The sequence below is a fragment of the Drosophila albomicans genome, chromosome 3 (assembly GCF_009650485.2).
Source record: "Drosophila albomicans strain 15112-1751.03 chromosome 3, ASM965048v2, whole genome shotgun sequence".
NCBI lineage: Eukaryota > Metazoa > Arthropoda > Insecta > Diptera > Drosophilidae > Drosophila > Drosophila albomicans.
In genome coordinates, this window is record NC_047629.2 from 46056303 (window position 1) to 46158485 (window position 102183).

A 102183-nucleotide genomic window follows, 5' to 3' on the forward strand; every position below is an offset into this window, starting at 1 on the left:
TTTAAATAAACACATTTTAGCGCCGTCGACTTTGGCGCCTCGACTTTGCTTCCTTGTGGAGGAGAAACTGTCGCTGCCCACGCGAAGAAAATATTGAACAATTTCGCTGACACAGTTTTTCCTTTTTTCGCTTTCAAATTCACACAAAAATTCAAATGCTGCCAAAAAAGCGACCGAGAAAACGAAACACGATAAATGTTTAGCATTCAACTGACGTTCTGTTTGTTTACAATCAACACCCTCCCCGCCTTCTTCCTGTTCTTCTTCTGCTCATCTTCCACTGCCAACTCCCGGTTAAGGCTAATGACAGCTTGTGTAAACGGCATTAGACAAATGAACTGCGGTGGGCCGATGAATAGGCCATAAAGCGACATTTGGTTTCTCCTCCTTCCCCTCTTCAGCCTCGAGGGGTGCTTAAGACGTTGTTAAATTTACATTTCGTCATGACTATTGACCGAGTGTGTTGTGTATTGTTTGGGAATTGGGTCAGCCAACCGCCAGGCATATGCCTGACATATCCACATTTGCCACGCCCACATATGCACGCCTACACTAACACGTGCTCGGAGAGCTAAGGCGAAGAAGTAGCTGAATAAATATATAACATGTAAAAAAGCTAGAGTCAAGTGGGTACGACTGTAAGATACCGGCTATAAATATACTACAAAAATACTAAGGTATACCAATATTTTTTTTTTTTTGAAAAGGTACAGCAAAGCCAAAGCCAATATATATATGATCTAATTTCATACTTCTGCATTAAAAATATAAAGTCAGAACATTAAAATAAAAAATACTAAATTATACAAAAATTTATATGATATAACAACATACTACTTCGTTCAAAATAAAAAGATTAAACATTAAAATAAACTGAAATCATATTACAAAATAATAGTAAAATATACCAAAAGATATATATGCTATAAGTTCATACTACTGCATTTAAATATAAAATAGATAACAAAATATTCTTGTCGATATTTTGGTTAATATAAACCGAACTAACATACAAAATAATATTAAAATTCACCTGAATATGTACATATTTGGTATAACTCCATACTACTGCATTTATAATATGCCATAGAGAACAAAATATACTAGATTGTAAACCGAAGCAATAAAAACCCTACAAAATTATAATACACTTCTAGGCAATTTGTTGCCAGGGTATAATAAAAATTCGCATGTGATGTTTGCTTTTATTTACCATCAAGCGAATCTATATGTTTCGCAATATCTCTGAGAAAGCCGCAGAACGTTTAGTTGCACATTGAACTGAAATTCGAATGTGAACACGAGTTCGGTTCTTGGTCGGGGTCTGGGTTCCTCTACTATAAATGTATGTGTATAGTATATATATTTGAATATTATTTATTTGTTTTCACATGCTCGTTCAGCACGTTGCCTCTTCTTGTTTTCATTTGATTCTCCGCATTTTTGGTATTTGGTTTATGCATTCTTTTTGCCCATGTGCATGTCACATTTTTATCACTTTTTAGCATTTATTATTTATTGTTATCGTTGCGAATATTCTCCAAAAATATTCAACCGTAAATTGTTGCATTTAATTGAAAATATTTTTCGTTGAAAACTTTTGATTTGTCCGCAATTTGTTGATAAATCCAGACCAATGAAAGTGTTTTAATTGGTTAGTTGAAATAACCTGCAATAAATTCAACGCAAGAGCAGCAAATTGCTTAAATTTTTTAATAAATATTTTTCTGTTGTAAAACATTTAAGACTTGCAAAATAATTTTTGTGGTTATTTGCTGTAAACTAATTATATTAGATATTTGCAATAACATTGGGCACACAATTAATATCATGTTGTTGTAAAAATGATTCGAGAGTACATGAAAGCACCTAATTGGAATTCTAATGACTTTGACCTAAACTTTATGCTGGAATCGGTTGCATTTTTATTATTTATAGATATAGATTGCATTAATTGCTTCCTCTGTGCCAGCGCTAAGCACTCGCTTGCCAGGCATGCTCGTAAATATCCATTTAAATATCAGAACTCAACTCATTTGCATTTGCCCTGCCAAAAACTGCAATTGCACTAATTATGCATGACCCGCGTCCATGTGCTCTTTCAACTCCTCTTCTCTCATGCCCATCATCACAAGCTGATGGGCGCAAAACTTTTGCATTTTTGCCTCGTGGCCTGTATGACACCACGCTTCCTGTATTATGCTCCTCCCTCCTTTCATAAGCAGGCCAAAGAAAATATGCAAACAGCGCGCCACATTATGAGTTATTTTGTGAAAAGTGTGAGGAGAGAGGCGAGCTCTGTTGCTGAGCCGGAAACACTAACGAGAAAAGTCTGCAACATTTTTGGTGGCAATATTTTTGGCAGTGACGTTGGCCCCGGGCACATTTCTGGTTGCATTGCCAATGCGACTGCGATTAAGCCGCATTTTGTGGTCACGACGACCTCGGTGCAAGTTCTCCCCCATCCAACTCATCTTTATCCCTTGTGATTCGCTGCCAACAACATTTAGGCTGATTAATCCTCATTTAAGTCGCATGGAGAATGCTTTAAGCTAGCCGAATTGTATTCAATTTCAATTTTGCCCACTCGAGCAGCGGACTACGTGTTGGGCGAAAGGATTAGCGGATTAACAGAGAACAACAACGAGTTCTTTGTTTTATTTTGATAGACGCATCTGTCGTGGCAACATGACACCCAGACAACTGAACACCAAGGACCAAGGACCAGTTTCATCTACAGCTTTATCGCTTGGTGTTGCTCTGACAGTTTCACGCTTCATTTGCATAAAGTCGCGCCATAAATTTCATCCGCAGACGGTCCAGATACATATATCTGTCTATCTGTCTGTCTGTCGGTCTGTGCAAGGACAACAGCGACAATAGCAACACTTTGGTCTTTTTGGCTGACAAATCTATACGATTTGAATACAACTATGCCAAGGCGACATACACATACGCACAACAGTTGGCAAAGCGTGCATGATTGCGAAGCAGAAACCAAGCAGTAATTGCTTATAGAGAAGAAAGATGAGAAATTCAACATATGTTTCGATTATTGCCCAGTTCAGAGTTCAAGTTGTGGGTGAACGTTTGATTGATGTCCCTTGAATTTAAATTTATATTTAGCACAAAGCGAAAAGTCATTGCAATGTTTACAATATTTGACTCGCTGCCTTTCTACTTCAACTAATATATTTCCCGCTACATAAATAATGACTAATTTGATGGCCTAAAACATAAGTAGAGTCTTAGTAAAATTATGTCAACTGTTTAAGGCATTATTTATGTTGTCTAGCAACAGCTTGGGGAAAACATGGACAGCTCGACACTCGCATACATATGTGGTTGTTGGATTAAGCAAATCTCCCAACCACATTGCACATACGACGTGTTGGCTGCATAAATTAGCTTAGGCCATTACCATTACCACAACTGCCTTTCATTCACAACAACTGAATGTGGCATGTTGCGTGGCGTGTGCTTAAAGCGCCATCTGTTGTCGCCTTTTGTACTGACCTTAACCTCCCCATACTCATCCTTCTACTCCTACTCTTGCTGGCAGAAAGCAGAAATGAAAAGAAAACAAAACTCGAGTTGAACACAGCCAGCGAAACAAAGTAATACCGAAAAAACATAAACACACTCGCAAGGAGCAACAGCTCAAAACAGCTGATCAATCAGCTGTTCGTCCTAGGCGCCTGCGCGTCAAAGAGAAAGCTAAGAGAAAGTTAAGGCAACTTAAGAGAAACGCTTTGCAGACGCTGTTTGACTTTGACTGTCTTTGCGATTGACTTTGCAGGATTGTGTTTGCGTTTTGTGGATGCTAACAACGTTGTCCATCGCGTGTGGCAGCTGCGAGTGTGTGGCAAGTCACTGGCAGCAACAGTAGCCGCCAAAAGCTGCTGCGAAACGCAGCACAGTTTTGATTGCCTCTCGGCGCGTTTAGCTCGCCTCGCATCGCATCGCATCGCGTCGCGCATTGTGTCGTCGTGGTCGTCGCTCGACAGTCGCAAATTCGCAAGTCGCCAGTCGCCAGTTGCCGTTCGCCATTCGTTGTTCAGTCGTCAGAGTCCGGATCCTTGTTTTGCCAATATGCTGTGCACTTTTCGCATACTTGTGTCAGTTGTATTTTGTATTTCGTGCACTGCGAATCGGCTCATTCGCTCGATCAGTTAAACCCAAAAGAAACAGCTTATCAAATTAAAAAAAAAAAAACTGTGAAACAATGTTTTCGTTCAGATTGAAATTCTTTTAAAAATATTTGAATAAATTCTGCAAATACTAAAAAAATGTGTGTGTTGCTTGAAGCAGTGTAAACCAAAAAAAAAAAAAATAACAATTTGCGCTTGGAATTTACACCGAGAAACGTAACGCGCAATCCCCAGTTGCAGTAAGTGTCACATATGAATTATTACGGTCATTTGTTTTGTGTTTAGTGCTGCAGTGCTATATAAGCGCAGATATAACGCAATTCTAGGAATACGCAACAAGGACAGTAAAAAACGGGACAGAATAAATGCGAAATGGATTTGCAAAATGAGACGATTAAATAACGTTGTGTAAACATCAATTGTTTTATTTGCAATGTTATTCCTCAGAATTGCAGACTTTATGCACAATTTCTAGGAAATTTCTCTCAGTCATTTAAATATTTATTCTTTGCTTTAAGTTTTCCTTTAAAGTTTCAGCACAATTTGATGTTAAATTTATTTTATCACTCACACAATTCATTAAATTATTCTTTACAATATTTTATCTTATTGCTTTTAAGGTCTTTGCAGCCAAGTTTATTTCAATTTTAATCTGTTATTGTCTGTTTGTTCAATTGAACATTTCGACTGATTTGCCTTCGTTTTACGTTTCACGGTTTTATTTACATTTGCCACTTCCACAAAAGTTAATGAAGTGTTATAAATGTTGACGCATTTTATTGACAAAGATGCCTATTTATGGTAGCAAAAATGGATAAACGCATCAATGCTGCTATTAATATTAAGTGGGAAAAGTGGATTGGAGGAAACAAACAAACAAATACGAGTACTTGAGTAAAGTAAATGTTTTTGAATGTTATTTAGATAGAAATCTCGTCTTTTTGATATTTCATTTTCTTAACCCTTTTGTGTGCGCAACCAAAGTGATTGCTATCGTAGGGAATGAAGAGAATACCCAACTGAAAATGACAATTCGTTGAATAAAACAATAAAACGAACAAAAAACAAAATACAAACAATCACAAAATGGCACTAGGAAAAATAAAAGAGCACGTTGTTGGCACGTGACGAAACAAAACACGAGCAAAGAGAATGGAAGATGGCAATAGATAAGAAAGTAAGAAAATGAAAATGAATTGAAAAGATGAGTGCTGAGCTGCATTGTTAGAACGGGTTATGAAAGAAACTCAAGTGTGCAAAATGAAAACAACTGGAAAAATCTTCTTCCATCTTCATTGTTGCCAACAGCCAAGTACAAATGTCGAACTCTCGAGCGCGCTGCCAGTGCAGGTAATAAAAGTTGTTGACTGCATTTCCCAATAACCGTGTGAGCTAGAATGTGTGGAGCAATGCATTGGACTGTTGACTTGTCCGTTCCGTTGCGGTGGTCGTCCTCGTTGACAATGTGTTCTGCTGTTGTGTTAATTAAAATTCGCTCTGCTGTTTAGCGAGCGAGCGCACGACTGCGACCTGGCATCAATCAAATGCCGACGAAGCTGATAGCCACGAGGAACTTAATTAAAATCTAAGCCCCCAATGGCAGCGGACGCTACGCGACAGTCGCCATTTAATGACTAGAAATCTATCAGTTTGAGCGCCGATCATCATTATTTCTCTCGTTTAGTTTCCGTTTGGTTTTTCCTTTCCAAAGTTTTACAGCCGTGTAACTTTAACTTTAACGCTCTGTCATGACACGAAGAACGGATTACATTTGCCTTGCAGCACCAGTTTACGACTATGCCAGCATCAACTTTTAATCAAAAATCAGTTGAAAGTTTTCAATTTTGGGGTAAACAGCGCCTTGCCATCCCAAACTTGGCAAAAACTTTTCTTGAGAAGCAGATGAAAAATGCTGGGAATCGAAAATTACTACGAAACTAATTTTAATCATAAATTATAAATTTATGCCTGGCTCAAATGATAGCAAAAAGTGCTGAGTGATTTGAGCAACTCATCGGCTGCTGATGCTTCTGCTATGAGTTAAGTTTAAGTAAACAAGCAATTTGCATAACGTTGCGTATACGTAATAAAGATGGATATAAAAAAAAAATCAAGTCAGTGTCGGAAGGAAACTCAGCGTTGAATTGAATGGATTTATTTTCTTTGTATGCTGCTCCTGTTTCGCTCTTATTGAATTTCACTTTTTTTCGACTTTTCTCCCCCGCGTTCCCTTTCGCCTGTTGTTGTTGTTGGCCTATTTTTGTTTTGTTTTGTTTTTGTGATGTTTTTTTTTGTTGTTTCTTCTTCGGTGTTTGGCCGTGTGCACGCGTAATTTGAGCTGATGTACGATAAGCAGCGGGGACACACCCAATGAAATTCGCTGGACAGGACAGGAGGAAGGTGGAAAGAAGAAAACCTATCACGTGGCTGCGATTGTTTCATATTTTATTTGTGGGTTGACCTGGCACAGCCTTCGAATTGTTGCTCATTCCTCGTTGTTATTGTTGTTGTTGCCACAGCAATTCCCGCGGGCCTCTCGCCTACTTTGGCTTTTTTTTATGTGCGTACTTAGACGCAGATTTGTGTGCGAATGATACGTCAGGCTGGCAGCACGTAATGCCAATTATATTGAAATTACTTTCGGCAATGCAGCGAAATTATTTATGAATTCACCGAGCAAATCCAAAAATTATTCTGCGACTCATAACAAAAGTCGACAGCTCAATGATAATGCCAAACGATTGGCAACTTTTTGCCGCAGCTCACGAAACAATTGTATCTCAAATACATTTCCGAGTTATATTTAGAGTGCTCTTTTCTCTTGTTGTTGGTTATATCAACTTCACGCTCAAGTTTTAATTTCTGATAAGCGAAACTTTTATGAATTATGCACTCTTACTTATAACAAACAAGTTGGCCAACAACGAAGAATGCCAAAACTTGCACTGCAACCGACACTTTTATCACACCCCCCCGCTACACACTCAAAAACAGAACACTCTATAAAAACGCCTTAAGTATTTGGCCAGACACAACATAAATTCAAGTACAAAAAATGTTTAAAGAACAGAAAAAAAGAGAACGAAACTAACCCATGAAAAAGTTGCCACCGACTGCTTGTAGACTTTTTGGCCAACAATTTATTATACAAAAATAAACTTGCTAAAATTGTCACAAAAATGTTTCATGGCATTTTACAGACCCAACAACAACGAGGACGACGCAAGAAATAAGTTGTGACTGCTCTAGTCAAGGGTGCTCTCAGTTCTAAGATACTCTTTGTCGACTTTAAGCACTCTCTAACTCTAATGGGATTCATATTTAAGCCTATTTATAAAAACGAACTCGAACATAAGTCGATGCAAGCTGCGGAGATTCATTTATTTGCACTGTATACCCCAAATTACAATTGTCTGCAGGGTATGCACTGCCTGTGGCTAGCTAGCTAGCCAGAAATATTTATGTTACAAGCCAAACGCCACGCCTCAACAGTGAAAGAAGAAAGTTTCCTTCTTCCTGCCAGCAAGTGATGATGGATGTGCTATTGAAGCAATTTATATACAAGTATTTTCAAGATATGTATTTAAAGTTGGAGAATGCCTAAAGTGAAAGCCAAAATCATTAAAAATTTCAGTTTAAATAATAATTTAAAATAAAAGGGTTTCCATAAAAATAAGTAAGAAAGCTACAGTCGAGTGTGCTCGATTGTTAAGAATACATTTACTTTACTATATACATACGTTTCCTACTTTGCCTTTCTATCCTATGGGTAGTGGGTATAAACATTATTCTAAGTGTAAATTTTCCCTTTCAAAGTTTCATAGTTTTTACAGGGTATTAAGACAGGAGCTGACTCCATGAATGCCAAGACAAAGGCGAGAGCCGACAGTCGCATAATTTATAAATCCTCGAAAGAGGTTAAGGAGAAAGCTATAGCAAAGAGCAAGTAAAGTAAAAGCAAAGCGCAAATTTGAGTTGCTGAAATGTAGAAAAAAACATTTCTGTGAGTGACTGTAATAAAAATGTTTCTTTAAGGCGGAGAACTTTAAGCTTTTACGTGACGCTGAGAAGAAGTTGTCCAACTGCCGCTAATTGTTAAATGCTGTCAGAGCGGAATGTTCGGCAACATTTTGGGCGACAGCTCAGATGCCTGTTAAAGTGCTGGCAGATGTGTGGCATGTGTGTGGCATGAATTAAATAGCAGGCTGCAGCACGTTCAGGGCGATGACGACGATGACATTACTGGCAAATTGTTTTGGGGCAAAGTTTTGCGTCACTTAATGAGGTAGCAAAAGGTTAGCTTAAAACTACTAGTAACATATATCGGGGTATATAGCAAAGCAGATGTCCTGCAGGCAATGTCATTATTTCGCCTCATCTTTTTTGATGTGCCGCAACTTGCAACAGAAACTTGTGTCTCGTGTTTTTGTTGCGGTAATGAAATAAAGCGGAAGCAACAACAAAAACAACAACAAAACTGTCATATTAAACATGAGTCGACCTTTGGCTAACGGCTTTTAGATAACGAGCATTTGAAAACCTGCCACTTCACAGGCTGACCCCAACTGCTGCTCGCTGTGGAAGTCTATGTGGCAGGGGGCAATGCCACAACACGTGCCACAAGCGAGGCACGAACTGGTGATGCGACAGCCTGTCGAGAGAGCGAGCGAGAGAGTGAAACATGCAAGGCAAATTCCATTTAAATGACTCGCATTCGCACTCACGCAGGCTGGGTGGAGTAAACAAGAGAGCACTCGAGCACGTAATTGTCAGCACACACTTCAAACGAGTAAGAGTGCGGGGGCGGTGGCGGTGGCGAAAGGGAGGGGCGGGTACTCGTATTACGTTTTATTCATTTATTTATTGGCAATGGCAATTGCTGCGATCAAATTGAATATGAATAGACTCAAAATGCAGCTGAATGCGAAATGAATGAATGACTAGACAAACGACGTAGCCAAAGGACAAACCATTCGCTCGGCTCTAGTCTCGTCTGTGTCCAAATGAGCACACAGATTGCTTGCAACACATGTGCGTGCCACACACATTGCAGCACAGTCAAGCGAAGGGGAAAAGGAACGAAAACTCTACTCATTGAAAGTGCACTGAAGTGTGCATAGAGCTGGGGGGTTTTAATTTCGCTTGGGTGGCGCGAAAAACGCATCGCCAATTGGCAGACACTTTGGCACAATTGGGTCATAAACTAGTTCAAGGATCTCTCAGTGTGCCAAGTCAAGTTTTTTGTTTTCGTTTCGTATAATTCAAACGGCTTTTTGATGGAGCTCTCTTTTCCTATCAATGCAGCAATCAATCGCCAATCGCTGTGTGCTAAAATATGCACATTGACTTGCCTCTATCACTCACTATGCCTTTGGCATAATTATGAGGTCATTGATATGGTCAATGAAAGAGAAAGAGAGCCTCGTCGTCACCAACCACCGCCTTTCAACACCCAGTGATTTGTCCAACTACTTAAATAATTAATCGTCATGATTGATAGCCCTGAGGAAAGGCGTTTTACTAATCAGCAACTTGTTTACTTTCTGTTTTACTCTCTCTCTCTCTCTGTGTCAAGCTAAGCCGAAACTAACTCTAAGTAATCACATTTTAATGGCTTACTCTGGCGCATAATTAGAGCCAGTATTATTGTAGTTAATGGCCAGTGGGTAAAAGTGGCTACTTTCTTGTTTACTTTCTTCTCGCCCCTTACTACTTTCTCGAATTATGAAAGTCTGTCACGTTTGTCAATTAAAGCGAATGCCAGCAAATTGGCTAACCTGTTAGAATAACACAACTCTATTTTTGTATGCCCTCGACTGAGTAGAAAGGGTATCATAAATTTACGCACACAGCTTATAATAAATGTAGATTAATATCAAGTGATGATGTCACTGATATGACAGATAACAGTTGAGTAATTTATACATATTTCATATTGCAACCAATGTGACAATAGAATTTATCATACTTCACAAATTCATGAGAAATTTACTTCTTTATATAATCGAAAGAGTTAATTAGCAGTAGCATCTAGCGTTTAAAGCTTTTAATTAAATATTGTCATATCGCTGATCTTGCATATAATAGTCAAGTAATTCACAATATTCAATATATTATATGGTAACTAGCATTTGTAATTAAATCTTATAATGATCAATGACATTAAAGATAATAACCGAGTTCATATTTACTTGTGTCACGCTAATAGTGATAATATAGGTCAATAAATTCTTTAGAAATTGTATTCCTTATATTACCATATAATGAATTATTTCCTTGCCCTTATTAATAAAATATTATTGACATCTAGGTTTTAAAGCTTTTCAATTAATACTTATATTATATAATATAAATGCCTTGGATTTCCTCCAGTTGAGCAGTTGAAGATTATTATTAACTAATCGAATAATTTATACATATTTAGTATGGCAACAAATGTGATAATATTTCTGATCAAATTTCTTCCAAATTTAATTCCTAATACGCCGAATAAGTTCTGTTCGAACAACTAGCACTCAAAGCGTATCATTAAACATTGATCTAAATGCCTTAGGAGCTGCTCTAATTGAGCATGCTTTCATGGCAATTAATTTATGTGTTCTTTAGAGAAAATTTTGTGTCCAGCAGATTGCTTTTCTCTGATAAATTTAAATTACCTTAGGATATCCGCTAGTCGAGCAACTTCTACGTACTTCTTTTTAATGAATTCATGCTTATTAATTTATATTTTGTTTAGTGAAAATTTCACAGCATGCTTCAGGGCGCGAATGAGTTCAGAGTCCGCTGCGTGGATTGTAATCGCAGCTCGCAACCTTTTGTCAGCTCGTATCGTAGCACTCTGACTTGTAATTCAATTAGTCTTCTTCATTGTTAATTAAAGCAAAAGACTTTGGCCAGCATGTGACATTGGACACAGTTGCTGAAACGTGGAACGTGGCCACGCCCTAAAATAATGTTAGTGTTGTGTGTTGGTGGTGTGTCAGCTGCTTGTAATTTCTCTATGTTTCTGCGTAAAATAATTAAAACAAACATTGTACGCCAGCATCCTTGTAAGGACACCAGCCGGACAACAAGCTAAGTAGATTTCAAATTATGCCATTAGTGCTGATGACATTTGGCATGGGGCAGGCAGCACATACATTTACTTGGATGATGTGTGAAGTGCTAATGTGGCGCTAGTGTCTGCAAGTAAAGCTGGCCAAGTTAATTAAATATAGACGCCGCCGGATGCCAGAAGCCCAAGACTAGTTTCAACGTGGAAATATCCCTAAATTTGTCAGCGCCAAGACAGCAAATAAATCTCAACAATTGTGACAAAATTACTAAACAAATCGCTAGCGATGATGTCCTTAAAGCGCAAAACAAAGAAAAACAAGCAAGAAAATGCAAATTGCATGCACGAAGGACTCGACTGTCGTCCTGTGAAAAAGTAAATACACATCAATCAGGGCAAAGTGAGTATGACAAAGGCAAAGTACAAGGATGATGAGAAGATGGAGGCGTGCTGTCATAATAATGCCCACTCTTAAGGACTGCCTATTTCTATTTTGTCAGAACTTCCTGAGCTGCCTGACAGCTCTGATAAGATACGCTGCTGCTGCTACTGCTGCTGCTGTTGTGCGATTGATTGAGGCTGACACAACAGATAAAAGATCAACAAACTACCAAAAAGTTGACAGCTACACTTTAAAGGCATCGGCAAATACGCACGTAAACACAGGACCCCCATCCCAAGGAGGTCCTTTGCAGCATGGGATGTATAATAAATTAGCTATGGCCAACACGTAGGGATGTCCTATAAAATATCTGCTTGCTTGCCTGTGCGACTGTTTCACTTAGACACCGAAATATTGTCAAGTGGTCAAGCAGCCTCAAACTCTCATGCAAAATTAACATTCCAAAGCGTTGCCCAATAAATAAACAAAGCAAAAGAGAGAAGAACCCACGCACAGTCTCTCACATACAGTCCCCACACTTGACCTTGCTGGCATTCAGTCAAATGCGAAGGCTGCCATTGCTGCTCGGCATTTTACAGCTAACTTGGCACTTTCTCCCGCAGGCTGCTGAGGGCTTTTTAATTTTTTACAGCTGCCATTCAGTAACACAAATAAAAGGGGGCGAACCTGGCATCCAGCATTGGGGCCCACTGGGGTTAGTGCCCCCTGTAAAACGACTCAACATTATTCATATTTGACAGACAGGGTCTATGGGCCCACGCAGCGTATGCGTTCTATTTGCTTTTAAGCCGAATTCTGCGCATATTTCACGTGGGCAACGCAACAAACGAGTTTTCTTCGCATTTCGTTTTCCCTGTATTCCCTGTTTACTTTATTTTTCCTGTTTGTTGTTGTTGTTGTTGTCAAAACGAAGAGCAGCAGCTAATGCGGGTGAAAAGCGTGAAAAACCTGCCAACCAACACGCTTGATCTTTCAATTGCCATTTCGAGATAAAGGCAGCCCGAAGCCCCATTTTTAAGCATGTTGCTGCTGCATATCATCAAAAGCGTAGCTTAACCTAATAAAGACTGTTTTGTTATTTGCCATTTTCCGACTGAAGTGAACTCATTCTCACAATCAATCAGGCAGACGGAGGTAACTGCAATAGCAGAAAGAGAAGAGTTCTGAAACACAGCCTAAAACAATTTGCATAAATAGGTCGAACCAACAAAAAAAGATGCAAAGCAAAAGACATGCCACACAAGTTGGGTATTTACTTTAAAATATGCACGAAATGTTGGTCAGCATAAATGCTTAAAGTCTGCATATAAAATATTTAAACAAATGTGGAGTCGAGTAAGTCGAGCATTTAAATTGTTTGTTGCATATTTGAAAGGTTCTCTTTTGGTTCTCTCTGCTGCTGATTTATGCTGAGCAGCCATAAATTGTGATTTAAATAAACCAAGCAACGACAGCTGGAAAGTAGATGAAAATTTAAGGACACCAACTCATAAATAACTACAAGATCTGCTAACAATAGACACAGGTGTGTCTCAGGTGTATTACTTATGCTGATTTTGCATATTGTAGTAGACTTTGGCGAATGTATATTTAATGAAAATTTGTGCGCTGTGCGGTTGGCATTTATTATTGAAAAGGCTTTAAAGGCACATAAATTTAAAGCAATTGATTTGGGTTGCGCCAACTGCTGTTGATTTGTGGTTAATAATAATCGTATAAGAAGCTGCGCAAGACATGGGTTCATAATTCTAATTCTAATGTTGTTTGCGGCATATTTCGCCTTTCCATTCCATTCCATTTGTCTATCATCTATTTTTGTACGCAAATCGAATTAACACAAACACTGACCCAAGGCACAGCTCATGTAAGTATGCTCGTGCCGTAGAGACCATAGAGAAAATTGCAATGGAGACACACACAGCAGGAGGCCCAAGGATGGCGCATGATGAGAAGGATATCAATGGCAATGGCACAAGGCAGCGGGAGACTGCCTCGCAAATCCAGCGAGCTGTCTTGCTGCTCATGTTAAATTTAGCATGTATTTTTTTCTTCCTCGTGCTGCTGTTGTTTTTTGTGTTGCTCGACTCATTCATATCCATTGTGGCAAAATGCAATCAAATTACTTTGATGTTTCCATTAATGTCGTTTACTTTAACGTGGAGAGCAGCAAGAACAGCAGCAGCAGCAACAACAACACTTGGCAGCTGACGATAATGATAACGATGATTCGACTCGTCGTAGACTACAGGACTCAGACTCAGCGTGCCTCATTTCATTTGTGTCCTTGTCGCTGAAAATCACAACACAATGTCCTGCCTGGCATTTTTATTGGACTCGCGTCGGCGTCTCCAAGGCATTCCAACAATGCAAAAGTGCCCAAAGCGCGCTCCGCAGAAGCAATTCATTTGAATTATTATCCATTGAACTACACTCACTCACTTAGTCACGCCCACAGCATCCGCCCACAATGCAAACAGCACGCAATTTCCCACCGACTTTTTAATGGCACGTTTTCACTTTCACTCTCAGTCAAGCAAAGAGAGCGCATTGAGTATTCGTTGTACTGAGGGGGATTATCTAACCTGTGCGTTTGTTGCATTGACACAAATAATATTTTCACTGGGCAAAGTGTCATTTCCGACGACATTTCCCGTCTCCATTATCAGCACTTTTCCGCTCATTTTCATTGTTTGCGCTTGGGGGAAATGCATTTCCTTGGCTATGGCAAAGCAAAAAGGGAATTCTGCTGCTTACAAATCCTTAGCAAGGGACGAGTTAAGGTTTCCATAAAGCTCCTTGTCCTTCAGGTGATGAAATTAATTTTTTTATTTCTGTTGCTTTTTGCGTTTTTCCCAAAAACAAACTTTTCGCCTGAATGCGCTCAAAATTAATAAAAACCAAGTTTACCATTCTCTCTCCTTTATTTTTGCACTTCGCTTCGAATATTTTCATCAAGTCAAAAGTATTTTTGCCAGTTTTTAAGCCTGTTAAGGGCTTTAGCAAACTTTTTCCCTATGCATTTTACGAGCCAGCTTTAAGATTTTAAGCCGCATTTAATACCGAATTCCGACCCAAAAATTTACTTTTTCTTTGCAAATTTCCAATTGATTGAACATCTCAGCTTTTGCATTTATCGTTGGACAAGCTTCACTTGACACAAGCTCAATTTGGTTTTGAGGTGCAGGTTCATAAACACGGAATTTAAATTAACTCCTAAGAAATATGCAAATCAATTGCAAAATTAAATTGTAAAAGTTCTTCAAAATTAGTTACACAAATATTAATTGCAGTTGGGTAAATAAATTAATTTTAATTTATAAATAATTTTTAATTAATTTAACTTAAAACAAGTTGGAAAGTTTTAGTTAGTTACGCTCGACTTTAAGATACCCTCTACCTATTTTTAAAATAACTAAAATATTACGGTATTATTAAAAATATATACCAAATTAATATACCAAATGATACTCAGCTATACCAATGACTATTCATGGTATATTGATTTTATAAGGTTAAAAATTAACCACGAAGTTAAAAAACATACCAAATAAATATACCAAAAAATACTAAATTATACCAAAAGCTTCATTTTCCGCAGAAAATATATACAATAAAGTTTAAAATATACCAAATTATCATCCAGAGCGAATAAGACTCGGCAAACAATCTTTTGCCATATCAAATTATTTCATAACTAACTTCTGACATCTTCTTCTATGTAATCGTCCCCATATTGCTTATAAGCATATTTAAACGGCAAAATAAAACTTTATTTTATTTTAAATGCTCACAGCTATTAATTTTGTCTTAACAGAAATCTGTAGTTAACTAACTAACATATTAAATTGTGTAGTTCTGTAAATTATTTAGTTGCCTACTTATAATCCCATTACTGTCTAAAGCATAAATTGATGGGATTGCTTGCTACTATACGAGGGTTGCTATTTATATTTCTGGCCTAATAATGAAAATGCGAATATTTATAAAAAAAAATGGATTTATTGTTTGTCACAGTATTCTCCAGCAAGATTTATATACTTTTGAATGCCCTCAAATCAATTGTCGAAGCACTTTTTCCACTCTGATTGAGGCACCTCCAAAACATGGTTTTTGAACGCTTTAACAGCATCTTCAGACATCGAAAATCGATGACCACGCCTTTTTTCGATGATGTGCGGGTATAAAAATAAGTCATTGGGTGCCAAGTCAGGGCTGTACGGCGGATGACCCATGAATTCCACGTTTTGACCACAAAAAAAGGCGCGGGTTTGAGATGGTGTGTGAGAGTTCGCGTTGTCATGGTGCGGAATGATCCATCTTTTCTTGTTCGTTTTTCGAATTTCCACAAGGACTTCAGGCTTACAAATTATGGTGTACCACTCAGAATTGACCGTCCTACATTGCTCAAGCGAAACAGTCGCCACATGACCAGTTTTACCGAAGAAACAGGCGACCTTTTGCTGAATAGTGCTTCCTCCACGAACAAGGCTCGTTGGATTTGGCTCGTCTTCAAAGATCCACACGGTCGATTGCTGTTTTGTTTTGGGCTCATAACCATAGATCCATGATTCATCACCTGTGACTATCTTATAAATGTCTTTTGAAGCACAGGAAATGTATTTTTCCAAAATTTCTTTGAACCAATCCACACAAGCCTTTTTTGAGCAATTGTCAAATTGTGCGGGATCCAACGAGAACAATTATTTTTTACGACCAGGTGTTTATGCAATATCGAATGTATTCTGGTGGAAGAAATGTCAAAGGATGCCTCTATCTAACGATATGTCACATGACGATCTAGCATTATCAGTTCACGCACGGCATCAATGTTTTCTGGCACAACGTCTGTTTTTTGACGACCTTCACAACCTTCGTCTTCCAGCGAGCATCGGCCACGATAAAATCCATTAAACCAGTATTTCACAGGGCTATAGGATGGCACTTCATCGCCTTATAAAGATTTAAGTTCATCGGTGCACTCTTGTCGTAATAATCCAAGTCGAAAGTTGTGAAAAATTATTGCTCGAAAGTGTTCACGAGTTAATTCGATTTTTCTGCCGAGGTAAGTTTTTGATTAATCGTTTATCGATATCAAACGTGGTCGCACATGAAAAAGTTGTATGGAGCTTTTATCGGTAAAAGTCCAAATTTTTTTTGGGAAATAGCCAATTGGTCCTAATATGGCTAAAAGTGACCTAGGCCAGAAACTTAAATAGCAACCCTCGTATAATGGTTGCTGCTGTTGCATTTAGTTTTCACTCTGACCTTCTGTTTTAATTACCACGTTGAGTGCTCAGCTTGCCCAGTGGCCATTTACATAGCTTTCCGTTTCTTTTTCCGCCCCTCTTTCAACGTTCTTTTCACACCTCGACCTTGAGTGCGACAAGCTGCTTTCAATGGTTGCTGCATAGGGGCCACACGCCAGGCCAAGCCAAGTCAGGCCAAGTCAAGTCAAGTCGAGACAGTCGCGCGCCAATGCGTCTACTTAATGATAGACTGACTGCCTGCCTCGTTTGACTACTTGTCCACGCCCCTGAGCGAGTTGAATGTTGAACGCCAGGAGGCGACAAATTGTCAAGCTGTCCAAGTACTTGACATACGGCCAATTGTTATAAGACAACTTGAGGGGTTGTCCGAGGAGGAGTTGCCTACCCACTTGAAGCGTGTGAAAAAATCAAGTTCAGGTGCAATGTCAGACAAGCAAATTGATTTTTTGTGTATACAAACAATACGGCGGCATGACACACATGGCGTATGCGTGTTATTAAAAGGCAGGCTATTTGTTTAACAACTGTATAATGCAACAATAGACGAGTCAATTACGCATACAAATACAAAGTAAAAACAGACTTATCACGAACAATTGATTACGCTTATTGTAATAGAGCAAGATACACTTTGAACGAAACGTGTTCGCCAAGTTTGCGGTTGGCTTTAATTCACGTCACTTACTCGCTCGGCTCTCGGTCAATTAACAGCAACTTTGTTTTGACATTGGCACTGGCTGAGTGCATTCTAAATCCCAGGGCGTGCTCTGAGATGCCCGAGAGCAAGCAAAACTTGTGGCTGTTCACTTAGCTAAGCTAAGCTAAGCCATTTGCACGCCCCAAAACGCACACACACAAAGACATGTGCAACTTTTAGATGCTGTTGCAAATTGCTGCTATTCAGTTTGGCCAACTGGCAAGCGGCAACTATTTAACAGGTTTCTGTCAGCCAAGCCAGCACGTTTCAATTTGCCAAAATGAGTGTGTGTGTGTGTGTGTGTAATGAAAGGATGGCAAACTCTCCCCTCTCTGTTATCTCTTTGCCTAACGTTTTGTGTTTCAGTTTTGTGCTTTTAGGAAATTCTGCCACAGACAATGCACAGATAAGTGCTGCAAATAATATGAACTCATGTGTAATTGCATTGATAACTCAAGCTGTGTTGCTGTGTGGCTGTGTTGCTGCTGTTGTCGATTCGGTTACATTTTGGTTGCAATTCTTGGCCAGCACACAATTAGTTTGATTATAATGCACAAACAGACTGAAAATTTAACTTTATGATTCAAATTACCAAGCACAAGCATTGCTAATAAATAGGTCCTATATCTAATGTAGTCCATTCTCATTGTTTGTCTAAATCAGATTGCAATGCTGTTAAGTGTTTTGCTTTGAAACCCAAAACTACGAATTGCATAAGCAAGCCAAAAATATTCTTTTAGTCTTTCGCATCTTTAAGCAATTTTCTCTCTCATACGATATGCAAATACCAAAGAAGTTTTCATTGTTGTCACTGCTTTCTTCCTTGCCGTGTTATTTTTTTTTTTTTTTTTTTGTGAAATGTCTGCCCGCATTCCCGCAGACAACATGACGTATGCGTGACAAGCACAAAAACATTGAATAAGTATACGGCACCGAGTAAGGAAGATAGAATGCTTCTTAGTACATGTCTTAAAAATACTTTTCTTAAGAAATCCAGCTCGGTTTCGCCATAAAAAGCAATTTCAAATGAGACACGCCCACAGCACCAGCAGCAGCAGCGGCAGCATCAACATCAGCGACATTCACATTAACTGAGTGACATTTGAGTTATTGGCAGCGACAATTACAAGGCCACGCCTTGTGCCAACGACACTCGCGACACCTGTGCGTATGAGCAATATGATTACAACAAAATAAAAGTACTTTCGCCGACATTCATTAAAGCGACATTGCCATGTCATCGTGACAGGCAATAAATGGCTTAGCGCGAAAGTCAGAAAACCACTACTAATTAACGACAGAGAATAAAATTGTTTAAACTCAATGATAAATGGAGAGTTAAGTGAACGATCCGCAGCTGGGATTTTAATAACTCATACACTCACACCCATAAAAAGTGGAACAAAGTCGCAAGCAAGGCTTTGCTGTCATCACGATTGTGCAGAGGACAGCAAACGGAAATTTGTTAGGATGTTGGCTGACAGCAAGCCGAAGCAAAGTCGAAGCTGGTCTGGTCACAATGTTTGCGGAATGTAACAGCACGACTATTTGTATTTGTATTTGTTCTCGTACATCGTCTATTTGCTTTCCTTTCTATATTTATACGCTGTATATACATACAGTATACGAAGTAAAGTCCAATGGCCAGTCAAAGTTGTCGCACTCTTTTTAGGGCAGCCACGCAATATGACAAGTTAAGCGCTTAGCTGCTTCCTTTAGTTAGTGAGTCGAGTCAAAAGTGCAGATTCCAGCAATTTAAATCGAGTTTTAAAGAGTGATTCAGGGAAAGGGTGATCATATGCATTATGCATGCAATTTTAAGTGTTCAACTACCAAGAGTTACCCGGTTGCTGCCCCCTAATGTGTTGTGTTACCCTTGGGCCAACTTAGCGACAACTGTTGTTATCGCAGTACTCATTGTTGTCCTTGTTGATGTTGTAGTTGTTGTTGTTGTTGATGTTGTCGCGCGACATCATTTTTAGCAGCAGCAGCAGCGATGGGCGAAGGGGAAGTCAAAGCATGGGAAGCGACAGTTGGCTAACAAAGTCGCATAACTAATGAGAAAGTCGCTCTCGCAGCAGGAGAGAAGGAGAGCAAGGAGACCCTGATGATGATATAAGTTAATTGCAGACAGTTTAACACGCTGCAAACTTATGCGCAAACATTTTCCTCGCACAGCTGCAAAACTTTGCCAAAAGATTTTGTGCACAATTTTGTTCAGCTTAATACAAAGTAAACTTAAAAAAAAACCCCAAAATTGAGTCGAGCATTAAAATTCTGCCAATCAGCAGATCAATCGAAATGTCTGCTACACATTTTTTCCTTTGGTAATAGAAAAACTCTGTTATTGTTATTGTTGTTGTTGCCCCTTTTTTTTTGTTTTGAGCTGCGGCAGACAATTCACTTTCAATTCTTCAGTGCTTGTTTGTTGGCCATTTAAAAAACAATTTAAAATAATGCCATTGGCAGCGCTCGAGTAAACAGAAGTGGCAAAAGCAAACTCAACTTTTTTTGTTTACACGAAAATAAGTACGAGTAATATGCAAATAGCAGACGAAACAGAAGTAGCAACAGCAAATAGAAGGGGGGAAAATGGAGAGACCAGCACTGTAAACAGAATCAAATCAATAATTGTAATCAATAGCATGAAGTGCATATTAATTTACCAGTTTCTGTGTCATTTCCTCAATCTCTCTCACTCACTTTCTCTTGGTTGGTTTAAAGCTGACCACGTGATGTGTGCTGCGTCAATGCATAAATCAAGTGTCGATGCCAGGCTAATGCAGGAGACACAAACAGACAGCCCAGACAGTCAGCGCACACGAGCTTGACTCAAAGGACACTCGGAGGCCCTTCAATTTGACTTGTCGCTCATTTTTCTTTGTTCACCGTTGACACAAAGAGCAACGTTGAATGCTTCCACGCTCGTCACTTGCCACACGAACTGCCCAGCCAGCAGCTTGGCCTGCTGTCACGGAGGGCTTCTCTGGGGTTGAAAAGGCTCGCGTAAATGAAATGCTGCTGTTTGCGGCTTGCATGCACAACAACAGCACCTGCCCACACACACACACATGTCCATCAGGCTCATCAGTCGCCTACTTTGCTGGCAAGCGCTACAGCACGACGCTGCCATTCGGTATTGGCATTCATCCAGCCTGCTTGAAAGGCGATGCCTGCAATGAGGAAATCAGTTTTCAATTTCTCATTTACCTCTACGACTGCCCGCGTGTGTGTAAGTGTCCACGTGTGTGTGTGCAGTGGAGTGTGTGTAAATGAAAATGTGCTTCAGTTTGTGTTATTAAAACGCTTTTCATGCGCTAAATTAAGTTCTTGTTGTTGCTCTTACACTGCGTAATTGATTGCATTGATGTGTGTGCCTGTGTATGTGTGTGTGTGGTCCGCTCATCCTTTGTCCCTGTCATCCGATGATGACCAATATGTTAGGCTCCCTGCTCACTGCGGGGAATTGAATAAAATCAGCTCCATACAAATGCCATTTGATTTGATTCTTTTCCATTGTTGCAAAAAGTGTAGCATACTTTTGTGCGCCAGCCAACAGCAGCAGCAGCTGCCCCTTCATTAATCATTTCATTTATCATTCCATTACACATACTCACTCACTCACATAGTTGGGCATACACACACACACTTTTGTAATTAAAAGCAAATTAATACACGATCATAAAATTACAGAGCTATAGGAATTTTGATGATATTAATGCGTGCTGCGTTACGAATTGTACCTTGTATTTTGCTGTGCATTTAATTAACATAGCGCGCGCCATAAAAATCCAATAAATTATGGCATATTAATGGGGTTAATTAATCCAAAACGAAAACAAAACAATAAACTGACAAATAATGCAGCATAAAATTACACACGAACATTAGAAATTTGTAGAGACATTCAAGTAAATTGGTTATTTTGACAACTAAAACTAAAGCACTTTTGCCATCATTAGCATATTTAGTGTTGAAAATTAACAATTTTCAGATTTTGATGCTGTCTGTCCGCTTGCATATTTAAAAAGTGTTTGTTTTGTTGCCACTGCGGTTAGACGCGACATGAGACGTGTTAATTGCAGAGCAGTCCAGCCGCAGCCTCTGGCTGAGTACTCTAAACTATGAACTGCCAAGAGCAGATGACTCACAAATGCAATTAAAATCTCTGGGTAACAGAGTTTGTTGCCAGCTAGCCACAAGGAATAAGAGTAGTAGTAAAACACATGACAGATAACAAACACAGAGCTGCTGCTGGTGCTGCTGAGCTGGACAATGCTGACGAATGGCGAGTGGCGGGTGAAGTGAGGGAATGAAGACGAATAACGCTAGAGAGTAGAAGAGATGGATGTGAGTGAGATTTGTGCTTATGCCTGTGCCTTTGGCCAGGCGAAATGCATTTATCTGCTTTGTGCGTGTTGCAAAACAAATCTAATTTAACGCCACTGTGTACACAGGATATGCCCAGGATATGCTCAACTAATGTGAACTAGTAAACTCGGTTCAGCTGCATGTTTTTACTGCTTATGACGGCTCGTCTCTCGTGGTAGCCAATTAAATTGTGAGTTGCCTCAGCTGTACACAATATTTTTGCAGCATTTTTATTAATCGCCTTAAAGCTGCCACTTAAGTAGTTGCCAGCTGCAGCATATGGGGCGTATGCGCAATGAATTGCAACTGGCATTAAGTATACGCCCACTTGGTTTCATAGCTAGCCCACATTCTCATTCCCCCTTTTTGTTTTGTCTTCTTTTATTCTATTTGCAGCACTTGGCTAATATATTTTCACAATATTTAATTATTAATGCGTCTGCGGGCAGCGGACATTCTATGCAGCTGCTGTCGGCCTTGGCGGCTGCGTTGCGCTGACGAGCAGCAGCAACAATAGACTGTCAACAACAACTAGAGCTCGAAGAGAGAAGGACAACGACAACGGCAACGACAACGACAACGACAAACAATGGCCAGTGGCAATAATGATACAACGCCGCTCTACTGCGGCAGCGGCATGGATAATTTTCATACGAGGTAAGTTGGCAATGCCAATGTCAGTGTCATCGTTGGGGGTGTTCCCCAAGGACAAACACAATCACACACACAACAGCACAACAAACCAACGACAACAATCGACAACAGTCTGTGGGGATATTCAAGTCTTAGCTTTGCTTTTGTCTGACATCAAAAATCGATTAAAGTACGTGCCACACATTTTTGGCTGCTTTTTGCTTCGCCCCCTTCCGAATGATTGGCGTCTACCACAATTTACGATTAATCCGCATTCTCCAAGGCCAATTGATTGTTAAAGTAATTCCCAGCTAAACACCATCACATTTTCACCCACATGTGAATGTGTGTAAGCAAAAAAATGTTATACGAACTGAGCAACAACAAATATTTATTGTTCTTGCATGCGAAAACCTCATAAAATGAAAGCAAATGGTGAAAACAAGAAATACAAACCAATCGAGCTGAAGTAACTCATTGCGAATACATAATTTAAATTGGAAATTCGTTGATTATATGTTGTGTAGGTAGATTACAAAATTTGCATTTGCGTTTTTCATTTAAAATCTACAACAAAATTGAAATTTATGGCAAAGCCAAACTTACGCAAAAAATTTGTTTACGCAATAAAATGGAAATTATATGAATAGCTTTTTTAGTTTAATTTTTTTTGCAAATATTTTAACAAATCATAATAAATAATGAATATTAATTTTCAAGAATTACGCGCAATTGGTTTTAGCATAAGGTCAAAATATAATATTAAGTCTATAAATTTCAATGGTGTGCATTTTATTTCTCTTTATTACTATGTAAATCATTTTCATTTGATATTTTTATAATTTTAATTTGTTTTGCAAACGATTATGGTTTTTTTTTTCAAGCATAAAAAACAAAATGAATGCTTCATCATACTTTAATTTGAATTGAAATGGAGTTTTTATTTATTTATGGTTTAATAATTTGTAAATATATTTTATTTATGTTACTCTTTTCACTTTTTCCTATTTAATGATTTACCTCGTGTTCGTGTAATATTTTTTAAGTTTCCCACAAAACAGAATAAAATCTGGAATGCTTAATTCTGATCACAACCTAATAAAATAAATCGGCAAACATTGAATTTAAATGTGACTTAAGAAAAGTTTAATATATTTAGTAGATTTATTTTCATTGCATTCACTTTGTTTGCACAATAAGCCATTTATATTCAGTAGCTTATTAGTTTGTTCCCGACGTTTTCAGTAAATAGATAAAATTTGAATTTACAATTTGTTTAATTGAATTTAAATTTGCAAGTTTCAAAAACTATTTTTAGTATTTGGTTTTGTCATAAACTGCAAATATTGATAAGATCATTCTAAATGACATTAATTTCATTTGACTTGTGTGTACCTAAGCCATTTTTATTCGAGCTTAAAAAAAGCTGTTCGATAAGACCACTTGTATGGAAAACGCGTAAAGATGCGTTTATTATGGTCATTAAATAACTATAAAAGGCTTTATGGCGCACATAAATTTGTGCCTAATATTGCACTAAGTATTTGCATTTGCTTTGCATATTGAACGCAATGTGATCCTAGGGATACGCGTATGGTGATACCATTCTACTGGTTGCATTCCGACTGAATATTGGATAACAATTTGGATTTGAATTTAAGAGTCTCGGGAAGGCAGGCGCATATATGGGCAGCAACATGTCTGGCAATAAAAATCGTCGGATGGCTGTCGCCGTGTACAGTGCAAACAGCGAGAGAAAAGAACGGGGAGGGAAATGGGAATGAGGAGGAAAAGTGTGTGGGAGTTTCCTGCAATGCCAATAAAGACTGTAAGCCTGCAGCATTTGCCTACTTACTACAACAGCGGACAAACAGCAGCAGCAGCAGCAACAACAATCGCGTTTTATGGCCCTTTGTTTAGTTTGCAGCATTCAAAAATTTTGTCGAGTTTTTATTGCCAACTTCTAAGGCAAAAACTTGGCGCCCGCCGCTAAAACCAACTTTCATTTAGGCTTTGGCTTTAGCTTTGACTTTGGCTTTAGCCTTAGCTTTAGCTTTGGCCCGAAGCTGTCATTTGTTCAGCGCGTAGGTGTGTGTGTAAATATTTGGGGTGTTCGTGAGTGTGTGTGTTTGCTCCTGCTGCTCGTTTGCTGTGCAGCAAATTAGACTCATTGGCTGAAATAAATGCGCAGCCAGTGGCAAGTTTAAAGACAACAATAATGTTAACTTTAACTTGCCTATCTTTATTTTTCTTTTGCAAAAGAATTCCAATTGCAATTGTTGAAAAGTTCGAGTGGAATTTCCAACTGGAATTTCTGTGCACAAATTATAATTTCACCAGGCACACGTTTCTTTCCAAGAATTGTATTTATGTAGTTTGCTCGGTGAACTGCTCCCTCGAGTTCGCATGCTGTTTTAATGAACTCAATGTTTATACACGCCTCACTTGAGCTCTTGTTTTTCGGCTTGCAACAGCTGTAAAAACAGAAAACACTAACAACTACTACTACAACTACATGGAACATGGAATGTGCCCCATGTGGGGATCATAAACTTAAAGATTTGTTTAACACATCGTACGACAAACACATGCCCTGAACTAGGCCCAAGAGAAGGGGAGAGAACCGAAGTAGCAAGTTGTTGTGAACCCTTCGGATTCTCAGCAAAACAATGTGCTGTTGTTGTCGTAGTAGCTGTCGTTGTTTCTTTTTCTGCTTCTGTTTCTGTCTACCTTGGCCATTCATCAACGTGGATTATCAAGGGCAATAAATAAAACTAAGCACGGCATGCCGATAGACACGACCCTGCTGCGTAGGAGTCAAAAGGAATGCTCAGTGCATTCAGACATTTGCGTTAGTCCCACAAATGAATTTGATGAATGGAGCTGTAAAATGGCAGCCCACTGTGTGGGTGTTTCTCTCTCAAGAAGCAAACTGTCCATTGCCTGTCCAAAACAATGACAAACACACTGCCAGCCAAACAGCACGCCAACAAAACCCGCTTCAATTTCGCACTCAATTTCGAGTCTGGGACACACGCACATCGAAACTAGTTAAAAGCCATTACAAAAAGTGCCACTGCGACAAGCTGTCCATCAACAACGCGCTTTTTTTCTAATATTTTATGTTGTTTGCCTTCCAATAGAGAGTCAGTCATGCATGTAGCAACCATTTATTATTTTTACATTTCGTTACACTTATTTCGATATTTTTTGCCGAAAAGGCTTGATAACATTTCGTATTATGCGTGTTAATTGCTTGTTTTGTGCGTGGCATCATGTTCATGTATGTATATTGCGCATACGTCGCGTTGCCATGACGCTCGTCAGTTACACCTTAAAGGGTTGCACTTGACTGACTGTCTGACAATATCTGTCTCTGCGTTTGTTGACACATTGGCGTTACAATTTGTGTTGCGCTTTGTCCAACCGAATTTCATACCATGTCTGTCTGAGGCGTGACAGCGAGAGTCTAGTGTCGGCCGTCGGGCGTCGCCTTGGCGCTGTCTCTGGCAATTTAGCACGTCTTAAGCACACTCACACACACAAAGTAAATGGCCAAGTGTTAGATACACATCTAATTGCGTAACCAGACAGAGACACGCACTCATTCGCTTTCGCTCGCTATTTCTTTATGGCCAACTGGCACACATTAATGAGACCTTGGTTAATTAAACGGCAGACCAAGTGCAATTCCAATTCCAATTTCAGTTCAGGTGACACTAAAGACAACTTTAATACGCACACAGAGAGAAAAAATGTGCTAAAGTCAAGAAAAAAATCTTGAATCTAGATTATACGATGTCAAAACCAAGATGTAAGAACAAAATTTGGTTTTAATCTTTTTTCGACCTAAAAATTTTGTTTAAAGATTTGTTTTTAAGATATAAAAGGTTTTATATCAAGAAGTGCCATCTTCTCTAAAACGTAGATTAAAACCGTATTGGAGCAAGATTTTAATCTAAAATAAAGACGTTTTTAATCTTAAAATACAAATTAGGCATTCAAATTTTGATTTAAGATGTTTTCAACCTAAAAGTCTTATTATTGTTTTAAGCTCTTAAAAATCATTAATCAAGATTTGCACTCTACTTTTTAATCTACGTTTGTTTTCTCTGAATATACATAAATATTTCTTTTGTCTCTTCCTCTTTCAGCTATAAGAACATGCATGGTTATGTCTCGCTCGTCGTCTGCATTCTGGGCACCATTGCGAATACGTTGAACATCATTGTGCTGACACGCAAGGAGATGCGTTCACCCACAAATGCCATACTCACGGGCTTGGCAGTTGCTGATCTGGCCGTGATGTTGGAATATATGCCGTACACAGTGCATGACTATATATTGACGGATAGTCTGCCAAGGGAGGAGAAGCTCAGCTATAGCTGGGCCTGCTTCATCAAGTTCCATTCGATCTTTGCCCAGGTACTGCACACCATCTCCATTTGGCTGACAGTCACCTTGGCCGTGTGGCGCTACATTGCCGTTGGTTATCCGCAAAAGAATCGCGTGTGGTGCGGCATGCGCACTACCATCATAACCATAACCACGGCGTATGTGGTGTGTGTGCTTGTGGTGTCGCCTTCACTCTATCTGATCACAGCCATCACGGAGTGGATGGATCAACTGGATGCGCAGGGCAAACTAATAAACAACATACCGATGACACAGTATGTTATCGACTACAACAACGAAATGCAGTCCATGGTGGCCGCCTTAAATGCCACACCCAGCAGTCTACTGCAGTCAAATGAGACACAGTGGTTCAATGTGACCACGCCGCTGCCACAAGTGGTGCCCACTTCGCTGGTGGCACGCAATGTGACCGTATATCGATTGTATCACAGTGATCTGGCGCTGCACAATGTCTCGCTGCGGAATACAACGTTCCTTATCTACAGCGTGCTCATCAAGCTGATACCGTGCATAGCACTGACCATACTCTCGGTGCGTTTGATACTCGCACTGCTCGAGGCGAAGCGACGACGCAAGAAACTGACCAGCAAACCGGCAGCAGCCAGCAATGTCAATGGCAAGTCTGTAGTCAATGGCAAGGCAGCGGAGCGGCCGCGCAAGAACAGTAAAACGCTAGAGAAGGAGAAGCAAACGGATCGCACGACGCGCATGTTGCTGGCTGTGTTGCTGCTCTTTTTGATCACAGAGTTTCCGCAGGGCATCATGGGATTGCTGAATGTGCTGCTGGGCGATGCCTTCCTCATGGAATGCTATCTAAGACTGAGTGAGTAAAGAGACTCTACTTCTAATCACAGGCAATCCCTTTACCCTTCTCTCCCACTCGCTAGGTGACCTTATGGATGTGTTGGCATTGATCAACTCCAGCATCAACTTCATACTCTATTGCTCGATGAGCAAACAGTTTCGCAGCACTTTCACTTTATTGTTTCGCCCCAAGTTCCTCGACAAGTGGCTGCCCGTGGCCCAGGATGAACTAGCTGCCACGCGTGCCGATGGACTGCGTTCGGTTGTGGCTGCCGCGCCGGACAACTGTCATACGATGGCGTTGCACAAGCAGCCGCAAGTGGTGACACTTGCTGCCACTACCACAACCACCACCCAAGTGACGAATCTGTAGCAGCAGTCATCGTCGCAGCAACCCAAAGTGGCTGTCGATGGTGCTGCTGCTGCTAGTGCAATGGGACTGCGCGCACGCCTACTCAGTGTCCTGAGGCGACGTCAAGCGGAGCGCGGTGCAGCAGCGAATGAAAGAGATGCCAATGCTGCCACGCTGCAGTTCCAAACGATTGTTGTGGTTGTGGACAAGAGCAGCGGTGCCATAGACCATCAGATATGTCAGAGTCCCACTCCCAAACATGTAACGTGATGAGCTCAGAGCGTGAGTTTAGCATAGCTTATGTAAGATATGATAACTAGTCGAGACAGAAATCTACTCGTATATTTGGTCCAACACACATTTTACGGTTGATGAATTATTTAGTGGTGCACACAATAAACTATATTGCATACATTAAGGCGTTTTGCATATTACAAACGAAAAAATGAGAAAAAAAAACCAAAGTGAAGCGCGCGGAAAAAACAAAATTCCACATCATTCATACGCACCGTTGGCTTTCGAAATGTGAAAGACAAAACACTGCGTTTCACAGCTCATTGCCAAATATAGATGTATAGGAAAATATGTACATATTTTTTTATTTTTGCACACATCATGCAAGGACACGCCCCTCTTCCCCCTTTCCCCTGCTGCTGCCCTTTTCGATCCGTGGGTGAAATCAAACGGAATGACTAAGCAGAAAGAAAAGCGAGCTATGACGTGTTTCCTTGCCCCTTTTTTCCACACTATGCAAAACTCCGCAAATAACTACGAATTTTTTATCGCAACTATTAATGTATATAACAAATGGATAAACGAAAAAATATAAATCATATACACAAATATGTACAGATAACAATAAAGTTGTTACATTTGAGTTATGGGCTGCAATCCTAATGGAATTCAACTTAAATAGGCTCGCAGGAGTGTTAAACATATATATTTAAATATTTATGAAAATAAATTAATCAATAAGAAAAATAGCGTACAGCTTTTTGTACTTCAAGCTTAAGGCCAATCGAAATAAATAATTGAAATAATAAATAATTGTTGTTGAATCGCAAGCGTCGACTGTTTAATTTTAGATATTTAAGTGATACATGAGAGAAGGCTGCATGAAAAATTTATTAAAAATGCATAGAATATTCATACTCGAATCACACTCGTGAAAAAATTTCGCATTGATTGATTGAAGTGTTTGCAATTGAGCCCCGGCAAATATTTTCAATCGGAGACTTTGAAGTAAAGTTGTGAACATTAACCACGAAATTGTTTTTGTGTTGCGCTTGTTGACAAATTAACAATTAATAATACAGAACAACAAAAAATCAAATACAAATGTTTCACATGATAAAATCGTAGATAATGTAATGTAAAGTATACTCAATAAATTACTGATTTAAATTGTAATTGTAATTGTAATTGATTTCAAAAATGGTTGCCATTATGTTTGTATTAAACAAATAAGAATAATAATAATAATATAATAATCAATAAAGTTGTTTGTCGATCGAATTAAATTAAGTTTACTCTAGTCAGTAAGTTCTTTATATACTTAATAATACAATTAATTTTTGGCAACGCTTAAAATTTATGATGTATTTAATAAAGTGAACTAAATATGAAGTGCTTTTCTTGCTCTCCCTCAACTCGACGGTAAGTTGTAAATTCAAAGGCATTCTTGGAATGTTCAACATGTCGTATACATAATTTGCATTAGCAATTTAACAAGTTTTTCAATAATTTTAAATTAAGCCCAAGTCGAGGAATGCCAAACCACAAACAGCGACAAAAGCCCCACAAAATACAAAAAGTGATGCAGAACCTAGCAACTCGCCTGGCTACAAACAATTTAATAAAGTTTCATTTACATCTATCATACAGAAAAGGGACACCAGAAAGTTAAAAAATGAGAGAGCGTAAAGAAAAAACAATAAGAAAAAACTTTAGAAACGAGACAACAAGCCAGAAGCCTCGGTTCCAGGAAATTAAGTGCAGGCGCCCGAGTGTTGTAAGCCAACAACGTCTTTGAGAGTTTTAAAGTAGTTGGGCCTCTGAAAGCAAAGTTGAGCGAAAGCGAAAGCAGCTTATGGGCCTTAAGCTCATAATACGTTTTCTAATAACCTTAACTGAAATTTGCCGAAAAGCTGCTTCATTAATTAACCCAATTTAATGTTGCTAACTTCCTAATTTCAGTTAATTTCCCGCCCCAAACTCCGGCCATAATTCAAGAAATTGTGTAATAAATGATTATCTTTTGACAGTTCAAATTGCCAAATACGAACCACACAAAAGCCAATAAATTTACCATTCCCAATTAATAATGCGAAAGTCTCGCTTTAAATTGCAATTGTAGAACGGACAAGTCAGGTCATAAAACTGAGTTGAAATCAAATCTCGTTTCATGACTGCGCATCGCCTCAAGCCATTTGGTCATTTATGAAAACGTGCTGCGACTGCCAAAGACGATGAGTAAATCGAAGAATTATTGCATAGATCTGATCTGAATTGGAATTTAAACTCTTTCAAGCATTGCTAATTTTAGCACACTTCAGAGCAAAATGTAGTTTTGCCATTTGCCGTTGGTGGCATGTCTATGCATAATTACTATTGCAGCTCGTTTATCTTTTTATTAAGCATACGCACTGTCAGCCTTTGTGGTGTGGCTCAAAACTTTTCATATGAAATTGATTGAAAAACTTTTGCCCCTTGGCACAGAGACAAAGTGAATCTGTGTGCGAGTGTGTGGCAAAGGGCTGCTGCATCTCATGCGTCGTTAAGTGCAGCTCAGCAAAATGCTGCAAAAAGGGGAGGCGCAACAATGTCATGGCAACGAGCCGCATGAGAGCATTTCAAGAGTACGTGCAACTTGGCGCCTAAATCGTCATTTGCCGCTCGTCTCTTGCATATTACATTTAACAGCGACTGCTACAATTAGCAGCCTGCTCCTGTTGCTGACACGCAGCTCAGAGCTCAGAGGAGCAGCTGACATCATCAACTGCTTTGTAGATTTCGTCTGCGGTCAAATGTGTGTGAGGCATTAATACTGTATCATCCTTTGCTTAATTGCCGCTTACAGCCTTAAAACACCGTCAACTTAACATCCCTTTGACCCTGCTCTTCAGCCCTTTGCCTGATTCATCCACTTTGCCAGTTGCACTCCGTACTTTGTGCCTTCCGATTCCAGTTTTGTCTGCAGCTGACGTAGCTGTTGCAGTTAGTGCTGCCGTTGCATCTAATGAGCCTCATTACCGTAATTACGTGATGTCTGTAATAACTGGCAAAAACCTCGCCACTTGATTATGATTACTGTATGCGTGTACACACGTGTGTGTGCTCTCTGGTTGCTACACTGCAATTCAGAAGCTAACTTCAGCTAAATATCCCAAAACGCAACTCAAGCGGCAAAGTGCATCTACATAGTTGGCAAAAAGGTTAACAAGCTTCGCTGATTACTGCATACAAAGCGTATTATAATTAAAATAGTTCTATATGAGAATGTACAGAATATTAGATGCATATTATTTAAATAAAACAGTGAAGAGCAGAAGAGCAACAAAGTGATTTTGTTAGCAGCTTTGCTTTTATTCCATATTTTCTATATTCTCTTCTTATTGAAAAGTTGGAATTGGAATTGTTAAATACTCAGAAATAAAATGAACTTATACAGCGTTCAACTATCTATCTTAAGTCTTTATTGCAATTAAAAAGTATCGAAGGTATTGCCAATTTTGTTGTAGGGATTATCAATAATATTTTCAGTAAAAGTATTGCGAAAAGTTGCAGGATTATAAAAAATAGTTTTCATTATAAATTTGCTAAGCCTATTAAGAATGAAATGTTGAATTCACCTTCATTTTTCTTGTTTGAAAAATACTTAATATCTATACCTGAATTTCCATGTAAATATCTTTGAAGCATAACTCTGCATTCTGAATGTCGTGCTGGTATAAAATTAATAATCTATAACAGTGAATTGCAGATGGGCAAATAAGTAATTTTGTTAGCAACCTTTCTTTTAAATTTTCTATACTTCATTCATATTAGAAATGTGAAATTTAAATTGAAAAAACATTCTTATTTATGCTATAAATTCTATATAAATATCTGCAACATATTTATGTACTTATTCTCTACACTCTCAATGTCGGGCAAGTATAAAATTAATAGTCTAAAGAACACGAAGAAATATTTAATTTAATTTCCGTCAACTCCCATCTCTATATATAGAAATAAGCCATTTACTTGTCGCTGACTTTTGTAGAGTATAGATGCTTGCTCTCTCATGATAGATTACACTTGACTCGAGCATTTCAGCTGGTTGCTTCTTTAGTTGCCGCTTTGTGCAATCAGCTTACAGTTCTGTGCAACTTGCACCCACATGCCCCCACCCCCGCCCCCACTTGCAACCTCTGCTGCACCCTTGAGTCTTGAGTAGACTGTGTAACTTGCTACTTATGGCACCCGCAGAGCTCCAACTACACGTATTCCAACTGAGTTTTGTGTTAAAACATGAATGCTTATTATGCCGTTGAGTTGTTTATTGAGCATCCCGCAGCGCTTTATGTGAGGATATGTGAAATGGTTTTGGCAATTAGCAATGGAAATGGAATTTTGAATTCTGTTAATCAAGCAGGAATGCCAAAAGCCTATTGAGGGAAATCCAATCCAACGAATTCAATTCAATTCGAGGCCAATTAAACTAATGGCCAATGGAGTGCAATGTTTTTCATGTGAAGCAACTTAATTCATGGGCTACTTCGGCGAAACTCTACTCAGCGATAACTCAACCCACATAGCAGCTGCTTGTCTACAAATAATTGCTTTTACTGAACAGCACACACCCTTCCACACAAACACACATACACACACACTAAAGCAAAACGGCTCGTTAGCTGCTTTTCTGTGTAACTGTCAATTGTCAGACTAGTTGCCTGGTTGCCCACCGAAAACAGCATGAGCAGCTGCTGCTACTACTTGGAACCAGGATCAAGAGCCTTAAAGTGCTGTTGGCCGGTCTTTAAGCTCCAAGCATTAGTATCGCCTTTGAACCAACACATTCTGCAATACGAAAGCACTTTGGCATTAAGCAAAAGTGTGAAAGGAAATGGAAAGGTCCACCACAAGCATTTAGTCTTTGACAATTGTAAAACAGAAAGTATTTTAGAGTTCAATCCACTTATAGAGTAGAGTATACAACTCTCGTCTAGCCAACAAGTATATGTATATACTATATTAATCTTAAGCTCAAGCGTCTTGAGTAGTCACGGCTTTAAGCTCTACGCTTGGTTAAACTCGACTCGGATTCCATTACCTGAAAAGCTACAAAAAAAATAATGTCGAAATATAGTCGAAAATTGTTTGATGTTAATAATTTACGAAAAAAGAAGGGCGTAACCACACGCGGCACCCGCCTGTTTTATGAGCCATATCCTTGGCAGCCCCAAAAGGCAAAAGCCAACGGCAACGAAAAAATGGATAACAAAAAAAAATGGCATTAAACATGTTAATTGAGTGAAGTGGCCACAAATGGCGGCCCAACATTTTAGTTGTCGTTGTTGTTATCGCAGATGTTGTTGCTGTTGCTTGTCGACAACTAGCCGGATGTGTACGAACATAAATTAGTCAAGAGTATATAGAGCATAGAACCTTCGAAAGGTGCAGCCTAATTTCAGGGCAGTTGTTTCCATGCTTTAAGCGTAGTTTGAAGGCTTATTAGAGTGTCCATCCCTGGTCTTGCTTTGAATGCGCATTCACACTTAACACGTGGAGTTAATATACCCTGCACGGAAATTAAAACAAATGGGATTAAGGCAATAATATCAAAAGACAGAGGGCATATATGGCAGTACAAATTGTAAATAGTTTGACCTAAGTCGCTCTGAATCATCTCATTGCAATAAGGAATTGTATTTCGTTTTTCGATTTAATTATAAAACAAATTGTAAATAAAACTATACAATACATATGCATATTCTAGTTTTAAATAAAATACTAAATAAAAATTCTTTAATCTTAAATTTCTGAATTTCCAAATTTTATTTTATATTGATTATAAAAATTAGTTATAACTAGAAGTTTTTATAAATTTCATTTTTATTCATCTGTTTTTCGATTTATATTTAATTTAGGTTTATTTTTATGAAATAAAAATTACATTAAAAAATGTTGAGCTCAATCAATAATTATGAGCTTAATCCAATGTGAACATTTCATTAAAATACAAATGTAAACTGCTAAACAAATTCGCACTTTCATCAACTTACATTAAGTAAGAAGCATGTATCTAAAATCACTTTAATAATAGGGTATTTCGGAGTCAGTCAATGCACTCACACAACTCGTGCTTCAGTTTTTTTTCTTTTGTTGTGATAAATGTTTGTGGCCGTCGCAGGATAATCACGGTGCATTTATTGCATGGCATGTCGAATTAATTATTTATTAATGCAATTTGCCAGCAATTATTTGAGGCCATTTATTAAACTTTCAGCACTTGTCTCAGCAGATCACAATCGATCGAATGAATGCATGATTTTGCACAAGGTCCCGCGGCGTCTTTAAACAAGCCAAATAAAGGAATAACAATTGCCAAATACAATACAAAACAGAAACTAAGAAGGAAAAGAAAACCGAAATCGAACTCGAAACAGGTGGAAACAAAAGAAAACTGAAGTGAAAAAGGAACAGGAAAAGAAGCACAAAAGAGAAAATGGTCAAATTTAATTAAATCGCATCAAAAGTCATTAAAGTTTTCCATTGTGGTCCGCATGACAAACATTGCAGCAACAAATTAGATCAGCCACAACCGATATAGTATGTCGTCTCCCATTGCAACAGTATGGATAAAAGTGTGTGTGTGAGTGCTGTGATGACAGTAATATATTTCAAATTGGTAACAGACGTGCAGACAAACCAATACTCAAGCGCCATCTTCCGGCGAAACGTGACTGAATGTCACTCTATTTCCGCTTTCCCCCTTCCACCTTCTATTCGTATCCACTATCTGAGTATCCTCTATCTCACATTTTTCAAAAACAGCTCTTTCTCGTGCTGAATGCTAGACATAACTTGCCATTTTTCTTAGATTTTCCTTTTCAAATGTTTTCCCCATTTTTCCAATAGCATTACATGCTTGCCGCAACTGTTGTTGTGCCGTCTGTGTGTATTTATACCCGCTTCACATAGGGAAAAAGGGTATAATAAGTTTGTGCCTTCAGCAGAAGAAGTTATGGCATGCCATATCTATATGTCTTTCTGTCGGTATAAAATACTGGATCTCAGAGACTATAAGCGATACAGCTATAATTATATTTTTTGTAAGCTAGTTTAGTTAGTTATTTGTTACTCTAGGGTATATTTTAAATGTTTGGTATATCGATATACCAAATTTAACGTTTGATATACTTTAGTATTTTTGAGTATATTAACTTGGTAAATTTGAATAATAATAATATTTAAGGAATAGTAACAGATACAAATTGTAGAAGATATTTTAGGACACAATGGTATATTTTGAATATAATAGTATACAGTATATATACCAAATATAAATTGATATATCTTTATAGTTTTCAATATATAATATTAACTTGGTATATTTTAAGAATAATACCGTTCTTTTTTGCTTTTATTGAAAATGTGTGACTGGTATCTCACAGTCGAGCACACTCGTCTATAGCTTGCTTACTTACTTTGTTTGTGTGTGTGTGGGTGTGTGCATTACCATGGTTGCCAAATGAAACTAACTAACTTTTGGCAAACAAGCTTGACAGCAATTATTTTACTGTGGTTGACACAAAACTGTAACTTGAACTTGGCGCTTGATAGGCTTAGAACCCAAACGTTAGGATGAAGAATACATTGCGAAAACCCTTTGATGTTTATGCCATTGCCATGAGAGAAACCAGATAGTATTAAGGGCAAGTTATCGCAATGTAAATGGCACAGTTGGGCACAGATTTCATATACATACTTGTATTTCGAAATAAATTGTCACATAAACCGCTTAAGTTTGTGCACTAAAATATAAAATGAATATTAGAATTTATTGTTCAATTGCTTGAAGCGCACGAATCGAATTGTATAAAACGAAAACATTTTTTTATATAACGACATAAAGCTGGTATTCATAAAAAATGATTAAGCGATTAAGCTGAATTGCGAGTTATTGTCGGAATCAAGCAGAAAAGCGATTAAGTCTATGCAGAGGAAAAAATATTATTATTGAACATTGCAAATAATTTAAAATAAATTTAAATTGAGGTAAATTATAAAAAATAACTAAACTGAAAATAACATAAAAATAATTCAAATTTAAAAAAAAATAAAGTATAATAGAAAAATTAAAATTAAATAAAATAAAATGAATTCAGATGAAAAGCTTTAAAATCGACGCAGCGAAAAAATAGTATTATTAAACATTGCAAATAAATTAAAATAAAGTTAGATTAAATAAAAAATTAAATTAACAAAATAAAGTAACATAAAAACAAATAAAATAAAATAAATAAAATAAATGAAATAAATATAATACAAAATGATAAAAATAAAAAAATAAAAAAACGTAAAATCAAGAATTTCTATTGCTAAATACTCTAACAAAAATAATATATTTAAAAATATCATTCTACATTAGTAATTTCTGAAAGTATTATTAAACAACATTTTCAGATTAAATTACATGGACCATTAAAAAAAAGAAACCAATTTTATTTAACTTAATAAAGTTGAAAATCATGAAAAACATTAAACTGAATGAGAATAGCTTTAAAATCTACGAAGCGAACAAAAAATAGTCTTATTAAACTCTGAAATATGTTGCGTCAAATAAAATAAATGAAATGAAAATGAAAATAAAATTGAAAGCAATCATTACTCAAATAAATTAAAACACATTTATTATTGGTGGTTTGAATGTTTTGATAAAGTGCTTGAAGCATAAATCTGCTCAAATACTATATGTTAACCTCTACTCTATCTGCTAAGCAACAACGGTGTCTGACAGCAACAAACAAGTTGGCGCCATTCTTAACACCTGTCAAAGAGCTATAACAACTTCGCATATAGACGAATACACACACACATAAGTACAGACTCACACATATGCACATAAGTGCTTGTTGCTCTTTAAGTGACTGCTGCTGTTGCTGTTTTTGTTGTTGCCATGCGTCGAGTGCACAACCCGGCGGCAAATCGAGTTTAAACCGTAATGCAGGGAAAGAGAAATTCGAAGGTAGAGGGAGAAAGAGAAAGAGGAGGAGAGGATTTCAATGTGCGATCAGGCTTAAAGTCAGGCCAACAGCTTCAGCCGCTGCCCACTCGCAACTCGAGCAAATTGTACAGCACTTTGGTAAATATTCTGAAGCCATTCAGGCGGCAGTTTGCTCGAAAACTTTTGCCCCTTCCCAAAAAAACAGCAGTTAATTAATCTCTTCGTACTTTCGGCCATTGGCAACTGGTAAATGGCAGGAAAGCAAGGGAGAGTCAGAGAGAGAGAGCGAGCACAACAGTTAAAGCACAGTTTTTACGTTTCCGTTAAGGCTGGCCATTGACAAGCTTGGAGGAAACTTTTTGCCAGCCAGCAGAAAACAAAAGGCGAATGAGAAAAGGACAAGGAGTTTTTAAGTTAATTGTCCAGTGTGCAACGGTGCGTATGTGTAACAACTAACTGGCTTAATTAAGAGCCAACGACATTGACAGCGAGCGAGCGAGAGAGCGAGCGGGCAACACACTTCGCTTAGAGCCAAAAATGTTATTAGAAACTTGAAGCTATGCAGCATGCGGCAGCAGCAACAGCACACCACATGCATGCATATTACGCATACGATGCGTGTGCCACACATAGCAAAATAACTGGCGCAAAAAAATGCTCACAGCAATATGTGAATTTTTTAAAAGCAAAAAAAAAAAGAGGCTAGGCAGTGTAGTTGTGGATGGATTAGTTTTTTTAGGCAGCTTAACAACAACTGCAATTGAGCAGCGAACATGGAGATTATAAAAAATAAGAAAAAAAATATATCCTAAACCATTAAATTGGATTAGTTTATCGAGTATAGAACTGAAAAAGGTATCGCTATAGAAATATCAATAAAAAAAATATTCTCTAAAACATCAACACAAATACTGAATATTGACTGGCTTTATTCCATAATTTCCCGAGCATTTTTCTCGCTGAAATATCCAGAATGCTGGTTAGCTTTAGGGTTATTGTTTTATATTTTATGTAAATTGTGAAATCTCACAAATAAATAGTGCATATTGGCAGCCTTCATTCTATAATTTCCTGCACATTTTCCACAATTCTCGCTGCCTTGGGGTTATATCAACTATTGGTTGCAACAAACCAAAAAACAAGAGTGGTGTTTGTGCTTTTGGAAGTGTGTTCTCGCTACGAGATGTTGCCTCAGGTGCAGCTGGGGAATCTGTTTACTTGCGTATCGCTTTACAACAGTCCGCTGCCATTTAAGCGGCATACGGTAAAAAGCGACTGGGATTACAAGCTGGAAGCTGCAACTTTACTTTGGTTTGCGTGGTGTCCACGATATTGTCTGGCTTTAAGGGCTTAACACTGGGATACACACGTGACGCACACACACTCACATACATGAGCATTAATCGAACAATCACAACAACAACTGCGCAAAAAATAATGAAAATGCGTGAAGCAGAGCAAATTTGATAGAAAATTTGCATAACAACTTCCGCCATTTTGGGCGCACGCTTATTTGTTGCTGTCATGGCGGTGTTGACATTATGCCATTGTCCCGTCGTCGTTGTTGTCGCTCTGCCTGTTTGTGGTCGTTGTGGTTGCTGTTGTTGTGCCAGTTAAGCCCCGTTATTGTCTATATGTTGTTGTTCTGCTGTTGCGTTGCGTTGCGTTGTGCTGTTGCCGACCCAAATGTAATTTGCACTTGAACTGCGAACGTGTTTTAGCGCGTGAACAACACATACTAACATACCAATACATGCACAGCAATTTGTTGCCGAATTACACACACATATGTGTACACTGAAAAAAATAAAATCAAGAGCATTCATCTTAAAATATTTGTTCTTAACATAAAATCACTTTAAGTTGAAATTATTACAACTAAGAACATTAATCTGAAATATACCAAATTCTCAAAATAAGTTTTGAAATACTAGATTTATCGAAATACGTGTAAATATGTATTTTCGCTCATAGCTCATTTCGTTGAACTGTCACGAGATAATCTTTAATGTGACATACATAAGTGTAGAGTATTGAAGATAGACAACTGGATAGCTAAATGCTAATAAAATAGTAAAAGGCACATAATTCACATCATAAGAATCAAATCCATAAAATATAATATAATATTTTTAATTCGTAAAGTCAGAGAAAAATACAATATTTTTTAATCCTCTTATAAGATTTGTGGTCTTAAAATAATAAGATTTATTGCTCCTCTTAACCTTGTATCAAATATTTTATTAAGAAATGTTTCTTAACTTCAAGACTTTTGTGTTCGTGACACACTTTTTAGATTAAAATTCTTAGTACTAAGACCAACATGTTGATTTTTAGAACATTTTTGTTTTTCAGTGTACAGTGTGCTACATGCTCATGTTGAAGTCGCTGCTTAATTTGTTAGCTTTATGGCCAAACCGCGCTGAATTCATTTAGCATAAAAGTGTTTTCAACCTTTTGGCCTCTAATATTTGCCAACACATTTGAAGCATATTCTTGGAGAGCACAAACAACAACAACAGCAACAAGAGCAACAACAACCAACAGCTGCTGCAGTTGAAAGTCAAAGTTGAGGTCGCCCTTGAAAGGATTTCAATGCTCATTGCTGTTCAGCTGTCAGAAATGTGAATGAGGATATGATTGATGCGTGTTTCGGGTTACGAGCTACGACTTAACACACGATGCACACACTACACAGCTGCTCTGATTTTTCTTTAAATGTGAGCATTTCCACTGTTCTCCAATATTCGTGTATTTCCATTTTATCCCAAATCAAATCTAAGATTTGTCACATGCCATTTTGTGTTTTGACAAACTCCAAGCGAAATCCAAAATCTCTTTCTCTTCATCTTCGCCATCTTCACTTCATATAATTTCAGATTTCTGCATAAATTTTCGATTTCGTTGCCGCTTTAAGCTGGAGCGAATCCCGTAAATAATACGAACCTGATTACACACAGATTTCGCTTGCAAATCCCACACAACTTATTAACATAAGCCATGAGGCAGTTAATTCCAACCCTAAGCCCCTGGAAAAAGCGAGAGTCCTTGAACCTGCACTACAAAAGGGATCCAAGAACTGTGTCCTTTCTTTTCGCAGATCTCATCTGCCATGTCCAGCGGCCATCTGCAATAGATTTTTCAGCACTTTTCGCGTAAGGTGAGAAGTGCAAGAACTGCTAAGACAACGGCCAGCGTAATGGGAAAAAACTTCAACACGAGCTCAAATGGCAAAATCCAAGCAAGGGCAAACTCCTATCCAGGTAGTCGACAAATGGAAAATGGCGAGACGAGAAAGAGAAATGGAGAAACACATAAAAGGGGAGTGAGTAATTAAAGTTAACAACTCGACGTTTCGATTTCAACGAGCATCGTATCGTTAGCAATTATTGCAACCAGTTGACCTTTACGATTTTCGATTGGCGCATAACTATTGCCCAACAACAACGATAACAACGAGGCGTATACTTGATTTTAATTAAAATTACACAATTTCGCGCATTTTGTATTGATCAGGCATGGAACAATGTACTTCCAAATTACAAATTACATGAACTTGTTGTAAAAGTTATGAACATGCAATTCCATTATTCTCAAATGCTGCAGTTTTGTTGCGTTGCCCCCAGCAGCAGCTGCAACAGCAGCATTGGCATGTTGCAACTTCGGGTGGCAGTCAAAAAGCGTTGAAGCCTGCGGCGCGTGTCTAAAATCAATTGCAAATTTAATCAAGTAGCTGGAGCAACTTCCCAGCTGTCCACATTCTACATCAATTATGCAAAATTCTGCAGCAGCTACCAAGAAAATTGCAACTTCAAACTAAAATTCAACTCTTTACTCTCGAAATTGACAGAGCTTAATAATATTTGTATTCCATATAAATAAATTGGCCAGCATCATCTCAATCTAAGCTAAAGGATTTTATCCTCCATTTAAATTGAAATATATTTACATGAACATCGCATAAAATAGTTCTCAAAGGCAGAGAAAAGATTACAATGTTAACAAGTTGTCGAGAGCCAAATTGAATTATCATTAAGCGTTAAACGACTCTGGAAAGTGGTTGAGTTTTCCATTTCAGAATTTCTGAATTTAAACTATTTACACAATTAAATTTAAATTAAGACTTTATAGACTTTAAGTCAAGCAAACTAAGTCTCTCAATGTGAAGTTCAAAGCAATGTAAAATTGCCATAAAATTTCAATTAAAATACCAATGCATAAATTGAGCTGCCACATGACAATTGGAATTGCAAAATTTGCATGGCAAGTCACAGGGACAGTGCAGGAAACAACTTCAACAGATTGTGCAAGCAACCTTGAGGCATATGGAGAATGAAAAGTGCAAGAAAATAGAAGCCATAAGCTGAGAAAACTTTGCACCACTCGACAAACACATTTTTCCCTTTTGCATTCAAACTTTGTCACAACAAATTTAACACAATTTTTTTCCTTTGTCAGAGTATACACAAGTCAATGCAAGGCCCTTCTGACTTCATAGATTGTGTCGAGTTTACACATCATGCAATCAGTAATCAGGCGCCTTTTAAACTGCAACAGGGGACACACGATGGGTGGCAATTAATTTTAAAAATATGCTAATTGGCAATCAAGCGGTCCGTCCTCATTTAGCATTAATTCGTATTTCACTCCACTCTCCATTTTTTTGCCCTCTTCTTCTTTTCCCACTCTCGGATGGGACGACCCAAACAGCTTATCATTATTTACACAACAAAACAATCGAAATGAAGCCCCGTGGAAGCCTATTAAAATATAAATAAAATGCTTTTATTTGCCATTGACTTTGCCTGGTCAATGGCCATAAATTTAATGACTTGCCTTTTGGCTGAGATTGCGTTATTTATGATGGGCAACGGGATGATGATGATGATGGCGGTGGTGATAGTATATTTTTCCCCCCTTTTTTAATTAGATTATATATGCTCACTGCCATTAGATTGATGTCCATTCGCCGCAGTTTGATGATTAGGTCAAAGCATTACATTTAATGGGCTTAAAGCCACAGCAAATCTCACACCTAGAAACAGTTCCCTCACTCTTCCCTTTGTGGCTGAAACAGTCCTCACTCTCGCCTCTTTATGACTGTCCCAGTTTCGGGCACACAACCTCCTTCATAGTGTTCGTCTCGAGACAGACAAATCAATGTCATTGTCATTGCTGAATGTGGGCTTATCATCATCCCATTTACTGACCAAAACCCCAATCATTGCGCTTTAAGCGTATCAATGCGATCTGAACTCATTCAAGTGCTAATAATCACATTCATCGCGCCGTTATAAATCAAATGAAGATGATGCGGATGTTTTTGGCCAATCAAAGTGGTTCGAATTATAATTATTAGAGAAATTCAACACGGAAATCTAATATCAGTTTATATTAGAATTAACATTAGATTCTCATTCATATTTTCCATCCATTAATTTAATGACTTTTTCTAGCTGTATTGTATAACAATCATTCAACAAAGTATTCCATAATATGTTTTGCTGTGAGTGTATTGTTTCTGGCTTCATTGACACGCAAACAAATTTGTGTGTTTTGTCATCGATCAATTTCGCCGAGTTGACGAAACAAAAGAAAATAAAACAAGGCAAAATTTGCAATTAATTAGCGCAAGTAATTTCGACAGGAAAATCCCACTAAACGCGACAGAAAAACCCGAAAAAAAACGAAAACAAAAACAACATTTTTTGGCTAGACTAGAAACGTGGTCTGCTTTAATGATGGCCCAAGAATAGCAAAAGGTCCAACAAAAAACTGTCGCCTAATATTTATTTTGTACCCTCGCTCTATCTAGGACAGAAAAAAGGCATAAAACAAACAAAGGAACGCAAAGAAAGAAAAACTGCAGACCCAAATGAAGCTTCAAGTGGCTTAGTCATTTAAGCAGTAAAATTTACGATTTAACCGCTTGCAAATAGACAAAGTGGACAAAGGACACAATGCTAGATTGTTTTTAATTCCTGCAGCGAAATGTAAATATTGCCTTAAGATAATTTTTCGTAATTTAGCGCAAAGTAATTAAAACCGAAATTCCATTTATCGCTGATGCTGCAAAATTTGCTAAACAATAACATTATAATTAGCAATGCATAATCATTGTTTGACTAATTTTGTGCATTTATTTTAAACCATAATTGTGGTTATCATCGAAAGTGCAACAGTTTCGAAGGAAATTGCAAATGGCCAAAAATTAGAGCAAAGACCAAAAAATTAAATGCACAGCACTCGACGGCGGCGGTGCATTTAATGAGCTGCTTTTAATTTTTATCATTTTCGCAACGAATCGAATTAATGTTGTACAAATATGTGTGAGAGAGCGGAGCGTCGAACGAGATCCCACACGGCGTATGATAAATGTTTAATTGCATATTAAATGCGCCGTCTGCCAAATAACGTATACGTGTGCACTACAGCTGTCTGTGTATGAGTGCAAGTGTGTGTGCGTGTGTGCATGTGTGTGCTTGCAGTCATTGAAAATTTAATTACAAAAGTAAATGTTAAAATGTGTACTCTCTTTAGTCTCTACTCTTTAGTATAATTAAGTTTTCACACGGCAACAGAAAATCGTTTGCTTTTGCACTCTCTTTTTCCCTCTTCCTCTTCCTCTCCCTCTCGCTCACTCTCTCCCTCTTATTCCACTTTCTAATGTGGCCATAATCTGAGCTAGCCATGTGTAGAGATGGCACACAAAAGCGGCTCAAGCTGCCCCGCCTGCTAATGCCTTTAATGCCAGCAAACACTTCAAGTACTTAAGAAGGACAGCAAGGACGAGCTGACAGTGCTGACAAAGCTGCACATGTCCTTACACAATCACCCACACTCCTTTCCCACATACTCCCCAGCAACCGCAATGTATTATTTTTCAATTAATGACGCTCGTCTCCTGTCGCGATACCTCATAACTGCGTGTTGTAAGTGTGTGTGTGTGTGTGCGTTATGTATTATTTTCCATTTATATTTTAAATATCAATTATGTAAATAACAATGCTCATCTTTTGTAATCCACATTTGCGGGCTGTGCATAAAAAGTAATAACTACAAGCATTTAAAGGACATCAATTTGCATTCATGAGCACATCGACGTGTCCTTTTTGCCCCATAGCCACTGGTCCTTATGATGTCAGACACTTGTCTTGCAGGGTATTAACTCTGAGAGGAGCATCACAACTTATTCAATCATAACTTAACTTTATTTAGACACTGTTAAACTTTTGATTTATGTTTATTAAATTTTGTATCACAGAAAAAAGTATTTCCATAAATTATAGATGTTACAAAATGGATTAAAAAGGGTATGCAACATTTAAGATAGGGTAACTGAGAAGCAAAATTAAAGCAAATAATATAGGCAGAAATTATATAAATCAATCAAAATATTTAGTACTCAGTATATTAAAATACTGAATACCTAATTTGACAGTAGTTATAAAAATCAAACATAATATTTAGTATTTTAAAATACTGAATACTTAATACTAAGTGTGAAACCCAAAGACATACTTAATACTAAATATGTAACCCTGAACTCTTGGGTATTAGGCACTCAGCATTTTAAAATACTTATTTTGATGTTTGGGTTTTATTTTTAGTAATAAGTCCTCAGTATTTTAAAATACCAAATATTATTTTACTAATAACTCAACTACAGGGTATTTTCCACTCATCAATAGCAGGTCAAACCTTTGTTTTTTGTTCTAGTGTCAAGGATGTTCATTGCGAAAAACTTTTGTACTTTCCGCTCCAAACACAAAAAAAGAAACCAAACGAGAAAAAATGATTTTTTATATTTGTTTTTCAATTGAAAGCCTTCTGCTTGGCCGTTTCTCTCTGGTTGCGCAGTTGTTTGTTGTTCTTGTTCTTTTGTCTGCCTGAAGATTGTTTGATTGAAATTCTTTGCTATTGAACAAGTTTTTAATTAGCAGCGATGCCACCAGGCGTGGGCATTTCAGAGTCTGCCTCTAAGCAGGTGAAGTGCCAACCACGCCTTTTGTGTAAAGCGCTGGGCTCGAGCATTTGTCTGGCTCCGATTGCGCGGCCCTTAAGCTTTTTGCCATGTGCCACGCCTCCACCCGCTTCTATACCAGCCACTGCCGCCCCTGACTCCGGTTCGACAGTTCCCAGAGCCGCCAGCTACCGTTGCTAAGCACTTTCAAATGATTAAACACGCCCACGCGGCGCCGTCGTCTGATATGAAATGAATGCGTAAATGTATTAAGTATATAAGTAGCTGGGTGTAAATGTATGTGTGTGTGTATGTGTGTAAGTAATGTGTGTAGAAGTTAACTTTTACTTTCAAAGTTGCTAGCGCGAAATGAAGTCGAGTAAATTATTGTTTTTGATTGGTTTAATGAGGCAATTGGCTCATGTGGCAGCCACACACACAAACACACACAGTCCCTATACAGTTGTGTGTGTGTGTGTGTGAGTGTGCTTGACAGCGTTAACAATAACAAACAATAAATTTAAATAAGCTGAGTGCGTGGCAAAGTATTTTGCAGCTGACGTTCACTCCGCCACAAATCCTGGCGACGACTTCAAAGTAGCACAAAGCAAGAGCAGAGGCAGCAGCAGCTGTGCTCTGGCATTTAATTATGGCCTTCGACGGAATAAATACATGACTCAAAGTACACCCACACACATACTCAAGCACACACACATATTTCTGTTTGCTCTTGTATTAGTGCAAAGGGACACTTTGTGGGCGCACTTGGGCGTGACCCTTGCCATAGGGCAGATGAAGCAAGCAGCTCGTCTTTCGCTCGCCTTTGTGTTATTTCGTATATTGCGTGTGGAGCAGCTGTTGACATTTGACTGGGACTCGAGACAGGACGACTACAACATGTCTATGCTGAGCCGTGCCGTGCCGTGCTCTGCTGTGCTATGCTGTGCTAATTAAGCAGCAACAACAGCCACAAATGGGTAGCATCAACAAGCATCTTAACTATGCCAGGCACAAAAACCCGAAACGAAACACACAAAAAAAAACTCATCTCAACTCAACTCAAATTTGCAAAGACCCAAAAAAGCAAAAACACAACCCAAATTGACCACAAAATTGAGTTAAAGAGTTGCAGCCAGATATATACACAGAGAGAGGACTAAGCACAGAGCAACTAAAGGCCCAAAAATAGCCGAAAAGAGTGCTCGAAAATTCAACTAAAACTACAAAATTGCCGAATGCCAAATGTTAACAACAACAAGAACAACAATATATCTAAACTAAGTTTGAGTTTAGATTTTGTTTTCTGATCTTACTTTTATTATACACATTCCAACCGCAAATGGCACAACTTTTCCAACTTTTTGCAAAATCTCTTGAACTCTGAACTCTGAACTGTGGCACCACAAATCATGTGAATGGCAGTCAGTGGGGGATAAAAGTGCATTTAATTGGCTAGGTAATCAGCTGGACAGCACATAGACGACATGTTGTCGCACTTAACCTGCAATTAAACTGAATGCCAAATTAGGTTTGCAATTCCTTCGACCAGCTGACGACACTTTTATTCCACAAATAGTTACATTTCTACTTTCAACACTCAGGCACGTGGCACTGTGTCCGAGTGTTCGAGTTTCCGAGTGTCTGAGTTAGAGGTGGGCGCGGGCCTGTATTTTAAGGCCCGGGCCCGCACGAAAACAAACTCTTTTTTGAGAAGCCCGGCCCGGCCGAACACGAAACTTTTTCACTAAGGCCCGGCCCGGCCCGTCCCGGCACGAAACTTATTTACACATATAAGGAAATTCAAAAGACATGTAATTTATATATACATATATATATTTATTAAGGTATTTATATTGAATATTGTTATGTATTTAATGAAAAACAAATTAATTCATATTTTTATTTAAAAATAAAATTTTTTCTACATTTTTGCTTTTAGCCTAGTGCGTTTTTCATTTAAACCATGGCCCACAGATTTGATAATTTCACAATAGGTCGCCAATTTTTAATTAGTGGTGTGCAAACAAGTAAAATATTGTATAACCAAATCAATAGTAGCATCGATAAGCAATTAAAATGCGATAAATGGCGGTTCTAATTCGATCAAATCAAAATTGTTTCAGGCCTACTTCGGGCTTTTACGGGCCTATTTCGGGTTTTTACGGGCCGGGCCTTTTTTCTAAGGCCCGGGCCCGCACGAAGCCCGTACGAATCTTAATTATAAGGCCCGGGCCCGCCCGAACCCGCTCCGGGCCTGTGTAAGCCCGCGGGCCACGAAAAAAAGCCCGGCCCGTGCCCACCTCTAGTCTGAGTGTCGAGTGGTAAATCACAGCTAGATTTATGATGCCAGCAACTGTTGAGCTTATGCTCAACACAAGATAAAAACAAGGAAAGAATGCAGCAGCAGTTAAGTGTGCTCGACAGTGAGATACCCATTTTGAATAAAAGCAACAAGCTAGTATTGCTAAAATATACCAGATTAAAATAGCGCAAAAATACTAAAAATATTCCGAAATATTATACTTAAGATTCTACAATATGCCAAAGGCTATATATCAATATATTATAACGTCCAAAATATACCGTAGTGTATGAATTATACATAAATATACTAACTTCTAACGCAAATCAAAAATATACCCAGCTGTGAACCTAGAAATAGCAGTGCATACGACTTACACGATCAAAATTGAAATATATTATAATAAACCCAATAAAAACAATGAGCAACCGATCAACTAACAAAAAGGAATATTCAAATTAAACTGAAGTTTTTTTCTTTCGTACTGCTATTTCAAAGTTCAAATCTGTATTTTTACCTTTTGGGGTCATATATTTCCTGTATTCACAAAATTATACTACCCTTTTACCCTATGTGTGTATCAGGTATAAAAAGTAAGAATGCACCAGCATGAGTGTGCTAGACTTCTTAATGACCCTGTTTACAATTTCAGAAAAGTGCTTCAAAATTGCAGTTTTTGCTTTCGTAATAGCAATTTTTAAGAGAAGTTTAGGTCAATTTTACAAAAAGGAAAAACTATAATTAAAGGTTGCTTAACTCTCAAAATACCCAACATTAGTTCGACTCAGGGTATAGCTAACAGGATTTGGAATTAAGCCAGAGAGAACTCATTGTGCCATTTGATTAGTTGCAGGCTGTTAGTTGCTGCTGCTCCAACCTCTGTTGGCATCTACTCTCCACTTGCGTCTCGAAATCACTGCAAACTCGATTCAATTACATTGCAGATACATTTCTATACATTGCCCCCCATCGATATAAAGAGCGAGAGAGAGAGAAAGAAGCAATAAGAAATTTCCAAATTCGTCATGCAGCGTATTTATTTTTCTTTCCTCTCGAATTTTCATATGGCTCGATACAAATATGAAAAAGATATATAGTACTCATGCTTTTATATATATATGGATATGTGTTTCGCTTATTGGTATTGCTTACGCCTTCTGTATTCTGTGCTGCGTTCTATCCAAAGTCTGTTGTGTCTGTCGACGAGTTAACAATGTGCATATAAAGTTGTTTGTTGTTTGTTGTTGCTGCTGCCGCTGCTGCTGCTGTTTTCCCATTATGCTGTCCACAGTGGCTTTATTAAAAAGTTTACAATGCGCAACCGTAACAAATTTGTTGGACAGCACAACAGCTCGGCTTCGCTCCCCTTTTTTGCCTGACATATGATGAGCAGAGTACATTTTAGTTGGTCCAAGGGGAGTGTGTGCTCTCCATGCATAACTCATACGCCACGTTGCCTCAACAAAGCTTATTTTGGCCTACTTAGCATGTATGCTTTTCATACTCAGTTTCGGTGTATTTTTTTTGGTTTTTCAGTCGCATTACTGGGCAGCATGTGCTGTCCAAAATGCCACTCAGCAAACATATCAGCATATCATATGACCGCCTGCTGAGTGGCCATTTTAGCTGTCCAAGCTGTCAGAATCTCCAGCCAGTTGAGTGCCGTCCGTTGGCCAAAAAAAAAAAAAAAAAATGGCTCGTCTATGCCCCTCTAATGAAGCCCGCGGGGCTTGGCCGCCTTCGCAAATCTAATTATGCGCAAATTACGCAGCTAACTGTGCGCGGCTGTAAATTAGTTTAATTTTAATTGCAGGCAGCGCTCAGAGCATTAAAGAGAAGATGGATGTTAGTAGGAGATCTACGAGAGTTTATCAGAATCATAGAGTGAACTTTCAACATAATGTGTTTGTCATTAGCGGTAAATGTAACTCTAGTTTCAACTTCTTTTAAGCTCAAAATGTTGCGCATCAATTTCGTGGCATGTCATTTGCAGCCCAAGCCGACGAACACGTGAACGTCAAACTTTTGCCACGCGTACTCGCAAATTATATAGAGAAACAGGAGGGAATAAGCGATGTCTCAATTGTCAGTCATTCAGTTGTTGGGATGAAGAGTGTTGTGGGTGAAAGTCGTCACTTGGTTTCACTATTAAAATTCAATTGTAAAATGTGTTGCCTACTTTTCAGAGCTCTCAAAAATCCCACCCACACAAAGTTTGTTCAAGCAAATGAATGCTGCCCTTCCTGTCTTTGCTGCTGCTTCTTAATTCCCTCCACTGTCCGCTTCCCGTTGCTCATTCTATGCCCCAAAGTGGCGAGGCTTTGCGTTCCCCCGCACTTGAGCACGCGCGCGCTCGAAATGTGTCAACTTTCAACTTTCGCCTAATACAAATTATATGATTGCGACTTATTTCATTATTTGCTTGTTTTATGCGCTGTCTCCCTGTCTGCCTGTCAGTGTGTTTATTTGCTGCCAAGTCTCGCTTGCCACACACATTTTAATAGTCCCGGCACATAAGCCACTTTAGATTGGTCGAGATACTTAGCACCGCCGGGAGCCACGCGCAGCTCGCAACTCGCAGTCAGTGTCATGTTAAACCACAAAACAATTTAAGTTAGCAACACTGAAAAACTTTTCTATTTGTCATGAGCGGATTGGCGACAACAAAAATGAACTGCCAAACTTGTCGCAAAATATAAAAATAAAAGCCAAAACAATAAACGAAAACAACAAATACAAAAATATAAAGCAACAGTGCTGAAAATTGCGAATTGAGCTTTGGACCGCAGGCAAGGAGCAAATGGAAACTCCACTTGTCACTTGCCATTTGCCATTTGCCATTTGCCATTTGCCATTGTGTGAATTGGCTGTGCAGCACTTGGTTGCTATGCACTGTTGTCACACAGTGCGTATGATTGACGTAATCATAAGATGACCCCATCCACATTCTCAATTATTGAACTGCCTCATTCAATATGCCTTGGACATTGATTAATTGTCAGCTACATCTGTTTGCATTCAGCGCATGCGAACGCTGCTTACGGCTAATTGCCAAAACAATCAAACATTTCTGACAATTCATGTGTTTGCCAAAACGAGCTGACAGCAAATCAGTTCTAATTCGACCGCGCTTGACATATTTCCCCAAAATATTGAATGCTTAGCGTATTTCTTAATTAGATTCTTCTTCAAGCTGAAGATTGCTCTGAATTCATTGCTTCCTTCATAAATAAACGAGTACGAGTTCCTGGCTCGCATAATTCAAAAATGTGTGGCATTCCCTTGAAATATGTACATACTGCCGGATGCCCAGCAATGCAGCATGCATGCACAATGTACTTTAATTACGTATACGACGCGTGTCACATGCAAAAGTCTCATCCTTGTATATATGTATATCTGGGTGAATTTATCACTTGTTTGCAATAAGCGGATTTGGGGGCTTTAAGTTTTACAGCTTATGGCGCATCTTTCGGGTCCATGTTTGGCTCGACTCAAAAGCCAGTGAGGCGAAATAATTGTTGTTGTTATTTGCATTGAAACGAAAAAGCCACAAAGCCACACAAAACTAAATATCCTGACAGACAACAGACGGCAGCGCCATGTGGGTTAGTTAGCTGATGTGAGTCCGGGGGTGTGGATTTTTCATTCGCAAAGCAAATACTAAAATTCACTCTCAATGGCGGCGACTCGACAGAATGACAAAATGACAGAATGACAAGAGCCTACTGTGCAGATTTATTTGAAATTTGAACCAAAAATTCATTTAAATAATTAAACTGTCAACGGGCTGAAAATTCAGGCACTCGGCATTTGAAATGTTGCTTTGGTCATTTAAATTATGCAGCGCATATTTAATTAGCTACATTAAACTTATCAGTGGCGAGAGGGAATGAGATGAGGAAAGTACAATGAGTCAAATCCAATTTGCAAATTCTTACATAAAACAGCATTACTAAATCTCTCACTCCCCTGCTTCCTGTTTCCCCCTTCTCCATTTGGTGAAGTTAATCCAAAGTTTTGTACAGCATTACGCAAATGATACGACAAAAGTCTCGACATCACAAAACCCAAACACCAAGTGTTTCTTTCCTTCCTCCTTCCTCCTTCCTTTCCACACATGTCAGCAACTCAACGCAGAGTTTTTTCTTATATCTGCTACTCCTTCGTGTGGGTGAAATTTACAACTTCATATGTTGGAGCTGATAACTTCTTAGCCCACATTTTGTGTGCTCTTATCGTTTGCCACACATCAAGCAAAGGCAGATACGGCGTATGCGGCGTATGCGTGATATGAATATGCGACAAGCGGCCTTAACCGTCGCTCATTTGCATGAATTATTTGCCGTTCTTGCTGTTGCTGTTGTTGTTGTTGTTGTCGTTTTTGTTGCTACTCATACTTTTACAGCAACTGCTGTTTATGTTTTTGTTATTGCTTTTGTGTTGATGTTGGCTGCAGGCGCACTTTGAAGCTCTTATCAAGCGTAGCCAACACTTCATTAATTGTCTAAAATTAGCTATAAAACAAAAGCAGGCAAATTGTTCCTGTTGACTTTGTAAGGGAATACCGGAATACGGGAAAACTCTCGCACGTTAGCAGCTTACACCCTCCAGCAAATGCTGCCATTATATCCCTTGCCCCATCTCAAATATCTTGCCCTTTCCTTGTTGTCTAAAAATGCGCGTTGCCATGGCAAAAAGTGTAAGTTAATCTTTTTGCTGCTTTCCGTTTGCTGTTTACGTTCAACTTTTGTTATTATTTTTGTTTGTTTCGGTGCTCATTGAAGTGGCCTTTGATTTGCGTTTTGCCATATTTCATTATTCTCTCCGAGTGAAAGTGAAATAAAATCAAAATAATTTGTGTAAAAGCTTTAGTAAATGGCTGCGTGGCAAGTGGTGGAGAGACGAAGTAGTGGAGAGTGAGAAGAGAGGAAATGCGTGCTACATAATACCGAAATAGTTAACCACAGCGAAAACAAAACAACAACAAAACAAAAGGTTGATGGCAACGCAGATACACATGCAAATGATAAATATGTCACTTTAGTATACCCTCACTTTGTATATTTGACACAACAAGAATTCAATCATTTAATATAGGAATCCACCAATTATTAATACAAAATTAATGTGAATGAAATTTATTTTCTTTTCTTAAATAAATCTTTTAGATTATCCATAAATAAATTCGAAAGATAAATATGCCACTTTGAATATTCGACATAATTAAAAAAGTAATTAATTAATTCATTTAAGTAAGTTATATGAAAAAAATATAAATTATGATGATTAAAAACAAAAACTAACCATTTAATGTACATATCTGCTAACTGTAACTTAATTCTTTATTTAAAATATGTTTATTGACAAATTTTTAAAAGAATCGAGAATCAAATATATCTACAACTTTAAGCATAAATAAATTCAACTGATAAATATGCTTCTTTAAATAATCAAAGTGATGATAAACAAAATTCTTTATTTAACATGTGAATTATATAAATGAAGAGCTTTATAATGAAAACTTAAAATAAACGATCATTAAATTTATTTGCTCATTACAGATGAATTCTTTATTTGAAATATGTTCTTAATACAACAAGAGATGAATAATTATTTTAAATTATTGAGCATGAAATGTATTTGCTATTATAGCCATAAATTAATTCAAATGATATACGAGTATGTTTTTTAAAATATACGATAAATAAATATATGATAACTCATTTCATTATTTAAAATGTGTCCCATATAAAAAAAGAGATAAATTTGGTGTTAACTAAACGAGAATCAAATGTATGTTATATGCTAATTGTATTTTTATATATTAAATATCATAAGAACGGTTGAGAATTCATTGAAAATTAGTTGAAAAATAAATGATAGAATATCTGTAACTTAAACTATAAATAAATTCATTAAAAGAAATTTTTTGTATATATTATAAAATGTACTCTTCAGTTTTGTCTTAGACAATAAATCGCATTATTTTCAGTGCTTAAACTTTACCTATTTTATAAATATTTTGTAAAATAGGTGCTATGCTTGCCGCATTTTATTAATATTGTTTTTTAAGTACGATTTTCATAATTTGCAGCCCTTTTTGCCATCATGTTTACAGCTCTTCTGATATACTCTATAATTCATATACCCTACAGCTGTCCAATAAAAGCCAAAACATGCGTAGCAAAGGGCAACCGGACCAAGTTCCGGCCGCAATATATTTATTTGCTTTGGGTTAAAGCTGGCACCACAAATGTTTAGAACCCTTGCGACTTTTGCGTTTGTCCAAAAAAAAAAAATAGTGAAATACTTTTCTTCCTTTTTTGTTTCTGCTGTTTTTCTTTTTTTGATAAATTTGAAGATGTTGCCAAGGCAACTACATTTTATGGCTTGGCCAGGCCAAAGGTTAAAGTTTGAAGTTCGAGTTGTGCTACGTTTTTATAGCTGTTGGCCATCGTCGCTGATTGAGCGTGAAGTTATAAAACTTAAGGAGTGCTAAGTGTTGCCTGCTTTTCCTGTTAGCCATCCGGCAACTTGCCAGCCTGCCTGATTATGGCCAATAAAACAGGAATTTGGCATGAAGCAAGTGGCGAAAACAAAGGCTAAAAAATTAAATAATCTCATCGCAGGCATTGGTCAGCTTAAAAATAATGGAAACAAAGGTGTAGGTGTGTGAGTGTGTCCACTGTTCATGCCCCTCCCCTGAGTATTGTCACGCCACGAGACCGCGGGGTAAATTTATGAGCTGTGGACCTTAAACGGTTGCAAGCCATCCGCCTGACATTGGCGAGATTACGTCTTGGGGAAGTTGAAATCACTTGCCAAGTAATTGCTGTACTTCAAACTTAGTCTCCCTATATACAGGCATAATGTTATTATTAATCTAATCTCAAGTCCACAAATAGCCATCAGGGACAAATTGTTAGATCCAATTAGGGTGAAATTAAAAATACCACAATAAAAGAGGTTTTTTAAAGTGCTGAAACTCGCTTCCAGCTACTAATTTAAACATAATTCATTGAACAAAGATGGCAATAACAATCAACTACTGATAAGAAAATAACTCACAAAATATTTAATTAAAGTTACGTCAGGATATGGCTGACACATCTTAAAATAAATTGCAAATAATGTTGGAGTTATCTTTTGCCAATCAATCGTTTCTATGACAGCAAATACGCATAATCTTTATAATTTGAATTATATAATTAATAAAGTGAATGTTTTTTGTATGTTACATTTGCGTAATGTTTTCAATGGAAAGTTTAAATTAAAGTTTTTATACGCATAAGGTAGAAGTGTGTTATAACGTTGTGCCTCCACGAAAAATTATGTAACAGGCTGAAGGAAGCATCTCCCTATATAGTATATATCTTCCTATAAAGTAATAAGTATAGAGTATATTGTTATGTTTACAAGCAGATCAATTTTTTTTTCGCCACACCTACTTCCGACCCCGCAAATAGATCAGATAAAAGTTGTAGAAGTGTTTTAAGAAATACTTTTGTATATTTTGACTCTATGGTATATTTGAATGTAGTACTATATCAATACATCAATTATAGTCATTTTTAAATATGTTGTACTTTTGAGGTATATTACTTTGGTATATTTTAAAATTTATACCGAACTATTTTGCTTTTATTCAAGGGGGCAACGGGCTTCTCACAGTCGAGCACACTCGAATTTTGAATAAAAGCTATATATTTTGCATTATATTTCTCAAAATATACCAAATATACTGCAAAAATACTAAAAAATATACCAAATGGTATATGTGGTATATCGATATAGTACCGCATTCTAAATATACCATAAACGGCACAATATACCAGATTGTCAGCCAAAGTAACTAAGACCCCTAGTAAGTAGGCGTTTTTGCCCATACAAAAGTATTTCTTTAATAACTTCGACAATTTTGGTCTGATCGTAACCAAATTTTCAGGAATCATAATTACTATAGTTGTTATTGTATAAACCAAAATTCGTAACTCTAGCTGATTTGCGGGGGCGTGGCAAAAATTTGAAACAAACTTGATCTGCGTGCAAACATATCAAATGCTGTCGAAAAAAAATTATAGCTCTATCTCTTATAGTCTCTGAGATCTAGGTGTTCATACGGACAGACGGACAGACACACAGACGGACAGACACACAGACGGACATGGCTAGATCGTCTCGGCTGTTGACGCTGATCAAGAATATATATACTTTATAGGGTCGGAGATGCCTCGTTCTACCTGTTACATACATTTCCTGCCGGCACAAAGTTATAATACCCTTCTACCCTATGGGTAGCGGGTATAAAAATAGTAAAGGCGCATGGCTAAGTTCAAACCAAATTAAATCGTAAATACGTACCCTCTTTCTTTATGCGCATTCCCTGGATACAATTATAGCACCCTCTGTGAACCACATAAATATAATAATTTTGCAACTTTAGTGTTTCCCAGAATTTAAATAACAAAAAAGGAATGTGCACACTTTAAGTGCTACATGACGGCTAAAACGCTGCCACAGTTTTTGCCATGGAACACCGCAAAATGCATTAGCAAAAGTCAGAGTGGAATAAGAGAATTAGCCGAGCTCAAACTGAGAATCAGAGACACCGCAAAGAGCTGCATATGGAGGCAACGAGCAACCACAAAAGCATAAGGCAGATAAGGACTCTGCTGGGAAAAATTAATAACGAAAACTTGGAGAAAATCGTAGTGTGCATATTTTTACGCTCGACTAGAGCAATCAATGTCCTGGCTACTGCTGTGTTCTGTGTCCTGTGTGTGTGCTAGCTGCACCCGTATCAATGTTATTCCAAGCGTAATTGCAATTGTCAATGGTAATGCGGTGGCAGCAGCATCACAAGCACAGCTGGATGCACTTGCACATGCAAGAGAGAGGAAGAGAGAGAGAGAGAGAGAGTAAAAGTCGAGTCGCCATTCTGGCCACAGCAAAAGGAAGCAAGGATACCCCAGGAGTGCAGAGCATTTGCGTAATGGGCATTTAATTAAGTGGCCTGCTCTTGCTGAATGCAGAGTTGAGGTTTGGGGTCAGCTTTGGTTTAACTTGCTGTGGATCATTTGCGCATCCTTATTAACGGTCCGGCCACGTTTGTGGACTTAAGCATGCTCTTAGAAAGTCAGAAATTTAATTTCACCGCCGCGTGTCAAGTGCTCGAGTCGCATTAGTCAAGTGACAACCACAAAAAAAAGCACCACTCAGGGTCAAGGTTCAATTTAGCAATGTTTGCATGCTGCTTACTTCAAAAGTGAGAAAGTTTTACCACAGCGAGCTCGACTATGAGTCACCTGATATCCACAGAAAAAAAATTAGAAGTAATTTGAGTCCACAAAAGTTCAGCTTTAGTTCAGCAATTCATATAGAATGGAGTAGTTTTAAATCAAATTTTAAAATCTTCAAATTTTAGCTTTAGTTCAGCAAGACATCATTCTAGATATTTGGATTAGCTTTAAAATGTTTAAGTTACATTTTAAAATGTTTTAGTTTCAGCTCTAGTTCATTATTCTAGAAATTTGAATTAGTTTTAAACTCATATCAAAAATTTAAACATGTTTTATGGGATTATAGAAAATATTATCATATATACTATATACATAGCATGCATACAAGTGGAAAGTTAAAGATTTAAGAATGATATTCATAACTTCTTTTAAAACACTATATTTATTTAAGTTTCATCTTTAAGAAGTTATCTATTAAGAGAGTTAAGTTGAAAAAAAGGACCTTATCATTAACAGAAAATACCTGTCTTAACCTTTTTAACAAAGCAATGTCGGGTATAAAAACCATCTCAATTTCAATTTAATTTCGCTTTGTTGTATACCCTGCAACAAAATGACCATGCCACAAATTATAATGAAATTTGTAGTATAAAAATGTATACTAAGAAATACAGCTTATCCTAAACTATTTTGTAGTCATTTAAATCCTTATTTTTTTTAAGTTACGAAAATTATGTAAATGCTAAAATATTAAGAATGTAGAATAATATGAAGAATAATATTTTACTATTACAAAAATTTCGTTTTCGACTAAAACACAAATTATTAATATATTTCACAAAGAAAAATTTAATTGTCTTAACTCACTTTCACTTGAGAAAAGTTTAAAATATATAACGTTAAAGTGTAGTTCACTATTCGCATAAACTATGCGAAAACTTTAGTTTTCTTCATTTCGCCTTTTTGTTTGAAAAGGGTTTCGCTGTTGCCTGTTGGGAAATAACTGTTTGGGGAACAACAAATTGGATATCCGAGGAAACTTTAAAGTTAAGTTTATTAATTTATTATATCATTTATAATTAAATGTATACATATATAATTTTTACAAGTTCGTAAAGCTACTCAAAAGTTTTCACCACATTTACCAAGTTCTGTTGTATCTATTTGTATTATTATTATTTGTTCTGTATTATTATTAATATATATATCATTATCGGGAGAGAATAAACGAAGAGTCGCGGCCTTTTATTTTTATTCAGTTTCTAATACAAGGTAATCTCCGTGTCTATATATCATATATATGCGAGTGCTGCTATGAGTGTATGTGTCGAGTTAATCGTCATATATATATTTGTATATAGAAAGATATATCTGATGGATATCATAGTATTTGTATTTTTGTTTTTTCGTTTTTCTTTTTTGTTTTCTTTTTACAAAGCAACGTTGCAAATGTTGCAGGTGAATATCGGTTAGTCCTTGCCCCGAATTTATGTGTGTTTTTATAAATATTTATAGAAAATCATTGAACTCTCAATGATTTCAACTATTGGCTATTTGCGGCTGGCTTAAAATATCGTACATCGTATCGTATGGATAAGGATTGGGATCATGGAACTTGAGGGAGGGGGGACCTATAAGCAAAAAAGTTCTAACAAACAATTGTGTCTAACGCGTAAGAAAGAAATAACTCTAAAGCAAGAAAACAAAAGTTGATTGCAACTTGAAAATTTTGAAACTTGCCCCATTTTTTTTTTTTTTTTTTGGCGGCATCGCCTACTTACATGACCTGTGCCATAATCCCTGTCTCTAGCTGCTGTTCTAGATGATACATTGAGTGTGAGTGTGTATGAGTTTGGGTCTGAGTGTATGTGTCGTGTGGATGGGTATGAAGCATGTGTGCCAAACAGAGATACAACAACAGGGACTCCATGATGAACATGCAGATGAAGTAAACGTAACCCTAGAGCAGCTCCTCATTGGCATCGGCTATCAGGATTCGCGGCATCGGACCTCGTCGTCGTCGCGCATGCAAAGCTGCCTGCTCGGCGAGATTGACCAATGGATCAGGATCCAGTTCCCTCTCCTCATCGGGACCCGCATTGGGTATAACATAGCCCTGTTGTTGCTGTGGCTCTACTGCCTGCGCCTCGCCGGCTTGGGCTTGTGCCTGTTGCGCCTCCTCGGCCTCTTGGCGTGCCTTCAGCTCCTGCGCAGCCGCCGCCTGCTGAGCCTGCTGCTTCTTGCGATGCTCATAGTTGACCAGCCGTTGGCCAACCAAATACTTGTCCACCTTGATGGACAAATACAACTTCTTCAGCTGCTTTATTTGGAAGAGCACAAATCCAATGCTTCCCACAAGTATGAAGCTGACTGGATAGACCACTTTCGAAATGAACAGCCGTCCAAAGGGATCCACAATGAAGATTGGCAATATGGAGTGACCAATCACATAGGGTATTGCCAGCGCCAGACCAAATGTGGTCACCACCGGCACCGCGAGATCGCGAATCACAAATTTCAAATCGAAATCGCGCAATCCATCGGTGTAGGCGCGTTCCAACGCACGCTTGAGATGCCAATCGGGTCCCATGAGCGTCAGTGCAATGGCAATCTTGGTGTAGAGCACGCCCAGAGCCCAATCCTGCCACAGGAAGCGTATGGGCATGTTGCGCCATGGCACACGCAATGGTATGACCACCACCTGCTCGAGCAGCAGTCCAAACAGCAACGGCACCAGCACAAAGATGCCCACGAGCGTGAGCACTGGCAGCGCATACTGGAGGGCAACACGTGCCCAGTGCTTCAGTTTGTTCACAATTGCAGCGCGTCCTTGGGGCAGCAGTGTGACGACAACAGCAATACCACGCGACACAATCCAGCAGAGATAGCCACCGATTTCAGCAGTGTATAATTCATGCGGCCGCAACAAACGTTCGTTTTTACGCGCTGTCTCCGGATCAACGGCAGCCGCAGCCACCGCATCGTCGGCAACCAAAGGCGGCACTTTATCACCCGGTTGTCCAGTCCACAACATCATCAGACGGCGGCCAATGTAGACGGGCACGGTGAGCATTAGCATGGCAGCACACACGATAGACAGACACATTAGCGAGAGCAGCGCGCACAGGCGCACGGCAAAGAACGAGGGACGTTCGTAGGGCTGGAAGCCAGCGGGTACAACGGGTTGCATGATGGCTTGATGGGCGGCTGCCAAGTTGCGTGGCGGCGGTGGAGCTGGCTCTGGTACGGGCGGTGGTGGCGGAACTGGAGGAGCTGCAACAGCAACTCCATCAGCTGCTGGCTCGGCCGCTGCTTCGGCAGCCTCCTCGGCAGCAGCTGGTGGTGGTGGCTCCTCGGGAGCGGGCAGCAGATAGCTGCGAATGCCCAGCAGCCAGGCGACAGCTGTGCACCAGATGCGCAGCAAACCCTTTAGCCAAATGCGCGTCTGCGTTTGCTCAAAGAATCCAGGCAACACAATCTGCAAACAAATAATTGATTAATGTGTAAACTAATTAATTGCTTAACTAATTGTGTTCACTCACCTGCAGCAGCAACAGCTGCAAACTCAGATCGTTCACCTCGGAGTCACCACTCAACGCGTAGGGCAAGAAATTGGGCCAAATCACCTGGAGTATGCGTATGGGCAGCCAGAGCATCAGCAGCACAGCGAAACCAAAGATCATGGCTGAGGCAACGAGACGTCGAACATGCCTAATGATGGGCACGTGAATCATCTCCTGTATAGGACTGAAATCCGGATCATTCACATTGCGAAAGATCCATAGCACACCGGGACGCAACACTTCGCGCAGCAGCGAAATGAAGGCGGCAAAATAGTAGACATAAACCATGCCAAACATCCAGTGCACAAAGAGCGAAGTTCCAGGCGCTGCCTTAAAGCTGGCCTTGCGATCCTTCAAGCTGGCATCGAGCAGCGGCAACGAACAAATGTCCAGCCACCAGCCCGAGATGAGCGGCAACACACCAATCTCAACCACGGATAGTAGCGATACCTTGACCACAATGTAGCAGAGTCCAATGAACCAGCAGATGCGACGCAGCCGAAAGATGCGTGCCAAGAAATGCAACACGACTAACGTCAATCCGATGCAACAGTATCCAAAGAGAGTGGTGATCAATCCATGGAAATGAAGTAAAGGTTTCTCCGGCTGCAGCAGATCCATTGAGCTCAGTATAAAGTTGCCCACGCAATACGGACAGAAGGCGAAGGTAAAGATGAACATGGTGTTGAGCGAGATGATCCAGAAGACGTGCTCTAAGAAGACTAGCGAACCATCAAGACCTAGGAGACGTTCCCAGGTAAGCTCTTCGGCTGCACGATCCCATTCCATGGGATTCCAGTTCTGTTCATCGTTGTCCGCATTGGCGACCGCCGGCTCAGGGTTGTTGAGTGGCACTTCTTGAGGTGCCTCGCCGTTGTTGTTGTCATCCTGTGGCGCATCAGCGGCAACTGGTGCCGCATCAGCAGCGGCAGGTGGAGCAACCGGAGCAGCAGCTGGAGCAGGTGCTGCTGCCGGTGCTGGAGCTGGTGCCTCATCACGTTCCAGCCAATCGGGTCCACCGCCATGTAGTATCTGTTCGCGGAGCCAAACTAGACCAATGAACGAGAGCAGCGTGCACGTGACCACAAAGCAGCCACGGAAAGCATCCTCAGCCAGATTCTCCATGGAGAAGATGTCAAACGGCAGCGAGAGTATCATGTCGAAAGAGCTGGCGCGAAATAGGTAGCGATAGGTGCGATACGCTGACAATGGCACCACACCAAACCAGGCCATGCCAACTAGCGAAAAGTGGAGCCATGAACGAGCGCCCTCCAAAACAGCGGACATGAGACCCACAAGGACATCGCGTAGCGGCAGAACGCGTGGCATATCGGGCGCATAGATGGGCTGGAAGCTAAAGCGATGACCGCACAGTTCGCAGTATTCCTTGTGCGAGTAACGCATCCATTGCATTAGACAATCCTGATGGATGTACTTAATGCTGCCCGTGCAGATGCAGGGATAGAAGAGCGGGCGATCTGCGACCGCTTCGCAGCGGCAGACGCGACAGATGTCGCCCTGCGACAGATCATCCATTTTGCAGCAGCAGCGTTGTTGCAAATTGTCGTGTCTTTTCGACTTTCCGTGCCTCTGTCCTCTTTAATGTTCGTCAAACTTCTTTCGATGGCTCTTTGCCATTTGCGCAGTTATAGGGCGCTTCTTTAATTGCACTTTTAAGTCCCTTGCACACGCTTCGTTCTAATGCATACACTTCGTTACAGCACAAATTGTCGCGGCGCAACTAAACACTATTAATTATAAATTTGCTGTGTGCAATCAACTACCGTCAATTGAACTTTTGATATTACAATTTTTTAACTCAACGCGAATACGTGTTTTGCAGTGTGTCCGTGTATTGGTGTTGGTATTTTCACAGCTGCGTATTTATTTCTTAATTTAGTATTTTTTTCGGATTTTTCTTCAGCAAATCTGAAAAATAATAACAAACCTACTTTTTTTCATATGAATAGTAGTATTTTGTATTACTTGCATATGGTCAGCCAATTTATGCTACAAAACAGCTCAGCTGTTTTCATGAATTGGTCACATTAGCTGTCAGCTGTTGTTGTATTGTCATAAACTGTCGTAACTATTTCATTGTGATCAAATTGCAAATAAAAATGCAGCGGCAAATTGTAAATCTCCTAAGCAATGCAACGCGTCAAGTGCGTTGCCAACAGCGAGCCTTCTCTGTGTCGTCACAGCGTTGGGAAATATTCAAGGTGCAAAGTCCCGAGGACTTTGAAAACAAAGTGAAGAAGAGTCAGACGCCCGTGGTCGTCGATTTCTTTGCAACGTGCGTCAGATGATAATCTATATATCCTCATTTATAGTAAACTAACTAATAATTCTATTTAGTTGGTGCAACCCTTGCAAGATGTTGACGCCACGCATTGAGAGCATTGTGGGTGAACAGGCAGGTTCCATAAAGCTAGCCAAAGTCGATATTGATGAGCACACTGACTTGGCACTGGACTATGATGTAGCTGCTGTTCCCGTGCTGGTGATCATGCAGAATGGCAAGGAGGTGCAGCGCATGGTGGGACTACAGGATGAGGATAAGATTCGTGCCTGGGTCGCCACAGCGGTGAAGAATGCCAAGTAATAAGAACGTCCAAGGCGTTGGAATTGGAGCAGAGCTTTAAATTCAGTTTACTCATCAATAAAATATAAATGTTATTAAACTATAAAATGCCTATATGTCTAAATAGAGTACCATCCTGGCGTGCCAGGTCGCTTCTTATTGCGATCCAAGAATTTGCGGAATCCTTGCTTGGACTCGTCCATAGACTTTTCATCCTTCTCTTGTTTCTCTGCCTTGTTGGCAAACAGGTCGGGAAACGTAAAAGCTTCGTTTTTGGGCTGTATAACAAACAGAAATACTTGTGATGTCGCCTTCAAAATTCAAATTTAGTTCCCCCCACTCACCATGGTTACATAAGCCAACTTGACATCCTCGTTCTTGGTGATGTAGCCATATACCTGATCCCGCTTGGTGTCGCCTAGTGCTATACGTGTGCGCACATCCACCACGGGAATTTTGTAAATTTTTTCCAAATAGTTTTTCACATCATGTTTGGTCATTTGTGTGGACACCGCAAATGTGACAACATTAGCCGGCTGCTCCTCGGTGGGTCGCACCAGTTTCATCCAGAAGTTTGGTAGGAAAACTCGCAGTTGCGGATTTCCGCGTTGATAAATCGGATACCAGCGTGTGGACATATTGTATTCAATTCAATATTATTTAACAAATAGAAAATAAAAATTAAACTGGAGCTAAATAGAAAAACAAACAGCTGTTTGCCCACTGCGGAAGAACAAAAATCACAAATTTATACTATCCACCGAATGTACTAAATTACACCACGCACGTGTTGCACTCAGCTGATTTGGCCTCACTAGAAACACAAACAATTTTGAAATTTACATTGACATGGTCAAGTTAAAGAAAAAGGCAGCAAAACAAAAGCCCCTGAGTCGCAAGGAGCAGCGCAAGCTCAAGCATGAGACCAAGAAGAACAACAAAAGAATCTATCATGCGGCCAAAACCGATGGAGCGCAGCGTGTTGCTGAAGCTGCTGCCGAAGCAGCCGCTCTAGCAGCGCGAGGCAAAAACAAAAACAACAAAAAGAAAAAGCCAAAGAAGCAACAAATCAATCCGGAGGACATTCCTCGCGAGGAACTGTTGGCTGGAGAAGTGGATGCCGATGATGATGAGTCCATTGCCTCTGACTTTAGTGATGAGGAAGTTGACGCTTTACTGCCAGCTGCACTTAAAGTGAAAACATTTGAGCCTCTCGGCAAGAAGCCGGCAAAGCACGCTGGTATCCAGCGAGAGGATGAGATGGCGGCGCGGAAACGAGAATTGCGCCAGCAGAAGGAACTGATGCAGAAATCGCGTAAGCAGCGCATGAAGCAGCTGAGGATCGAGAACGAGGAGGAGGACAAGGAAATTGCTAAATTGGAGAAGAAACTAAAGTTAAACAAGAGCAAGGATAAGAATCGCATGGTGCGCAAAATGTTTAACGATGGCTTGGACTATTTGCTCGATTTTGTGCTAGACGATGACGAGGAAAAACGCAAGTGGGAGGAAAAGCAACGCCGCAAGAAGGAACTGAAAGAGCAACAGGAAAAGGAGGAAGCGGGCATGTGGAGTGAAGAGGAAGATGAGATGCCAGAGGCAAACAGCGAAATGGATGAAGATGATGACGATGGAGAGGCGTCGGAAAACAGTGACATGGAAGGGGATGAAGACGATGATGAGGATGAAGAGGAAGCTGGCTCTGAAAGTGGTAACGAGGAGCAATCAAATTGTAAGCTTTTGTTATTTACATTTTGCAGCTGCTCCTAATCATACGCCATCCTATTGCAGACAAGGAAGACATTTATGGACGCAAACGTGACGCTGATGGCAACATAGTAAACGATGCCAACGAATCCGAGCCCAAGGCAACGGGCCAGAAGTATGTACCACCTCATCAGCGTGCACTGCTGGCGGCTAGCGAAGGATCAAGTGCACAGCAGGCAGAGAAATTAGCGCGTCTCCAAAAGCAGAGCAAAGGTTTGCTCAATCGTCTGTCCGAGGCGAATCTGCACAAGATTGCAAGCGGCATCGAGGAGCTGTACATGAAGAACTCACGCTACAACATGAACGAAACGCTGACCAAACTGCTGCAAGAAGCGCTGCTGGGCAGAACGAAGACCAACGAGCGCATGGTGCAGGAACATATGGTGTTGTTAGCCTATTTGCATGCGCACATTGGCAGTGAGATTGGCGCACACTTTCTGCAGACGTTTGTGGAACAATTCGATGGATTTCTGAAGCAACTGGATGAGCTGGAGGTGGAGGACAAGCGATTGAACAACCTCATGCTATTGCTTTGCTACATGTACATGTTTAAGATCTATGAACTGCGACTGTTGCTCGAGCTAATTGCTCGCCTGGCAGCCAATCTATGCGAGAAGACGGTCGAGTGTCTGCTGCTGATCTTCCAAACTGTTGGCTTTCGACTGCGCAAAGATGATCCCTTGGCCTTCAAGAGCATGATGCAGAATGTGCAAACGCAAATCGCTGCAGCACCGCTGGAACTAAAAGAGAATCCTCGACTGCGCTTTATGATCGACACACTGAATGCTGTGAAAAACAACAATATGAGCAAGTTGCCTCAATACGATCCCGAGTTGGCAGAGACATTGCGGAAGCGCCTGAAAGGCATGCTGCGCAATGAACGTTATGTGGTCACGCTGAACATCACATTGGAGGACTTGTTGCGTGCCGACAAGGTGGGCAAATGGTGGATTGTTGGCTCGGCCTGGACAGGCAACCTCGCCGAGATGGGAACTGCCCAGGCGGCAGACCAAGAGAAGCAGCGACAGCAACAAGGCAGTCAACGCTACTCGGAGAAACTCTTAGAGCTAGCCAAGAAACAACACATGAATACGGCGGAACGACGCAACATTTTCTGCATCATCATGAGTGCCGCTGACTATGTGGATGCCTTTGAAAAGATTCTGCATCTGGCGCTGAAAGATCAACGCACCGTTGCGTATGTGATTATACATTGTGCGCTCAACGAGCGTCGCTCTAATCCGTACTATGCCCATCTGGCACTCAAATTCTGTCAGTACAATCGCAAGTTCCAGTTGGCGTTTCAGTTTGCCAGCTGGGATCGCATCAACGACATCGAGTCGCTGTCCAAGACACAGATACGCAATCTGGCCAGCTTTCTGCAGCAGCTCATCCTCTCCTCCGGACTGCAGTTGTCCGTGTTAAAGGTTGTGGACTTTATGCAGCTGCACAAACTAAGTTTCTATTTTATGCGCGAGATTATGCAGCGGCTGTTACTGTCCAATGAGGAGGATCAAGTGTATCAGGCCTTTGAGCGCATTGCCAAGAACTCAAAGTTACAGCAGTTCAAGCAGAGCATTCGATTGTTTATGCAGCACTTCATGCTGGAAAAGCTAGACGAGCACAAAGTTGAGGAGGAGAAACAATTGCTGCGGCAACGTATTGAACATTTGGACAAGATGTTGGCTTATGTGGATTTGTAAATATATATAGGTATATATAACTCTTTCTTTTAATAATTGTTGTATCATAAAACTCTAAACATTAACAAGAACGCATTTGTGTTACTCTTTGAACTTAATAATTACATATGTAGAGCTCGCTCAGTCAAAATTCTGGAGCAGATTGCGAGCTCGTTGATAACGCGATGATTCCACAATTATCTTACGTTCTGCCTCATCTTCCAGCTGCTCACACTTTTTGTCCAACTCTTGGATAACATCGTCAGCCAACTTCGTTAGCATTGTCTTCGCCGCACCTTTGGAACTCGCCAGATACTCAAGAGCAATGGGCCACAGCTCTTCAGATACCTTTTGTTCGTCGAAGGCAGTTTGTTGTATGGATATCTGTCGCAGTTTTTCGAACTTCCATTCCTTTCGATTGTCTTTCCATTTCTTTAAGTACTCCTCATTGCGCTTGGATTCCTTGTCGGCATTTTGATCCTTTTGCTCTTCTAGTCGCTTTAAATGTTTCTGCTTCTTCTTTTGGCGTACCGTTACAATAGCATTAGTGTTCTCTGGTTTCGCTGCCTCTTCTAGCTGCTCTGCAGTCGGACCCTCGACCTCATCGCCTTCAACATCTTCATTGGTTTCTTCTGATTGCTTGCTGCGTTTCTCTTTGATCGCTGTAACGTCTTGCTTTTGTTGCTTTCGTTTAGATGCCTTGCCTACTTAGGGGAAAGGTATTTAATGAATATCTGATCATTAGTCCAATATCTATATTTACTCTTTACTCTTTCCTCTGGTTCCACTTGAGTTTCCTCTGGTTGCTCGTCCACGATCAAACTTTTGTTTGCCACCTCGTCGTCGCTGCTGCCTTGCGTTGCCTCATGCTTGCGTTTCTTCGATTTACGCTTTTGTTTTTTGGGCTCCAGTTCAGTACGTGCCATTTTGTTTACTTACTTAAATGACAATTGTTTTGATTTCAAACCCCGTTTAAATGCGTTTCACTCGTTGCAATAATGTGCTTCCAGTTTTTTAAGGGCTTAATATTGCGCACAGCCAACTTCACGTGTCTCCAGATTGCGCACATCAAACTTCAAGTGAGATGAAAAACTGCGCATATTTAATATTTAATATTGCAGCAATGCAGCAACTATAATGTTTATAAGTACGTTATTATACATTGAAATTTGCAATGTTACTGCTAATGCTGAAAAATGTTAACATGGTCATTCATTGATATTTAATTCAATTTGGTCACCCGCCATAGACTCTAAACTGCGCGCAGCCAACTTCACGCGAGACGTAAAACTGCACCATAACCAATACACCAACAAAAAATGCCGTGTTGATTTGTTTAGCAACAAAACCTGTAATCTTATCGGCGCGACCCGCGTACCCAATGAACGCCAGTTATAGCAAATGAGGCACACAATAAAGACAATAATATTACACATATCGCAATGCTGCTGTTGGAGCTAAAAATTCTAACGTTGAATATATGGTGTGTGTGTTTGTTTTTATGGTCACTTTCCCCCAATTTGGTCACGCGCATTAATCTAATTTGCCTTGGCATTGTTAACGTGTTCAATGTGGTTTCAGGGGTATTCCATTGGTCTCCAGTGATCGAGCGCCACGCATCGACGCAATCTGTAAGGAGCTAAGGTCCAGCGACTATGACATTGTGTCGCTGCAAGAAGTCTGGTCCCAACAGGATAGCGAGAAGTTGCAACAAGGCACCGCCAATGTCCTGCCCCATGCCCATTACTTTCACAGTGGAGTGATGGGTGCCGGGTTGTTGGTGCTGTCCCGGTATCCCATACTGGGTACACTCTTCCACGCCTGGTCGGTTAACGGCTACTTCCATCGCATTCAGCATGCGGACTGGTTTGGTGGCAAAGGAGTTGGTCTATGTCGTATTTTGTTTGGCGATCACATCGTGCATCTGTACAATGCACATCTGCATGCCGAGTATGACAATGACAACGATGAGTACAAGACGCACCGTGTCATTCAGGCCTTCGACACCGCCCAGTTCATTGAGGCAACGCGCGGCAATTCGGTGCTGCAGATTCTCGCTGGAGATTTGAACACACAACCGCAGGATATCTCATACAAAGTGTTGCTGTACACGTCGAAGATGAAGGACAGCTGTGCCTCGGACACCATTCGCACCAATGAATGCGGTCGCAACTCTTATACGTCGCCGCGTTTGCTAGAGAAGAATCCACTGGGCATACGCATCGATCACATCTTTGTGCGTGGCGCTGATCACATCAATGCCGAGATTGTAGAGTACACACTGCCGTTCCCAGAGCGTGTGCCTGGCCAGAAGTTCAGTTTCTCCGACCATGAAGCGGTGCTCGCAAAGCTGCGTTTGAGTGTTCTGCCAGCAAATGGTGCTTCTGCTGTTGCTACAGCAACTTCTGCTGTGGATGTGGAGCAAGTCGCCTGCAAAATGAACGGCGAGGGAATGCGAGAATTGGGCGGCGCCGGTGATGCTCCCTTGGAGGATGTCTGCTTGTCGGTGGCCCAACCGTTGCCAGCTGCTCGCACCGCAGCTCTCAATGAAGCTCTGGCTCTCTGCGATGCCTCCTTGTTGCAGCTGAACACGGATCGTTTATTATATTACAGTGCAGCAACAGTATTGTTTGTGCTGCTGGTGCTGCTCGTGGAATTTGCTGCTCCGGTAGGACTTCGGACCATTTATCTGCTGCTCAAGTTCATAGTGTTCGGCGTCATACTATTTTGTATATTTATGGCCTCCATTTGGAACTACATGGAACGCAATGGTGTGCTGCAGGGCAAAAAGGCGATGGAGGTGATGCTGCATCATGCTCAGAAGTATGAGTATTTTTATTAATGACACCCCCGAGAAGTAGAAGTACATCGATTCAACTGGATCATCATGTGAAACATTCAAGAAGGCTCAAGAAGCATTTAAAATATAGCCCAAGGGCTATGTTTGCATATCTACACGTCTATTTATCGTCGACTTTTGTTAGTTGTAATCACTTCGAGTTCTGCCTCAGCTGTAACATTCAATGCAATAAAAATGGTCTCTATCGCTTTGAGAATATCTACATATGTAGTATACCCGCTACCCTCAGGCTCAGTTGAGTCAACAAATCTTAAACTAACTTAAGAGAATTAGCTGATTAGACATCTTTGTATTGTACAAATTTAATTTAAATTGCTAGAGTAACATATTCTTAACGTTTTAAATTTATCTATCTAAATATGACCATTATTTTAATTTAATACTTCTTTTAATATTTCGAAGTCGTTACAATTCTATTACTATTTTTCACCACTGGCCTAATATTATTTCAACCACTATGCACAGCGATGCTTAACAAAAACAAATTATTCAAAGTTTATTCAACTTTCTAATTTATTTTAATACAAACAATAAGATTCACTTTAATAAATGTTAAATTGATTATTCATATTTTATTATTATTATTATTAAGAAATTACCAGCAATTATAAAGTGCGGGTAATTTTGGTTTGTGTAAAGCAATAGCTAAAAAGGCCTTCTGCTTAAAATCTACTTTATATATTCATATTTTAGTTTGCATTTCAAATAAAAGAAAGGTTCTTAAACTCATTATCCATAAAAAGGAAGGAAACATAAAATAGATTAATATAACGGTCATAACAAATAAATCTAGTAATATACGTTTAAAATTGCATCTAAATCATTGTGCAATTCCCTACTTTATTTATTTAAATGATTAGCGGGTATTTCAGAGTCGTGTTGACTGCTCGATTCTCAACATGTTTTTTTTTTGGCAATTGTCTATCGTTATCGAGAGCGAGTCGATAACAGCGTGATTGGCAACAGCAACAGCTCCCTTTGCAACAAAGCGTTTTTGTTTTTTTTTGTTGAGCAAATAATAAATGAGAACTAGTTTAAAAATAGTTGCATTAGTCATCAGCAGTGCCATTTGTTGACCTATTTTTGAAAAATCAGTATTTTCACTACCAAAGTGCTAGTCCAAGGATACAAATCAAAACTGAGTCACGGCCACAAACAAAACAATAAAAACAACTACAAGAAAACAAAGGGCAGACAACAAAGGAGCGAAGATGAGTAAGCTTCCTGGAGCCAACTTGGAATTTGTGCGCGAAGATGATTTTGTGGAGTATTATATATTTCCCAAGCTGACGCAGCAGAAAGATTCAAGCGAGGAGGAATTGCGTCAGCAGCTGGAACAGGTCAGGAAGGATTGCATGGAAATAGTGGAGAAGAAAGTGAAGGAGCGCTCTTATATTTGGCACAAGGACCAGTTTCAACTGCAACTGCGGACGGGGAGCGCCGAGGAGCGTCTGCTCAACGAAGAGGACAACCACGAAGATGAGGGAGAGGAGGAACAGGAAGGTAAGTACCATATAATTATGTATATTTTTAGAGATGACATTGAAATTTACATCTTTCAGCTGCACTGCCGCCTCATTTGCATGGCGTTACCCATTATGGCGATAATATTGGCGACGAATGGTTTATTGTTTACCTGCTGAGTGAATTGACGGCCGCTCGAGCGGATTGGATAGCGCGTGTCTGCGATGCTGATGGCGAATTCCTACTCATTGAGGCCGCCGATGTGCTGCCCGACTGGGCAAGTCCCGAAACCTGCGAGCAGCGCGTCTACATCATGAATGGCCAACTGCAGCTCATCCAGAACTCGACGAACAGCAGCCAACAAAGGCGGCTGTCCATGGCAACTGCTGTGCATCGCATTCATCTTAATCCCACGCTCTATCGCTGCTCCCAGGACATACAAAACTGCATCGATGCGCGCTGTCGTGAGTTTCAGGCGGCGAAACAACATGCAGCTATTCATCGACAGATTGTCCAGCTGCCACAGAATGCGGCACAGTTGCTGAAGCAGCGTCCTGCGCTTGTGGCCTCCGCTGTGCGTGCCTTTTGCGAACGCGATTCGTTAGACACGAAGGCACTGCGCAGCATGCGTTATTTCCCACCAGAGTCGCCAAGGATACGCACAAATGTCGCCTTCACCCGTTGTCTCTACGCCATGTTGATGCATAGTCAATATACCCCAGAACGTCGACTTGGCTGGAAGCTAACTGACGCTGTGGCCCAGCCCGAGATCTACAAGGAGCAACTGCTGGGCGTAAAGTTGGCCAGCGGCCTCGAAATCTTGGCCAGCCAGGCGAAACAGTCCAGCGAAGAGTTGGAGGAGCAGTCTCCCGCTTGGCGTGCGTATTTGCGCAGCTTGCAGAAAAAGGGTTACTTTCGTGACAATCTTGAGGGCAGTGCCGAGTATGTGCGTCTCTTGAACACTGCCAAGCAGTACTTCAAGGGCAACCAGCAACGTTTTCGCACTGCTCCGTTGGTGGGTGCTGAAATTGTCGAGCTGCTGCACACAGGCGAAGGCAATGCCGCTGAGCAGCTTCGCGATGAGGAGAATAATCTGTTGCCCAGCGATGCGGATGATTGGCTGAACATAAGTGCCGAGGAACTGGATGCCATGCTGCAGCAGCGTTATGGTCCACAGAAACTCTACAATCCCAATGGCGATGTGAATGCAGCTGAATTTACGAAGCAACTGTCGCAGTTTTTGGATAGACAGTCAAACTTTGAGGGCATCGAGACAAAAGAAGAAGCCGCCGCTGCGGAACTGGACTCGGATGACGATGAGCCGGCGGAGCCAGCAAGTGCAGCAAGCACCAGCTGCAGCAGCAGTAACAGCAGGGTGAAGAAGAATCCCTCGATGCGCAAGGCATGTCAGCAACGCAACTCGCTCATTCAGTCCGAGGAACAGGATAGCACTCATGTGCGCAACTTCCTGGACTTTGTGATACCCGAGGACAACTGGGACTCGAATTCCGAGATGAGCGATTATGCGGATGAGGATGATATTGAACGCAACTTTGATGCTCTTTCTAGTGCCAGCGGCATGGGCCCGGATAGTTATCGTTTGGATCGTAATATCAAGGCCTACATGGAGCAAATGGATCGCGAATTATCGCAGACTACAATAGGCAAATCGTTCCAGGCCAGCGGTAATGCCAATGCCAACGTGAACAGCTCGCAGCGCAGCGCTAATGAAGATGATTTCGATGACATCGAGGACTTTGAGCCTATCAACATCAATGTGAACACGCTGCGCAACATGATGGACAGCTACAAGTCGCAAATGGGCGGCGCTGGTCCGGTGTCCAATCTATTTACCGCCATGGGGGTGGGGATGTCGGCAGCTGCAGCCAGCGAGAAAAAGGACGAGGAACTATCCGAGTCCGCTGTTTAGGACAGTACAGGAATACATCATCAGCTAGTAATTAAGATTTCAGTCTCATTATATCTCTTTAACATTCAAGTCCACAGTATATCGTACACCCATATATATATATATATATTAAATACTTTGTCCTGACTGACTTTACTCAACATAATTGCTTTACATTTGGTCGCGCAATAAGCCGGGTTTTGTCGAAATCCCAACTCTAATTAAAAATTATAAAATAAAGACACAAATGGTCACATGTACTTCATCCAGTGCTTATCGAAGACACCAAGGAATTATAGCTTTCAAACATCATGCAAGCTGTCCAGTATATTATCTATATATATAATTATACACGTGTAAAAATTGGGGGCACTTTAAATTGCATGCTAATCTCGCGAGGCGGGCACAAAGTTGCCGTAGTCTCGCCTCACATTCATGGGCGGACCAGTTGGTCCGCTCTGTGACGGTTCATTGCGATGTCTGCGATCTCCATATCCTCCACCTCCGTCTCTGCCGCCGCCACCGCCACCGCGATCTCTGCGAGGATACTCCTCATGTCGATAGTTTCGGTTATCTAGAAATGGTTATATATTATTTGCCGAACAAATTATGGTATGCTTATCGGCAGTTACCTCTATAACGGTCATGACCGCCGCCACCACGTCTATGCCATCCACGATTGCCGCCGCCTCGACGTTGACCTCCATTGTAGCGATTATTATATGAATTGTGACCACCGCCGCCTCCTCCGCCGCCACCTCCTCCTCCTCCTCCACCACCGCCCATCCAGTTGTCTACCAGCGGTGGCTCGGGCACGGGCTTGGCACAGTGCGCCATAAATTCAGCATCGTCTGTGGTGTAGCGCAAGGCAAATTCTGACTCACATTCCTCTAGAAAACTAACATCTTTCTCTGGCAGTCGGTTAATTTTGCGGTTGGGATCAACCATTTTTGTTCTTTTGTTTTGTTAACAGGTACGCTGTATCGCAGTGCCAGACAAAATAATAAACTGATTTAATATATATACGCAGTCTTAATATTAAATTAATTGTTAAAAAACTATACTGTTCAAGCGAATAAATTCGAAATAGCAATACCAATCAGCTGTTGCTTATCGATAATAAACTAGACATCATCCATAGAGAGCTCCCAGGGCAGGAGCGAAAACAGCTGTTGTGTTGTAAATTCAAGTGGTAAAGTATGAATGAAAAACATAAGGAAATAAGTTAAATTGCTTAATTATTGAATTTTCAAAATTAATAAACACTAATATTTAAAAATAAACAGGTTGCCGATAACAATTTGAGTATAATGCGATTCCCGCTTTCGATGATAAGCCTTAGCAAACTTATCGATCAACCAGGGCAACAACTCAAACAGCTGTTTCGCTGCAAATGTCGTGTGCATGTAGAACGTGAAAAGCGGGAGTGAAAAATGCAGCTAAATATACGCAAATAAGTTAAAGTTAAGCAAATTGTAAATAATTTCCATGCCATACGCTTGAGGCACACAATAATCACACAAACGCTGGTCATGCCTGCATCACTGCATCGCATTCACAAAACGACAACAAGCAACAGCAGCAGCGTCAACGACTACAACAACAATAAAAAACGAGTGAATCCTTGAGGCTCTCATGGTCAGCATGGAGCAACAGTCGTCGCCATCGATGCGTTGGTTGCGTCGCTACCGTTCATTCTTCATAATACTGCTATTCATAATTGCCATCCAACTGTTTTTGGCGTACAAATCACGCGACATTGATTTGGCGGGTGCATTGCGCACCCAACGCGATATCCACGAATCCACACCCGAATCCTCGCCAGCAGTGCCACCGGCAGCGCCCGCCAATGTGGTGCCGGTGGCAAAGCAACTGGGCTTCCAGCCCGAATGTGATATCAATGCCAAGGAAGCAATATCGGCACTTCAACGTGCTAAGACGAAAGACTGCCGTCAACATATCGCCCACATTGCCTGTGCCATTCAGGCTGGACGCTTCTATGCCAGCCAACTGCAAAGTAGCTGCCCTGCCGGCAATCATACAGCCAACGTGGCACTTGGCTGCTATCGCGACGAGAAGGACAGTCGCCTGCTTGGCGGCTACTTTGCCAGCCTAAAGACCTCCAATTCACCCAGCAGCTGTGTGGAGCTTTGCTTGCAGTCGGGTTATCCCTATGCGGGTGTTCAGTATTCGCGCGAGTGCTTCTGTGGCTTCGATGCACCACCAAGCTCCGCCAAGTTGCCCGATTCCAGCTGCAACATGAAATGCTTGGGCCATGCCAAAGAAATCTGCGGTGGTTTCTATGCCATGAACGTCTATGAAACGGGCATTGCCAGTAAGTATTGCTATCAATTAAATTGCGCACTGTCTTCTATGTTAATTATATAATCCTTGATAGAATTCACGGCACAACTGGCAGCAAGCAGTGCGCCGCCGGGAGAGGAACAAGTTCGCATTGCATTTCTGCTGACGTTAAATGGCCGCGCATTGCGGCAAGTTCATCGACTTCTCCGCGCGCTCTATGCGCCCCAGCACGTCTATTACATTCACGTGGATGCGGTGAGTTGAGGGGGGAGAGACGAGAAAGCTAGTTGCCTCGCCACTGCGCCGGATTTGCTAATTAAAATGGGTTTCATCGTTTGTGCTAATTGTTGGGTTAGACAGTTTTATATTTTTAGAATCCGAGCATCAAAGCAACATTAATTTACAGAAGGCTGTTAATCTTAATTATTTTATTTTGGACGAAAATGTCAAATTGGTTTGCAAATATCTTTGCCTTTTGAAGCTTGGTAGAAACCCAATTAGATTGTATGCGGACATTTCCGAATTGACAGGAAGTTACGATCGTTCAATTGAAAGAAAGAATTGGATTTTAACCCCATAACGTTGTTTTTTGAAGAACTGAAAAGTTTAATATCCGATACGAAATTTTCAAAGGGTTTAAATTTAGAATCTGCTTTAAGTACTTTAAAATATCGAACCTTAATCAATGCGCACCCGTTAATGTGTTTTGTTTCTTTCTCACTAACAGCGCCAGGATTATTTGTACCGCAAACTCCTCGAACTCGAGCCAAAGTTTCCAAACATACGATTGGCCCGCAAACGCTTTTCGACGATTTGGGGCGGCGCCTCGCTGCTGACAATGCTGCTGCAGTGCATGCAGGATCTGCTCAAGTCCAGTTGGAAATGGGACTTTGTAATCAATCTCAGTGAAAGCGACTTTCCCGTCAAGACGCTGGACAAACTCGTCGACTTTATGAGCGCGAATCGAGGACGCAACTTTGTCAAGGGCCACGGTCGCGAGACGCAGCGTTTCATCCAGAAGCAGGGACTGGACAAGACCTTTGTCGAGTGCGATACGCACATGTGGCGCATCGGAGACCGCAAGTTGCCCGCTGGCATTCAAGTCGATGGCGGCAGCGATTGGGTGGCACTCTCACGTCCCTTCGTAAGCTATGTGACACATCCGGCTAAGGAGGATACATTGCTGCAGGAGTTGTTGCGAATCTTTCGGCATACGCTGCTGCCGGCGGAATCGTTCTTTCACACGGTGCTGCGGAACACGCAGCATTGTCACAGCTATGTGGACAACAATCTGCATGTGACCAACTGGAAACGTAAGCAGGGCTGCAAGTGTCAATATAAGCATGTCGTCGACTGGTGCGGATGCAGTCCCAATGACTTCAAGCCTGAGGATTGGGCACGCTTGCAGGCCACCGAGCAAAAGTCTCTGTTTTTTGCACGCAAATTTGAACCGATCATCAATCAGGCTGTGCTGCTGCAGCTAGAGGAATGGCTCTATGGTCCATATACCAATGAATACGCCAATCTGCATGGCTATTGGCAGTCGCTTTACCATCATGAGGATGTGCACAGCGCTGGCGATGATCTGACGCGCACTATAGGAGACAGCTTGATGCGCTTGGCAGTGCAGCAGACAAAGCTAAAACATCAACTGCAGGCGGAACAATTGTTAGAGCTCACGCATTATCTGCATCGGGATCAGTACAAGGGTTTCCTAGTGCGCTTTAGTGCGCAGCGTCGCAATGACTCCAAGCAGCTGCAACTGGAGACACGTGTTCGGCCCGTGCAGCTGGGCAAGCTGGCGAGGAATGCGCGCTTTAGCAAACGTTTGCGCAACTTTGAGGTCTCCACGGACTTTGACCAGAAGGAGCAGGTGGCGCGCAACTTTGCCAAGATGCTAGGACCCAAAAGTGAGCTTGTGCTCAGCTATACATATCAAGGAGTGGCCGAAACACGCGACGATGCTGCGCATTCGTACAATTTGACACTGCTGTGGTTGGATCCCTTGGGACGTCTGCAAGACTTTAATGAGCTGCATGTGGAAGAATCGCAGCTGGATGTTATCAATCACTCGAAGACGCTCCTCAAACAACCGCTTACACCAGGAATTTGGACAGCCAAACTCATTGGACGCAGCTCCATCTACGCGCAGCTCAAGTTCCTCGTCTCGCCTTTGGCCTACTCGAATGGATCGCCACTAGAAAATGCTGCAGCAGCCAAGAGCTTAAACGGTGGTCTGACTCTTTCGCTGCCCGAAGACTTTGAGCTGCCCGTGGAGTGGCAACAGCATCTGGACAACGACAACGATGTCTTTGCACTGCGTGAAGAAGCTTTGGCCAATGCTCAGTTAACCGGGCAGGAACTTCACGCCAGGATCGATGAGCTGGTTGGCAAATTCTTTCAGCTTCGCGAAACATGCGAGGTGAATGGTGAAACGCGTGTGCTTCCCGAGCTACCGCTCTGCCAAGACACTGCCTGGAGTTCGCTCGCTTCGGATCCCAAGAGCGACATTGAAGTGCTGCTCAAGCGTCGATGATGAGCACCTCTCTCCCGTTTGAAGTGGGAGCGAGTTGTTATAGCCATTTTTTATATTGAAAACGCTACCATTGAACAATTTTTGTTAATCATTTTGTTGTTGTGTAAATACCGTGTCCCTCTAAATGTTAATGTGTGTGTGTGCAAGTGTTTTAAACGTCCTTATATACTCGGTAGTCAAAGGAAAATCTCCAATATCAGCATTCGAGTTGTAGCTCTCGGTCCGTCAATCTTTACCTCAAAGATTCGTATAGTAAATGTGCTCATAATACAATTTGCCAACTTGTTATATATAATAGTAAATGTTGCAAGTCAGCTAGGATTTTTATCAAGAATTATGCGCACAAAAGAATGCTCTTGCCTTGTCAATGCTTCACTTTGCTTTTCGGCTAATAGATCAGATCAGCACTGTAAATACAATACGTACTGAATAAGTAGATAGAAACACTACGAAAATGTAGCACATCGAGTTCCTTTAGTTAGTTGCACTGCAGCAAGAAGAACAACAAGTCAATTAGCTATGGCAGAGCATTCAATTTCTTCTCTCTTTTATAACTCGGATTTAAATCAAATTTAATGCACCTTTTTCGATCCATTCTTTTTCTCTTATAGATTGTTGTGTGATAAATGTGGTGTGAATGTGTCGTTTGAATGTGTTTTTTATGAGTATTACAAAGAAATTGTTAGATAAGATTAAGAGTAACTAATGCGATGCAATTGTATCTGTAGCATTTTAGTATATAAACTTTCAAACTATTCACAAAACAAGATTTTCATTTTCGAGCCGGATTTTTTGAAAATTGGCTGAGCTCGCTTACAGGTATTTTTTTTTTAATTGTTATTGTATTTAGAGACCTATGTAAATATTTAAAGCCAAGGCGATTTGTACTGCCGTTTGCTGTGTGTGTGTGTGGAGATAACTCTTCTAGATCAGCAGATCCTCATCCGGATCCTCATCATCGAAGTCGTCGTCCGCATCAGGAGTATAAATAATGTTGCCCTCTGTTGCTGTATCGCTTGTGCTGTTAGTAAAAAAATAGGTTTAGTTAAGGATATGACTAAAAGAAACTTCATTCGTACCGCTCGTATGGCAATGTAAGCGCATTTCGTGCCACCATCTCATCCTCGTCAAGCTCAATTTTAAAGGTGCCACCTGGATCAGCTGCCTTGACGCCTTCCTCCGACTTGACTTCTGTGACAGTTGCTGCATTCGCTGCTGCGTCAACTAGAGGTTTTACTTTGAACTCTGTCTTGCTGACCTCGCAAGTGTAACGCTTATTGCTAACCCCACCGCCTGGTTTGCGTGACAGCAGCGACAACGTGGTATCCGTCTCTAGGCGTAACACCAGCTCCGAGAGGTACTCGCAGCCGGCCAGAATGTACTCGGCGTCAGCGTGTAGCAACAGTTGTGGGGATGCCCACAAGAAGACGCGGCTCACATGCTCGCAGCGTCGCAGTCGGTTGATGAACTGAAAGATGTGGGCGGGTTTGTGATAGCACAGCAAATCGGCGAGTGTTGGCAGTATAACATTGATTGCGTTCTTTGGGTTGTTGTTGTCACCCAGCAGCGTTTCAATGCTGGCCACGTGCTTCAATTGCGTGCCAATTGGCAGCACTTTAACTTCCTCGCCCTGTCCCTGTTCTTTCAAAAGGCTGTCAATGAACTTTGCTGCGATACGTTCGCGATTCAGTTGATCTGTGCAAGGCAGAAAAGAATCGTTTTAATTACTTTAGCAATGTGCGTTGCATCACACTTACCAATTATCAGAACCACCTTCTGATTGGTCACCATCAAATTGGAAAGCATGTTGCATTTAATTGGCACAAAACAAAAAAATAAAATAAAAAATCAAACTGCAGTTTGTGTTGTTGCTCGTTTTGTTAGCGATGCACAAATCGGGCGCACACCTGACTTATCGATATCAGCCGTTGTAATTCAGTGAGACCAAGTGTCAGGTTAATACTGAAAGCTCGGCAAAGTCGAATTATTTTGTTTATTTGGAGCGATTGTTTCACAAATGCTGTTGCTTATGTTACGTTTTTTATTAAAAATATTTTAGATTCCTTGAAGATGTAGCTGTTATCTAGTTCTGCACCTGTTTACAGAATAGCGCCCACTCCTAATCAAGTGTGACCAAGCTAGAGGCATTTTTTTGTCGTAGAATAGTGCGTTTTAAAACTCAACTCGCTGTCGCGCTTAGTGGTAATTTGATCCACTCTTCTTCTTGCAGCCATTTTCCAAGTGAGTAAACAATAACAACAGCAATTATCATGCAGGGCAGGTAGATCGATTACAAATCCGATTAAGGGAAACGTGCAACCTTGAACTAGTCTTTCTCATACAGTGATTGCCGGTCATTGGCACGAGCAGTGATAAGAAGATCTCTTCTTAATTTGTTTGCTTTTGGCTTTTGTTGACGCCGCGTCGCGCTAATGCAGACCAAAAGCTGACGTCGCGAATCGCTCTGCGGTTGCTGCAGCTGTAGTTGTTGTGATTTTTTGCTTGACTCATTCGGTTGTGGTTCTCTTCGATCGCGGCGTTCTTTTATTTTTTTTCTCGTGATTACTCGTTAGATGGAAGAATTGGATACAACGTGGCTGCTGATTGACACATATACAGAAAACTGTAAGTATTACGTTGCAACTGTAATTGTAAGCCAAGTTTTCAAATTCGTTACTTTGAAACAAATAAACATAGCATTAATATCCAACAAGTGGTTCACACCGTGTATCTGTGTGAATGTGTGCAATTGTGTTAGAGCTTTCGTTTGGTTAATGCTTTGAACTTTCATGTCAAAGAAAGCTTTGTCCGATAGCTTTTGAGGGGAAGTTGCGGAGGCGTAGCTGCGTTGTCGCCTGTCGCCTTTGCAGAATTTTCACTGCATCCATATGGAAAATGGATTGAGTTGTGATACAGCCAAAAATCAAATGCTGCATACAACGCAATTTGCTCAACAAGTTAAGACCAGACAGTAAACAGCTGGCAAAGTGAATAATAAATTGATAAATCTTGCAAAAGTCTTTTAAGGCAGTCGCTTAAAATTCAAAACAAATAACAGTAGCAAAAAAAGAGGAAAAACAAGTGAATTTAAAATGCTCTTCTCGCTGGGTAAGTGACAAGTGCGTTTTGCAATTATTATGCATAGAACATTTTATAAGCTATTGAAATGCAACTCAGTAAGCATCTCAAATGAGGTTTAGTCAAAGGAATGCGCCTCCCTCTAACCCCCTTCGCATTCTGCGGTTAAGTGTCGTGCATATTAACAACAACAGTCACAATAACAACAAAGTAGCTTTAGGCGATTGCATGTCAACTTCTATTAAGCATTTAATGCAATGTCCATGGGGAGCTCTTTAAGGTTCATTCTTAAATTACTCTTATTAGTTTGACAATTAGCCGACACTTTAAGATGCGTTATTAAAAGCTTCCTACTCTCCCACTATGTGCGTAAGCTTATGATAAATTTTATAATTTGCCGACATTTGATGTCAGTTAAAGCTGTGGTATTGCAAACTTTTGCTACTCCCATGCGAGTTTTGTCTATGCGTCAAAGCTTTTGCGCTGCCAACGTCATCGTCGGCAGCGCTGCCAAGCGCCCCGCCTAGCGAGCAAAGCGCCAACTTTAAATTCAGTTGCGCATTGCACTTTGAGGTGCTCGGTTGGTTGTATTCGCATTTCGTTGCATTTGCATACGTGTGTGTGTGTGTGTATTGTTTTATTTTGTCTAACTAGCGACACTGCTATTGCCTGTGTATGCAAATTAAAAGCGGACAACACGCAATTAGCTAGCGGGAGTACGTGTATTGATTTTCAAGTGTAACTAAAAGTGTGACCATGTCAAAGGATTTGGATATTGAGCAGGCGGCGCAGACGACGGCAACGTCAACGCCGACAGCGGCGCCAACAACGACCTCAATTGAAGTCAAAGCCGAGCCTGTTGCTGTTGTTGAATTGGCAGCGGCAGCACCAGCAGCGAATGGCGAAAATAATGGCAAGGCTGATCAGCAACAACAACAACAACAACCGCAAGCAGTGACAGCGGCGGTAACAACAACAACAATAACAGAACAAGTGCAGCCAACAGTTGCGGCTGCCGATGCGGTCGCAAGTAAAGGTATAAAAACAACAACAATAACATGCATATTAATTTTATGGCCGCGGCGTTAAACAACTCAACGAATTTAGTGCGGCGTCGAATTAGTGGTAAAAGCTTGAAACAAAACGCAGTCGGCAGGATAGACTAAGAAGAAAGCAAAAGAAAGAGAGACAGAGTGGAAGATCAAGAGCGATGATTGCAAGAGAGCGTTAGAGAGAGAGAAACCGTTGCAATTGCATTACTAATGCTCATACTTCACTTGCTGATGCTTCTTCTTCACCCACCGAATGTGCGTTCGTGTGTCTGTTTGTCTGCACCCGTCTCCCGCCCACTTCTCCTTGGTCTCCTTGTGCAGAGTCATCAACATCGCAACAAGTTGAATTTCACTTTAGTTTTTCAGCATTTTTGTGCCGTTTGTGTTTGCTCGTCGTATTTATTTTACTTTTGCTGTCTTCAACTTTTTACGCTTTTCCAAAGTCGTCGTCGGCGTCGTCGCATCTTGAAAAAGTTTTACTTTTTATGTAGATTGTTTATTTCTTTCTCGCTGTTTTTTCTGCGCCATTCATTACCTTCAAATTTTGCGCACGATCTGTTGCAACGCTTTGTTGCACAACACCAACAACAACAACAACAACAACGTGCAGCACGCCTGCTTAACTAACACTCGATTATTTATAATGTGCACTTTAAACATTATTAATAGGTGCACGACTATTAATTTCTCTGGCCAACAAAAAAAATCCAATTAATAAAGTAACCAAAATTTATTGTTGTATAATATGTGGCACGTGTGAAGTTGCAAAGTATCTGCCCCTAAATTCAAAACTAGCTCCACTTTTAAAACATTTGCATATCTTTCGCGAACAAACAAAACTTCAACTCAAGCAGTTGATAAGCAGCGATAAAGCAGAGTCAAGGTTGTCCTTAAGCAAGTGCTTGCACTTGTCGCTATCGCGAAACAGATACTCAGCCATTAAACTAGTTCAATCTATCAAGTTCATCTGTTGTAAAGTGCCAAAAATTAAAGTTGTAAACGTAAGCATCGGCTTTTATCAATAGCAGAACTTACATTTGCATAGCATTCGCAAACAAGAACCTTAAATTAAAGTAGCTGACATAGCGAAGTCAAGGTTGCCAAAAGTGAACTGCTTACAACTGTTGATAATTTAAACTATAAACTAGCTGATCATGCTATCGACTTTTATCGATTCGTAAGGAACTTTAAATCAAGTAGCTGGTTAGTGAACTGCTTGCTCTTGTTTGACTTGCATTTCTGCCTGCTACTTGATTTATCTAGCATGTTGTACTTTTTCTTTAACTTCTAACACGCGCACAACACATTTCATACATTTCATCAAAAAAGCATTCCGATTTTTAATTTATTTGCAATTTTTTATCTGCCTTTTTCATCCCGCTCCGCTTCATTCCACGACCATATCGAAAACTTTAGATACATAGCTAAAAATGCTATTTAAAGCGATTTGGTATCATTCTGCCACTACAGTAGATTGTATAGAGGCTGCCAGACAATGTTTACACGTTCTGCTGATAACTAACTAACAGAACAGCACCATTTCCAGCCCCACTCCCACTTCCAGTCCCATCGACAATACTGATGCCAACCACCTGCTGTTCTATTGGTCGCCTTAAAATGTTAGGCAAACAATTAACATGCTGTGCACATTATTATGACTTAAGGCGTGTAATCTAATCACAGCAATTCGCATTTATTACAATTACTTGCAATCCGATACACAAACAAATAAACACTCGCTGCTCTCGCTTAAAGATCTCAGCTTGCCGACGGCGTAGTTTATCGACGCTTTTGTTTATCGATTACACAGATCACTGGAATTACATGCCACGCCTGTAGTTCATGTGTTGTGTGTCTATGATATCATATGACAGCTATGTGGGGAACCCAATTGACGGGTCACAGACTCACAGGCCATCAAGATTGCATTATAGTTAATTAATGGATCAACGGCGGAAAACACTTGGAGATCTTAACGAGTCTTTGCAGCTTTTTTTTGTAATGACACCTATTTCAATTAATTTGTGCTGTTTTAATGAGATGTAGCATCTTCATATCTATACTTGATCAAATAACGAGTATTAATTAAAGCTAATTATTTATATACAACCACTTCTTATAAATAGGCAAATTTTAATATACTGAACTGCTTTAAAGTACTTCTGACAGGATCAACTGCTTGCACATTAACTATGCCCTAAGCAGTTTGTGTGGTACAGGGACTAAGTTTTGGAGCAGCATCTGCTTGAATAATTGGCAACAGCTTGCACTGCTTTAAAATTGCAAGCAGTACTTTTACTTATGTTACGTATACGCTACATATGAATGTGTTAAGAAACATGAAAGGCATTTCATAGTCTATTAGTTATAAAAAGATAACAAAGAAATTTCATGCAGATCTTTGTAAATTCCATAGACGCTACTGACTACTTTAAATTACTTTTCCATCGCTATGCACAACAATCATATGTATCTGTTATGTTATTTCATGTTCAATGTGCCAAAAATAGATATGTGCTCTTCTATAGTAATGGGAATATTTTTGGGCAATTTATAATTTATACAGCCACTTTGCATTCTTTCATCAAAACTTATGCTGGCTATTTTTGATAGCAATTTTTGGGAATGGTTTTCTGCTGTTGTTGTTTGTTTAGCGCGTTTCAATTTTTGTTTATTTTTGGCTCTTGCAGGCGGCAACAACAAGTCCACTATGGATCCGGCACTGATCAACTTCAAGGTGCTCTATGTGCTGACACAGCTGTGTGGCCTGACAATGATTGTGTTGGTTGGCACCTGGATTGGCCAGCACTATGGAGGCTTAGGTGGCTCATCGAATCCCAAGCTCGAGTTTAACTGGCATCCATTATTTATGACCATTGGCTTCATCTACTTGTATGGCAATTGTGAGTAGTCTCATTAACCGGATAAAGGTGCAACTAATATACTAATGGGTGCAACTCTTTCTTGTAGCTATTTTGGTGTATCGCGGTTTTCGCACCACGCGCAAGAAGACACTGAAGCTCACCCACGCTGGCATACATATGGCTGCCTTCATACTCACGGTGATTGCCCTGAAGACGGTATTCGATTCGCATAATCTGGCCGATCCCCCAATTCCCAATATGTACTCGCTGCACTCGTGGTTGGGCCTGTCGGCTGTGATCATCTTTGGTTTGCAGTATGTGGCTGGTTTCACGGCCTTCCTGGTGCCGGGCATGCGGGAGAACTACAAGATTGCTCTGATGCCGCTGCACATCTATTTCGGACTCTTTGGCTTTGTTTTGGCTATTGCCAGCGCTGTGATGGGACTCACTGAGAAGGCCATCTTCTCGCTGTAAGTTGTCAAACTTATTGAAGCAACTTCAAAGTCAACTAAAACTGTTTTTATGCTCCTTTAGCTCCAACTACTCCACATTGCCCGCGGCTGGCGTGCTGGCCAACATTATTGGCGTGCTCTATGTGATCTTCGGTGCTCTCGTTGTTTACCTGGCCACAGAGCCATCCTACAAGCGCAAACCTCTGCCCGAGGACACGGCTCTGCTCGCCAGCAATGGCGCCGAGTAGGTCTCGAACCATCTACCATTTACTTAAGCTCAAAACTGTGCACAAAACGTTTATATATATATATATATGTTATGTATAACAAATCCCCCAAGAGAGCGAGTGAGCGAGAGAGAGATTTATTTGTGGTTTATTTGTTCTGCTCAGCAACAGAAATGTTAAAGTTAAAGTTACATTTTTTAATTATAATAGTGAATAATTTATAAACAAATGATTTGTTTGTGTGACGACAAGTTACCTGCCTGTTTACCCGTAACGTGACTCGATCTGACATCTGTATTATACGAATATTTGTAATATATATCCATTTATATATATCTATATCTATATGTATCTATTTACCGTAAATAAAATTCTGTAATCAGAACGCATTCGCTACCAAAACAATCATTAAACATAAACAAAAGCTAAGCTGTCAAAAGCGAACAGTAGGCAATAATCGATCTAATGATCATATACAAATTATTTGATAGTTTCTGTATGACAATTTAGTGTAAATAGGGCAGAAATATCCTTGGGTTTACAGATAGTTGTCCTAATCATAAATATCTTGTCAATACTCGCAAAGATCTATAATTACATTCATTTTGTGGCTCTACTTTCTTAATGTGCTTGAAATTCGCAAAAGGATTCCACATTTTGTACTCACAGCAAACGTAATTATCGATTGTCATTCAAAGATTTGTAAATTTCCACAACAAATTTTTTCGAAAAATGTTTCAAGGGGGAGGCATAGAAAATTAAGTCAAAAATCAAAAAATCCGCTGTAACCCCGTCATTTGAAGGACTAGAAGGAAGTCCTTTGATACAAAGATAGCTTTTTCCTACCTATATATAAAAATACAGTAACAAGGACGAAAATCCTTACAGGAGCTGAGAAAAAAGGATATTTACGCTTTATGAAAAATATCCATATCTCGAAAGTCCTTTGAAGGATACTCTTGGGACTAGTGTTATTTAACGGCTATTTACTAGGTCTATCTTCTTGGTAAAGGACATCGGCTGGGTCCTGTTGGTTTCTGAGTTATATAGGATTTTGTGTTTTTGAACAGATTTCGAGCGACTTTCGACCAATATTTTTGAAGTGTACAATCCTTAGATAACCCCATATTGTTTTGATGCCAATCCATAGAGTTGGTTTTAACAAACCCAACGAGACATATCCTGGCAAAATGCGCAAGTATACAACCGAGTTGTGGCTGATTTTAGTTTAAGGACTTTTCTTATAGAATACATGCTGTTAGAAAATAGTATATAATTCGGTCATTTTAAGGATTAACAGGATGTCCTTCTTCATATAAATAGTCCCTATCTTGTTTTCTACGAACACGCAGTAAAAAGGATTTAAGTCGTTTCAAGAACATTAATAAAAGATATTTGTAAATGGAAACAGAAATTAATTCCAAATGAATTAAAAGGACATGCTGACTAGATAACTTCCAAAACACATTCCTTTTTGATTGATTTATATTTATTTACAGATTACAAACATACATAATGTACAAGAGGATGCATTAAATAGAGGATTAACTAAGTGGGTTGTGACGTTGTCGGAGCTTGATGCGGCAGAAATCCTTCGTAATTGTCGTCCGTCCCCAGGATGTAGGTGGGAATGTTGCCACGCCCCTTGACGAAGGTCATGCCGCGGTAGTTGCATTGAATATTATAGTTGCGCAACTTTAAGGCTGTGTTCTCAGTGACCTGAATCTTGCCAGGAATCCCTGTGGAGTCCATGCGCGATGCCATGTTGACAGGATTTCCCCAGATATCGTAGTGAGGCTTCGAGATGCCCACAACTCCGGCCATAGCTCGGCCATGGGAGATGCCAATGCGCAGCATGCCGTAATCCGTGCTGCCCTCGTACTCCGACTGCATGTTCTCCGCATTGAATCTGCGCATGGCTCGCATTAGATCCAGTGCAAAGTTGGCCATGACTTTGATGGCTTCGTCATTGTCCCCGGTGATGTCTTCTCTGCTCATCCGTGGCGTATTGCTTATGATATTGCCCTCGTACTGACCACGCTCCAAATCTAAGGCAATTGTGCTGCCATTGCCAAAAGGCACGCGCTGCACTTGCTCCGAGCCATTGGGACGGTATTCACTGCGTCGTCCGTTGGGCATCAGCGACAAGTTGCGAAATTTGATCTGTGGAGCATTCACCTTCTCGGAGCGAGTAACGTCCAGACCACAGGCAGCCATGTACGTCCAATTGGCAACCTTGATCTTCTCCACGCGTAGACTACTCGAGTATTTGTTGAGCTGGAAAGTGAAGGAAAGAGTGTGAGTCTAGGTGAAAACATGCTTGAGGTAATATATTCCTAACCACATCGTCAAAGTCACAGATGATCTCGTTGAGCACACGCAAACCTATTTTGTCCGTATCAAAGTTCTTGATGGAGGCAAACATCACAGCCACATTGTCGTACTCCTCGTAGTAAAGCTCGTTCTGCAGCTGTGTTGATAGATAGAATTCAGCTGAAAGTGGAGAATGATTAGAAGTGACTCTTTAACATATTTTCCCCTCAGGACTTACCCACGTGAGAGGGCAAAATGTTGACCAGCAGCACCTTGATCGTATCGTTGGTAATCAGTGCATCGTCCTGCTTCTGCAACAGCTGCCGCTTCCAACTGCAAACATGCTGTGTTCATTAGTTGGATCGGAACAAAGGATTAAGGACAGGACTTACTTGTAATCCACCTTGGCAATGAATTCAGTTTGTCGCTCCATTAAGTGAAAAATACCTAACGTAATTAGTATTAGCAGAATGTGCGAATACTCCGCATTCAAATTGGCATTTGTCGATGGACTGTCCTTAAAGATATAATGAAACTCAACCATCACGAGGATCGCATAAGTCAGAGTAATAATCACAGCCGCAGTTGTCTTCACAACGAACGGAATGCGCGTGAAGAGGAATGTGGTGCCGATGATCAGCGTCATGCAATTGGTGAGCACCTGAAAAAGGAATATAAATAACTTTGGAATGCTTCTTAAATCCAATCTCACTTACCCAGGGATGAAAGCATTGCACTGCATCTTCTGGTGTGCAGTCCATCTAGGTAAAAGGACAGTTGGTTAAACACTTTTAGAATGCGGTAAACAGCAATCTGAGTACTCACCACTTGCATGGCAGCCACAGCAATGTAGGAGGTGATGATCAGGAAGTAGACAGAAATGCGAAGCACAATATTGCGCTGCATGCAGTCGGACAATCGGTAGAGAAAGCGACTTGGCTTGAAACGTGGTCGTGACTGTTCGTTATCCGAGACGTACATGATCCAGAGTTTCTTGTACCACGAGATGATGAGCAGAGTGCTCAGCAGACTGATGGTAATGCCGTCGATGATCCAGTAGTGATATTTGGCACTGAAAAAGAAAGGAAAGTTAATAAATACTTGAGAATTAGGCTAATTATGAAGCTTAGCTGAAATTGACTTTCGCTCTATAAAATTGTTTTCTTAATAACTTTGAAATATATTAATCAATCCTACTTAATTGAAATGATAATTACTATTAAGTTTTAGTTATTCTGATGGATTTAAGAGAGTGAGCAAAAGGGGGATGATTTAATTCTTAAACAAAGTTGAGTCAATCGCAACAGTAGCAGTTATCTGCACCTCACATTCTTAGGTCTCTATATGAACAGACAGACAGACAAAATAGCTAACATTATAACATGCAACATTGTCTTATCTATTCACACTAAGCGATAATCTATACAGTTTCTTGAGTTGTAAGAGGTTCCCTCTGCTTGTTAAATACATTATGATTCACTAACATCAAAGCATTCTCTATAATCGTAACCCATTCTTACTCCTTGCTCAGCAGTTGAATGGTCAGCAGGCTCATGTAGACAATCCAGGAGAGTGCAATGCTGTACTTGAACATCATATCGGGTTCCTTGATGTATTGATACTCCCAGTTGCGTATTTGAAAGAGCAAACAAAACGAGCTAATGTTGCGTCGAAAAGTCTCCTCCTCGATCTCATCCTGCGTGGGATTCGTCGAGCGTCGACACAATTTCGTCATTCTGTAAGCAACACAACAGGCTCGATTAGTAATCCTTCGTTAATATTCCATTTTCTTTTCGATTTACTGTATACGACCGATGGGCATTTTATCCAGCTCGCGGCACATTTCCAGCTTGGCCTGGTTACGTACTTGATTGTATTGCTGCAGCGTTGAATTGTACATGAAATTTGACTTGCTGGCCTCGCTTAGCTTCTTGGCCAGAAGCTCACGCTTCACGCGACGTGGATCGTGCTTGGGGTCCTATAAACTTTCGTCAATGTGGGATTTAATCGATGCCAGTCGAATCGATGGACACATGTGGAATACTCACTCGTAACGATTTGATCAGAAAGGTGCGTATGTTGTGCTTCTGCAGCACGGGATCTTCGCGTGCCTTCTCCGTGCCATCCTCAAAGAAGTATTCACCATCCAGTTTGCTCAGAGTATGCTGACTAACATGCACACGTCCTGTGGCACCGGTGGCCTCCAGTCGATTGGCAATATCCACATCCTTGGACCAGATATCAAATTGCCACTTCGCCGCACCAATGACGCCGGACAAGACATCACCCGAATGCACGCCAATGCGCATATCGATGTTGAGATGTCGCTTCTCGCGCACATCGCGTATGTCCTTGATCATGCGCAGTCCCAGATCCACACAGCACATTGCGTGATCCTCGTTTGGACTCGCCAGACCAGCCACGCAATAGTAACAGTCACCCAAGAACTTGATGCGCATCACATTATGCTCCTCGCTAGCAATGTCGAAGCGCACGAAGAGATCGTGCAGCGCCTCGACGAGTTTCTTTACATCTAGCGTTGTGGTTAGATGCGTGTAGTTTACCACATCCGCATAAAGCACAGTCACATCCTTATGTGGTTCAATAAACAGTGTGCTGCATGGAAGAGAGTGTGATTTACAACTTTATATGCTTGATAAGATAACATTATACTCACCCATGATCCGGTTGTCGCCAGCGCTTTATCGACTGACTGCTGTTGATCGAACGCTGATCGAATCGCGTGCGTTGCTGATGCTGCTGTTTGGAGCGTTCGATGCGATTGCGCACATCCTCCTGCAGTCGATCAGCTATTTGGGCGGGCAGTATACTGAGGAGTAGACTTCTCTCCTGATCTCGTGCATAGCGCAGCAATAGATTCTCCTCCACGTACTGTCGACGATCCAAAAACGTAGTGCGCAGCGCAATGTCACGCATCAGGCGAAAGAAGATGCCCAGGCAATTGACGCTGATTAGGTAGAGGGCTTCGCTGCAATATGGAATCTATACAATAAACATATCCGAAATACGATTGAATAGGAAATCTCTTAGGCTGCTCACTTGACAATGCTGTGCATTTGATTTTGCTGATTTGTCTCATAATAGCTGTCTTGATTTCGCTCCTTGGACGCGATGACAAAACTGTAGTTGATGATATAGCAGATGGTCACTGCGATGCCTAGGATCAACGGCTGCAGTATGTAAGGAATGGGCATGAACATGTAGATGGCATACAAGGTGTAAGCATCATAGATGGGATTAAGTATATCGTTGGTGGAAGTCGCGTGATAAATGTTGAGGCCAATGTCTGAAAAAGCATTATTTAATTCATTATGAGTTTAAAATAAATGCCATAGCTGACTTACCCATCAACACCATAACGGACACGGCCAGCCAGGAGGAGGCGTAAACAATCCAGCCGTGTTTGCTGATGAGTTCGCTCTTGAAGTTGATCGAGAGTATTAGCCATAGCAATAAGCCCGTTACCATGTAGGCCACCATGTCAATGTAGGAATAGGTCAAGTCCGATGAGGTCAGCAACAGCAGTGTATGAACGCTGGCCACCAGCAGCTCGATGAAGATGAAGATCGACAAGTAGCCAATGCGCAGGCGGCGCATGTACAAGTCATATGACTCCTCTAGCTCGAGGTTGCGGCATTTGCGCTATGGTCAAGTGGACAATATAAAATTAAGAGTACATAAATTGCGACAAAACAAAAACAATTATTAGCTCGTTAGTAAAGACTAAAAGATACCCTGTTCCCCTTAACTTTATAATCTGATTATAAAAATTCTTAAAGTTCTAATTATTTTAATATATTTGTATTCACAATTTCGCTATATTTTTTAAATTTAAAAATTTGTTCGAGATTTCCAAAGTATTAAATCTACACAAAAACTATATTTTCAGAGAAAATTTATTTTGTACTTCAAACATTTAATTTCGGATTGCGTTCCATTAATGAAACTGAATGGCACTAAAAAACCTAGTGTATAAAAACCGTTATTTTTTCGATATTCATTTGCTAATATGACTAATTGTGGCATATATTCTAAAATCGGAAATAAGCATGATCTGCATTCAGGAACTTTCCTAACAAATTTAAAGTGTATATTTAGATATAACGATTAAAATTGATACGGCACATTCAGATCAAAGTTTTGCTGATAAAGAATATTTGTGTATACTTTTTATGATCGAAGAGAGCTCATTCAACTCTTTACATACAATCAGATATGGCACAATATCCAATATACCCTATTTCCGCTACATTAATGCGAGTATTAAATTGAATTGCAAACAAAAAGCACTTACCACCAGATAAGTCCATTCCCAGTTCTTTTCATTGTGTGTAGTGGGAATTCGATCGATATTTGATCGAAAGGGATGTGTACGATTGCCCTCGATACCAGAATCGAATTGTGAATTCATTTTCTTTTTATCGTTATCGTCTTGTGATTTATCGTTGCGCCTCGGCGTAGTTCAAGTCTCCAACATTTTTGGTGGCAATTGCGCTGCAGCCCTCTCTCCCTTTTCACACTCTCTCTTGCTAGTAACGGAATTCAGTGAATGTTGATTATCAGATCAAACTCTTATAACCATATAAAAACAATACACAAATGTTGAGTCAATCAACCAGCCGATTGACACCAGTCACCGAGCTTATCAGAGCGCCAAAGCGATGCGAGAGTGAGGGTGGTGGTGGCTAAAGGGGAGTGCGAGTGAGAGGGCTAAGGCAAAGGCTTGGCTAGAGAGGGAGAGTACTATTTGCTACTACACTACAAATATTTGGCTTATTCTCCTTCACCTTCAACTTCTGGTGCTCCGCTGCTGCTTCGACTTCTTCAAGTGTATCGCAAATTGCGAGAGTTGCGCGACAGCCGCAGCTAATTTAGCAATTTGTCTAATGTGTTGTTGATAGCGACTAATGGTTTGTAAATCACACACTCTTCACACAGACAAACACACACTCACACTCGCGCACTGCATACACTCACACAGATTTTTATTATCTGGTTCTGCAATTGCACATTCAACTGGACAATGGCTGGAGAAATTGCTGAGAAATTTATTGCAACTGACAACAACAAACGGAGTACTTGAAGTGCTGGTAATTCGCACTTCACTTTTTTCGTTTGCCAATAAATACGATAATAATTAATAATAAAAATTAACACCACTTAAGCTCGTCGCGCTGCTACAACCAATACAAAAAAAACGGACAGGTATCACAAATTACTCTTTGACAAAAAAGGCTGATAAGCCAGTTAACGGCAGTTACGGCTATTTGTTGCTCTGCTCGCTGAGCTAAACGCGGGGCGCACGCTTACGGTTCTGCGCTCAATATCACAATGCCCACAATTCCGCCTTGATATCGACACACGACCAATACGCTTGAAGTTCTGCGACCAACTAACTGAGGGAGAGAGAATCGAAATCGACACATCATAAACACACCTGCTTATCGGTGTGAGTGGCTTTGGCTTTGACGCGTGCTTGCGTCTGCAGCTGATGGATTGCATTCCATTGCACTGAATGAGCGATGGGAGACCAACTTATCAAGGAATTTCAATATACTTTATGTAGCACATTTTTTAAATATTTATTTAAATATACGCGCCTATAAACAAATTAAAAAGCTTTATTACTAAATCACCTAAGTTGGCAGCACTTATAAGAACCATATTTCACTGTGATTGGCAAGTCATTTGATGTTATGGATGGGTATTGCGTTTAAAAAATTATCGACACACCACCACATTTTATTGGCAAACATTTTATGTTGTGTCGCTGTTATACATCTGCTATTAACAGTATTAGGCGCCGATAAACAGCTGATTGCAATGACAAACATGAATTTTACAGAATAGTACGTGCTTTTTGTAAAACTTTTATTTATGAAAGTGTTGCTAATATTATTTTGAGATATAACATAGATTTATCAGAGCCTTCCAATTGCAAAAGATATGCGGGTGCACAAATAAACTATGATAATTGTGTGCTGTTAATTAACATTCGAAGCAAATGCTAAGTATCTATAGGGCTGTTAGTCAATCACTAACAGGAAGAAGAAGAATTATTTTTGTTTTTCGGCCGTGTGTTTTATTTTTTCCTGTCCTTTTTTTCGTGTACGAGACGTTGTATAAATAGAAACTGGCCGAGTGAGCCAGTAAGTGAGAGTCGCTGCAATGTCAGCTTTCACGGAATCCGCGCTGATCAAGAAACTATCCGAATTGAACACCAGCCAACAGAGCATACAAACATTATCCTTATGGCTCATTCATCATCGTAAGCATCACACTGTCATAGTTCAAACCTGGCAACGGGAGCTACAAAATGGTAACTAACTTCCTAAATGCGTAACAATTATGTTATTGTAATTAAATATCCATACATCACAGTGCCGGAGACTAAGAAATTGACGTTCATGTACCTGGCCAACGATGTCATCCAGAACAGCAAAAAGAAAGGGCCTGAATATGGCAAGGAGTTCAGCAATGTGCTGCCCAAGGTCTTTGCCCACATCGGCGACACCTGTAAATCGGACAAACTGATGGGCAGCCTAGGCCGCATACTCAACATATGGCAAGAGCGCGGTGTCTACGATGCCAAAACAATTGCCGATTATCGATCCCGTTTGCATCATGAGGCAGCCTCAGGAGCACCAGCAGCTGGCTCTGGAGCTGCCGGCAATAGCAACGGGAATACCACTGGTAATGGTAGCAGTAAAGCACAGCATAGTGATTCGAAGCACAGCAAAACAGAAAAGTCGGACAAGCGAGAAAAACGCAAGCATGAGGAGCGGCCATCAAAGTCAAAGAGAATGCGAACGCCGCATCATACCATATCTGCTGCAGCGGCTGCTGCTGCAGAGCCAGCTGCTGCCCCGGAGGAGGAGAATGGCCACACGCCACCATATTTGCCGCTGGGCGAGCCCCCAGAGCCCGAGGAACTCATCAAGGCGCTAACCAACATTGAGAATTCGGCGTCTAGCGATGCTTTGGTACGCGAACGCATTGCTAAGCTGCCGCCAGAGATATCGGAGATCAGCTGCATTACCAAACTAGAGGATAAGGACAAAGCCAAAGTGCTGGCCAGGCAGGTGAGTTTTAATTGTTTATATTTTGCTATGTTTAAATAGATCTTTAATGTTGTACTTTTTATGGGTTGCAGGTGAATGAAGCTGTTGATCTGCTCAATGATTATAATGCACGTCTCGCTGCCGAAATGGAGGAACGCACCAAGCTGGCGGCCATGTTGCGTGACTTTCAGGCGGAGCAGAAGGAGCTGCTAGCCCAAGCGGAGCAGCGTTTGGATGTACGTCCTCCATGTGTTTTGTTGTTTGAATTGCGAATTAAATTCCCTATTATTTTGCCTCCCTCAAAATTCTTGCATTTTCGCTTGGCTTCCACTGCTATTGTTGTCTAACTGCCTGTCTTCTTCTTCTGCAGGAACACAAGAAGAAGCTGGCCAAGATGCTGGGTTTGCAAAAGGAGATACGCGATCATCTTTCTAATCTGCCAGATCTTACTCAGCTGCCCGATGTCACTGGAGGCTTGGCTCCACTGCCCTCGGCCGGAGATCTCTTCAATACGCTTCACTAAGTCCAGGACAAAGTTAAATGAACAATAGATGAGCAGGCAGTTGATGTACCCCAGCTACCCTAGCACAGCAAGACGATCAATAAGAGAGATGGAGAGTCGCACGTCCTAGTTTCTTACACCATTCAAATTATAAAGGGATCGCTCGAAGCAGCACTTTCAACAAAGTAAATCGGCGAAGATTAATGATGGTCACAATCGCTGACAATTGTAATTAACATTTATTGATGGTTAAATAGAGCATATAATTACTTAATTGCGTTAATTTGTTATTTATATTTCCGATGGGTATATAGAGTTTTTATGCGGATTTAGAGAATAATTTTTAATAGATATTTCTCAATGGAATTTTCCATTGAGATTCATTCAGGGTTTCCTCAGATTCTTTCGTATTACCCTTTTTGTAGAAAGCAATTGCATCGATTTATTCTTTGATCGCATGTCGACATTGCCTCATTACGGATCCTCTTTAATATCTTTACTTATTAAGATTTCAGATAGATCTTAAAGCATTTTATGGAGTATTGTTCATTCCTCTCTAGTGCATCACATAGTTGGCGGCGCCCTGCCACTTCTCCACAAAGGCAATGATGTCGGTGACACCGCTGCCGGGTGCCATCTTCACTGCCACCGCAAACTTACTCCAGACATCGCGATTCACCTGATTGTTGGACGACTGAAAGGTCACAGGCTGGCGTCCACGCACAGGATAACCACTGAGGAGGCAGGGCATATCATTTGCACCCAGACTCGATTCATAGAGACCACGATCATCGTTGGGCAGCAACTGATCGACCTGCTGATCCATGCTGACAGCCAAAACCCATTCACGCACCTCCTCATGCAAATTAGGCTCGTTCTTCAGGTGTATATCCTCGGGGAGTGGTACAGAGCTGGGGAAATCGGTGGCCGCCAGATCCGAGTGATCCACTAGATTACCAGAACCCTCCTCAATGGCCTCGCACACATCTAGGTAGTGATTGAGCATGACAAATGCCTCGGCTTCGCGTCCAGCTTGACGCAGCTCCATGCCCGCCTCGTAGAAGCCTTTGTCCACGGGTAGCACATCCGTGTGTCGCAGCAACGCCAGGGAGAGACGTACTGCCACCGGTTGAAGGGAGGGAACTGGGCGACAGGCAGCTCGGGTGGCGTAATAGTGGGCAATGGTCAGATACTGCTCCGCCTTGCCGGCAAAGGCAGACTGAGCATGCTCCGAGCCGCGTACTCCGATAATCATGCGGTACAGAAAGTCACGCAATCGCTGCCATAAGCTGCCGCCCTCCGATTGTTCCTCGCGCAGCGACAGACAGTCCAAGGCGATGCGCGAGTAAAGATTAAAGTGCTCCTCGATGGGCGGTGCCCCATAGCTGAGATAAAGTCCAAGGGCGTTGATGCAGTCGCTTTCGCGTATCAACTGCGCGGCATAAGCAGCCACGTACTTCTGCAGCACTGAGGGATTCAGCTGCTTTGCCTTATCGAGGCACCGCTGCCATTGTCCCTGCTCAGCCAGCAGATCCAAAGCGCTAATGATGTCAATGTCCGCCAGTTGCTCCACATTGCCTTCATGCTTTAATCGGGATTTCTGTTGTTGCTCTACGTAGGCCAGCAGCTCGGCATCAATCTCCTTGGCCAGGCGACGTGCCTTCGACCATTGTTCCGCACGGATAAATACATCCACCGCCTGCTTCGGCATATCAGCAGCCAGATAGAGCTGCGCTGCTGGTCCAATCTGTTTAATGGCCAACAGGCGTGGTCCCAGGGTTTGAGCCAAGTCCTGTGCATCCTTACCCTCCAGGAACTGATTGACTATCTCGGCGGCACGAAGTAGAGCACGTTCCAAAGTGCCGGCATCCTCGGCATTGGAGGCATCAATCTGCATGAGACACTCGGCTGCCTTGCGGAACTGTTCGCGCTTGGCAAACTCCGCAGCACGTTGCAAATATGCGCGGGAATCGGAGGTGACGTCCTCTCCCTGCTGCTGACCACGCTGCTGCTGGGCGTGCAAGCGACGCAGATCATTCATGGCCGAGGGATAATGCTCTTCGGCAATACGAAGTGCATCCTCATACAGGGATTCCTGCTTGTAGTAATCAATGATGAGATCGGGACGCTGGGCGCGCAAAAGGAGCATCTCGTAGTCCTGATAGTTGCGTGTCTCCAGAGCAGCGGATGCCTGACCAATTAGCACATCGTTTATGGCATCTGGCAAATGCTGCTCGGCCACATTGAGAGCTGCCGCCCAATCACCCGCATGCTGATACATGAGTATGGCTTCCTTGGGCTTGTGAGCTTTCAGGAACTCTGCCTCGGCTTCTTCGAACTTGCCCTCATCTTCCAGAGACATGGCAATCTTCAGATGCACCTCATCAGTGGGTTTACCAGCAAACCGACAAAGTTCCATGGCGAATTCAAACTGTCCCGAATCGCAGGCAAAGCCCACAGCAGTGTCTAGCAGTCCCAGCTTGCTGAGCAGTCGTACAGCGCTCTCGAGTGGCATGGACTTGGCCCACATATAAGCCACCTGCTGGCTAGCGCCCTCGGTGCCTTTCTGCTTGGCCACGCGATAGCCATCCTCCCAACGGGACGACGAGCAATACATATGCACGGCGGACTTCCAGTCCCCGGATGCGATAAAGTGCAGCTCGGCATTCTTGAATTTGCCACGCGACTCCAGCTGACGTGCCAGGTGGAGATGGGTGCTGTCCAGTAGATCTTTGTGGTAGCGCTCCACCAGACGTATCATGGAGTCGTAGAGCTCCCTGCGTTTATACATGGCTATGGCTAGATCGGGTTCGTTGACTGCAATCAGCACCTTCTCGGCATCCCGGTACTTGCCCTGCTCTTCGAGGCTGCTGCCTAGCTGCACAAAAAGCTCTCGCAGTTGCTCCGCCTTAAGGTACTTTTCCCCAAGCACGTAGGCACGCTCCCATTTGCCATGGCGATTGAGAAGCTCGATGGCATCTTTGTAGAGATTAGCACGCACCAGCAAGTCCTCGGCGCCATCCAAATCCCCTGCAAATGCCAAGTGCTTGGACAGATCCAAAGCGTAGCGTTGAATGAGCTCAGGTTCGTCTAGAACTTTGGCTATTTGCACCGCCTTGCGCCACTGCTTAGCACCCACAGCTGCCTCGAGCGCTTTTTGCGTAGCACCCGCCTCAATATAGTGATTGATGGAGGCATCTAGCTGCTTGCGACTGACCAACCAGTCGCCCCACTGCTCCTCCAAGGCAGTCACTTCCTGAGGCGACACCACGCGTGCCAGTTCTAAAGCCCTAGCGTAAGCTCCTCCCTTGCGATAGAGCGCTAATGCTGCTTCCGGGCGGGACAGACGATGAGCAATGTCACCGGCGAGCTCGTAAAGCTCACAGTGCACTAATCCCTCGGTTACCTGCAGCATCAGTTGCTCGTCCTGCAGCAGATGAGGCGTCTTGAGAGCCAGACGTGCCGCGCGAGCAGGTTTGTTAGCCTTGAGGAAAAGCGCCATTGCCTGCTGTAATTCCCCCTCATCCTCAAGCACTTGACCTGCCTTCTCCTGTTGGTCAGTCTCGAGTAGAAAGTCCATGTGTTGCTGTCGTAGCTCAGGGAGACGAGCATAACCTCTTCTCTCGGCCAGGGCGACAGCTTCATCCCACATGCGCAGCTGCTGATACATTGCCAGCGCCGCCTCGATGTCACCTTGCTCGAGATAGATCCTCTCTGCGGCTCTCAAATCAGAGCTGAGCAGCGCCAACTTGGCCCGCACCTCGGGACAGTGAATGCCCGGGCTGCCAGTGGCTTGCTCAAAATTATCCGCTTGCTCAATCATCTCGGCCAGGTAGTAAGCCTTCGACACATTGGCCAGGGCTGCATAGCAACGCTGTGCAACACGCAGATTGCCTTCCTCTAGGGAAATAATGGCCAAATTGTGCCACATAGCCTTGGCAGCTGGCTTGTCGCCCAGCGATTCCAAAAAGTGCACAGCACGCCCAAAATCATTGTCATTGACTGCGGTACCGAATTCGACAAGACCCTCATCCAGTTGATAGGTATGCTCACTGGGACCGTCCTGGGAGCGCACCACAGTGTGTCCCTACACAAGATAAAGTCAGTTAGTATGCACCTAAAGAAAGAAACCCATCAATACTAACGTTCTCTCGCAGCACCTCGATAGCTTCTCCCCTCATGGTTTGCAGCGTCACGTGTTCGGGTAGATCGATGTTATACCAAATAGCGAGATTAGTGTTGCTTTGGGCCACGACGACATCGCTCTGTGGCACCCACTGAACAAAGGAAATATTACTGAGCAGCGTCTGTTTCTTGCCATTGTAGTTGTCAACGAGAATTAATCTCAACTTCTTGTCCCGAAAGAGCAGCTTGTGTGCAGTCTCACTGAGCTCCAGCCAATCAATCTTGGTCTCGTGATTGATTTGACCGCTGACCTGTTGACTGACTAGATCCACAACACAAATGGTCTTGGCATCCAGCAGAAAAGCGAGCTTCTTGTTCTCTCGCGCATTGCCACGCTCATTTAAACGCACGGAGATAACGTGAGGATTAACAAACTCGGTGCGCACCGAGCCGAGTATTCGATTGTCGCCATACTCCACGAGACTCAATTCTCCCACATTGAAGACAAGACAGACATGCGGGTTTTCGAAGTAGAAACGTTCATGTCGTCCTGAGGCTGTCCATGGGACTTCACTGGCTAGATTCCGCGTAAGATCGCAGAGTATAAGCGACTCCTCAGTACGTCCTACTAAGTAGTTATCCTTCCCCATGATGCGCACATCATCAATCTCTAGTCCCAGCTGTGATTCGATGGTTAATTGCTGCGTTGGCTCTGCCAACGAACGCACCAGCAACTGACTTGGTGCCACAAAGATTAACTCGAACTTATCCTGCCAGATGGTTCGCTTCAGCACAGACTCGAAGAGCAACACCGCTCCACTCACAGACCCTAGAGCCAGGCGTGCTCCATCCCTTCGCCAGATCAACGCACTTAAAGTATATAGACAGCTGATCTCCTTGCTGGCACTTTCGCTCCATGCGCTTTGACGCGGACTCCAGGCGAATATCCTTATGCGATCATAGCTGCCGAAGGCAACAGCCTGACCATTGGGACTGCAGGCAGCCACAGTGAACTCCCGTTCTCCTTCCGTGCGGGAAAAATCGAAGGTGCGCTGCTGGCGACCCTGAGCAGGCGTAGAGTTAGTGGCAGCGAGAGGAAAAGAAATTTAGAATAGGACAATTCATTAAACCTGACACCATAGAGATTCATCTGGGGAACTCCATCGGACAAAGTATTAAGTCTTCCTCAAAACTCCCTACTCACCACGCTGTCGTAAAAGATTATGCGCTGATCGCAACCTCCTGCGCAAAATCCACCCTGAGGCCAGGCGAGAGCAAAGGGCGGCACTGGATGCTGAACAATACGACCCAAGGGTTCGCTGGCCTCCTCTGTGAGGTAATAGCGAATAATGGTGCCATCGTTGTGTCCACTAAGGAAGCCAGTTCCTTTGGTATTCGAGGCTAGAGAAATGCAAATGCTGTCGCCTCCATAAAGACTCTGGGACTTATTACTTTTGCAGTGCAGTGCACGAATTTTGCCATCCTCAAGACCTGGAAGAGACAGAAGTAGAAAATTAGTTAAGATTTGAGAAGCTCCACTTTGACTTACCAGCGATGATGGCGCCTGAGGTGAGCCAGATTAGAGCAGTAACTGCTCCAGCTTGAGGAAACTTATTGCAAATGACCTTCTTGTCGTTCCACGACTCGCCCAGCTTGTACACATAGACAATGCTGTCGCTCTGCCCCACAGCCAACTTGGTTGAATCCGGACTAAAAGCTAATCCTCTGATGACATAGGAGTTCTTGCCATTCGCTGCATTCGCTGGCTTCGTGCTAAACTTATCCCTGCGCTCCCCTGCATCATCGTAGAGTAGAATGTGACGATCTGCGGTGGCAATTGCCAATTTCTGCTGATTAGGGGACCAGGCAAGTCCTGCGATTCGCTGAATTTGCTCCTGCATTGAAATTCCCAATGAATCGCGACGATCTATTTGCTTAAACGACTTTAAATCTCACCTGACCCTCGAGCAATGTGCGCAAATATTTCAATTGCATTGTGGATACGGTTCGTTTGCTAGTATAATCTTCAATAAATTCTGAATTTCAACAATAAATTTTCAGCTAAAAGTTCTACGCTTGTTATGGCCAACAGTTGTTGTGGCAACCAGCAACCAACAACCAGCAACGCGGCAACGTGCGTAGTTGCAACCCCCTTTGACGTGTTGTCTATTTTGTTGGTGCTTCCGTTTTGCGCTTGCCATTCTAAATAAATGGCTTTTGTGCTGTCTGTGGCATGCAGCAAAAGCTGAGGCAGCAGCAGCAGCAGCAGGTGCCGGGCATGCCACAGGATGTGGCAGCGACGATTGGCGCAATCTATTGTTGTTGTTGTCAAAGCATTGACGCTGGTTTCGCAGCCAAAGCGAAAGCTACATACAGCTAGCATTGTTTGCTCTGCTCTACAGCCACAATCGCAGCCTGTTGGCCTAGTCCTGGCAGCAGCAGCAGCAGCAGCAGAGGAGCAACAGCTCGTGTGGCGCATGTATCTGCGAGAGTTGTGTGTGTTTGGCGAGAGCGACAGAGAGAGAGCGCAGATTCATACAGGTGTGTTTGCGCGCACTAAACGAGTGTGTGAGAGGGAGTACATAGTCAAGTCAGAGTGTGGGAGAAAGAGAGGAATTACTGAGAGAACATTTGCTAATAAGGGAGGTTTCTGCTTAGGCTGCTGCAGCGACACTAGCGGCGGATTTCTTGAGGTTTGTGACTGCGCTAAGCAGGACACTCTTATAATATATAATATAAATATACTAACATAAATAATAAATATAATAGTTCAAAAACGTTAATTATTAGTAAATTATAAATACATAAGAATTTCTACATTTTCAAAGAAACGTATTCGACTGAGGATGTTTAGCTTTCATGATTTGTTGGCTTGTATATTTACTAATTATGTACATAGATCTGAGCACACTTATACACATGTACATATGTACGTCATGTGTTGTCATAATAATAC

The 102183-nt window shown here is 41.0% G+C and overlaps 15 protein-coding genes and 2 long non-coding RNA genes across 28 annotated transcripts; 9 read left to right on the forward strand and 8 right to left on the reverse strand.

The window, feature by feature from the left end:
- The first annotated feature begins 3930 nt into the window (after positions 1 to 3930).
- Positions 3931 to 28174, forward strand: LOC117570747 (G-protein coupled receptor dmsr-1). Its single transcript, XM_034252568.2, has 4 exons — positions 3931 to 4390; positions 22340 to 22600; positions 26731 to 27815; positions 27880 to 28174. The coding sequence occupies exons 2-4, from the start codon at positions 22533 to 22535 to the stop codon at positions 28167 to 28169; spliced, it is 1443 nt and encodes a 480-aa protein (XP_034108459.1). The 5' UTR covers positions 3931 to 4390; positions 22340 to 22532; the 3' UTR covers positions 28170 to 28174.
- On the reverse strand, positions 19936 to 21540 carry LOC127565582 (uncharacterized). Its single transcript, XR_007954920.1, has 3 exons — positions 20919 to 21540; positions 20239 to 20745; positions 19936 to 20179 (listed from the first exon to the last, which is right to left on the reverse strand). It is a non-coding gene; the product is annotated as an uncharacterized LOC127565582 (long non-coding RNA).
- Positions 28175 to 58655: 30481 nt separating the features above from the next.
- LOC117572056 (E3 ubiquitin-protein ligase MARCHF6) lies at positions 58656 to 62328 on the reverse strand. The gene is made up of 2 exons (XM_034254632.2): positions 60409 to 62328; positions 58656 to 60344 (listed from the first exon to the last, which is right to left on the reverse strand). The coding sequence occupies exons 1-2, from the start codon at positions 61963 to 61965 to the stop codon at positions 58827 to 58829; spliced, it is 3075 nt and encodes a 1024-aa protein (XP_034110523.1). The 5' UTR covers positions 61966 to 62328; the 3' UTR covers positions 58656 to 58826.
- A 138-nt stretch (positions 62329 to 62466) lies between these two features.
- Positions 62467 to 63121, forward strand: LOC117572061 (thioredoxin, mitochondrial). Its single transcript, XM_034254639.2, has 2 exons — positions 62467 to 62725; positions 62788 to 63121. The coding sequence occupies exons 1-2, from the start codon at positions 62550 to 62552 to the stop codon at positions 63032 to 63034; spliced, it is 423 nt and encodes a 140-aa protein (XP_034110530.1). The 5' UTR covers positions 62467 to 62549; the 3' UTR covers positions 63035 to 63121.
- Positions 63052 to 63744, reverse strand: LOC117572060 (39S ribosomal protein L23, mitochondrial). Its single transcript, XM_034254638.2, has 2 exons — positions 63358 to 63744; positions 63052 to 63291 (listed from the first exon to the last, which is right to left on the reverse strand). Exons 1-2 carry the CDS (start codon positions 63649 to 63651, stop codon positions 63133 to 63135), a joined length of 453 nt encoding a protein of 150 aa, XP_034110529.1. The 5' UTR covers positions 63652 to 63744; the 3' UTR covers positions 63052 to 63132.
- A 60-nt stretch (positions 63745 to 63804) lies between these two features.
- Positions 63805 to 66864, forward strand: LOC117572057 (nucleolar MIF4G domain-containing protein 1 homolog). Its single transcript, XM_034254633.2, has 2 exons — positions 63805 to 64742; positions 64802 to 66864. The coding sequence occupies exons 1-2, from the start codon at positions 63863 to 63865 to the stop codon at positions 66478 to 66480; spliced, it is 2559 nt and encodes an 852-aa protein (XP_034110524.1). The 5' UTR covers positions 63805 to 63862; the 3' UTR covers positions 66481 to 66864.
- Positions 66601 to 67507, reverse strand: LOC117572059 (uncharacterized protein C7orf50 homolog). Of its 2 annotated transcripts, none has more exons than XM_034254636.2 (2): positions 67223 to 67507; positions 66601 to 67166 (listed from the first exon to the last, which is right to left on the reverse strand). In XM_034254636.2, exons 1-2 carry the CDS (start codon positions 67383 to 67385, stop codon positions 66601 to 66603), a joined length of 729 nt encoding a protein of 242 aa, XP_034110527.1. In that variant the 5' UTR covers positions 67386 to 67507. The 2 variants fall into 2 exon arrangements, with proteins under 2 accessions (XP_034110527.1, XP_034110528.1); XM_034254637.2 differs by having other exon boundaries at positions 66601 to 67163; positions 67223 to 67503.
- A 238-nt stretch (positions 67508 to 67745) lies between these two features.
- On the forward strand, positions 67746 to 70044 carry LOC117572058 (putative neutral sphingomyelinase). Its single transcript, XM_034254635.2, has 2 exons — positions 67746 to 67942; positions 68041 to 70044. The coding sequence occupies exons 1-2, from the start codon at positions 67902 to 67904 to the stop codon at positions 69299 to 69301; spliced, it is 1302 nt and encodes a 433-aa protein (XP_034110526.1). The 5' UTR covers positions 67746 to 67901; the 3' UTR covers positions 69302 to 70044.
- Positions 70045 to 70270: 226 nt separating this feature from the next.
- On the forward strand, positions 70271 to 72950 carry LOC117569932 (protein ecdysoneless). The gene is made up of 2 exons (XM_034251291.2): positions 70271 to 70822; positions 70882 to 72950. Exons 1-2 carry the CDS (start codon positions 70531 to 70533, stop codon positions 72711 to 72713), a joined length of 2124 nt encoding a protein of 707 aa, XP_034107182.1. The 5' UTR covers positions 70271 to 70530; the 3' UTR covers positions 72714 to 72950.
- On the reverse strand, positions 72951 to 73803 carry LOC117569934 (RNA-binding protein cabeza). Its single transcript, XM_034251292.2, has 2 exons — positions 73325 to 73803; positions 72951 to 73266 (listed from the first exon to the last, which is right to left on the reverse strand). The coding sequence occupies exons 1-2, from the start codon at positions 73638 to 73640 to the stop codon at positions 73079 to 73081; spliced, it is 504 nt and encodes a 167-aa protein (XP_034107183.1). The 5' UTR covers positions 73641 to 73803; the 3' UTR covers positions 72951 to 73078.
- Positions 73804 to 74052: 249 nt separating this feature from the next.
- Positions 74053 to 77926, forward strand: LOC117567340 (xylosyltransferase oxt). Its single transcript, XM_034247264.2, has 3 exons — positions 74053 to 75027; positions 75091 to 75251; positions 75724 to 77926. Exons 1-3 carry the CDS (start codon positions 74328 to 74330, stop codon positions 77530 to 77532), a joined length of 2670 nt encoding a protein of 889 aa, XP_034103155.1. The 5' UTR covers positions 74053 to 74327; the 3' UTR covers positions 77533 to 77926.
- Positions 77927 to 78248: 322 nt separating this feature from the next.
- LOC117567342 (elongator complex protein 5) lies at positions 78249 to 79442 on the reverse strand. The gene is made up of 3 exons (XM_034247269.2): positions 79290 to 79442; positions 78612 to 79227; positions 78249 to 78553 (listed from the first exon to the last, which is right to left on the reverse strand). The coding sequence occupies exons 1-3, from the start codon at positions 79336 to 79338 to the stop codon at positions 78457 to 78459; spliced, it is 762 nt and encodes a 253-aa protein (XP_034103160.1). The 5' UTR covers positions 79339 to 79442; the 3' UTR covers positions 78249 to 78456.
- Positions 79443 to 79907: 465 nt separating this feature from the next.
- LOC117567341 (plasma membrane ascorbate-dependent reductase CYBRD1) lies at positions 79908 to 85610 on the forward strand. Of its 3 annotated transcripts, none has more exons than XM_034247267.2 (4): positions 79908 to 80157; positions 84353 to 84565; positions 84633 to 84996; positions 85061 to 85609. In XM_034247267.2, the coding sequence occupies exons 1-4, from the start codon at positions 80106 to 80108 to the stop codon at positions 85224 to 85226; spliced, it is 795 nt and encodes a 264-aa protein (XP_034103158.1). In that variant the 5' UTR covers positions 79908 to 80105; the 3' UTR covers positions 85227 to 85609. The 3 variants fall into 3 exon arrangements, with proteins under 3 accessions (XP_034103158.1, XP_034103159.1, XP_034103156.1); XM_034247268.2 differs by lacking the exon at positions 79908 to 80157 and adding an exon at positions 80531 to 80640 and having other exon boundaries at positions 85061 to 85610; XM_034247265.2 differs by lacking the exon at positions 79908 to 80157 and adding an exon at positions 81176 to 81646.
- A 1077-nt stretch (positions 85611 to 86687) lies between these two features.
- Positions 86688 to 92924, reverse strand: LOC117570183 (adenylyl cyclase X E). 9 transcript variants are annotated; one of them, XM_034251663.2, is made up of 14 exons: positions 92850 to 92924; positions 91834 to 92068; positions 90884 to 91181; positions 90579 to 90825; positions 90196 to 90507; positions 89567 to 90134; positions 89321 to 89496; positions 89039 to 89254; positions 88344 to 88590; positions 88235 to 88279; positions 87911 to 88179; positions 87757 to 87851; positions 87547 to 87698; positions 86688 to 87482 (listed from the first exon to the last, which is right to left on the reverse strand). In XM_034251663.2, the coding sequence occupies exons 2-14, from the start codon at positions 91948 to 91950 to the stop codon at positions 86754 to 86756; spliced, it is 3471 nt and encodes a 1156-aa protein (XP_034107554.1). In that variant the 5' UTR covers positions 91951 to 92068; positions 92850 to 92924; the 3' UTR covers positions 86688 to 86753. The 9 variants fall into 9 exon arrangements, 7 of the variants coding, with proteins under 7 accessions (XP_034107554.1, XP_034107551.1, XP_034107552.1 ...); XM_034251660.2 differs by having other exon boundaries at positions 92759 to 92918; XM_034251661.2 differs by having other exon boundaries at positions 92327 to 92918.
- Positions 92925 to 93553: 629 nt separating this feature from the next.
- LOC117569881 (regulation of nuclear pre-mRNA domain-containing protein 1B) lies at positions 93554 to 95148 on the forward strand. The gene is made up of 4 exons (XM_034251220.2): positions 93554 to 93858; positions 93921 to 94621; positions 94693 to 94836; positions 94971 to 95148. The coding sequence occupies exons 1-4, from the start codon at positions 93708 to 93710 to the stop codon at positions 95121 to 95123; spliced, it is 1149 nt and encodes a 382-aa protein (XP_034107111.1). The 5' UTR covers positions 93554 to 93707; the 3' UTR covers positions 95124 to 95148.
- Positions 95149 to 95322: 174 nt separating this feature from the next.
- On the reverse strand, positions 95323 to 101305 carry LOC117569880 (intraflagellar transport protein 172 homolog). The gene is made up of 5 exons (XM_034251219.2): positions 101184 to 101305; positions 100777 to 101122; positions 100432 to 100718; positions 99248 to 100291; positions 95323 to 99189 (listed from the first exon to the last, which is right to left on the reverse strand). Exons 1-5 carry the CDS (start codon positions 101220 to 101222, stop codon positions 95659 to 95661), a joined length of 5247 nt encoding a protein of 1748 aa, XP_034107110.1. The 5' UTR covers positions 101223 to 101305; the 3' UTR covers positions 95323 to 95658.
- Positions 100631 to 101380, forward strand: LOC127565545 (uncharacterized). Its single transcript, XR_007954866.1, has 3 exons — positions 100631 to 100796; positions 100880 to 101232; positions 101289 to 101380. It is a non-coding gene; the product is annotated as an uncharacterized LOC127565545 (long non-coding RNA).
- The last annotated feature ends 803 nt before the right edge of the window (positions 101381 to 102183 follow it).

Bases quoted from the DNA above. Each gene is read 5' to 3' on its own strand.
- LOC117570747 (XM_034252568.2), top strand. From the start codon at position 22,533: ATGGCCAGTGGCAATAATGATACAACGCCGCTCTACTGCGGCAGCGGC. The intron at 22,601-26,730 runs GTAAGTTGGCAA...TTCCTCTTTCAG, and splicing joins ATGGATAATTTTCATACGAG to CTATAAGAACATGCATGGTT. The intron at 27,816-27,879 runs GTGAGTAAAGAG...CCCACTCGCTAG, and splicing joins GGAATGCTATCTAAGACTGA to GTGACCTTATGGATGTGTTG.
- LOC117572056 (XM_034254632.2), bottom strand. From the start codon at position 61,965: ATGGATGATCTGTCGCAGGGCGACATCTGTCGCGTCTGCCGCTGCGAA. The intron at 60,345-60,408 runs GTGAGTGAACAC...ATTTGTTTGCAG, and splicing joins TGCAGCTGTTGCTGCTGCAG to ATTGTGTTGCCTGGATTCTT.
- LOC117572061 (XM_034254639.2), top strand. From the start codon at position 62,550: ATGCAGCGGCAAATTGTAAATCTCCTAAGCAATGCAACGCGTCAAGTG. The intron at 62,726-62,787 runs GTGCGTCAGATG...AATTCTATTTAG, and splicing joins GTCGTCGATTTCTTTGCAAC to TTGGTGCAACCCTTGCAAGA.
- LOC117572060 (XM_034254638.2), bottom strand. From the start codon at position 63,651: ATGTCCACACGCTGGTATCCGATTTATCAACGCGGAAATCCGCAACTG. The intron at 63,292-63,357 runs GTGAGTGGGGGG...TTTGTTATACAG, and splicing joins AGTTGGCTTATGTAACCATG to CCCAAAAACGAAGCTTTTAC.
- LOC117572057 (XM_034254633.2), top strand. From the start codon at position 63,863: ATGGTCAAGTTAAAGAAAAAGGCAGCAAAACAAAAGCCCCTGAGTCGC. The intron at 64,743-64,801 runs GTAAGCTTTTGT...ATCCTATTGCAG, and splicing joins TAACGAGGAGCAATCAAATT to ACAAGGAAGACATTTATGGA.
- LOC117572059 (XM_034254636.2), bottom strand. From the start codon at position 67,385: ATGGCACGTACTGAACTGGAGCCCAAAAAACAAAAGCGTAAATCGAAG. The intron at 67,167-67,222 runs GTAAATATAGAT...CTTTCCCCTAAG, and splicing joins ACCAGAGGAAAGAGTAAAGA to TAGGCAAGGCATCTAAACGA.
- LOC117572058 (XM_034254635.2), top strand. From the start codon at position 67,902: ATGCTGCTGTTGGAGCTAAAAATTCTAACGTTGAATATATG. The intron at 67,943-68,040 runs GTGTGTGTGTTT...ATGTGGTTTCAG, and splicing joins ATTCTAACGTTGAATATATG to GGGTATTCCATTGGTCTCCA.
- LOC117569932 (XM_034251291.2), top strand. From the start codon at position 70,531: ATGAGTAAGCTTCCTGGAGCCAACTTGGAATTTGTGCGCGAAGATGAT. The intron at 70,823-70,881 runs GTAAGTACCATA...TACATCTTTCAG, and splicing joins GGGAGAGGAGGAACAGGAAG to CTGCACTGCCGCCTCATTTG.
- LOC117569934 (XM_034251292.2), bottom strand. From the start codon at position 73,640: ATGGTTGATCCCAACCGCAAAATTAACCGACTGCCAGAGAAAGATGTT. The intron at 73,267-73,324 runs GTAACTGCCGAT...AACCATTTCTAG, and splicing joins CGGTCATGACCGTTATAGAG to ATAACCGAAACTATCGACAT.
- LOC117567340 (XM_034247264.2), top strand. From the start codon at position 74,328: ATGGTCAGCATGGAGCAACAGTCGTCGCCATCGATGCGTTGGTTGCGT. The intron at 75,028-75,090 runs GTAAGTATTGCT...AATCCTTGATAG, and splicing joins CTATGAAACGGGCATTGCCA to AATTCACGGCACAACTGGCA. The intron at 75,252-75,723 runs GTGAGTTGAGGG...TCTCACTAACAG, and splicing joins ATTACATTCACGTGGATGCG to CGCCAGGATTATTTGTACCG.
- LOC117567342 (XM_034247269.2), bottom strand. From the start codon at position 79,338: ATGCTTTCCAATTTGATGGTGACCAATCAGAAGGTGGTTCTGATAATT. The intron at 79,228-79,289 runs GTAAGTGTGATG...TGCCTTGCACAG, and splicing joins GAAGGTGGTTCTGATAATTG to ATCAACTGAATCGCGAACGT. The intron at 78,554-78,611 runs GTACGAATGAAG...TTTTACTAACAG, and splicing joins CTTACATTGCCATACGAGCG to CACAAGCGATACAGCAACAG.
- LOC117567341 (XM_034247265.2), top strand. From the start codon at position 81,367: ATGTCAAAGGATTTGGATATTGAGCAGGCGGCGCAGACGACGGCAACG. The intron at 84,566-84,632 runs GTGAGTAGTCTC...TCTTTCTTGTAG, and splicing joins CATCTACTTGTATGGCAATT to CTATTTTGGTGTATCGCGGT. The intron at 84,997-85,060 runs GTAAGTTGTCAA...ATGCTCCTTTAG, and splicing joins GAGAAGGCCATCTTCTCGCT to CTCCAACTACTCCACATTGC.
- LOC117570183 (XM_034251663.2), bottom strand. From the start codon at position 91,950: ATGAATTCACAATTCGATTCTGGTATCGAGGGCAATCGTACACATCCC. The intron at 88,180-88,234 runs GTAAGTGAGATT...TTCCTTTTTCAG, and splicing joins TGCAATGCTTTCATCCCTGG to GTGCTCACCAATTGCATGAC. The intron at 87,483-87,546 runs GTTAGGAATATA...TTCACTTTCCAG, and splicing joins TCTGTGACTTTGACGATGTG to CTCAACAAATACTCGAGTAG.
- LOC117569881 (XM_034251220.2), top strand. From the start codon at position 93,708: ATGTCAGCTTTCACGGAATCCGCGCTGATCAAGAAACTATCCGAATTG. The intron at 93,859-93,920 runs GTAACTAACTTC...CATACATCACAG, and splicing joins GCAACGGGAGCTACAAAATG to TGCCGGAGACTAAGAAATTG. The intron at 94,622-94,692 runs GTGAGTTTTAAT...TATGGGTTGCAG, and splicing joins CCAAAGTGCTGGCCAGGCAG to GTGAATGAAGCTGTTGATCT.
- LOC117569880 (XM_034251219.2), bottom strand. From the start codon at position 101,222: ATGCAATTGAAATATTTGCGCACATTGCTCGAGGGTCAG. The intron at 101,123-101,183 runs GTGAGATTTAAA...ATTTCAATGCAG, and splicing joins GCACATTGCTCGAGGGTCAG to GAGCAAATTCAGCGAATCGC. The intron at 100,719-100,776 runs GTAAGTCAAAGT...TGTCTCTTCCAG, and splicing joins CTCAGGCGCCATCATCGCTG to GTCTTGAGGATGGCAAAATT.